The 144,179-nt window shown below is 43.3% G+C and overlaps 3 protein-coding genes across 3 annotated transcripts; 1 reads left to right on the plus strand and 2 right to left on the minus strand.

The window, feature by feature from the left end:
• Window positions 1-24,379: 24,379 nt before the first annotated feature.
• On the plus strand, window positions 24,380-103,794 carry LOC140203660 (probable G-protein coupled receptor 139). Its single transcript, XM_072269708.1, has 3 exons — window positions 24,380-24,449; window positions 28,171-28,209; window positions 102,938-103,794. Exons 1-3 carry the CDS (start codon window positions 24,380-24,382, stop codon window positions 103,792-103,794), a joined length of 966 nt encoding a protein of 321 aa, XP_072125809.1.
• LOC140203971 (probable G-protein coupled receptor 139) lies at window positions 66,501-71,825 on the minus strand. The gene is made up of 2 exons (XM_072270166.1): window positions 71,756-71,825; window positions 66,501-67,408 (listed from the first exon to the last, which is right to left on the minus strand). The coding sequence occupies exons 1-2, from the start codon at window positions 71,823-71,825 to the stop codon at window positions 66,501-66,503; spliced, it is 978 nt and encodes a 325-aa protein (XP_072126267.1).
• Window positions 103,795-122,594: 18,800 nt separating the features above from the next.
• LOC140203661 (probable G-protein coupled receptor 139) lies at window positions 122,595-125,255 on the minus strand. Its single transcript, XM_072269709.1, has 2 exons — window positions 125,186-125,255; window positions 122,595-123,502 (listed from the first exon to the last, which is right to left on the minus strand). Exons 1-2 carry the CDS (start codon window positions 125,253-125,255, stop codon window positions 122,595-122,597), a joined length of 978 nt encoding a protein of 325 aa, XP_072125810.1.
• Between the last annotated feature and the right edge of the window lie 18,924 nt (window positions 125,256-144,179).

The raw sequence follows: 144,179 nt of genomic DNA on the forward strand, positions 1-144,179 counted from the left end.
AGGTTGTAAGCACTCAACAAGTGCGACTTCGCCAGTCTTCAACTTTCAGTTTCATCTTCACTCCAGAATTTATCTATTCCCTTTCGAGCAGCAATCTTCTCTCAGATAATTTCAGACGTAAAGCTACCGTTGAAACCGGAACTGCACCTGCATCATGAATACATACCTTGAACGGTAAAATTCAGACCCAAGTATCGGCAAACGTCCCTCCATCCCACAGTATGGTTTTTCTTAAACCACAGCTATTAAGAGCTAGACCTCTATTTACTCAGATAAACGTCGATTTGTTAGTGTCTAAGTGGGCATTGTGTTCTTTGCATGGAAAATATCTGATGTATAAGCCGCAGAGCGGAAATCTCCCTCGCACCCGGGTGGCGCACTGCCAATTTAACTGAATTAATTTTGAATAAGCATTTTCTAGAGACTGAAATTCTTGCTGCCTTACATGGGCCATTCAGCAAAAAGGAAACTTTTAATATTTACAACCTATTTTGGTCAAGATAATATGATCTGTTGTATTAGATGTAGCTACATCTATTCACGATAAGGTTTGCAAACTTTAATTCTTATTCTAGAAGAAGCATATACTTAAGGCAACGAATCAAGCAGATTAACATAAAAAGAACATATCCTGTGGATTATTGGATTTCTGGCATAAAGCTGCATTCCTTCTCCATGCAACTAAATTCCTTCTCCCGATTGGACTTTACGTGGCTGCGTCTGGGCGGCTGAGCATTATTTCAAAGTTTCAACATTTCTTTACATAAGCGATAACATTAAATCAAGCAAAGCAATCCGTAATGCTTGTTATTTCAGCGACAATTCACTTTAATCTGCAAATGTTATAAGGTTATTACGGTGGTAGTAACGGTTCGAGTCTGAAAAAGAAATGACGAGTGTTGGAAATGAAAAAAAAAACACGTTGTAAACACTCAACAAGCCAGGCACCATCAAATGTAAAGAAAAACTGGTAACTTTTTCAGGTCACAGATACTTTGATAAGATTGATAATGATTGTAACTTAGTAATGTGCTCATTTGCCCTTAAGATCAGCTCATGTCCACTTCATTTACTTGTCCTGCGCTTCAAAAGTGCACTCTGGAGTTGACAGGGGTTCGTTTAACCATTATTGTGGTGAGGTAAATAATTCAATCAAGTGAATGTATTCAATGTTGCACATTAATCTGCAGCTACATTTGATAATCCTAGTCAGAACTGAAACAATGTCGGTAATTTCTCAATGACGGAAATGCTGATGGAAGTAGCATGTGACAATGCAAAACCCAGTTTAAGATATTCATCGTAGATTTCATCGGTCAGGTAATTCAGAAGAGCGGGTTTCTGGCAGTGAATCCCCGAATACACTGGCCGGACCTGAGCAAAGGAAGTATGCTGAACATTTTCGGATTAGTATTCGCTATTAGAATCAGTTTTATGAGATGTAAGTACTGAAATATGAAAGCTTGCACAAGACGGTCATGTTAAGATATGATTAGTTACTGTTAAATTTAATAATGAGTCGGATAGAGGAACAAAATGTTTCTCATCAAACTGCGATCTGATGTAGGATTTAGATCCAGAACTTCGATAGTTCCTAGCCCCTCCATAGATGTTGCTCCACCTGTTTAATTCCATTAGAAGATTATTTGTTGCCGTATATTCTCTATGCTCTATAATCTGTAGTATCCTGTGACTCAGAACAGCAAATCTGATGAAGTATGGTTGCCCTGAAATTTTAAATGTGCTTTTCCTTCACCGGACGCTGCCCGACCGTCTAAATATTCCCAGCATTTTCAGTTTCTATTTTGAACCTTGTGTTTTGTGCAAGGCCCCATCTGGCGCACAACATACAGACCTGGTCACTGCACATCAAGATGATTATATTGCCTTCGGGCGTGGCGCCGGTAGAAAGAGGGACAGCGCCAGTAGGTATCTTCGCATGGCAGGGAGCGTGGCGCAAGGGTGTAGCTATGGGCACTCGCATAGGTCCCAGCTATGCCTGCCTCTTCGTTGGAACAGTCTGTGCTCCAACCCTATTTTGGTACTGCTCCCCAACTTTTCCTTCGCTACATTGACGACTACATTGGTGCTGCTTCCTGCACCCATGCTGAGCTCGTCAATTTCATCGACTTTGCTTCTAACTTCCACCCAGCCCCCAAATTCACTTGCTCTATCTCGGACACTTCTCTCCCCTTTCTCGATGTCTCGGTCTCCATCTCTGGAGACAGACTGTCCACTGACATCTTCTACAAGCCCACTGACTCTCATAACTACCTCGACTATACCTCTTCCCACCCCGCCACCTGCAAGAATGCCATTCCCTATTCCCAGTTCCTCCGTCTCCGCCGCATCTGCTCCCAGGATGAGGCTTTCCGTTCCAGGACATCTCAAATGTCCTCTTTCTTTGAGGATCGCGGTTTCCCTTCTGCCTTTATCAATGATGCCCCGTCCCGCATCTCCTCTATTTCCCGCACTTCGACCCTCACCCCATCCTCCCGCCACCGCAACAGGGACAGAGTTCCCCTGGTCCTCATCTACCACCACACCAGCCTCCGGATCCAGTACATTATCCTCCGCAACTTCCGCCACCTTCAACAGGACCCCACCACTAAGGACATCTTTCCCTCTCCACCTCTCTCCGCTTTCTGCAGAGATCGTTCCCTCCACGACTCCCTGATCCACACATCCTTCCCCATGGATCTCCTACCCGGCACTTATCCCTGTAAGCGTAAGTGCTACACCTGTCCCTACACCTCCTCTCTAGCCACCATTCAGGGCCCCAAACAGTCCTTCCAGGTGAGGCAATACTTCACTTGTGAGTCTGTTGGGGTTATCTATTGCATCCGCTGCGGCCTCCTCTACATCAGTGAAACCCGACGCAGATTGGGGGACCGCTTCGTCGAGCACCTCCGCTCCGTCCGCCACAACAGACAGGATCTCCGGTTGCCACCTACCTCAACTCTGCTTCATATTCTCATTCAGATATGTCTATAGATGGCCTCCTCTACTGCCATGATGAGGCTAACCTCAGGTTGGAGGAGTCACACCTCATATACCGTCTTGGTAGTTTCCAGCCCCTTGATATGAACATAGAATTCTCCAACTTCCGGTAATTCCTTCCCCCTCCCTTCCCTATCCCTATTTCACTCTGCCCCCTCTTCCAGCTGCCTATCATCTCCCTCATGGTTCTGCCTCCTTCTACTACCCACTGTGTTTTCCCCTATTCCTTCTTCACCTTTCCTGCCTATCACCTCCCTGCCTCCCCTCCCCCACCCCTTTATCTTTCCCCTTACTGGTTTTTCACCTGGAACCTACCAGCCTTCTCCTTCCCACCCTCCCCCCACCTTCTTTATAGGGCCTCTGCCCCTTCCCTCTTCAGTCCTGACGAAGGGTTCCGGCCCGAAACGTTGACTGATCGTTTCCACGGATGCTGCCCGACCTGATGAGTTCCTCCAGCTTGTTGTGAGTGTTGATTATATTGCCTAGGAGCCGTAGCACAGATTCTGTAGAACCACACCAAGGCATAGAATAATAGCTGGATGTGGGATGAGGCAATTGATATTTTTGGAACATTAAAACGCATTTCGATAAAGAAATTTCATGAGAAGGAATCATTTCCCACATACACGGAACAAAACGCAAGACATATAAATTTGAAATTACAATTTAAATGAGTGACAATGTTTGCTACAAAAGCTTTAATATATATCTCGAATGTTCCCCCTCGAAACTGTGAAGCCATTAGTTCATAAAGCTGCACACAGAAGCAGGTCAAACGGCTTAGAAACCCTCTCAACCTTCTCCATCCAAACGGCTGCTGGAAGAGGAAGTTTCTTTTTACCTTCGCCATAGCTTTTGCTCCATTTTACATATATAGTTCTATATATATAGTTCAGTTTCATAGAGTCACACAGGCGAACAGCAGACAAATGTACCTCCGGCAGGCCATGTCCTTGCTGCCCTACACTAATCCCATTTCCTTATATCAAACGCGTGGGCGTCTGCGCCTTAAAGATTCAAGTACTTGTTAAGATGTCGCGTGACTATCTGCCTCCGCCACATTTTCAGGCAGCGCATTGCGGACTGCAATCACGTTGTGTGTGAAATAAAACCCTGATTTCGCTAAACCTTCTACCTTTCACCTTAAAAATATGGCCGCCTGGCTTGAGCTCACTGATCACAGGGAAATGTACTATCTGTTTCACATATCCTTTTCGTAATTTTATATACCTCCGTCAGCTCACCCTTCGCCCTCCCTTGCTCCGGGAAAAAAGCACCTAACCTATCCTTACAATTCATTCTCTTCTTATAGCCAAAATATTGCAAGCTAGGTAAATGTCTCCTCCAACCTTTTCAGCGCTACCCCATCCTTCCTATAATACATCGGCGAGAATTGCACGCAGTGCTCTCGGTGCGGCCTAATCGATGTTTTACGAGGTCGTAACATAACACCCAGACTCTTATCGTCTGTGCCACGGACAATGTAATAAAATATTCCAATGGATTTGAACTACAAGATCCCTCCGTTCATCAATACTCCCTTGGGCTTACCGTTTACTGTGCACGCCCTGCCCTTGTCTGCCCTCCCGAAATGCATAACCTTGCATTTGTCAGGTTAATTTCAACGTACCACTGTTCCACCCAACTTTCTAACTGCTCTACCACAAGCTGTAACCTTCATTACCATCTAGAACACTTCTAATATTCTTACTGTCTTCAACCTTGCTTATCATGCCTCCTACATTGACCCCTAACTGGTTAGTGCATATTTTAACCACAACAAGGCTGGCAACAATTGTTATCGGACACGATTGGCCACGGGTTTGCAATCGGAAAAAAAACCCAGCACTTCCACCCTCTGCTTCCAATTCCCAAGTAAATTTCCGGTCGAGTGCCAGCTTTCCCTAGTTACATAGGTTCTAACTCTCTAGATGAGACCACCGTTATTAAATGCCTTACTAATTCCTAATGTTGAAAAGTCCTCACCACTGACATGAACACTGATTTGTCCAGCTACAGGAACCAATGACCCTGCGGTTTATCAACTTTCTTGTATCCCAAGACATCCATCAGCACTCTCCCCCACCCCCGGACACTAACGTGCTCTAAAGGAAAGCAATCTCTCACCTTGAATTTTCAGTTAACCATGTCCTATCCAGAGCGGATATGCGTTCTGTATGTCACTGCTTTCAGAGATATCCATCAAGAGGGCACATCAACCGTCAGCTTTCAAATCGATGGAAAGATTCAGCTTGCTTAAATTTTCAAGATAGGTAACCCTGGTTAAATCTTTGAAATGGAAATTTACCCCGCCTGTCAGAATCTTGAAATATGGCGTGGTGATGTTAACCCTTCTTCAAAAGGCAACGATTTATATTCAGGGATTCAATTGCTAATTCGTACACATTTTGACCTTTTATTATCATCAGGACTCCAAAGGTTATGGGGCCCTTGGTGCTTAGTATTGTACGTTCCCATATCCGTTAAATACATTTTGGAGACATCTGGTCGTATTTCACCCATTAATGATGCTGGTTGTTCTAGGTGAGGAAAACCTGGTGCAATCGTCTCCATCGCAAGCTCCCAGCGAGGGGAAGACCATTGTGATGCATTGTGAAGCGACCATCCCGTTCTCAGAGATGTATTGGTTTGTGCAGCATCCAGACGAAGCACCGGAATTCCTGATAATGGCGTCGGAGAAGGAAGAATACAGTGGTCAATTTACAGCTACTCGTCGGAGTTCAGAGAGCCGTAGTTCTTTAACCATCTCGTCCTTACGCCCGACAGACACCGGAACTTACTGCTGTGCAGTACACACAGAGAAGCAAGGGACGTCGGAGTCTGTACAAATACTAGGTATCCTTCGAGAAAGATTAAACTAGAGGAAACTATCGTCTGTGAGGGAGAAGATTAACAGCCATTTCCGCAAGCCTTAAGCTGCACTCCTTAAATATCTATCAACAATGAGCTCTGTGGAAACAGGTTGCCCGAAAGTTTTTTCCGCTTTCTTTGTGTTGCTTTATCAGCTCTTAAGCCAACCATTACTCATTTAGCCATGTTAAGGTTTCAAGCGAATTCAACGGCGAGTTAAGGTCACTGAATCTCAGTTTGAAGCGTTACAGTTCACAGAATTGAAATACCACTAATGGACAAACTTTCAAAAGATATTTGGGATCGTACTTACCAGAATAAAACTTATTCAATGACGGTTTATTACCAGGTGTTATTTTGGCACACCTTTTCATCAAAATTTCATCAGGCTAGTCTGTGTAGTTTAGAGGGTCAGTTAATGTCTATGCGTTCACATATAAACCTGACTTTTTTTTCTAGAGTGTAATATTTTGCTAACAATATGAGAATAATGTAATAATCAAAAAGATGTGCTCAAAATAGATTCTGACTTGTTTTAATGTACGGAAACGAGCCTAAGCTGCTGTATTAGCTATTTGAATTGATCTCGAGTTCAGATAACAATCTAATCCAAAGCATTTGTACACATAAGGCATATATTTATGTTGTATTCGAGTACATTTGAAATGCCACGGCGAGAATTGAACTGCAATATACTATGCTTTATTTGTTGCTGTGCGGATTCTATATTTAGCTATGGAATGCAGCAATGTATTAGAAGGAGCGTTCGCCCCTCTGCCTATCATTCTGTGATTCGTTGACAAAGGGCAGTGTTCAGTTACGTGCAGTAGATATAACAGTGTATTGGTAGGTCATTAGCAGGTGTTGGTAAATAATAACAGGTCAGACTAGTACTGGAAAACGGAATTATATTTGAATATGCGAAGGTGAAAGACACACTTGAAGTTTTAAGACTATAACACAGTAAAATATTTTTGATGAATTAATCTAGAATTTAAAATAAGATACAAAGCAATCAATGAATGATCTCCCTCCCCATTAAAAACAGTGGATTTTAAGAGGTAAGATTTGTTTTTAACGTGGCTCGATCGAATTAGTGTTGAGCCTTTGATGTCAGATATAACATCATATTAATAAGCGATATAATTGTTAAAACACGGACTTAAACTAAAATAGCACGAATTTGCCATGAGTGACAGATGAAGCGAACATGTGGTTAGGGAACAACATGGCTTACTATACTTAAAATGATCAGGAGTCGAATTCTGTTAGAAAATAGCATAAAAACCGATAGGTATCGATGGGAGAAAGACCACATCAAGTTTATAGAAATGTAGCACCGGTTTTTTTAATTATTAGATTAATTTTTAGGAACTGCGAACCATACAGGCGAACCAACCTGAATCTAAGATACATCATGATTTATTTCCGGTAATTGGCCACGGACTGAAGATCTTTGAATTATTAGGAATGGCAAAGCTATGGCACGGGAGCCCACAATGGCAGGTACAAACATCTTGTTGGCACCCAGCATGCAGTGCCGCCCCTCGATTCTTTAAACCATAATAGAAAGGTTCCTCCAAAAGGATAATAACCCTGTCGTGCCTCAATGACCCGGAGAGCTTTTTTGACAGGGCTTTATGTTTTGACTCTTGGTAGGGTTCACCCATGCTAAACCAGGTCAAAGGGTAGCAGCCAGACTAAGGGTGATCCACCTAAGGTCTAACAACCCTTCCTGGTCAAGCAGAATTATTACGAAAACAACGATAAATAATCCATCGGCCAGACGGAAGTGGAAGACGTTCATTGCTGCCGTAACACCAGAGGAAGAAAGATAAGTAACTAAGATCATAGAAAAAATGCTCAATAAGCAATAGACAATAGACAATAGGTGCAGAGTAGGCTATCCGGCCCTTCGAGCCAGCACCGCCATTCACTGTGATCATGGCTGATCATCCCCAATCAGTATCCAGTTCCTGCCTTATCCCCATAACCTTTGATTCCGCTATCTTTAAGATCTCTATCCATCTCTTTCTTGAAATCATCCAGAGACTTGGCCTCCACAGGCTTCTGGGGCAGAGCATTCCATATATCCACCACTCCTTGTGTGAAAAAGTTTTTCCTCAACTCCGTTCTAAATGGCCTACCCCTAATTCTTAAACTGTGGTCTTTAGTTCTGGACGTACCCATCAGCGGGAACATGCTTCCTGCCTCCAGCGTGTCCAATCCCTTAATAATCTTATATTGACAAATGACAGTCTCGCCATACCGGGAATTAACCTTGTGAACCTACGCTGCACTCCCTCAATAGCAAGAATGTCCTTCTTCAAATTTGGAGACCAAAACTGCACACAGTATTCCAGGTGTGGTCTCACCAGGAGCCTGTACGGCTGCAGAAGGACCACTTTGCTCTTATACTCAATTCCCCTTGCTATGAAGGCCAGCATGCCATTAGCTTTCTTCACTGCCTGCTGTACTTGCATGCTTGCTTTCAGTGACTGATGTACAAGAACACCTAGATCTCGTTGTGCTTCCCCTTTTCCTAACTTGACTCCATTTAGATAATAATCTGCCTTCCCGTTCTTACCACCAAAGTGGATAACCTCACATTTATCCACATTAAACTGCATCTGCCATGCATCTGCCCACTTACCCAGCCTGTCCAAGTCACCCTGCATTCTCATAACATCCTCCTCACATTTCACACTGCCACCCAGCTATGTGTCATCGGCAAATTTGCTAACGTTACTTTTAATTCCCTCATCTAAATCATAATATGTACTGTAAACAGCTGCGGTCCCAGCACTGAACCCTGCAGTACCCCGCTGGTCACCGCCTGCCATTCCGAAAGGGACCCGTTAATCGCCACTCTTTGTTTTGTCAGCCAGCCAATTTTCAATCCATGTCAGTACTCTGGCCCCAATACCATGTGCCTTAATTTTGTCCACTAATCTCCTATGTGGGACTTTATCAAAGGCTTTCTGAAAGTCCAGGTACACTATATCCACTGGCTCTCCCTTGTCCATTTTCATAGTTACATCCTCAAAAAGTTCCAGAAGATTAGTCAAGCACGATTTCCCCTTCGTAAATCCATGCTGACTCGGACCAATCCTGTTACTGCTATCCAGATGTGTCGTAATTTCATCTTTTATGACTGACTCCAGCATCTTTCCCACCACCGACGTCAGGCTAACCGGTCTATAATTCCCTGTTTTCTCTCTTCCTCCCTTCTTGAAGAGAGGGACAACATTAGCCACCTTCCAATCCACAGGAACTGATCCTGAATCTATAGAACATTGGAAAATGATTACCAATGCGTCCACGATTTCTAAAGCCACCTCCTTAAGTACCTTGGGATGCAGACCATCAGGTCCCAGGGACTTATCAGCCTTCAGACACAACAGTCTATCCAACACCATTTCCTGCCTAATATAAATTTCCTTCAATTCATCCATTACCCTAGGTCCTTTGGCCACTATTACATTTGGGAGATTGTTTGTGTCTTCCCTAGTGAAGACAGATCCAAAATACCTGTACCTGCTTACTAACAAATGAAGCAGCGAATTTCTGTTAATTTTACAACCCAAGTTGTAAATTCACAGGAAACATCACATCCCGGCTTGACGCGAGCTAGATAGCTGGGGAAACGCGTGGCGTTGGGTGATGTGTTTTGATATCCTCACAGACCTGTGAACACATCTGTATTTGAATAGCACATGGTTGAGCCAGTTAGATTTGGCTTCGCTCTGCTTATATTTTTCCATCTGTAATTTGTAAGTGACACTGGATATTCACTGATTAAAAGCAGTATTTATTGTATATAGTTTAGCGACACCATGAATGACTGGAGTCATTCTATTCAGTGATGAACTTGATCGACTTTAATTGTAGGAGAGAACTGACTGATGAAGCGTGCTGCATGCAAAACTCTCAAAACAACCAAATAAAAGTCAGATGTAAAATATCGTTAGTGCAGCAGCAAGTCTCATTGAGGTAACGAATGTTTGTTTTCCTTCGCCTTTTCTGCACCAAATCTTATAAATTAATTCTCATGTTTATTATTTTAAACACGCGGTGCAATAGCAATATGATTTAGAATTTGTTATTTTAAGAGATTAACGTCAACAGTCTTTGTACAGGTGTACTAAAATGACCCCTTTATTTCAATCAGTCTCTGTTATATTTTAATTAACGATAAAACAATGAATATATCTGTTATATATTTCAAGCGAAACGGTGAAGGTGAAAGAGGGTGGGGCAGACTTTCAAGGTAATTTTATTACCACATTACATACGTATCGCTATATTGAACCTTGAGATACATTTTCTTGTGGACAATCACCTTATATACAAGAAACACCATAGCATCAATGAAAGACCACATTTAACAAGACGGACAACAAACCGATGTAAAATAAAACAACAAATTGTGCAAATACAAAAGGAAAGAGAAATAATAATAAAATAAACCAACATTACCAAAATGTTGCTTTAAAATGCAAACTCAAAAAATAAACCATTCCTTACTATAATTACAAGAATCCCACAAATGGTGTAATAATACAGGATAAACAAGCAAGAACAACTTAAAAGCCATTCCAAACACTTAGAGAAATCAAGAAGTGGAAAGCACCAAAAATATGCTGAATTAATAGAGGAATTTGAAAGACTTTGGAACATGAACAGAGTATACATTGTCCCGATAGTAATATCTACAACTGATATCATCCCAAAGTCATGACACAATAACAATAAACAATTAGGTCTACACAGAAATATTTATGTAATTGTTCAGAAAGCCACAGTACTAAACAGCATTTGGATAGTTCTAAAGTTCCTGCAATTGTGAAATGAATGTGCCCGTACCTCAGGTTTTGTCAGCATGAACTGAGGAAAAAAAAGTAAATAAATAAACAAACAAACAAGCAATAAACATTGAGAATGGTTTGGACCAGGGCAGTATGTGTCTGCGTGGTGCCTGGCTATCATTTCAGAGGGAATATTTTTGAATTATGAGCCTTGCTGCTTCAATGAAACGACATCAAGCAGAGTATCCGATTCCAGAGTAAGTTCAAAAAAAGATTTTTAAATTACTATTCCAGATAAGATAAACAACCATACGTTGTTCGAGAGGTTACCCTGCATGTGCACCTGACATAAAACAGGACCTACTTTAAGACAAGTCCTACATAGATCTTGTTTAAATGCATTTTACAGTATATCCGTCAGTTTCAAATCACTAAACTGAAATGACCGGTAATGTCTCAACGCACAAAGTGGTGACAAGTTTCAGTGCCAGTAAGGAACACCTGTCATTTTTGTAGATACGTAGATATCACGCCACAACTGGATGTTCATTTTTGTCAGTAGTACAACAGTGCGGTTTACCACATAACGATCGTTGCGTGTGGTATTGGAAAGACACCTGTCGGCCGCATGCGGTTGGTTCTGCCGTTGTCCAGGAAGGCAAATAGCCGTTAATTGTGGACTTAGACAGAAACATAGAAAACGTGCAGCACAATACAGGCCCTTCGGCCCACAATGCTGTGCCGAACATGTACTTACTTAGAAATTAACTAAAGTTACCCCTAGCCCTCTATTTTTATACTCATCCAGGAGTCTCTTCAAAGACCCTATTATTGTATCCACGTCCACCACCGTCGTTGGCAGCCCATTCCACGCACTCGCCACTCTCTGTGTAAAAAAACTCCTCTGTGATATCTCCTCTGTACCCACTTCCAAGCACCCTAAAACTGTGCTCGCTCATGTTAGCCATAGAGGGAAAAGGCTCTGACTATCCACACGATCAATGCCTCTCATAATCTTATACACCTCTATCAGATCACTTCTCATCTTCCTCCGCTCCAAGGAGAAAAGGCGGATTCACTCAACCTATTCTCATAAGGCATGCTCCCCAATCCAGGCAACATCCTTGTAAATCTACTCTGCACCCTTTCTATAGTTTCCCCAATCTTCCTTGGTTATTATTACTGTAAGGATCCATGTCAATAAACAGGGACCTCTGTTTCTGTTGTAAGAAGATACAGGAAGGACATCTGTTGGAAAAGTGAGAGGTATCTTTCTGAAACAGATAGTCACCTCTCAGTAAACTAGGATATTTCCACTTTACTGATACAGAAATGTCAACTTCCAGTAAGATGGATCGTTGTGCACTTATACCGACAGATTACCTATCAGCAAACTGTGACATTGGCGTTTTAGGATTTCTGTACTATATGATGGATACCACACCTCCGAAGTCCAACCTTAGATGGTAATTGGCTTAAGGATACCACAAACCAATGAAAGCTTTCATTTTGCAACTCTTCAGATTAGAAGACCATTCTTTCGCAACTGCTATCCTTAAAGAAGTTACGATTTAAATGAAATAGAATTCATGTTGCATTTTATCTCCTTCGTGGAATAAAGAAGTTAGAAAGGAGATTCAGTGGATACTTGGCCGCCTTGTTTCAGCCATTTAGAAATGATCGGATCTCTGCATAAATGTAGGTTTGTTCAGGAGCTCGGAAGCTGAAGGATGTATCCGATTTCCCGCAGAATGAACCGAGAGTCATTGGGTCATTGAAAGTTGTAGTCTTTGAGAACAGGCACCAGCAGAAACAGCATAATATACGTCATCAATAACAGTATGAAACTTCCCGAGAAGGAAAGCAGGAAAATGATGAACTTTTTCTGGGTTTCCATCTCCGGATCACTCTGAGTTTTTCAACTGCTCTGAACCTGGAACCTCCGGCGGGCTTGCTTCGCGGCCAGAATCTGCCTGAACGTCAGCGCATTGACCAGCAAAATCAAAAGGAACGGGAGACGGGGGAACGTGATGCTGTCCAACCACTCAGATACCATTCCCACGGGTGAAGTATAGCGGATTTCCTTCATCCTGCAACATCACGGGACATTATTATCTCCATAAATCGGGTCATGTATGACGTTAAAAAGGAATGCCGGTTAAAGAGCTCAGCGAATGGATCGTCCCTACAACGACTGCCGTCATCCGATCGGTGCGATATTTTGTTTTAAGTTTCTGGCAGCAAATAACTAACAATCAATCAAAAGTAAAGCTGTCCGTTAACCAAACTGAACTGACACTGGCTGCAAGTGTTAGCAAGTTGGTGACACCGCACACAGCAGTGACTGACAGGAAACTACCCGAAAGATGCATCCCCCTGAGCCGGTTGATGATAACCTGGGCGAATACGACCACCTGATCCGTTACTGTTATGGATACCAGGTCAGTTGAGATACATTAGGAGAGGCCGCATTTCCCTCGAGATAGGATCTCAATCGCCACAAAATAATTTTTTCAGGGGAAAGAGGGAGAGAGAGAGAGAGAGAGAGCATGAACACTGAAATCTCCGATTTCAGGTAACCCATACGCCTCTGTTTCCCCCCTCCTTCTGATCTACCAATCCCTCTTGCAAGCACCTTTCACTCCACCACAATCGCCCTGTTAACCAGTTTATTTCGCCAGCTGGCCCGTTTCCATCAGCCCGATACCCACATAGTCTCTTTTCTCCTTCTTGTTGTCAGCACCCTCCCTTCTCTGGTTCTACACATCACCTTCCTTCCTGATCGCATTCCACAGTCTGCAGTCCTTGAATGAATCCATTAATCATCACCCCCTCCCGCCGCTTCTGTCGCTATCCCTAGCCCTCCCTCTCCAAAGTCCACCTATCGACTGTGGACCCCTAAGCATAGACCTATGCGTCCTGGCTATTAACCAAATTGTCATTCCTGTTTAATGCGCTATCTCCTCCCGCTCTCCCTTATTGCATAGAAGATAGCGCCATCTAGCCATTGTCTCCTCATAATCCTCCAGATGGTCGGAAGTAGGTACATCCTGCTGTTGTGCGGTGACCAAACATGTACGCTGTGATCCAAGAGTGTTTTACTCATTTTGCAGCTTGAACTCGCTGCATTACATTTATATTCTGTTCTTTGTTCATTAAAGTAAACGGGTCATGTCCCTTCTTAACCACCTCCTTTACATAAACACGAGATATCCTGCATATGCTGGAAATCCAGAGTAAAACACAAAACGTGTTGCTGGAACTCAGCAAGTCAGGCAATATCTATGGAGAAAAATAAGTTACCTTCAAGGTAAATGTTTCGGGCCGAGACCCTTCGTCAGGAATGGAAAGGAAGGGGAAGAAAACAGAATTTGAAAGTAGGTGAAATAGAGGAAGGAATACAAGATGACAGATGACAGGTGAAACCAAATGAGAGGTTAAGTGGATGGGCGGGGGAGGGGTTATAAACTGGGAAACTGGGAGGCGATAGATGGAAAAGATAAAGGTCTGAAGAAGAAGGAATCTGATCGGAGAGGAGACCGAGCATTGGAGAAATGGCGGATGATGAGGCACGGAGGGACGTGGTAGACATGTGAGGAGAAGAGAAGGGATAAGAGGGGAGCCAAAATGAGGAAACGGATAAGAAGAGAAGGGGGAGAGAAAAAATTAATCAGAAGTTGGAGAAATCGCTGTTCATGCGGTCAAGTTGGAGGTTATGCAACGGAATATGAAGCGTTGCTGCTCCAATCTGAGAGTGGCCTCACTGTGATAGGAGAGGAATGCCATAGACCGACATATCGCAAAGGGGAGTGGAGTTAAAATGGTTGGCCGGGAACTCATGCCTGCTACGAACAGAAAGGAAGTGCTCGACAAAGCGGTCCCCCAATCAATGTCGGGTCTCGCACCAGGAGTATCAGGTACAATAAATAACCCCGGCAGACTTGCAGGTTAACTGTTGCCTCAACTGGAAGGACTGTTTGCTGCTCTAAATAGTAGTGAATTGGCAGGTATAACATTTCTTCCCGTTACCTTCAAGTTAAATGTAAACGTCCACAGCAATAGTCCTCTGTTCTCTGTACTTCGGAGTCTCACTGCATTTATTTTATTTTCATAGATTCCCTTTTCTTGTTGCTTTCGCTAGCTGTGGTAATTCACAAATCGTTGGATTAAATTCCACTTGCCATTTCTGTATCAATAAAGTAGTCCACTGATAGCTCCCGTCAATGTGGAAGTTTCTTCCTCACTACCGAACACAATGTTAAGTTTATTAGCATTTGCAGTTTTGTTTTTCATGGCCTCCACACTTATATATCATGAATATAAGGAGATCTAGTCCTACAATTTGCAGAACCTCATTGCAAACAGTCCTCCCGCTCCAAAACTGGTTGACTATTTGCTCTTACTTTCTATCATGAAGCCATTTTCAGTCCAAATTTTCTTCTTTTTGTTGGGTCCCGCGAAAATTTACTACTCATCATCATCAGGTGCCGTGCTCATTTTGAGCTTTGACTGCCATGGCCCACACGTTGCTGTTTCGGGTCAAGTGGATCAATTCATTGGAATTCATTTCCAGTTCTCTAGCTGCTGTCTCCATCATCATTTGTCTTTGTCTTCCTCTTGCTTTCTTCCCTTCAGTCTTTCCCATAATTACCGTGCATTCTAACTCCTCTTTCCTAATCACATGTCCAATGAAGTTACGTTGCCTTTTCATGATCTCATACATTATTTTCCTTATTGTGCTTGCTCTGTTCATGACACCCTCGTTAGATATTCGTTTCATCCATGATATTCTTTGCATCCTCCTCAAAAACCACATCTCTGCTTCAATTTCTTTCCTCAAGTTACTAGATATTGTCCAACATTCTGAACCACATAACATAACAGGATAAACGTAACATTTCAGTACTCTGAGGCGGGTTATCATGCCTAGCTTAGTGTGGGTCAGTATATTCTTCATTCTCGTAAAGGTGTATTTTGCCATCCTGATCCTTCTTTTGATGTCCATGTCGCACCTGCCATCTGATGTCACCCAGCTTCCTAAGTAGCAAAAGTTTTGTACTTGTTTTATGTCTTCCCCATTTATTCTCAGCCTGCAGATAGGATTGTCCTTCTTTTTGGAGATCACCATACATTCTGTCTTTTTGCAATTGATAGATAGACCCATTTTTGCACTTACTTCAACAACTATATCAATTAAGTTTTGTAGTTCTTCCTCCGTACTTACAATTAACACAATGTCATCCACATATCTGAAGTTATTGATGTTTTCATCGCCAGCTTTGATTCCCAAGATGTCTCTTATTTTCTGTAATATTGTTTCACTAAACACATTAAACAAATCAGGGGAGAAAACACACCCTTGTCTGACGCCTTTCTTGATTTTCGTAAACTGACTCACTTCTCCATCTATTCTTACAGCGGCAGTTTGTTCCCAGTACAGATTTCTGATTAAGCGGAGGTCTTTCGAATCTAGAAGATCTAGAGTTTCCTGTAATATTTCAAATAAATTATTGTGCTTCACTTTACCAAATGCTTTTGTGTAGTCGATAAAACAAATAAAAAAATCTGTTTGCACTTGAATAGCTCGGTCTGATAGTATCCTTAACATTAATATCGCGTTTCTTGTAACTTCGTCTTTCACTAAAAGACTTTGCCTTTCCAGTTTGCATCACACTTTCATTTTCTAATGAAAGCTTCTCAGGTACTATATTCTGCTTCCCCCGCTGACTGCCCTGCTGAGTGTTTCGAGCGTTTTCTCTTTTGTTTTCGATTTCTGACTTCTGTGTGTTTTTCTCCAGTTACAGCATCCCTGTTCCGTCATTCTATCCTCATGCATCTCATTTTATATCTCTACCAGACATGTTAGCCGTGCATGAGAAATCTTCACCGTCACCTTAAGCACCATTTAATAATTGGTGATTAGTTTATTCAAAGGTTTCAAAGGTACATTTAATACCGGAGAAATGTATACTATATACATCCTGAATGCTACAAATACCGAGATATGGTGAAAAGCTTTTGATTGCAAGACATCCAGGAGGATCATCAAATACATAAGTCCATTTTGGTACAACAACAAAAATAGAAAAAATGCAGACTATAGCGTTAAAGTTACGGAGAAAGCAAGTGCAGTGCCTGTAGACAAAAGAGGGCAAGAAGTGGGTTCATCCTTACATTATAGGCGGTCTATTAAAGCGCTCTACAACAGATGAAGGCCTTGTTAGAATTAGCCCGGATTTTGCGGGACACAAGAATTTTTCAACACTGGACGATGATTTGGTGTAGACAAATTATGCCAGGCTAGATCTATAATTGGCTCAACTCTTTCGTGCACTGGGGATTGGAGATGTAATTTACTTTAAATAGCAAATAATCTGCTGGACGAGCACAGGAGTCGAGCAGCATCTGTGGAAGGAAAAGTCGAATTTTCAGGTCAAGACCTTGCATCTGGACACAGAATGAAGAGGGAAGACTGACTCTATGAGGGCCGCCAGGGAAGATAGACTATACGGGAGGGCACAGTCAACAGGTCATTCCGCTGGTCTGATCTGTGGAAGGTCGCAAAAGCCAGACTCAGCTTTCTCCTCAGGACAACCTTACCCAACCCTCGATATCTTCACTAGTGTTTAGGCAATGAGGATAGCTGCCCTCTGTGTGATACCACCAGTGCTAACCTCCAACACATCCTAGTAGGATGCAAGACTGTGCTGTCCAAAAGGCGCTACAGATGGCGGCATGACCAGGTCTTGAAGAAGCTGAAGTGACCTTGGAGACCTGCAGGCCGGAAGCAGCCTTTCCCCAGCAGGGCGACAAGTCATCCTATTTGTTAAGGCTGGGAGGAGCACCGAACGCAGCCGCCCAAGAGCTCTTTCAGGACTTCTATCCACAGGCAAGGAGTGGAACACGAGGGCAGATCACTGCAGCCAGCTACAGTTCCCCACGGAAATTATCACCACATCTATCTGCCCAGACAGAATATTGTAGTCTATGGCCGCCAGGACAGTCCTCCTCATTGAGTTAACAATCCCATGGGAGGAAGGAGTGGAAACTGCCCATGAGTGGAAGAGGCTGAAGCACTTAGACCTGGCAGCTAAGTCACATTCAAGGTGCAGAAAATATTAACGATGATACGGAGCAGATTTTCCAGTTTCCACAAAAACAACGCCCACGATAGTTCAATTCTGGACACTGTTATGCTGACGTGTTTGAAAATCGAATATTAACACTGGGTGTGAATGTGGGTGGACAGTAATCGAATTGGTTACGATTTGTATCGTTAAAGAATCCAAATATAAATACTAAAACACAGTGTCATACTCGTTGCACTGCAGGAACATGTGAATTGGAACCATATAAGGCCATTCTGTCCCTCGTGTATGTTTCGCCATTAGATACCACAGCGAATCATGTGTTATCTTATATTCTCGTCTACGGAGGCGAGACAACATTTCTTCAGGCCAATGCTGTTTTCTCAATCACCATGCTTTGCGTATTCTTCCGAATCCAATGCACGCTCATTTGGAAAGGAAAGTAAAGTTTCAAATATTACAAAACCTGGGAGCCAAGAAGACCCTCCCCACAATCTCAGCAAGCTTCCTTCTCTTTCTACTGCAGTCCTTTTCTAATAAAGGTGAATCGATGTAGCTACTGTCACTAATTATTTTCTGTGCTTATGTGTTGTCTTCCACTGTCTTGTGAATCAGTGGAGGGATATTTACCTCCCCCTCGATATTCATTAGTTTCTTACGTTGAAAAGAGAAGATCTCAGATGAAAAGCTGAAGAAAACAATAAGTGAAACGGGTGACGATTCATTTAGGTTGTGTCACAGATGAGGATTTGGCCACGTGGATTTTGAATAATCAATGCGATGGGCATTCGGAGACAATCAGGTGTTTCTTTGGTGGTAGATATGAGACTATAAGACCATATGACTCCAGAACAACATGTTTTCATCCGGGTGAAATAGTCAAAGATGTCATCGAACGTTTTAGGACGTCTTAAATGAAGGCGATGAAGAATGATTTGTTTGGGCCATTGCTCGTTTATTCTGTTATTAATGACAATAGATGGGTGTATATGTTCCAGCTGCTTAATTTGTCAATAACGTGGCCTGGCATATTGTGATCTGCAAAGGGCATAACGGTAGATTGCAGTAGGCTATTGACGAGCTTCGAAGTACAATCTGTATGTTGCATCAGGTCTATTTGACTTTGGAGTCGTAGTTATACCTGTTCCAGTCGAGCTTAGTCAATCAGATGACGCGAATTGTCAGTTTTGCGTGAAAGGTTAATTAAACCTGGTCTGGAAGCTATGAAGGATGGAAGAATAAAAGAAAGAGGTGACATCATGATAGATAGATAGATAGATAGATAGGTAGATCGATAGATAGATAGATAGATAGACAGACAGACAGACATACTTTATTGATCCCAAGGGAAATTGGGCTTCGTTACAGTTGCACCAACCAAGAATAGAGTATAAATATAGCAATATAAAACCATAAATAATTAAATAATAATATGTAAATGATGCCTGGAATGTATACAATGGAATGTATGAGATGGCCAGATGATTAATCTGAGGCATTGTATATTAGAAAAAAGGGCGGGTGAACGCTTTTGATTTGACAAATTTGGCAGTGGTGATATTTATTTCTTGTTTATTGGCAGCCCTTATTATTTTTGTTCCTTATCCTGTCTCTTGTCTGTGTTTCTACTGACAGGAGAAGGGACAAAGGCTGGTTCCTGGCGCCTTAACACCAGTCACTGCGGGCAGATGGAGCTCGTCCGACGTGGTTGGAAGTCTTCATTTAGCAGAAGGAAAACTCATCACTTGGTTGAGTGGTGTCGCAAAAAACAACCTCGCACTCACCGTCAGTAAGACTTCAGGAAAGGGAAGTGGAGGGACACACTCCAATGCTCATCGAGGATCAATCGAAGAAAGGGTGAGCAGTATCAAGTTTCTGGGTGTCAAAATCTCTGAAGACCTTTTCTGTGTTCAATATATTGATGCAATTAAAAAGAAGCCACGACCACGGCTATATTTCATTAAGTGTTTGTGGAGCTTAGTATGTCACCAAAGACACTCGGAATTTTCTACATATGTACCGTGGAGAGCTTTCTAACCGATTGCATCAGCGTGTGGTATGAAGGGGCCACTGCAGAATCGGAAAATGCTGCAGAAAGTTGTAAACGCAGCCACCTCCATCAGGGGCACTATCGTCCCCAGCATCGTGGACAGCTCCAAAAGGCGATACCTCAAAAATGCGGCATCCATCATTAAGGACCCCCCTCCCCCTCACCCAGAACATACCTTTTTCTCATTGTTACCATATAGGAGCAGGCATAAGAGCCTGAAGACACGCGCCCAAGGTTTCAGGAACAATTTTTTTCACCCTGACATTCGATTTCTGAATGGAGAGTAGATCCATAAACACTAGCCCACTATTTTTCCCTTGATTTTTGAACTACTCAGTTAATTTATTTTATATACATTCGTGTTATAATTTACAGTTATTATTATTATGCATTGAAATATCCTGCTGCCTGAAATCAAAATAAACATGACATATGCCAGTGACATTCAATCTGATTCTGATTCTGAGCTTCATCGTTGACCGGCAATTCCTGTGATGTCGCTGGTGCCAAACCTCTCTGCCGTTCCTTTGAATTCACCAGCTGCGTGGAGAGTGGGGCGGACTGCATGGGCAACAGCTCGCTCCCTGTATACTACTGTTCTGGCTTGCGTAGGACAGGTATGACACAACATCGACGGTCAGTCCGACAATCTAATCCTGAGAAATAGGCGGCATCGGAAGATGTAGAATACTTGTGGGTAGAGTGAAGAAACTGCAAGGGTAAAAAGGCTCTGATAGGTGTTATATACAGAGCTCCAAACAGTGGTTAGGATGTGGGATATAAATGTCAAAGGGAATAGAAATGTCATGTCCAAAGGCCATTGCTACGATAGTCAAGCGGGGTTGGGGTGTCAATATACAGGTAGGTTGGGAAACTGAGGTTGGTGCTGGATCCTAAGAGAGAACATTTGTAGAATGCCTACAAGATAGCTTTTTATAGCTAGTGTCATGAACCTGATTTGATTAGGGGGCTTAAAGTAATGCAACCGGTAGGAGTGTGTGTCCCTAAAAATCATTCCCTATCTTCCACAACCAGAAGCCCGGGGTAAACCATGAGAAATAGAAACTACAGAGGGCCAGATCAGCGGCATTGAAGTCTAGCAACCATGTGAGATATAAGAGGTGCGGGTACCATCTCCGAAAAGCCATCTCAAGGGAGAAGTGATAATTCCGGACCAAACGTGAATCCCAGAAGCTGTGGCATGGTTTGAGCTCTATTAAAACCTGTATCCAAGCGACGAAGGTGGCAGCAAGGCTTCGCTCCCAGATGAGCTTAATGTCTTCTCTGCTCCTTTTGCCCGTCAACACATGGAGGAAACTTCACGACCTCCCACAGCCCCATCAACCATGTGATTTCAGTCTCTAGGACGACGTAAGACCAGAATTTAGCGGAAGACCCAACGGAAGACATTTAGCCCAGCTGGGGTACCTAGTCGAATACCAAAGACCAGTGCTGATCAACAGTCTGGTACGTTCAGTGATATCTTTCACCTTTCGCTTCGGCAGTCTGATGTATCAACCTGCTTCAAGCATGCTTCAGTTATACCGGTGGCTAAGAAGAACGTTGTAACCTGCCTGAATGACTATCGTCCAGTAGAATTCAGATCCACTGTGATGAAGTGCTTTGAAAGGTTGGTGATGACAAACATCAACTCATGTCTGAGAAGCGACCGCAATCCGCTCCATTTTACCCACTAACACAGCAGATCCACAGCAAATGCTTAGGAGCTTAGGAGGGACGATGGCACCTAGCGGAGACTCCTTCCGCTTGCATCTTCGGAAACAGCTCTATTTCTACCTTTAATATTGTAGTTTTCCCTTGCAGACCCTGACCTGGTTCTTTGCAGGAATGGACCCGTTCTCGGGTTTCCACGACTGGCCGTTATTCCACATGCCAAGGGTTTGGCCTGAGAATCACGATCGTGTTCGGAAGCCTAAGATCTCAGGGCTCTGGAGAAGGGCGGATCGAGAGTCGGTGTCACGGCAGGAGACTTGTGTGTCGTCGGGGAGGCCGGAAAGTCTTTCGCTGTGGGCCAGAAGACCTGAGGTCTTTGCGATCTTTCAACACAGAGCTTGAAAAAAGCGAGGGAACGGACTTTTAACATCGTAAACCAGCGTGTTGTTGTTATGTCTCCCGCTCGCTGTGAAAATGGGGGAAACTGCCCTTTCCCAGGTCAGGGAGGTTTGTCGAATTTCCGATGAAATGCGAAGCTTTTAGGGTAACTCTGGGCTATGTCTTTGCTATTGCCTAGCACACGCTTGGGCTTGGTGATGGTACACATGCGTGCTTTTTCTGCTGGTGGAGGGAGGGGGTACTTTGGGGTTCTCACGTTTAACTGTTTGCGAAGAAATAGCATTTCAGGATGTATACTGTGTACATCTCTCTGACATTAAATTTGACCTTTGAACCTTCGAACTTTTGAACCTTTGAAATGTTGTTTCATTGGCTCATCACTCAACCCTGGAAAGTCTGTACAACAAAAATGCATATATCAAGACTCTCTTCATCGTCAACAGCTCGTTATTCAATACCATCATCCGCTCAAAATTAATCAAGACAATTCAAGACCTTGGCTTGTGCAATTGGATACTGGATTTCCTCACTTGCAGACCCCAGGTCAATTTGACAACAACATCACCCCCATAATCTCCATCAGTACAGGTGCACCGCAAGTCTGTATTCCTATCGCCCTGCTTTACACGCTTTATATTTCTCACTGTGAGGTTAGGCACAGATCCAATGCCATGTGTAAGCTTGTAGATGACACCACTATTGTTGGCCGATCAAAGGTGGTGATGAATCAGCACAAGGGAGGGAAAGTGGATATCTGGCTGAGTAGTGCTACAACATCAACGTCTCACTCAATGGCAGCAAGACGAAGGAACCTTAGGAGGAGGAAACCGGAGGCCCGTGCTCAGTCCTCACCGGGGGATCATGGGTGGAGGGGATGAGCAACTTTAAATTCTTTAGTTTTATAATTCCAGAGGATCTGCCCTGAGACCAGCACGCGAGTGTGATCATGAAGAAAACACTGCAGCGCCTCTATTTCCTCAGCAGTTTGCGAATGTCCGACAGGATATCAAACCTTTGACAAACGTCTGTAGATATGTAATAGAGTTTATCTTGACTGGCTGCATCAGGGCCTGGTATAAAAACACCAAAGCTCTTGAAATGAATTCCTACAAAATGTAGTCGATACGGCTCAGCCCACCACGGGTAAAGCCCTCCCCGTCGTTGAGCATATCTGCACGGAGTGCTGCCGCATCATCCATCATCAAGAACCCCCGCCATACAAACCATGCTTTCCTCTCGCTGCTGCCATCACCAAAAAGATACTGGACCCTCAGAACTCACAACGCGGGATTAGGGACAATTATGAGCCTTCAGCCATCAGACTATTGAACTAGTGGGGATGGAAAGGAAAGTTACGTCACATCCGGAGTTTCTCCAGTTGCCGGACGATTTCCCTCCACGCCTCTCTGACGTAGTGGGGAACCGCGTACGAGGCAAGTTACAGCAGTGGTTTGCCATTGTCTTCTGCCGGGTGAGTTTCCAAAGAGATCACCAGCTCGTAACCCAGCATGGATGGAAAGGATGACCTCACTCAAATTCATTCACCCCATCATTGAAACTGTGACGTATATGTACTTTGATAATAAACTTCCGATGTACACAGATGTCCACATGTCCACAGATCCCTGAAAGTTGCCTCACAGGTAGATAGGGTAGTTAAGAAAGCTTATGGGGTGTTAGCTGTCATAAGTCGAGGGATAGAGTTTAAGAGTTTAAGAGTCGCGAGGTAGTGATGCAGCTCTATAAAACTCGGGTTAGGCCACACTTAGAGTACTGTGCATTGGAAAGGTTACAGAGGAGGCTTAACAGGATGGGGCCTGGTTTAGAGAGTATGGATTTTGATCAGAGATTAAGAGAGTTAGGGCTTTACTCTTTGGAGAGAAGCAGGATGACAGGAGACATGATAGAGGTATACAATATATTAAGAGGAATAGATAGACTGGACAGTCAGCGCCTCTTCCCCAGGGCACCACTGCTCAATACAAGATGTTTATGATCGCAGTTTATGATGCATGTTACAAATCCTAAACGTGTATATTGGTTAATGAATCGGGTCATTCAATATATTTGAACAGATCTATCGGTCACAAGGGTGAAATTCCCAATAATCTAAAAGAAAGCTTTCATATCGCTTCACACTGCGTTTCAGTCAATTTCATGCCATATTACCACTTCACATTCAATTTTACTTTACTGCGTGTCCGGTACTAATCCACAATCTTTCTCATCTATTTCCAGCTTACCTTTATCTCATTAGATACAAGGATTCTATTTTTAGCTTTATCAATTGGTCTTAAATTTTAATGTTTTCGGCTGGATTGATCGGCATACGCCTGAACACGACTGTTTTAATTTGCTCAGAAAATTGTAATGAACAATTGTGATGATTCAACCTAATGGTCTCTCTGGTAGTTGACATCAGGTATAAATAGACGCGTCAAATACTTTGTTTTCAGTGACTACGGCTTACCTCCACATCGTCACGGGAAATGCATGCGCTTGGAAATGGACCAGTCTTTGCGATTTATTATTCTGTTCTCGCCGCTTTCGGTGTTCTCTGTAAAGTTTATATGAACAAGAGATTATTTAATTTTTGACCATGTCATAGCTAAATGTCCCGTTGATTATAACTATTCTTTTCAGTCTCCGCCTGGGTGCTCTGATTATCCATTGCTTCTTTGTTGTCTTTTCTTAATGAAATACGAACGTAATAACATCTCTTGACAAAGGGAATCTCTTTATATAATTATTCTCATTGGATTATTACAAAAATAATTTATTTTACAGCATTGTCTTATTCTTTCACGGGTCATGATCATGAATGCCTAGTACTGCTCTGAAATCAGTTCTAACATTCTATTGACCCTTTCCCCGTTCGGCTTGACTTCATCTCGGTTTACGCTCTACCTGTTCCGATTGTAGGTCTACACGGCAATGCAAAAATGCTCTACTTCAAACTGGATAATGGCAAAAATTCTGTCACGGCATCGACTTATGTAACTGATCGTTAAAATGATCACCTGTCATTATTTTCTGTATCAGCTTCCGTTTTCTATCTGTCTGACCTGCACAATCCGTCCCGTAATCTCTTAGACCTCCTACCGTCAGGCAGAAGGTACCACACTATTACAAAGTTGGGTAACAGCTTCTCGCACCCAGCCGTGAGAATTCTAAATACCCTGTTACCACCCAGTATACATTACTTCTGACAGCGCCAGTAGTAATAAGTCTGTTGTACATTTAACTATATGTAGTAACTGCGCTTTATGTCAACTCGTACGTCCATATGTAACTCCCTGGTTAATTTGTTTTTAATGCTATGCTGTAGGCATTTCATTTTACAGTTTTGTAAGACCAGTCTGTTCTGCTTGTAGCTTGTTTGGTGGTCAGCTGAGAGAAGGGGCTTTGTTGTTCACCTTCGGAATGTGGTGTCAGCCAATTAGAATGGTAGAAGTGGGAGAATTTTCTATAGAACGTCGGGGGAGAGGTCGTTGTTGCCAGGAGCTGGAAGAAGAAGTTTTTTGACTTCTCCAGTGTGTTCAACACCATCCGCCCTGCTCTGCTGGGGGAGAAGCTGACAGCGATGCAGGTGGATGCTTCCCTGGTGTCATGGATTCTTGACTGGCAGACCACAGTACATGTGCTTGCAACACTGTGTGTCCGACAGAGTGATCAGCAGCACTGGGGCTCCACAGGGGACTGTCTTGTCTCCCTTTCTCTTCACCATTTACATCTCGGACTTCAACTACTGCACAGAGTCTTGTCATATTCAGAAGTTTTCTGATGACTCTGCCATAGTTGGATGCATCAGCAAGGGAGATGAGGCTGAGTACAGGGCTACGGTAGGAAACTTTGTCACATGGTGTAAGCAGAATTATCTGCAGCTTAATGTGAAAAAGACTAAGGAGCTGGTGGTAGATCTGAAGAGAGCTAAGGTACCGGTGACCTCTGTTTCCATCCAGGGGTCAGTGTGGACGTGGTGGAGGATTACAAATACCTGGGGATACGAATTGACAATAAACTGGACTGGTCAAAGAGCACTGAGACTGTCTACAAGAAGGGTCAGAGCCATCTCTATTTCCTGAGGAGGCTGAGTTCCTTTAACATCTGCCGGAAGATGCTGAGGATGTTTTACGAGTCTGTGGTGGCCAGTGCTATTATGTTTGCTGTTGTGTGCTGGGGCAGCAGGCTGAGGGTAACAGACACCAACAGAATCAACAAACTCATCCGTAAGGCCAGTGACGTTGTGGGGATGGAACTGGACTCTCTCACTGTGATGTCTGAAAAGAGGATGCTGTCTGAGTTGCATGCCATCTTGGTCAATGTTTCCCATCCACTACATAAGGTACTGGGTGGGCACAGGAGTACATTCAGCCAGAGACTCATTCCACTGAGATGCAACACAGAGCGTCAAAGGAAGTCATTCCTGCCTGTGGCCATCAAACTTTACAACTCCTCCCTTGGAGGGTCAAATATCTTGAGCCAATAGGCTGGTCCTGGACTTATTTCATAATTTACTGGCATAATATACATATTACTATTTAACTATTATGGTTCTATTACTATTTATTATTTATTTATTATTTGTGGTGCAACTGTAACGAAAACCAATTCCCCCCGGCATCAATAAAGTATGACTACTACTACTCTACTACTACTACGAAGACAGGAGTGAAGATCGTGGAGGATGGCGTCCCTGTTGCACAAGTTGCTTTGTGCAGATGAATGGCTTCGAGGAGGAAGGACCAATACTTCCGTGGGAGAGCCTGTTCGTTCAAGATGCATTTCGAGCGACATGATGTGCTTTCACGCAGACTACGAGTTCAGCGTGCGAGTCACAGACAAGGTAAGATTTGGGCTCCACCGTGCACATGTGACTGTTTAAGTATAATGGGTCCTTTTCGTTTTTTTCTGTTTCCTTTTAATAATTGTTATCTTAAGTTAACATGCTTAAATATGCTCCTTATTAATTGTATGCAGTATACGATCTGTTATTTCTTGACGACGGGCGATGGCCGGGGCAGTAAATCACACAGCATTCACGCAAACCGGAGTTTGGGTGGGCGGGACTAAATTCGTAGACACCCGAGAATCGTATGAAGCCTGAAAAAGGTGGGTTTATCGCCGCGGAACCTAGTGGCTCTTAACGAGAGGCTAACGAACCGGATTTCCGGAGACGCCCAGTAAAAGGGGGAGGGGGGTTCATATATAATACTCTTTATCTGTTAATGTTATTGTGGAAATAGTATTTAATATGGTGCGTGTGATATATGTACAATAAACCTAAACTTTAACTTGCTCTTTCAGTACCGGATGCTTATTATCAACGAATTAGCTGACACTGGTTTCACTTAAATAATAATTTAATGTAATAATTCATTACAACGCCGCGACTGGCGCTGTTAAACTAACAGCACTCGTGCGGATGGAGTATTTATTATGAGCTTCCCTGTAAAGGTGCCTCCTGCCTTGTTATTTACATCTATTTATATTAAGTATAATTCTACTATTCGTTATATAGCAAATAAGCTCTTCGTTGAATTTTCGAAACGAATTATTGTCAAGACAAGTCACAGTTTCTAACCTCCATTCGTTGATAGAAGCGAATTCAGACCTGACAATCGATATGTCGACTTTTCCAGATAAAATGGGTTGTGAAATGTAATGCATTCTTGTGCCAAAACCAAAATTCCACCAAAACAATGAAAAAAAATAAGAAATGATCAATCAGATATCATCTTCTGTTGCAACACCTCACTGATGCTATTGGTCAAAGTCGAAATGAGCACTGGATTTCGCCTTTACATGTTTCTATTCTTGAAGAAGAGTCAATGTTTGAACGACAGTTACTGAAGTTATTTTTTGAGTCTTCATGATTTCTCGCTCTCTATAATCTGATTCCAGTCCCTTCATAGTTCTGTTTGACTTTTTAATAAAATTACTGCTCTGTACAGCTTTGTATATTTCACGCACTACGCTGTAACTTATTAGAACCCTCACGTGTTTAAAATTGTTGGTCGGTTTGATTTTTAAACGATGGATTCAGTCTCCTGAAACACGAAAGTCTTCCTATGTTTGGAACCAACGTTTGTATCATATGTTACATTCGATATTTTATGTGCGTTTGGGATAATTATTTTAATGCAAAAGTAGATAATCGATCTATTTTAATCGCCGAATTAGCTGTCAAATATGTGAGTTTCATATCCGCCCTTTTACTGATAAACTTGTCAGAAGACTGACTACCAATTACCTTCTGGTTTCTCCACCTCTCTTACAGCTAACTTTGTTACGATTGTGATCCTGTTGCAAGGAAAGTGCAGCCTCTCGAAAGTATCAAATGAAGTCAGAGAAAACGTATTCATTTGCAGAAACTTACACTAACAGACAATGTTATAGAAGTACTTAGAATTAAGAAAATATGTACTGTAAGGAAAATTATTCTAACGTTTTAGCCATTGTGATATAACTGACTTATATGTTAGATGTCCGAGAGAATATCCTTCTTTACTACGAACACTGGAAAGAAAATTCCGATCACTATTAAAGCCAACGTCAATCTAATAAACTAACTCTGTGAAACGCGCTCTTCTCTCCGCTATATTGAGACTCAACACGTTAAACACAAGGCTGGAGTTCTCATAAAAAAGAGATTAATAGGGAAGCCACACACAGATGGAAATAAAGGTACTCCGGTTTAAGTAAATAAGATGCAGGATACAGATGACGCTAATTTTCATGCCTGCTTCCAGATTGAAAACCAACTTGTCGTTGAATTTGTCATCTTTGAAGAGTATAAGCGAAGGGCTTTTGAGTAAATGAAGCAGGAATCCTTTTCCAACTAGTTCCGGCAGCACAATAAGAAGCTTGACTATAGAAGACACTAGCAGTATGCTGTAAGTTCGAGAGTGTCAATGGGTTAGAAGTGTCTGAAGTTGCCATTACTATGAAGAAGGATCTTGGGAAACTTAAATGTCTTAAAGTAGATATGTCACCTGGACCAGACGGTGTATAAGCCAGGGTTCTGGTGGAGAACCTGATAAGATTGTGTCATTAATCATTAGATTAATCATTAGATTGTGTCATTAGATTCTTAAATGTTTACGGGAGACTGGAAAATAGCAAACATTACTCCACTCTTCAACAAGGGAAAGAGGCAGAAGACAGATAATTATAAGCCAGCTAGTCTGACCTCAGTGGTTGGGAAGATGTAGAATTCGATTGTTAAGGATATGGTTTCGGGGTACTTGGAGACACATAATAAAATAGGCCGCATTCAGCATGGTTTCCTCAAAGGAAAATCTTAAATGACAAATCTGTTGTAATTCTTTGATGAAAAGCAAGCAGGATAGACAAAGGACAATCGCATGATATTGTGTACTTCCAATTTCCGAAGGCATTTGACAAGGTGCCACACATGAGGGTGCTTATCAAGTTCAGAGACCATGGTATTACAGGAAAGATACTAGCATGGATAAAGCAGTGGCTGATTGGCAGTAGGCAAAGTGCAAAGTGTGAGAATAAAGGGAACTTTTTTAATTGGTTACCTGTGACTAGTGGTGTTCAACAGCGGACTGTGTTCTGACCGCTTCTTTGTTTGTTACATGTCAATAACTTGTACGACGGAATTGCTGCTGGCATTGTTCTAACGCATGCGGACAATACAGATAGGTGGAGGGACAGATAGTTCTGAGGAAGAATAGAGAATATAGAAAAAGAACGATCAAGGAAGTGTTAGATGGAATACAGTGTCAGGAAGTGCATGGTCATGCACTTTGATAGAAGAAATAAAAGAGTTGACAATGTTATAAATGGAAAGAAAAGTCAAATATATGAGGCGCAAAGGGACTTTAGATTAGATTAGATTATGACGACACGCAGTCCTCTTTTATTGTCATTTAGTAATGCATGCATTAAGAAATGATACAATGCTTTTCCAGAATGATATCGCAGAAAACACATGACAAACCAAGACTGAAAAACTGACAAAAGCCACATAATTGTAACATATAGTTTCAACAGTGCAAGCAATATCGTAATTTAATAAGAACAGACCATAGGCACGGTAAAATCTCAAAGTCTCTCGGAAGTCCCATTATCTCACGCAGACGGTAAACCTCCAGCGCCGCAAACTTGCCGATGTAGCATCCCGGAAGCATCTGACCACAGTCCGAATCCAAGTCCGTCCGAAAACTCCGAGCCTCCGACTAGCTCTCCGGCACCGAGCACCATCTCTGCCGAGCGCTTCGACCCCGGCCCCGGCAACAAGCAATAGGCAAGGCCGAGGATTTGGGGCCTTTACCTCCGGAGATTCTCGATCGCACAGTAGCCACGACAGCGAAGCAGCCAGTTCAGAAGTTTCTCCAGATGTTCCTCCGTGCTTCTTTACGTCCGTCTCCATCAAATCAGGATTGCGCACGGCATCCTATTTCACAGATACGATATTTATGATTCGGAACAGCCGCGCGCTCTGCGTCGCGCCGCCATCCTCTCCTCCCTCTCCCTCGAAAGACTTGGAATTATTTATGGAGGATTTCCTGAAGGTTAATTTGCAGGTTGAATCGGTATTGACGAAGGAAAATGTAGTGATAACACTCAATTCAAGAGGACTAGGATATAAAAGCTAAGATGTAATGTTGAGGCTTTATAAAGCACTGGTGAGGCCTCACTTGGAGTATTGTGAGCAGTGTTGGGCCCTTTTTCTTAGAAAGGATGTGCGGACACTGGAAAAGCTTCAAAGCAATTTCATGAAATTGATTCCAGCATTGAAAAGATTACCATATGAAGAGCGTTTGATGGCTTTGAACCTGTATTCACTGGAATTGTAAAGTATTGCATGATGAAAGATCTCCATAGAGTGGAGAGGATGTTTCCTATGGTGGAGAGTCTAGGACCAGAGGACACAGCCTCAGAATAGAGGGGCGCCCTTTACAACGGAGATGAGGAGGAATTTCTTCAGCCAGGAAGTAATGAATGCGTGGAATTTGTTGCCACTGGCTGCTGCAGTGGCAAAGACTTTACATATATTTAACGCCGAGAATAACAGATTCTTTATTAGGACATAAAGGAATATGGAGAGAAGGTAAGAGCAGCCACAATGAAATAGCGGAACAGGCTTGATGGGCCAAATTGCCTAATTCTTCTCTTATGTCACATGGTTTTATGGCAGAACTCACTACTGAGCTGGAGAGCCATAAGTATTTGATGAATTTCATGGTGCTGGAGAGACTACCAGCTGTCATGATTCTGGGGGTGGGGGGGGAGGTGTAGATTTGCCTGTGTTACAAAGTTACTGAAGAAAGGAAATAGCCGATGACATCCATTTGTTAATCCAGGGGTAGAGAGTGCTGTTTCTTATTTTGTCGTGACTCGTGTTAAAAACTAAGCAATGGCTGAGTTACAACCTTTTCCTGACTTGGAAGCTAGTTTGTGCAAGGGAGGACCCAAAGGGCCTAGAAGGTCATGCCCGCAATAGAACCTTGAGAAATACGCCCGCTCTCCTCCTTCTGTTGAGACTTGTACAGATGAAGTTCCTATTAATAACAATATTAAGAGGCTTGGGAAGGTTGACCTCTGCAATATCGCTGGCTAGCACCTAACTGAGCTGCAAATGGAGTTATCTGACTTTTAACAGCTGTTTCACCAGAGACCAAGACTGACAAATGTCCTCAAAGATTCCATCAGGATCAGACCTGAATTGAATTGAAATGATATGAATTGAATTGAATTGACTTTATTTCTTACATTTTTCACATACGTGAGGAGTTACGTCTCTGTCTGACGTGTAATTGGCAAATTATAGTAATTTGTAATAAATAGTATATACAGTAAGATATACAACAGAACAGTCAGTCTTCTTCTTCTTCTTCTTCAGGTGTCTTGTGCGTTACACGCTTGGGCGATCATGGCTTTCCACATAGAACGATCCCATGCAGCGTCAATATCTCGCACACTTATACCTGTTAGTTCTTTCACAGTGTCCATATATTTTCTTCTTTGCCTTCCTCTTCCGTATTTCCCGGGCATACGGCCTTGTAACGTAAGGCATTCTATTTCTCCATTTCTGATGACATAGCACAGGAATTCAAGTTTCCTCTCATGAAATGTACTCATTAGACATCTTTTTGTATGGGCACGTTGGAGTACTGTCTCATTAGTTACCCTATCTCTATATGATATTTTCAGCATTCTTCTAAGAAACTGCATTTCTGTTGCTTCTAAGTTTCTTCGGAGTTCTGGTGTTATAGTCCATGTTTCGGAAGCATATAACAAGATTGACCAGATGTAACATTTAAGTAGCCTAAGCCTTGTTGTCATAGAAATGTGTCTATTGGTAAAAATTAGTTTCATTTTTCAAAAGTTGGTTTTGGCAATTTCGGTTCTTCTTTTTATTTTTACTTTACTTCTAGCATCTTGTGATATAAAGCTACCAGGAACAGTCAATATAGCTTAGAAATACAATTGTGTCAGCGTGAATTAATCAGTCTGATGGCCTGGTGGAACAAGGTGGCCCGGAGCTTGTTACTTCTGGCTTTAATGTTGCGGTACCGTTTCCCGGATGGTAGCAGCTGGAACAAATTCTGGTTGGGGGTGCCTTAGGTCCCCAATACTCACAACACGCTGGAGGAACTCAACAGGTCGGGCAGCATCCGTGGAAAAGATCGGTCGACGTTTCGGGCCGGAACCCTTCATCAGGACTGTAGGGGGAAGGGGCAAAGGCCCTATAAAAAAAGGTGGGGGGAGGGCGGGAAGGAGAAGGCTGGTAGGTTCCAGGTGAAAAACTAGTAAGGGGAAAGATAAAGGGGTGGGGGAGGGGAGACAGGGAGGTGATTGGCAGGAAAGGTGAAGAAAGAATAGGGGAAAACACAATGGGTAGTAGAAGGAGGCGGAACCATGAGGGAGGTGATAGGCAGCTGGGGGAGGGGGCAGAGTGACATAGGGGTAGGGGAAAGGAGGGGGAGGAAATTACCGGAAGTTGGAGAATTCTATGTTCATACCAAGGGGGTTGGAGACTACCTAGACGGTATATGAGGTTTTGCTCCTCCAACCTGAGTTTAGCTTCATCATGGCAATAGAGGAGGCCATGTATGGACATATCTGAATTGGGTCCCCAATGATCCTTTGGGTCCTTTTAACGCACCCGACACTGTAAACATCCTGTGTAGTGGGAAGTTCACATCCACAGATGCGGTTGGGCTGTCCGTACAACTGTCTGAAGAGACCTGCGATGAAGGGAGGTACCGTTCCCATACCAGGCAGTGATACAACCAATCAGGATTCTCTCAATTGTGCCCCTGTAGAAAGTCCTTAGGATCTGGGGACTCATGCCGAACTTCTTCAACCGCCTGAGGTGATAAAGTCCTGTTGTGCTTTATTTTTCACCGCACAGCCGGTATCTACAAACCAGATGAGGGCTTCGGTGATGTGAATACCGAGTAAACTGAAGTTATTCACCCTCTCAAGCCCAGATACATTGGTGTCAATAGGGGTTAGCCTGTCTCCGGCGCTCCTGCAGTCCACAACCAGCTCTTTTGTTTTGCCACATACTGGGAGAGGTTCTTTTCTTGACACGACTGTGTCAGGGTGATGACTTCTTCTCTGTAGGCTGTAGGCTGACCAGGGTTCAGTACGCCAACACTATTACAGAGTGCCAGAGCGACCTGAAGAGCCCTGAAGGAGGAGATTCGAACCATTCTGGAGCTGGGAGCCATGAAGCTTTCAAATAGTCAAAGCATTCATATGGTTCTCGGCCCCAAGAAGGAAGGCACCCTAAGGGCATGCATTGAATTCGGGAAGTTAAATGCCGTGTCTTTTTATATACTATCCTAGACTCCGCATTGATAACCTACCAGAAATGGAAGACCGGCAGTTGCCCATGCTGCAAGTCTCCCCTCTCCATGCCACCGATATTTTCCAAGGGAAGGGCAAGGGCCGATACAGCTTGCTCAAGGACACAACACGCTGCCTCAGCTGAGGCTCGACTAGCGACCTTCAGATCACTGGACCAACGCTTTAACCACTTGGTCACGCGCCATCTGTAAATGTGTATATATTGTTTGTAAACTGCATTTAGGATAGATACCTCTGTTTATTTTGCATTATGATTGTAACTACATCGTGGGGTGCAACATATTCCAATGCAACTGATGCCAGCAGGATTATGTGGACAAGACTGGACATAGCTACATAACTGCAATAAAAAAAACAAAGCAAGGTAAGCATGCAAAAGGATAAATATGCATAACAATGCGCTATAGAAGGTTACAAAACAGAAATCCTTAACCCTTCCACAATCTCAACAAAATAAAGAGATTATTATGCACTTCAGGAAAACCGGGAACACTCACAACCCTCTTCGGCTCATTGGTTTGCAGCAAGTACAAGTGAATTGCTGCTTTTCTTGGAAGGGATGTTCATATGGCTAGGTGGTGGGCAGGAGCTCTTTTGGCCGAACGCTTGCTGAAAAATGGAGAGTGCGAAGGATGAACTACTGAAACAAAATGCTGGTGAGGTAGAAAATGAGGACACGATGAGATGAATGACAGCAAGGATAGCGGTAGTAGAAGAGCCGCAGTCAAGTGCTCTGTCTACCAGGACAGAGAGGACTCCCTGCAAAACGAAGAAGGAAAAACTTCTGGGAAGTGCCTCCTTGTAAAGCCTCATCACTGGTATATACACCATAGAGTGGTAGGAAGTGAGGAGCGTGGAATTATTGCCTACACGGGGCAGGGTGGGAAAAGGTATAGTCGAGATAACTGTAGGAACCAGCACTGGCTGCTTGTCATTTCTTTTGTCAAATATACTAAGTCACGGACCTGAACTTCAGGATTTGTGCTGTAATGTTTTTCTGATTGTAGAGAAGCGAAAGAAAACGCCTACACACGTGTAATGTATGGATCTATTTCTTTTAGAGCAATGAGTTCCCTCCCATCCCCCCCCCAACACACACACACACACACACACACACACACACACTTCATTAGTATTACTTATTGATCTGTGCCAGCTCATGCACTGTTGTCAACGGATGAGCATTGTTTTCTCTCTCACAGCAATGTGAATACACCAGTTAAAACCATTTCCCGCGTGCTTGCTTTTATTAATCGATATGTAGCTGTGCACAGACAGAACAGGTAGGCGTCGCGTACGAACCTGAATGTCATAAAATCTCACGCACACACCGATATTTACGGGATGAAACAGCGTGAGTTAAACAGCTCGAGAAAGGCGAAGGAACGCGTGAGCAAGAGTGAAAGACGCGCTAAGCTTAAAGTTCAAATAACGTGGCGATGGCTTCAGTCGGGGAAGTTAATGTCATAAAGGGGGCGCTGGGAGCGGACCCAAATGCAAGACACAGACACTGAAGTACTAGGGACAGGACTTAACTAGAGAGCTGGGACTAGAACACAGGTTTGGACTGAGACATTGGCTAGGCAAGCAGGACCAGGACAAGGAACTGAGAACTAGGAGCCTGGACTTGGACTCCGAGCCGGAGACTGGACAAGGACCCAGAACCTGGGTCTTGACTCGGGCTCGGACTCCGGAGCTAGGCGAGGACATGACGTGGATACAGGACTGGACATGGTTTGGGTTCTTCATGGCTTGGGTTCTTCGGGGCGAGGATATGACGAGGCTTGGGTTCTTCGAGGCGAGGATATGACGAGGCTTGGGTTCGCACTCCGAGCCAGAGACTGGACAAGGACCCAGAACCTGCGTCTTGACTCGGGCTCGGACTCCGGAACTAGGCGAAGTCATGAAGTGTCTTGCGAGACAGGACTAGGCGAAGCTGCAGGACAGAACGAAAGACTCCTGGGCAAGACGAAGGAACTCCAGTACAGGATGATGCACATGGGCGGGACGAGGCACATGGGCAGGACGAGAACACGAAGCCTTGACTTAGTATTCAGAAACAGCCGAGCCTTGGACTTGGGAAGACAGGAACGCAGAGCCTTGGTCTACAGCGCGAGAAAACGGAGCCTTGGACTTGAGAGACAGGAACATAGAGACATGGAACACAGACCCGGGACCCCTCCTTGACAACAGGACTTGGGGCCGGGGCTCTACACAGAATGCTGAACACGACGAGACGGTTCTCAACACTAGGTAGCAGCAAACGGCCAGACCTACCTAGCGAAGGCGTGGACACAGAGACGGTTCCGAACACAAGGTAGCGGCAAACGGCCGGACGTACATAGCGAAGCGTGGACATAGACACAGTTCCAAACAACGAAAGACAGTTCCTTATCTTGACACAGCAAGGATCCGGTCTCCCTCCGGTGGTAGAACTTGACAAGGTTGCAAGGCAAGGCTCCAGACACAGGTTGCAGGCAGAGGCTTCAGAAGGAAAGAGAAGGGAACAGTCCAGCAACTGAAGCTGAACCCAGGAGCTGTTTATGTAGCCAGCCCAAAATGGGAATCACGTGCCTCAATTAAGGCACACAACAGGACAAGGGAAAACTGGAAAACCTGGAATGAGGAACGATGGACCGGACCGTGAACCGGAATGTGGACCTCACGGACCGGACCATGACAGTTAAAGAATTGGATAGTGCTAATGAAGCCTGGGAGTCGTATATCGAGAAGATTGAACTGTATTGCAACACGAACAACGTGAAGGAGCAAAGGAAAGCCTAGTAACCGCTGACAAGCCCGCAAGGAAGACGTTCGATGAAATTGTTACAATTTTAGAAAATCACTTGAGTCCTGAACCTCTAGCAATAGCTGAGAGATTTAGATTTGACTGAAGGAACCAGTCAAAAGATAAAAGCTTTTCTGAATACATTGCTGAACTGCGCAAACTTTCCCAGTGTGTGCCTTTAGAGATGGACTGAGGGACAGGCTTGTATGTGGCATGCTTAGTCAAAGCACTCAAATGAGGCTTCTGGCAGAAAGAGGCAGTCTGTGATGATGTCACTGTCAGCACCGTGACGCTGGAAACCGAGAACGTTGTCTCAGACAAGGCTCCTGCCAAACCTGATGCCACTCCACAGGTCCAGAGGCACCATTATGAAAGAAACAGAGCACTACTCAAAGTCCGAATCTTTAGAACTGTGATATCACTTATGGACTGTCATTGTGAAAGCATGTTTATTTGGACTGTGGATTATGAAGGGAAATTGAATATTTTGTACATGTACAGTTTTATTTTGCATTAATCTGAAGGCTGATGAAGTGTAATGTATGGATCTATTTCTTTTAGAGCAATGACTCCCCCCCCCCCCACTTAACGTTATGGATATAAATTTTGTTTGAGTTTGCGTTGTTGTCTACGCCATGCGCATTGTTCTCTCTTGTTGCAGTGTGAATACCCCAGTTAAAGCCACCCCCGGCGTACGTGTTTTTATTTAATCGGTATGTAGTTGTGCAGAGACACAACAACACGCTTTCAGGAAGACCGTTGTTTTTTCACTTTAGTATAATGGCCACAATAGTTGTCATGTTCAACACTCCGGGTGGGTTGGGGGCATCATCAGTCTAATTCTTGGCAACCTGGCGAATCTGAACTAATCTGAATCCTCTCTGACAGAATGTATACATATGGTAGACGGGATAACGTGATCCAATTCGCCTTCTGATTGTCCATCCTCAGGACAGTCTTTCGGACGTTATGTCTAATTCCCTAAAATTAGCGTACGCTCTTTCTTTTCTTGACTATCGAAGAAATAAATCTTCTACAATTCGTTTAAAAGTACTATTGGTCTGATAATCATGCCAACACAACGACATCATCAGCGACATTTTACACATGCTTCGTAAATTATGCCATCTCCCAACAGGTATTGATAAATAGCATAATATACGGTGGTTGTGTCATATGTTTTATTCATGAACTCTTATTTCGTTTCGTGCGCATTTCCCTGTTGCCGGGACCACGTCATTGTTTTCCTGTTGATCAGAGCTGATAAAAGGTGATTCATGAGATATTTCATCTTTTTCCTTTTCCATAGTTATAGTCTGATGTACTTGCGTTCCGAGCAGTTTCCATTTTTATGTCCCTTGTCTAACATGCATGAAGCAAGATTGCCGAGGAATCTACTGCCATAGATGTGATGCAGGAAAGATTCGCCAAGACGGCTCCATGGGAGGATTGATTGCCGAATGGTAAATGGTCTAAGACTCTGCACTTCGTTACTTCGAAATATCGGAAGTCACACTGTTATTACAATATTTCATGCACCGCATTAGAGTGTAGCAAAGCGGGTACATTGTCCTGAACCTTTGTAATACACTTCTTAGGCTCACCTGGGGTATAGCATAACTTACTGCCCACGACAATACAGAAACCATATAGGTAGGATTTCAAAATGCATTATTACAATAGCACCAGAGAGGAAGGATGTTAACTATGACTAACTGAAAAAGCTGTAGTTAACTGGCCTGGAATATGACCGACTGATTCGGTTGACGCAACAACAGTTGACTGGGTTTAATGCTACAAAACTCAGGTGTAAGAGTTTTATAACGACAGCCAAAACTGAAACGTATGGTTAAAACAAAATTCGCCCTCGGAGAGTAACTATAATCAGGAACCTTATACTTCTGGCGTTATTGGAAAGTGTAATTTGGTGGACACCGGAGTTAAGTAATTAAAAGCCAATTGGGAAATCGCAAAACAGTAGAAAAGACATGATTGCAGACTAGGGTGAGCTTCATGATTCAAATGTTCAATGGACATATTTCTAACATCAGTGAAAAGATAATCATGCGAGTTGAAGAGCGCCAATTATTTATCGTCCATTTATCGGCAGAGACCAATTTATTACAGAATAGCAGGTCGAACGATGACAGGTTTTAAACTAGCGAGTAACTGTACCTGCAGCTTGCTGCACCTTCATCTAACGTAGCAATTCGATCCCAGAAATATAGTGCTGCATTTTTCATCTCCTCTCTAAGTTTATTCTGAGTCACCACATAAATACGGGTGTTAGTGCAAGAGCTCAGCAGCTGAAGCATGTTTCCAACTTCCTGGCGAATGAACCTGGGGTCATTGAAATTGGAACCACTGAAATATGGTTCATGTGAAATTTCGATGCTGAGGAAATCTACAACATAGGTCATCCACAAAAGGATAAAACTGCCGGAGATCAGGAAGAGTAAAATGATAGACTTTCTCCGACTCTCCATGTCTGGATCGCTCTTTTTATCTCTATTACTCTGGTACCTGATGTTCCTGCGGGCTCTGCTAGCCACAAGAATGTGCCTCGCCGTTATCACATTGCAGAGTATAATTAAGACAAACGGCAGCCCTGGGTTTAAAATCCGTGCAAACCAATCATACAATGTCCACGCCAGTGATGTGCTGTAGATTAATTTTCTGGTACAAAACCAGGGCTTATTGTCAATTATGTACAGCGGCTCGTAGATGAAGTACCATAGGACGCTTTTCAAACAGCTCAACACACAGATTACCCCAATGACAAATGCCGCCTTTCTCTCGGTGCAATATTTTGTTTTCAACTTCTGGCAACAAATGGCCACGAATCGATCAAAGGTAAAAGCGACTGTCAACCAGACCGAACTCTCGATGACTGCATAGATTATCACCGTGCTCAAAGTACAAGACGGAGTCAAGGACATAAAACTAAATGGAAAATAAATGGCAGTAATCCGATTGAATATGACAGTGGAGATAACAACCAACAGATCCGTCACCGCCATGGACACCAAGTACCGCGTGATACATCTGGAGAGACCGCATCTTCCTCGGGACAGGATCACAATCGCCAACAAATTAACTGGGGTGGGGGGGGGCGGGATATTTTGAAGTTAATATGCTTGTAATGAAATTCCAGAAAAATACATATTCAGTATGACCTCATTCCGTGAAGCATTTTGTAATCTTCCAGGATAATCATTTATAGATGGAGTGTCAAAAAATAAATGGTAGCTTCCCAGCGTCGTTTCCTCACAAGAGTTCATGACATATTTAGGTGTATCTCTGAATTCTAGGAGCGTGTGTGGAAAGGAGGCTGGTTATGTGAATATCAGCTTCAAATTTTAACTGCATGCTTTATCTTTGTTCACTCGTACTCCTCATCACCAAACTCAGAAGCGGGAGGTGCACAAGGCGTATTGTAGAATTCATGTAATGAATTCACCTTTGTAGTGCCCTATGACTCTACAGGCTGTGCCACTGGAAGGCAGAGTAAATCTGCTGGCTCAGTGTTAATAGGTGAACTGTACATTCTGCGAACGACTAAAAGGGCAGGAATGCTTGGCGTGCCACAAATAACAAGGGGACTGAACGACTTCGATGCATGCACACGAAAGATCGTGGTACTAAATTCTGTTTGGAAAAATAAGGTTGATGTATCAGAAATCTCGCAGGAGATTTGAGTTTTAGTCATTTGCAAAATCTTATATCACGGTTAAGTGTTACGGAAGTACGTAAAGTCGACAAATACGGAACACAATAACTCCAGTGATTCAGCCACTTATGACGCATGCTTGATATGTTAAACCGTCGGTAAAATTTCGTTTTTTTTTTATGACACTGGAAAGAACATTTAATTTGTTTGTAAAACCGCTGTCAATCAAATCTGCAGGTTTCCCAATAGTGGAATGATGACACGTTCTTCACAATGTTTGCCCGGAATATTGAGCCAGTACACAACAAGTACAATGCTATCATGTTGTTAAAAATAGGGCGACTGGGAACTCTTTCAACAGCCAGAAACAAAGTCACTACAACCTGCGCCCAGAAGATGCAGATTACAGATGACGCTTATTGTGTATACGTACTTCAAAATTAAATGGTGCCTCCGTTGACTTTGATATTTCTAAATAACTTAAAGGTCTTACCGCAAACATTCATAAAATAGACAACCTATACCAAATGGTCACTGCAGCACACCGTGATAAGATAACCAATGGATGGATATCGTATAAACCTTCCAAATCTTCCAGACGTTTATAAATCTTCAATATTCGTTATATAAACGGACCCCTGTCAGCTTGACTCTCTCGCGACAAAGGCACCACGGTGGCGTAGTGTTTAACGGGACTCTAGTACAGCTCGGGGCGTCGAAATTTGGTGTTCAATCCCGGCGTCCACTGTAAGGAGTCGCTGTGCGTCCTCCCCGTGAAATGCATAATAAATACAGAAAGATAGCGAGGGGTAGATGCTCATTACAATCTTTTGGTCGTATCACATTGTTTGTACCCATATATCAGACAGACCTAAGCACATCACGCCTAATGGTTAGTAGAATAGAGAAACAACGCTTCAAGAATGATTTTAAAACATCCCGAAATCCCATAGTCCGCCGAGTAATGGGAATCTCTTGCCCAGGTCCAACTAAACTGATGTGGTGGCTGCAAAATCTACGGATATCTCGTATTGCTTCCATCGGGACGCAGAAAGAACGCTCATAATACACCGAAAAATCATCTCCCTCAGAACCCGCTCACCCAAGCACGTATTGCCTATTGAATCGTTTTCTAGTTCGGACTATTAACACACTTCAGCTGGTTCAAGCGGGAATAATATGCCGTAGTGCATTATGCACTCTTAGAGGCCTCTGTCTTTGTTATTGCTCATTTTGCACCAACACATTTAATAAAAATCTGTTTAACTGTATCTTGGTTTCAGACAACCGGAAGAAAGATTCTAGTCAAATCTATAGACGTTTAAACTCTTATCTTGAATATTACTGACAAATTCTGAAAATGAACGATTGTTAACTTAAAGAGGCAACAAACACAAGGAGATAGATATGCTGCACTGTTAATTGTCAATAAAAGAAGTAATACAGTAAACAACGATTTATGCATTTGCTGATGCAGTAGAACGGCTTACCTGGCACGCCGAAAACCGCAAGAATTGTGTAGTAAATGGCGTATACCAGGCCACTTACCCTGTCGTGCACTTTTTCAAAGGAAGCGCTAGTTTCCCCTGAAAATTGTTTGCCACGGAGTTTCTCCGCCAGAGACCAATCAGCCTTTCATTTATATGTTGTGGTAATCCACAGAGAGGCAATTAGTTTCAATGCTGATCCGATTTCTTGAACAAAGCAATTTGGCATTTACTCCCGGTGATCATATTGTGTTCCTATAATAGGCATGTGACCATGAAGGCGAACCAACCACAGTTCAGTGATGTGGAATTCAATAGACGATTGGATTAACAAGGTGAGATGGTTCAGTTGAGATTCTCCTGCATCGAGATCATGGCACAAAGTTTCTTTATCTGATCTACTGTTTCAAAGTATTGAGTACACTGGACCACAGCAATCCCTACACTGGTCACATTATCCATGTCTCTGTCAACACTGTTAACTTAATTCTATTCCTTTCTGCTTTGCCTTGTATTCGTCCCTCCTCGTACAAGTCGTTCGTGCTTTCCGACACAACAGTTATCATTTTGAGTGATTTAAGCTATCCCGGTGTTGTGAACTTACCGACGGGGACCCACTGCCAGTATTCCTGCATGCATCATTCCCTGGATCTGGCTATTTACATGGCACAGTGGACACTGTTCTTGAAGGCTTCCTTCCAGCAGAAGTAGCCCTTATAATGTGATTTGGATTATCAGACAATCGTTATGGAGTATTGTGAGCATGTTTCGGGCTCCTTATCTAGGAATGTATGAGCTGGCATGGAAATGGTTCAGAGGAAGTTCACCATAATGATCCCGCAAACGAAATTTTTAACCCTGAGAAATGTTTGATGGCCCTGGCCCTCTGTTCCCTGGAGTTTAGAAACACGACGACGGATCTCATTGAAATCTATCGAATATTGAAAGGCGTAGATAGAGCTGATGTGGAGAGGACTTTTTCCTCTCGTAGGGAAGTCTAGAACCAGAGGACGCTATCTCAGAGTTAAATACATCGCTTTAGAACATGGATGAGAATGATTTTCTTTAGCCAGAGGGTTAGTGAATCTGTGAAATTCGTTGCCACGGATGGTTGTGGAGACCAATTCATTGGGAATATTTAAGGCGGAGTTTGAAAGGTTGTTGTTTCGTAAGAGCCTCAAAGGTTATGGGGGAAAGGAAGGAGAATGGGTTAGTGAAGGACAATAAATCAGCCATGATGGAATGGCGGATCGGACTCGATGGCGCAAATGATTTAATCATACTCCTGTGTCTTATGGTCTAATGGTCTATAGTCTTTCCAGAGGTAATTGTCAACAGAATCCCTTTAAAGGAAGGTCCTGCATTTAGAGAATAAACATAGCTGGTGAATTTGCATGATTATGTAATTTACAGGAGAAAAAAAGAGTGGTATATAGAATCTCTCGGCAAGAAACTCCTAGACAGAGTACCTTCATCAAGAGATATTATGTGTTAGGTATCATGGGTGAGCTATATGTTCTAATATCATCACCCCAGAAATGCGAATGAATCCCGAAGGTAGGTTGGTTTGGGCAATGTTCATTTCCATAAGAACTTCTGTGCTTCTCGCGAATATCGCATGTTTCCACCAATGTCTCTTATGTAGAAATACAATTGATTTTTGAAAGCAATATGCTATTTAGCATGAGGAGCTGATGGAATTATAGGTACTCCTAGACTGTCGGAAGTAAGGGCTACTTCCTGCTGGAACAATTCCCAGATTCGTGGGAGAGATGCATACGGGACCAAGAAAACACCTGCGACATATGTGTTTGTTTGTGATGGCAGTGCTAAAAGTGCTCACCACGCTGTTCCCCTGGAAGCAAAATCATGTCGGTACACTGTGACTGACATCAATCGTCAAAGCGGCAGAACCACCCGAAATCAGAGTTAACAAAAACTTTAAAAAATAATAATGTTCGTGTAATCAATTCATTGTGCCAAGGTATCTTTTTCTGTCGGTGAAGTCAAAACACTGGAATAGCCCAAATCACTCATAAATAAAATTACTTTTTGGAAAGAACGATCGTTTGCAAGGGAAGAGATTAATCAAAGACAGAAAGGAGGAATATACCTCAGTTAACAATCTTGACGGAGAAATGAACAATTCAGTAGTCTTGTACTGATATGTAAATAAAATGAACAAGATCTGAGTTATGAACAAATGAACAACTCTGAACCAAGGGCAATTATTAGGGCATCGATTTTGTATGATCTTCTGGCGGTCCATTCGAATCAGGAATGAGAGAGGAGGCTGCACACCGGTCCCGAGTGAAATTTAAAACAAGTGCGTTTGCGGGCTTCTGGCGTTTCCTCGCGGCCGAATCAAATAACGATTCATTGGCAAGCGCAAATAAAATGAAGGCATGGACAAGCAGAGCAGCCATTGTTGGAGTGGAGAGGCTTTGGCTCATCAGGCTTGGGCGAGGTAAGTATCTGCTAAGTTTTTTCTTCTTCTTCATTCTTTCTCTGTTAGCACATAGTTGGAGAGGTGATAATGGCTCCAGGAGCTTGTATTCTTTGTTTGAGATGTGGGAATTCTTGGAGACCTCCAGCCTCTAGGATCTGCGCCAGGTTCGCCGAGCTGCAGCTCTTCATAGAACTAGTTAAGGAACTGGAGCTGCAGCTTGATGAACTTCGGCTCATACGGGATACTGATCGATAGGAGCTATCTGGATCGGATCGAGTCCCCAGCATTCTACGGGGAGGAGGGTTTGCAATCAGAAGTCTCCGTACATATTATCAGCAATAACATAGGTAGGAAAAGAGAGGAGGTCTTGAAGACCGAATTTAGGAAGCTAGGTAGAAAACTGAAAAACAGGACCTCCAGGGTAGTAATCTCTGGACAGGTGCCTGTGTCACGCGCCAGCGAGGATAAAAATAGAATGATTTGGCAGACGAACGTATGGCCGAGGAACTGGTGTAGGGGGTAAGGTTTTAGAGTTCTGGACCATTGGGACCTCTTCTGGGGAAGGTATAACTTGTACAAAAGGGATGAGTCACACCTGAACTCGAGTGGAACCAATATCCCTGCGGGCTGGTTTGTCAGAGTTGTTGAGGAGAGTCTAAACTAATTTTTCAGGGGGGTGGGAAACTGCGTGATAGGGCTGAGAATGGGGCATTTGGTATACCAGCAAAGGCAGTGTAAAGAGAGACTCTCAGGCAGGACTGGCAGATAATAGTCAAAGTTGCAGTCAGTGAAATGAGTTGCAGCATAACGAGGATCAATACAGGAATGAAAGTGCTATACTTGAAGGCACGCAGTATAGGAAATAATGTACATGACCTTGTAGTGCAGTTAGATATTTGAAGGTGTGAGGTTATGGGTATCAGTGAGTCGTGGCTGAAAGAAGATTATAGTTGGGAGCTTAACACACAAAGATAAACATGGCTTTGGAAAAGACGGGCAGGTGGGCAGGCGGATAACGTGGCACTGATAGTATAAACTGAAATTAAATCCTCAGAAAGAGGTAACATAGGATCAGAAGATATAGAATCAATGTAAGGGGAGTTAAGGAACTACAAGTACAAAAAGATACTGATTGGCGTTATATGCAGGCCTTTGGATGGTATCCAAGATGAGATCTACAAATTACAACGGGAGATAGAAAATACGTGTCAAAAGGGCAAAGGTAAGATAATAATTGGTTATTTCAATATCTAGGTAGATCCAGGTGGATTAGATTGGTGCTGAATTTGTATCCCAGGAGACAAAATTTGTAGAATGCCAACGAGATGGAATCTTAGCGCAGCTTGCAATTGAGCCCACTAGGGGATCAGCTATTCAGGATTCTTTGTTGTGCGTTGAACCGGATTAGATTAGGGAGAAAGTAAACGAACCCTTGTGGGGCAGTGCTGAAAATATGATAGAATTTACCCTGCAGTTTCAGAGGGATAAGATAAAGTCAGATATGTCAGTATTATACTGGAGTAAAAGATATTAGAGAGGCATGACAGAAGAAGTGCCCAAAGTTAATTGAAGGGGGATACTAGCAGAGACGATGGCAGCGCAGCAACGTCGGGAGTTTCTGGGAGCAATTCGGAAACGCAGAGTAGAAGAAGAGGAATTCCATAAGCAGGATGACACAACCGGGGCTGACAAGGCAATTCAAAGCCAACATGAAAGCAAAAAGAGGGTATATTAGGAAAAATATTAAGAAGTGAGAGAATTGGGAAGCTTTTAAAACCAATCAGAAGGCAACTAAAAATCAACAGGGAGAGAAAAGGTGAAAGACGAGGGTAAGCTAGTCAATAATATCAAAGAAGACTGTGACAGCGTCCTGAATTACCCCTATGAACTGTGCTTTTGAAAAGAGAGAGGGAGTTATTTAAAACCGACATGTTGTTTTGAAAAGAGAGAGAGAAAGGAAGAAAGAGAGAGAGAGAGAGAGAGAGAGAGAGAGAGAGAGAGAGACGAAGACTAACTTTTGGATTGTCACTTTAAGGCACGAGGAGGATCTTTTAGATTTCTGCTGAGTTCGGAGCTCGTAAGTCGCTGTGGTGACCGAGGGCGGCGTTATTTGATGGACAATCGATTTTATGATTTTTCGGCAGCGTGTTTATACTTCCAAGGACATTTGCCTGCTTGTACATTTCTTACACAGACAAAGGAAGGAGGAGTTATTTGAATGACAGTTGGTACTCAGTATGGTGAGATAAATAGGAGGTCAGATGATATAGACCTCAGGCACATATTTTGGACACTGAATGAGCTTTGTTGTGCCCGCAGAAAAAGTGGGCTTTTGGAGGATCGATCAAGCAGATCGATCAGTGGCTCTTGCAGTGAGAAAAGGGATTGACCGGTGAGGAGCTGTCCATATGTCCACCGTTGCCTGGGTTGATAGCTCCACCACAGAAAACCGGTCCCCTTTGTTGAAGTCACGGTCGGTGACTTTTAAAGGATTACGGAGGGCAACGGGAAGATCGACGTGGTCAGCTCAACTGAAGACTCAAATTTCTCCCTCTCTCGCTCTCCATTATTACTCAACTCAATACCACGAACTGAACTGAACTTTAATCATCATCGTAAGACTGTATCTTTTTACCCCGAGACTTGAAGAAGCTTGGTTTTTCACATATATTTCCACACTTACTGATTTATTTATAAATATAATCATTGCTAACCTGTTTGATTTATCTACATTTGCATTATTGTATTCCGTAGTTACGAATAAATATCATTAGTTAATAGCAATACCGGACTCCAAAGTGTTTACCATCTCTACTGGTTCTTTAACCCGTCACGGGGTACGTAACAGGATACAAAACGTTTTTTCCAGATATATAAAGAGTGAAAGAGAGGCGAGAGTAGATATTGAATCGCTGGAATATGACGCTTTAAAGGTAGTAATGGGGAGAAAAGAAATGAAAGACGAACTGGGGAAGTATTTTTCATCCGTACCCACTGTAGAAGACACTAGCATTATTGTCGGATGTTCCAGTGTGTCATGTTCCCAGTGGAGTGCGATCCAGTAGCCTCTGACAACTAAATACAGCGCCTAGTCTTCACGTGTGGCTTTGCTACTCAGGAGAATGGGCAAAGAGTTGGAAGATGGAACAAAGTGTCGGGAAGTGTATGGTCATGCACTTTGTTAGAGGAATAAAAGCGTTTCTAAACGGGAAGAAAATTCTAAAATCTGTGGAGCAAAAGGACTTGGAAGACCTCGTGCAAGATACCCTAAAGGTTAACATGTAGGTAGAGTCGGCGTTGAGGAAGGTAAATTCAATGTTAACATTCATTTTGAGAGAACTAGAATATAAAATCAACTATGTATTGCTAAGGATTTTGTGAGACCTCACTTAGAGAATTGTGAGACGCTTTGGACCCCCTATTTTAAAAAAGGATCTGCTGACATGAGAGAGCGCTCAAAGGAGGTTCACGAAAGTCATTCCAAGATTATCTTATAAGGAGCGTTCTTAATGGTTCGAGGACTGCATTCGCTGGGATTTAGAAGATTGAGCGGGGGAGGGAGGTGATTTCATTGAAGCCTATAGAATGTTGAAAGGCCTAAATTGAGTGGATGTGCTGAGGATGTTTCCAATGGAGGAGGAGTCTAAAACCAGCGGACAGAGCTTCAGAATAGATGAAAGCCCATTTAGAATGGATATGAAGAGGATTTTCTTTCGCCAGAGAGTGGCGGGTCTGTGGAAATCATTGCCACAGGCGGCAGTGGAGGCCAGGTCATCTAGTGCATTTAGAGAGGAGATTGATAGATTCTTGATAAGTCATGACGTGAAAGGCTACATGGAGAATGCAGGAGAATGGGACAGAGAAGGAAATAGATCAGCCATGATTAAATGGTGTAGCAGAATCGATGGGCCGAATGGTTTAATTCTGCTCCAATGTCTTATGGTCCTATCGTCTTACATCGGCTTGAGATGATGGAAGGCACGGTCCTTTCAAATTACCAAATATATTGGACGAAATACATATTTTATGGAGAGACCTGTAGGAAGAGAATTGATCAAGAGACAATGGAGCATTCTGTAACGATTTCGACGCTCCTGCCATTTGGGCGTTCTGCTCATCAGTGCAATTTACCACTTCGCCTTGGCAGCCAAACATATTGCTATTTACCCTATTATTCAGGATTCCTCGTCCTCGAGGATGTTCCCGATAATCTACAGCATCCACTTTGTATGTCTTTTTCGGACGTCTCAACGCATCTTTAAGGGTGTTCCGTCCTCTTATTACTTCAAAAGTTGTGTCTAAATTTTGCGACCATTGATTGATGTGACGGAACATTCTGACTGCTGTCCGAATACCTTGCATTGTGCGAGGACAGTTGACAATACATGGAGATAAAATGGAGCACGGTTACTCAGACAGCCTCTTGTTGCTTTAGCCGTTCGGTAAATACGCTTTAAGAGTGTGAGTGCATTTTTAAATCCTGTGCACTGCCTGCACGGTGAGGGTAGTCTTTCGCATTGTAAAGATGCAACTAAAATTTTGTAAAATTTACTGTGCAATGAATGAATGATCTGCTTTATGCGCAATGTGCAAATGCGATTTACAGTGCGATAACACAGCAATCCGAAATGGCCCACTCTACTCTAATTGCCGCCTGAATTCCATATCACTGAACGGTGGTTGTTTTGCATTTTTCTTCCCATTCCTATTCCGATATGTCATAGAATGGCCTCCTCTACTGCCGCGATAACCCCACACTCAGTGTGAAGGAACAACACCTTATATTCCGTCCAAGTAGCCTCCAACCTGGTGGCATGAATATCGATTTCTCAAACTTTTGGTAATTCCCCCCCACATTCACCATTTCCTATTCCCGTTTGTCTCTCTCACCTTACCTGCCCATTGCCTCCTTCTTGTGCTCCTCCCCTTCTCATTATTCCATGTTCGTCTACCCTCTCCTAACAGATACCCCCTTCTCCAGCCCTTTATCCTTTTCACCGAACAACTCCACTTCATCCACCTCCCCCTCCCCTCCCGGTTTCACCTATCACCGACTACGTTGTAGTTTTTCCTCCCCTCCTCCCACTTCCTTACTCTGATTTCTATTCATTTTAGCCAGTGCTGATGAAGAGTCTCGGCCGAAACGTCAGCTGCTTATTCCTTTCCATGGATGCTGCCTGGAACACCAATGCCTGTGAGCGTAAATTCCTATAAAAGCCAATGGATTCCGACCAGTACATCAAGGGGGAAACCTTCATCAAAGATCACCCCACCCGGGCTAATCTCTTTTCTCGCTGCTGCCGTCAGATAACAGGTACACGTTCAGGACCAGTTACTATCCCTCAACCATCAGGCTCTTGAACGAAAGGAGATAGCTACACTGATTTAAGAACTCTGTTATATTGTTATTTCATGCTCATTATGTATTGCTATTTGTTTATATCTGTATTTGCACTGTTTGTTTACAGTTGACCGTTCCTGATGTTTACAGATTGCAGTTACATTTTTGTAGATTTACGAAGTATGCCCGCAGAAAAAAGAACCTCAGGGGTCTATGTGGTGACATGTATGTACTGTGATAATACATTTTTACTTTGTACTTTGTACTTCGTACCTTGTAGCTTGGTGTGCTGAGTTCCTTCAGAATTCTGTGTCTGTTGCTTGGATTTCCAGCATATGCGGATATTCTCCTGTTTGTTAATTTTCTTTATTCCAGAAATCGAATAATCCTTGAAACGAATTGCTACATTATATAAAAGAAAAGCTGATGGGACTTTGGCCGAGAGACTTCGTGGCGGACTATCTTTAGAAGAAACTAGCGGTTCATGTGAAAAATGTATGCTAGAATAAGTGACGGTGTTTATGCCATTTACTACCGCATTCTTGTAGCCGTCGGTGTACCGGTTCACCAGTTGTATCATTGTTTGCTGTATTACTGTGCTTGTTACCCATCTAGGCAAGTTTAATTTCCATCATTTTCGGAATTTGCCAGTAATATTCAAAATAAAAATTTTATTAACCTCCTAAAATCTGAATCCAACACTGAATCCAGCTGGTGAACGGTTGAAACCAAGATAAAGTTTCATTGTATTGACCTTGTATGATGGTGCAAAATCAGTAATAGCCACTGAAGAATTAGAGATACCTCTCTAGAATATTTGATGTATTCAGTTTAATTGGGTTGCAATTTCGAAATGTGTATATTCAGTTGTACATTCATTATCATAGATTTTCCACGGCCAGCACATTGCTCTAAGTCATAACTTGCTGGTTCGAATCAGATAAGGTGTTTAAATGTTCCTAACTACAGGCTTATTCAGTAGACAAATTGTGTTTGCTGGAGATCAGGGGTGAGCAGAATGTACTGGAGGTTCATAGTCTACTGGCCGTTTATGAGTTATTTTGCTGCGCTTCGTTCATAGAGATAAAGGGATCCAACAGTTCCATCGGATTTTACATCATTTTGTTTCTATTATTCAGTGCGCTAGAAGTTCTCGTGATGGTATTCTTAGAGTGTTTCTTCGGTTTTGATAACAGTTGGATTTCGGTCTATTCGATGCATGATATGCAAGCAATCTAACCTGTCCAACAGAATAAAACGAATTGTCATTTTAATGGCGAGATATACTTATAAATTTCGATTTATTATCAATTCCGTCAATTTGCATGAATTTGAAATATTAGAAAAAGAACTGAATGACCAAAGTCTCAAACATGTGTGTTCACTCGTTGTTTATTTCTCTATCTGCCTATTGAACTATTGGACTAATTTCAACAAATTTACGTAAATGTCGTCGTGGTTACATAAAACAACATAATTGACAATCAGAATAGTTTCAGACAAAAGAATACAGTACCTTATTCGCCTGGAACTTGTATGAATCGTTGGCATGGATTTCAACCCCAGGGCTCCAGTTCATCCAAATTTTACTCTTTACTGCGGTAAAAGTCAGGCGCATTCAAGTGGGTAGTAGAGCCCGGGAAAACTCAGATCCTGGGAACGGGAAGCAGCCAGGGCCATGTGGATATGGAGAGTCGAAGAAAGTCTATCATTTTACTCTTCCACATCTCGGGCAGTTTCATCCTTCCGTGGGTGACATATTGTGTAAATTTCCCGTATTGAGAATTTCATCGAGAACCAGATTTCAGTGGTTCCAAGTTCAGTCAGCCAAGTTTCATTCGTCATGTAAGTGAAAACATGCTTCAGCTGCAGTGGTCTTAGGCTAGTATATATACTCATGTGGTGACCCACAGAGCAATTCGAAAATGCGGCATTATACCTTTGAACCCGAATTGCGAAGTTAGTAAGATGAAGGCGTTTCAAATTTCATCATTTTTTTATCGTCGTTTATGACTTGGGATCCATCGATATGGTGATCTATAATAACTTTGTCCTTGGCGAAAAATGTGTGATAAATAACAAACTGGCGTTTTTCAACTGCGGTGATTCAGATGACGCAATACAATAGGAGAAGATGGCGGCGCGACGCAGCTCGCAGCGGCCACTCCGTTGGTGATGTCTGTTATTTGTCAAGTAGGGTGCCATGCACAATCCTGTTTTGATGGAGACGGACGTGGCAGCACGGAGGAACATCTGGAGAAACTGCTGAAATGCCTGCTTCGCTGCTGCTGCTACTGTGTGCTCCCGAATCTCCGGAGGAGAAGGCCCCGAGCCCTTGGCTTTGCTGGTTGCTTGGCGGCCGGGACGCGGTCGAAGCACTCGGCAGAGGATGGCGCTCGGAGAGGCTGTATCGGAGGGGCTGGTCAGAGGCTCGAAGTTTTTGGACAGCCTCAGAGTCAGCTGCGGTCGGGTGCTTCCAATGCATCGGCAAGTTGTCGGCACTTGGAGGTTCATGGCAGAGAAAGTTTCTCCCTTCTGCCGCCTGCGTTAGATGATGAGTCGATTGGCACTTTGAGACTTTTTTTTTACCATGCCCATGGTCTACTGTTTATCAAATTATGGTATTGCTTTGCACTGTTGTAACTATATGTTATAAATATGTGGTTTTGTCAGTTTGGTCTTGGTTTGTCCTGTTTTATTTTTGTAATATCATTCTGAAGGAACATTGTATCATTTTTAATGCATGCATTTCTAAATGGCAATAAGCGAGGACTGAGTGTCCTCGTAATCTAATCTAAACTAAACTCATCATAGTTTCCAATCGCGCAATTTCTACGTTCTTGTGACTTCCCCATATCCCTGAAAGTTTTCTCCAGCGCCCACGCAATTCCACTTTTTATTAATACCACGAGCAGTGAACTCCTAATAATGAGTATTTTCTGTCAGCGAATTTTGTTTTCTTTCCCTTCATGCATTACTATTTTGCCTGCAGTTATACAACCCTTCTACCCAGTCAAACATTCTTCCATCAAAGGTAGAGTCTGCCATATTCGAGGTCAGATAATTACAGTTTCGATTCTGCAGGGAGCGCTCATGGAGTGAGGTCGTCTCTTTGGCTTCGCTCCATTCTCGTTATCCTTTTTTTTAACCTATGATCTCCTTGATCTAATCAAATTTAAGTACACCAGAAGATTTACTTTATCTTCTCGATTTACTGATTAATTGATTTCCTTTTGTCAACTGTAACTCTCGAGCTTAGAGAAATGAGTACGAGATCTAGAACTAAAGATGGGAAAAACGCTGATGGGAACGGAGGAAAGAAGAAAGGCGATTCCAAACAAACGGAATTAACTTACGAGTTATGAAGAAAATGTTTGAGCAGCATCGGATAAAGCTATCTGAAAGTTTAACTGCTCAATTTGAACAACATCGCCAAAGCCTCAATGAAGATTTAAAATCAATCACGGACTCTTTGAAATCCCCGGATTCTGATGTTCAAAAACACGATGCAAAGATTTCTGAACTGGATACTAAATCTCAGAAGACGGACACAAAAGTTGAGATCTTAGAGAAGAATCTAGCTTCGACTACTAAACAACTCCAACAACTTAAATCCAAAGTTATTGATCTTGAGAATCGATCGAGAAGACAAAACTTACGTTTAATTGGCTTACCCGAGGATGTTGAGGTTGGAGACCCTGCAATATTCTTTGCTAAACTTTTAAAGGATTCGTTGGGTTCAGTTTTTCCCAACGATCCTCCATTACTCGACCGCGCCCATCGTATACCGTGGATAAAGTCGGCAGCGGCTGTTTCCAAACCCAGACCAGTTATTGTTCGTTTCCATTATGTCAATGTTAAAGGACAGCTTCTCCAGACTGCTCGTCGACAAGGGATGATCAAGTATCGCCAGCATTCCTTCAGGATAGTTCAAGACTACAGTCCTGAAGTGATGAAGGAACGACTGACTTTTAAACCTCTAATGTCGCAATGCTATCAAAAAAAACTCAAACTGGCAGTATTGTATCCTGCACGTTTCAGAATCTCTCTTCCCGATGGAAATCGTCGTGTCTTCCACTCTACAACTGCCGCTCGGAGCTTTTTGGATGATAATTTCCCATCTGATACAGACACCCTCTCTTGGTCTGTGTCCGGTGCTTCCAGCACCAATTTTTTTTCCTTTCTGGTATTTTTTAAAATAAACCTTTTACTACCGTGTGATGAAGGTTTTTTATAAGTCCAAGATTTTTGTTCTTTGTTTATTTCCATAGTTGTTAATCTATAACTTACATAGAATACTTATCTCCTGTGAATAACATCATTTTCCCTTAGTTAACCTTTTGTTTTAAATTTTCCTTTTTCGTTATCATTAATGATTTGATCCGACGATCATTTTTAGTTATATGTTTCCTATTTTTGGTTTTTGCATAATTAAAATGGCGACTTGTCTTTCTCTTTGTATAACCTCCTTTGTTTTTTTTTCGAGACGCCATGTTTTTATGCTTCTTCCCATAATCCTTTTTTTCCTTTTGGAAGTGATTTTTCATTTACTCGTCTATAACTAATTATACGTATTGACTAAGTTTTTTTATTTCATATATTTTAGTAATTTTTACTATGTAGACTAATTACTATACTGGTTATTTTTTACATATATTAGTCTCTGGGAGGTCACCTATTTAACATATATTTTTGGAGTTGCCCCCCTGCAGAAATGGGGTTAGAATTAGTTTTAGTTAGAGCTTTCTTCAGCCTTCTTTGGCTTAGTTCTGGGTTCTTGGGGTCAGGGGAGGGGATAGTCTTTTTCTTTTCTAATTTTTTCTATTGGGCTGATTCAGAACTACAAAGATGTCCGCAGTGTCGAGATTTCCGCTTCCTCTCTAATCATGTATTCCTCTTCCGATTTCATGAGCTCACATTATGGTTAACCCCTAACTCACCAAAGGGTTAATTCTCAATTATGGCTCATACTATTAATTTTGTATCTTGGAATACAAATGATTTAAACCATCCAATAAAACGGAAAAAGGTTTTCAAAGTGTTCCAAAGACTTAATGCTCATATTATTTTTGCACAAGAGACTCATGTAAGGAAAGAGGACAATCAACGCTTCCTTAAGTTTTGGAAGGAAGAACAATACCACTCAAATGCTCATGCCAAAATTAAAGGCGTTTGAATTTTTATTGATCCTTAATTACATTTATTCATCAAGATATTATTTCAGATCCTAATGGCAGATTTCTGTTAATTACTGGGGTACTTTTTAATAAAAAGGTCGCTATGGTTAATGTTTACGCTCCGAATGCGGATTATCCTGAATTTTTTAAACACTTATTCACTTTCTTTCCTAACTTAAACGAGTATATGTTGATAATGGGCGGTGATTTTAATTTATGTTTGAATCCCATGTTGGACAGATCCATAGCTAGTCCGGCTTTACCGAATAAGTCGGCTACTATTATTAACTCTTTTATGTTGGATTCTGGGATTTCAGAAATTTGGAGATTTCTACATCCAAATGATAAGGAATTCTCCTTTTTTTCACATGTTCATCGTTCTTTTTCTCGAATTGATTATTTCTTGATTGACTCTCGTTTGATTCCATATGTAGTTGATTGTAATTATGACATTATTGCTATTTCAGATCATGCTCCAATGAAACTTTCCATCAAGTTAATGGACACCTCTTGTACTAGCAGACAATGGTGATTTAACCCTATTTTGCTTCAAGATCAGGACTTTGTCAAATTTATAAAGGAGCAGATTGATTTCTTCTTTTCAACTAATACTACGGAAGAAGTTTCCAGTGGAACTGTTTGGGACGCCTTTAAAGCTTATATCCGTGGTCAGATTATTTCCTATTCGGCCGGTTTGAAAAGACGTGTTAACAATGAAATACTTTTGTTGGTTGATAAAATTAAAGAAGTCGATAAAAAAATATGCTATTTCTCCCAGTAAGGAGCTGTACAAACACAGAGTTGAACTCCAATTGGAACATAGCTTATTATTAACATCCTCGATCGAAAATCAATTAATGAGAACTAGAAGTGATTTTTATATTCATAGCGATAAATCGGGTAAATTACTGGCCAACCAATTGAAATTTGATTCGGTTAAACGTCAAATTACTAAGATTCGCAAACAGGATGATACTTTCACAGTTGATCATGTTGGGATAAACCAAACCTTTCAAGAATTTTATACCTCTTTATATCACTCTGATTTTCCTCATGGTTCTAATTTCATGCATGATTTTTTAGGTAAATTGAGTTTTCCGAAATTATCAACCGAAGAGTCCCTATCATTAGAAACTTCCATTTCAGAGGAAGAAATAATAACTGCAATCTCATCATTGAATTCCGGTAAAGCACCCGATCCGGATGGGTTTACAGTGGAATTTTTAAAAAAATTTTCCTCCATTCTTTCTTCTAAGTTGTCTGGAATATTCAAGGAAGCAATCAGTTTAGGTAAATTACCACAATCGTTTTACGAAACCTCTATTTCCTTAATTCTTAAAAAGAATAAAGATCCTACCGATTGTGCAGCATACAGACTGATATCTCTTCTGACTGTGGACTCTAAATTTTTTTCAAAAATTCTAGCAACTAGATTGGAGAAGGTGTTACCTCAAATTATTTCTATGGATCAAACCGGATTTATTAATAATCGCTATTCATCCTTTAATATTAGGAGGTTAATGAATATTGTTTATACCCCCTCATTTACTACCCCGGAATGTATTATCTCTTTAGATGCTGAGAAAGCCTTTGACAGAGTTGAATGGCCTTATTTATTTAATGTTCTTGAGAAATTTAATTTTAATTTGACATTTATATCTTGGATTAAATTGTTATATTACTCCCCGGTAGCCTTGTACAAATAATTATAGATCTCCTTTTTTTCGTCTTTTTCGCGGTACTAGGCAAGGTTGCCCTCTTAGTCCTTTACTATTCAATATTGGTCTTGAACCTTTAGCAATTGCTATTCGTGACTCGCCAAATATTGTTGGTATTACCCGTGGAAACGAAATACATAAATTATCATTATATGCAGATGATTTGTTGTTATACATCTCTAACCCGGAGAAGTCAATTCCTGCTATCTTAGATCTGTTAGCTCAATTTAGTAACTTCTCTGGTTACAAATTGAATCTTAATAAGAGTGAATTATTCCCTTTAAATAAGCATGTACCTACTTATGGACGTTTACCATTTAAATTGATTACTAATTCATTTATATATTAACAATTGCGAAAAAATATAAAGATTTATTTAAAGCTATTTTTTTTACCTTTAATTGATCAGATTAAACTTTTATTTACCAAATGGTCGCCAATCTCTTTGTCTTTGATTGGTCAGATTAATGCTATTAAGATGATCATTTTGCCCAAATTTTTGTATATATTCCAATCGGTTCCAATTTTCATCCCAAAATCTTCTTTTGATAACGTAGATTCAAAAATTTCCTCATATATTTGGCAGATTAAAAATCCTAGGTTAGGTAAAAGGTATCTACAGAAATCTAAAAAGGAGGGGGGGCTCGCCCTCCCGAATTTTAGATTTTATTACTGGGCAATTAATATTCGATATTTAAAATTTTTTGTTGCTAGATTTGGACGTATCTTTAAACCCTCATTGGGTAAATCTTGAATCTAATTCATTGCAAGGGTTTTCCTTGGGTTCAGTTTTAGGAACTTCACTTCCTTTTACTTCTTTTAAATTATATAAACAAATGAATAACCCAATATACTTTATATACTTTACTTTATATACTTTAATATATTTAATATATATAATAATATTAATATACTTTACGTATATGCTTTCAATTCCGAAGATTTTTTGGGTTTAATCAACTTATTCTAGCAAGTCCCATTATATCAAATTTTCTTTTTCAACCTTCCACGATGGATCAAGCTTACTTTGATTGGAAAACCAAAGGTATAATATCTTTTCACGATTTATTTTTGGATAATTGTTTTATGTCTTTTGATCAACTCTCTAATAAATATAATTTACCCAGATCTCACTTTTTTAGGTATTTACAGATAAGAAACTTTTTAATTACTGTTTCCCCTAATTTTCCACACACATATCCAATGGATATTTTGGAAAAAATCTTAGATTTAAATCTCTCTCAGAAAAGTGTAGTAGCAATTATATATAATATAATTATGAATTTATCTCCTGATGCTTCTAATAAAATTAAAGCTGACTAGGAAAGAGAACTTGAGATTAATATACCGACTGAGAAATGGGAAAAAATTCTTCTGTTGGTGAATTCATCCTCTGTATGTGCTAAGCATAGGTTGATACAGTTCAAAGTAGTGCATAGGGCTCATATGTCCAAAGATAAACTATCTCGTTATTACTCTCATATTAATCCAATATGTGACAGATGTCATTTCGAGATAGCTTCTTTAACTCACATGTTTTGGTCATGTCCCTTGTTGGAGAAATATTGGAAAGATATTTTTGATATTATTTCAACTGTCCTAAACATAGACTTACAACCTCATCCAATTACTGCTATCTTTGGACTACCAATGATAGACTTAAATAATTTAACCTCTTCATCACGAAGGATGATTGCATTTCTTACTTTAATGGCTAGAAGGTCCATTTTGTTGAATTGGAAAGAGATTAACCCTCCTAAGGTATTTCATTGGTTTTCACAAACTATGGTGTGTTTGAATTTGGAGAAAATTAGAAGTGCAGTTTATGACCCTTCCATTAAGTTTGAAAAAACGTGGAGGCCATTCATTCAGCATTTTCACTTGATGTAATTTGATCATTTCTAAACTTGTTTTATCTCTCTGTACTGTTGTTGGAGGGGAATGGAGTCGTCGACACTAAGGTTTTCTTCTTTTCCATTTTTAAGTTGTTAGTTTTGCCCAAGTCTTTTAGCTTAGTTGATTAATTCTGTTTTTCATTGGGGATGGGATTTGTTTTTTTTGGTTTTGTTTTTTTTTCTCTTTCATGATTTTTTTTTCAGTTTTTTTTTATTTGTAATATCCGTTGTCAATTCTACATGATTGGGAGCTTTGTTAATTTACACTATTTGATTTTACAATTACTTTTCCTAAGTATAACAATATTTCTCCTACTATTTGTATTATTGCTATGTTTTGTTTCTATACTTCGAAATTAATAAAAAGATTGAAAAAGAAAGATAATTACAGTTTCTTCAGTTCGTCATAATTCAAATTCATCCTCTATGATAATATATTTTGAAGTCTTGCTCAAATGTTTTTGAAGTTTTTTGGGGGCAAAAAGCGCATTCTATCCCTTCAGCGTGCCTAAGAAGTATATTGCTCAAATTCAACACAACGTACCTGCTTTTCTAAACTACAATTATGTTTACGAATCTTAGGAATTAAAGTGCACTTCATTTTTTCTTCTGAGCAATGAGGAATAGAACTTTTGTCTGCTAAAACTCTCCTCATCTGGCAACTCCTCCAGCCATGGAATCCTGTTGGTGAATCTTCGCTCCAACGCTTCTATGGATTATATTCCACGTCAGGTTTGTCTTGTACATGGCTGGATAATCCAAGTAAACCAAATAAAGGGGAAAGTAGCATGCATGGAAAGAGAGATTTCAAATTTATATGATGCACCCTTCGTCAGCCCTGATCAACAGGACAAGAATGACTTCGCCTGGTCAGCAGAGATTGTGAGTTCCCATAGTGAAGTGAGTACCTGCGGACAGATGGGCAGGTGGCATAATGTACGGCGGCTGTGTAATAGGTCGCTGATATGTTCAGCAGAACAACTATACACATAGAAGATTATTTTGACAGACAAATGGCAGAGGAATTTGCTCTTATAGAGTCCAGAAAAGAAAGAACGTATTCTAAAGTCTAAGCCTGGAGCGTTAGATATAACCCGAATGTCAGTGAGCAGAAAAGCGGCGGGCTGTGCTTTTTAGTCAATTCTCAATGATGCACGGACGTTGGGATTATGTCAACTTCTTGTTCACCTGACCTAGAACAAATGACGATTAAACCTAGACCATTATATTTGCCTTAGGCTTTCTCGTTCGTGATCCAGACCGCAGTTTACATAACACCAGTGACAAGTACTCGTGAAACTGCACAATGCTGACTCTGAACAAGAAAAGGCCCACACCGATTCATTTCAATTTATAGTCGGTGACTTTAACCAGTACTGTTTGAAGAAAATCCCATACAATTGTCACTAGGTCGCAAACTGTTGCACCAGAGGTCCCAACACACCAGACGACTGCGGCAGTGCTGTACGATAAAGAATGCCTATCGTTCTTTCCCGAGACTGCAATTTGGCAAGTGGAATCGTTTGGCTGCACTCTTGCTACCTGCATACAGACGGAGACTAAAGAGCAAGGCTCCAGAGATCAAGGCAACCAAAGGGTGTTATGGTCCGGTCCGTGAAATCCGCATTCCGGGTCACAGTCTGGTCCGTAGACTCAGGACTCCGGGTCTTCCAGCTGTCCCTCGTTTGGTTGATGTAATCATAGGCAGCTTATTCCCATCTTTGGGCTTGGAATGTAAGTAGCCTTGAGATTGAGTGTGGGCTGCTGGTTTGTCTTGTCATTCCCCCTTGGAGCAACCTGCTGATGGAACGCTAGTGAAACCATTTATGATCTCTAGGCCTGGTTGGAGGACCACCGCTTCATGGAGCCTTGTTGCCACTCGTTGGAGTAGTCTTTGCGGTGTGGATTCGGCTGTTTCCCGGGCCAGCTGAGTGGCTGCCAGCCACTCCGAGCTAGGTAGGGATCCGGCTGTTTCCATAGCCAGCGGAGGTTGCTGACTGTAACTGCGACTTGGAGCAACCCCGAAGCAGAGATGGAACTGTCTGTCGTTCTTTGGTGTTTTTCTCTTCTTGTCCTCGCCTCCGTGGGGTAAGTCGGGCCGTTTTGCCGTTGTCCTGCGGGGGGGGGGGGGAGACATGTCTTGTCTTTGCCTCTGTTGGGTACGTCCGGCCGTTATGCCGTTACCCAACAGGTGGAACTGTCCCACCTTAGTGTGGAGAGGTTGACTCCAGGCTTGTGTAAGTAAAAGTCCCGGCTCTATGTCTATGTACTGTCCTGTCTCATATTGGTGTCGTGTTAACGATGAGTCCCGGTTTTTCGAAGGACAAGTCCCGGCTCTGTGTTGATGTTCAGTTCCCAGTCGGTCTCTCAGCTCCAGCCTCCGAGTTATCAGCCTCCGCATTTCAAGACGAAGATCCCGCAGCCAAGCTCCAAGAACCCAAGCCTCGACGATCCCGCAGCCAAGCTCAAGGAACCCAAGCCTCGACGATCCCGCAGCCAAGCTCAAGGAACCCAAGCCTCGACGATCCCGCAGCCAAGCTTCTAGAACCCAAGCCTCGAAGATCCCGCAGCCAAGCTCCAAGAACCCAAGCCTCGAGGATCCCAAGCCAAGCTCCAAGTACACAAGCCTGAAATCCCCAGCCTCCAAGCTCACGATCCAAGACCCCAGCCTGCAGCCAAGCTCAAGACTCAAGACCCCAACCTCAAGCCTCAAGAGCACAGACCCCAGCCTGTCTCCAAGCTCAGGTCTCTAGACCCCAGCCACGTCCTGTCCTGAAGCTATGTCATGTCCTTGCCTGGTTCTGGGGTCCGACCCCGAGGCAAGACCCAGGTTCTGGGTCCTTGTCCAGTCTCGGGCTCGGAGTCGAAGCCTTGTCTCCTAGTCAATGGTTTCTGGTCCTGGTCCCGCTTTCCCTAGCCCAATCTGCGTTCTTGTCCCTGCTCCTGGTCTGAATCCTGTCACGTCCCTGCTCTAGTCCAGTCCTGTTCCTTGTACTTCAATGTCTGTGTCTTGCATTTGGGTCTGTTCCCAACGCCCTATTGTGACAGAGGGTGATCGCGGGAACTGTACAAGATTGCCATGCGTCACTGTACTGGGCCACGTTCAAGAACTCATCGGTAATCGTTCAGGGTTTTCTCCAATCAGAAGCCCTGGATGAACATTGAAACCCAGAACCTGCTGAAAACCAGATTAGAATTTTTCAAGGCTGGAGGACAAGAACGCTATAAGAAGTGCAGGTATGATCTCCGGAAAGACGTCTCTCGGGGAAATGCAGATTCCATACTATACTGGAATCAAGGAGGGATGCTCGAAAACTGTGGGAGGGTTTGAATGCTTTAACATCCTACAAAGATAAACCTTGCAACAAAGGGGACAGTAGAGCTTCGCTTCCAGATGAGCTCAATGCCCTCTGTGTTCGCTTTGATCATCCGAACAGGGAAGAACTATAGCACACCACCCCCCCCCCCACCCCCCATATATCCTGATGATCTTTTGGTCTCAGTGTATGAAGATGACGTGTGAATTGTCTTCAAGACGGTGAATGCAAGGGACGTTTCCGGTCCGGACGGAGTAACTGGCCGAGTATTGCAGACCTGTGCCGACCAACTGGCTGATGTATTCACGGATATGTGCAACCTCTCGCTCCGGCAGTGTGTGGTACCCACCTGCTTCAAGCAGACTTCAGTCGTACCGATGGCCAGGAAGAGCGTGGTAACCTGTTTAAGTGGGTATCGCCTCGCGGCTCTTCCATCCATAGTGATGAAGTGTTAAAGAGGAAGATCTTGAAGAACACTCTGGTCTCAGTGGCGACTTGGATCTGTTCCAATTTGCCTTTTGAAGCAACAGACCTACAGCAAATGCTATCTCGTTGGCGCTTCGCACAACCTTGGAACATCTAGACAGCAAAGAGGCATAAAACAGCATGCTCTATATTGATTACAACTCGGCATTTAACATCATCATCCTTAAAAAAATAATCTAGGCCTCAATACCCTCTTGTGCAATTGGATCCTGGATTTCCTTACTCCCCAGTCACTTCGGGTTGGTAAAACATCTTTTCCACAATCTCCATCAGCACAGGTACACTGCAGAGATGTGTACTTTGCCCCCTGCTCTATTTGCTTTACACCTAGGACTGAGTGGCTAAGTACAGCTCGAACACCATATAAGAGGCTAATGACGACACCACTGTTGTGAGTTGTATCAAAGGGGTGATGAAGCAGCATGCAGGAGACAGATTTAAAGCTTGACTGAGTAGTGCAATAACAACAACTTCTCACTCAGTTTCAATAAGACCAAGGAATTGATTGTAGACTTCAGGCGAGGGAAACCAGAGGTCCATGAGCCTATAATCATCGGAGGATCAGAAGTGGAGAAAGAGAGAAACTTTAAATTTCTGGGTGTCTCAGAGGACCTGTCCTGGACCCATCAGATAAATATTATTGCGAATAGAGCACGACAGCGCCTTTACTTCCTCAGCAGTATGCGGAGATTCGGCATGTCATTGAAAACCTTGGCAATCTTTGAACAGATGTGTGGTGGATAGTGTGCTGACTGCTGCCCTACAGCCTGGTATGGAAACACCGGTATCTTTGAGCAAAAAGTCCTATAAAAGGTAATGATTTCGTCCCAGTACATCACAGGTAAAACTCTCCCCATTGAGCACATCAAGGGGAAGACTCTCCAGACTATCTACATCTACATGAAACGTTGCCGTAGAAAAGTAGCATCCATATCAAAGTCCTCACCACCCACTCCATGCTCTTTTCTCGCTGCTGCCATCAGGTAGAAGGTAGAGGTGTCTCAGGACTCGCACCAGCAGGTTCAAGAACAGCTACTACCCCTCAATCGTCAGGCTCCTGAACAAAAGGGGATAGGTACATTCATTGAAGGACTCTGTTAAGTTGTTATTTCATGCTCGTTACTTGTTGCTATTTATTACTATCTGCGTTTACAAAGTTTGTTTACGGTTTGCAGATCATGATGTTTACAATTTACAGTTACTGTTCTATAGATTTGCCAAGTAAGCTCACAGAAAAAAGAATCCCAGGGTTGTATGTAGTGACATTTATGTCATCTGATAATACAGTTTACTTTGAATTTTGAACTGTAACGTCCAACACGCTTAAACGTGTCCAATCAGAAGATGAGGGGCATCCCATCTGTCAAAGGTATTCACTCTATCAGTGAAATTTCAGATAAGCTCAAGGTTGCCAAGTTACGAAGAACTGTATGAATGATGCCCACACCCATATACCAGTGTTGTGCGTGGCAAAAATTGTGGCTATGTTACTTAAGTGAGAACAATCGTCTTCCAAAAAGCACGTATAAGTTTTATTTCACTCTGGAGTCAAACAACGATCATAGCAACAATTCCTCTAGTTCAGGTCCTTACATTGGTACATTTCCAAAGAAGTGACCAACATCAACACTGGAAAGAAATAACTCCATGAAACTACTTCCTAAAACTCCGTGGTATTTAATCCGAAGTTGACGACCCACGGACCTGAACTGCAGGAAACCTCGAAACACACGTTCAGGAAGACCGCTGTTCTCATCTCAGTAACATGGTCACTGCGTTTGTTATGCGTAGTACTTCGGTGGTGTTGGTGGTGGGGATATCACCAACTTAACTCTTCCTAACCTAGTCATCTTGAGCTAATCTGAAATTTCTCTGATACCCATGGTAGATGGCATAACGTGACCCAGCGCAAGCTCGAAGAAAATACTTATCATCTCATTGGCTACTTCAAGTCTTCTGTACATTAAGTCTGATTCCCCAACATTAGAAAACTTTCTTTCCCTTCTTGACTATATGACAACTAATTATTCTACAACTTCTTTCGCAACACCCGTCTCCGTGCATAGTTGGCCTGCTGAACACGTCCCAGTACACCAGAACGTCATCAATGACATATTACACAACCTCAATACATTATGCCATCTCCCAACACTTATTGCCAGATACCATAATGTACAGCGGTGTCTAACAAGTTTTATTCATTAAATCTATATCGTTTCATCATATTTCCCTGTTATCCAGGCTACGTCATTCTTTTCTGTGTTGAACTGAGCTGATGAAGGGTGCCTCGCGTAATTTTAGCCCTTTTCCTTTCCATAGGTATTGGCTGATGTATTTAGAATCCCCATCAGTTTCCATTTTTATGCCCTGATCCGACATACTCCAGTCCAGATGGTACAATATGTTGCCATAGAAGAGATGCAGCAAAGATTTACTACGGTTCCGTGGCAATAATGACTCCCGAATAGAGAATACACTCAGACTCTGAATATCATTGCTTCGAAAAATGAGAAGAGACACTGTCATTCTCATAATTCATAAACATAATTAGAATGTAGAAAAGCAGGTACATTGTGCTGAACCTGTGTACTATCCGTCTTCCGCTCACCTGGGTTATAACATAACTTTCTGGCGCAATACTTTGGGGAAAAAATGCGTCAATTTCTAAATATACTTTCAGAATGGCTCCAGAGAGGAAGAATTTAAACTTGACCAACCGAAGAAGCTATAATTATATGACATGGAATATTACCGATTGATATATTTGAGGCAACAATGTTTGACAGGGTGTGATGCTACAAGGTTCGCGAGGCAGAGTTTTATGATTACAGATAAGACTGAAATGTGAGGGGGGGGAAGACAAATTCCTCCTCAGAGAATAACCATTATCAGGAACTCACTACTTCTGGCATTCTGGAAAGTGGAATTGGGTGGGCACCGGAGAAAATTATTTCAAAGACAATGGGGAAATCACAGAACAGTAGAAATTACATGATTGCAAACTTGATTAAACTTCGTGTGTCAGATATAGAAGGAAATGTCAGACCCAAAACAAATGTGAAATGGTGCAAAATTCAAGGTTAGAGCAAAGCCCCAGAAAAACACCGGTCTTGTTTTTGTGAATCCTCTGGTGATTAGACTTGTAAAGTTTTCCATGTTAAATGCGATTGAGGAAAAGTCGAGGCCGAAGACTACTCCGTTGAAGTACCTCTGCCAAGAGGGCGCGAGGCACATTGCTCACCTGATCATGGAGCTTACAATAGTAAGTGAGGTGAAAAAAGAACCAAAAGGACCGATTAAATGCTGAGGAGGAATAAATTGAGAAAAAAAATCAAAGAACTGGGGAATAAAAATAACCTCACTGTGACTGAGCGGGAGGATATCCTTATTTGGCTTAATGGTTTTGAAATTATAAATATTATGTTCTTCGCTGGAGTTTAGAAAAATGAAGGGAAATCCCATTGAAATCTATCGAATACTGAAAGGCCCTGATAGAGCAGACGTGGAGAGGGCGTTTCCTGTACTGCAGAAGTCTAGCATCAGAAGGCACAGCTTCAAAATATAAGGACGTGCTTTTAGAACTGAGATGAGAAGGAATTTCTTTAGCCAGAGAGTGGTGAATCTGTGGAATTCATTATCACGGGTGGTTGCGGAGGCTGAATCATTGGGTATATTTAAAGCGAAGGGTGGCAGGTTTTTCATTATTATTATGCCAACGATTACATGAAGAACGCAGAAGAACGAGATTGAGTGGGATAATAAATCAGCCTTTATAGAATGGTGGAGCAGATTCAGTGCGACAAATAGTCAAGTTATGCTTCTACATCCTCTGGCCTAACTCTCAAAGGCCTGATGACGTGAATTCTAGGCTACAAAGGAAGGAATGGGTGGAGCTTCCTGGGAATTTGACAGAAATTTCCAAATCCACTCTGGCCTATATTTCATAAAAGAAAGACAATGGGGTAAATACAAGATACAGATAATTACTGCATACAAGTCAATCATCAGTGATAGGGGAATTATTGGAAAGATTAGGGGATTAACTTCTACTTGGTGATGCAGGATTTAAAAAAAATATCGTCAGCATGGGTTCATTAATAGGGCATAGTCCAACTAATTTGGCTGGGGTTCAGCAGTTGCGTGACCAGGCGATGCAGTTTGTTGCGCCAGAAGGGCCGGTTCCGTGCTGTATCTGCAAATAAATAAATTTGTATAAATAAATGTGTATATGTATGTGTGCGTATATATATATATATATATATATATATCCAGTAGACATATTTTGACATCAGTGAAAAGGGAACTACAGGGTTGAAAAGTGCCAATTAATTTCGTCCATCTATCGCCAAAGACCAATATATTATAGAATACCAGATGGAAAGTTAACAAGCTTAAAACGAACTATTAACTGTAGCTGAAATTTGATACGTCTTCATTTTATTAACGAAGCAATTCGATTCCAAAGATATAGTACTGCAGCCTTCAACTCCTCTCTGAATTTATTTTGAGTCACCACATAAATACAGGTGTTAGTGCAAGAGCTCAGCAGCTGAAGCATGTTTCCACTTTCCTGGCGAATGAACCTGGGGTCATTGAAATTGGAACCACTGAAATATGGTTCACCTGAAATTTCGATATAGAGGAAATCTACAACATAGGTCATCCACAGAAGGATGAAACTGCCGGAGATCAGGAAGAGTAAAATGGTAGACTTTCTTCGACTCTTCATCTCTGGATCGCTCTTTTTATGTCCATTGTTCCGGGACCTGAAGTTTCTGCGGGCTCTGTTAGCCATAAGAATGTGCCTCACTGTTAGCACATTGCAGAGTATAATTAAGACAAACGGCAGCCCGGGGTTTAAAATTCGTGCACCCCAATCATACACTGTCCACACGAGTGATGTGCTGTAGATTAATTTTCTGGTACAAAACCAGGGCTTATTGTCAATTATGTACAGCGGTTCGTAGATGAAGTACCATGGGATGCTTTTCAAACAGCTCAACACACAGATTACCCCAATGACAAATGCCGCCGTTCTCTCGGTGCAATATTTTGTTTTCAACTTCTGGCAACAAATGGCTACAAATCGATCAAAAGTAAAAGCGACTGTCAACCAGACCGAACTCTCGGTCACTGCATAAATTATCACCGTGCTCAGAGTACAAGCCGGAGTCAAAGACATAAAACTAAATGGAAAATAAATGCTAACAATCCGATTAAATATGACAGCGGAGATAACAACCAGCAGATCTGCCACCGCCATGGACACCAAGTACCATGTGATGCATCTGGAGAGACCGCATCTTCCTTGGGACAGGATCACAATCGCCACTAAATTAACTGAAAGAGGGACATATTTGAAGTTAATAAACCTGATAGGAAAATTCAAAAAAATTTTTAAAAAAAACAAGTGCAAACTTAACCTACGATACATTTTCCAAATTAGAGGGTAATCATTAAAATATGGTGTCAAAAGATGAAAGGTGATTTCCGCTGTCGTTTCCTGACACGAGTTCATGCTATATTTAGGTGTTAACTCTAAATTGTAAGAGCATGTATGGAGTGGAGGTTGTCCATGTGGATATCAGCTTTAAAATTCAATGGTACCTCATGATTTATCTTTATTCACTTTGTCACGTACCCCGTGACGGGTTAAAGTACCAGCAGAGATGGAAAACACTTTGGAGTACGGTATTGCTATTAAACATAGAAACATAGAAACATAGAAAATAGGTGCAGGAGTAGGCCATTCGGCCCTTCGAGCCTGCACCGCCATTTATTATGATCATGGCTGATCATCCAACTCAGAACCCCGCCCCAGCCTTCCCTCCATATCCCCTGATCCCCGTAGCCACAAGGGCCATATCTAACTCCCTCTTAAATATAGCCAATGAACTGGCCTCAACTGTTTCCTGTGGCAGAGAATTCCACAGATTCACCACTCTCTGTGTGAAGAAGTTTTTCCTAATCTCCGTCCTAAAAGGCTTCCCCTTTATCCTCAAACTGTGACCTCTTCTTCTGGACTTCCCCAACATCGGGAACAATCTTCCTGCATCTAGCCTGTCCAATCCCTTTAGGATTTTATACGTTTCAATCAGATCCCCCCTCAATCTTCTAAATTCCAACGAGTACAAGCCCAGTTCATCCAGTCTTTCTTCATATGAAAGTTCTGCCATCCCAGGAATCAATCTGGTGAACCTTCTTTGTACTCCCTCCATGGCAAGGATGTCTTTCCTCAGATTAGGGGACCAAAACTGCACACAATACTCCAGGTGTGGTCTCACCAAGGCCTTGTACAACTGCAGTAGTACCTCCCTGCTCCTGTACTCGAATCCTCTCGCTATAAATGCCAGCATACCATTCGCCTTTTTCACCGCCTGCTGTACCTGCATGCCCACTTTCAATGACTGGTGTATAATGACACCCAGGTCTCGTTGCACCTCCCCTTTTCCTAATCGGCCACCATTCAGATAATAATCTGTTTTCCTATTTTTGCCACCAAAGTGGATAACTTCACATTTATTCACATTAAATTGCATCTGCCATGAATTTGCCCACTCAACCAACCTATCCAGGTCACTCTGCATCCTCTTAGCATCCTCCTCACAGCTAACACTGCCACCCAGCTTCGTGTCATCCGCAAACTTGGAGATGCTGCATTTAATTCCCTCATCCAAGTCATTAATATATATTGTAAACAACTCATAATATTTATTAGTAACTACGCAATACAGTAATATAAATGCAGATAAAGCAAAGAGGTTAGCAATGATTATATATAAGTAAGTGTGGAAATATATGAAAATCAAGCTTCTTCAAGTCTAGGGGTAACTAGATACAGTCTTACGATGATGAGTAAAGTTCAGTTCAGTTCGTGGTGTTGAGTTGAGTAGTGATGGAGAGAGAGAGGGAGAGATTTGAGTCTTCAGTTGAGCTGACCCCGTCGACCTTCTCGTTGTCCTCCGAAATCCTTTAAAAGTTACCGACTGTGACTTCAACAAAGGGGACCGTTTTTCTGTGGTGGAGCTATCAACCCAGGCAAAGGTTGGGCACATGGACAACTCCCCACCGGTCAATCCTTTTTCTCACTGCAAGAGCCACTGATTGATCTGCTGATCGATCCTCCAAAAACCGCTTTTTCTGTGGGCACAACAAAGCTCATTCGGTGTCCAAAAACATGTGCCTGAGGCCTATCATCTGACCTCCTATTTATCTCACTGTACTGGGTACCAACTGTCTCTCAAGTAACTCCTCCTTCCTTTGTCTGTGTACGAAATGTACAAGAAGGCACGTGTCCTTGGAGAAAGCATAAACATACTCCAGAGAAACTATAACATCGATTGTCCATCAAATAATGCCGCCCTCGGTCACCATAGCGACTTACGAGCTGCTTGGTTCACTCTCTCCAACTCAGCAGATCTCGAAAAGTTCCTTGTGCCTTAAAGTGGCAGTCCAAAAGTTAGTCTTCGACTTTCTCTCTCTTTTCAAAACAACATGTCGGTGTTAAATACCTCTCTCTCTCTCTCTCGCTCTCTCTCTCTCTCTCTCTCTCTCTTCAAAAGCACAGTTCATAGGGGTAATTCAGGACCCCGTCACAACTTGTACTCCTTATGTCGAAACTCTGAAAGCGGGAGGTGCATTCAACTTAAGATATTGTTGAATCCATTTGGTGAATTCAGGATTGTAGTGTTCTATGGCTCTGTGACTCTAATACGACAGACTGTGAGATCGGAAGGCAGAGTAAATCACCAGGCGCAATTTTAATAGGTGAATTGTACTTAGTGCTAACAACGAAAGGGGAAGCAAAGCGTGCCACAAGTAACAAGAGGGACGAAAGACTTGCATGCAGAACATGGTACTTGTTGTTCTTTGGCGTCATGAGGGTAATGAATCAGAAAGCTCGCGGGATATTCGCTTTTATTCATTTACAAAATCCTACATCAAGTAGAAGTGTTAGGGAGGTACATAAAGTCGGTGAATACGGAAACACAGTAACTCCTGTTCTGCCGCTTATGACACCTGCTTGATGTGTTAAACTGTCAGTAGAATGTCGCTGTTTATTAGAAGTGTGGAAAGGACACTTAGCTCGCATGTTAAAACAGCTATCAATCAAATCTACAGTTTTCCCAACAGTGGAAATGTAAACATACTCTTCACAATGTGTCGCTAGGAGTATTGAGCCTCAACACAACAAGTACAGCGTAAGAGTGCTGTTGAAATACAAGACAGCTGGGAACTCTTCCAGCTGACAGAAGCAAAGTCACTCTGACCTGAGATTGGAAGATGCAGATTACAGGTGACTCTTGTGTGTGCACACTCCGAGGTTAAACGCTGTCTCTGTTGCCTTTGATGTTTTTAAAGTGTTTAAGGGCCTTACCGCAAATATCCGTAAAACACTAACTTGTCGCTGCAGCACACTATGCACTTCGGTTATAATAATCAGAAATGTCATTTAAAAAATCTTCAAAATTCAATATTGAATCTGTCCACAGTCAGCTTGTTCACTCGCGGCAAGCGCCCCATGGTAGCAAAGCAGTTAGAACAGGGGTGTACAATCTTTTACATTCCATGCGTCAATTTTTTTTTTCACGCACAAGTTCAGATGCGATTTTTTAAGCACGAGCTCTATATTAACATATTTTTGCAAGAAGTGAAAATAATTGACGCATGGAAAGTAAAATTTTGACCACACCTGAGTTAGAAGGTCGCTATTACATCTCGGGACGTCGGAGCTGAGAGTTCAACCCCGGAGTCCTAAGTAAGGAGTCTCTGTACGTCCTCGCCGTGGAATGCGTGTGTTTTCTCCGGGTGCTCCGGTTTTCTCGTACAGTCCAAAGACGCACTGGATAGGTTAATTGGACATTGTAAATTGTCTCGTGATCAGTGTAGAATTAAATCGGGGGTGTCGGGGCTTGCTGGACGGCCCTGTTCGAAGGGTCGGAAGGGCCAATTTCACACCGTATCTTTGATTAATTAATGAATTAATCGATAGATAAATAAATAAATAAACAAAGAAATAAGCAAAGCGAGCGGCTTTCCAATCTGTTGAACATGTCACATTGTTCGCATCCATTATATCGGACAGGCCAAAGCCCATCTACTGGTTATCAGAATAGAGAAGCAATGCTTCAAGAATGTTATTGAGCATCACGAAAACCGATAGCCGTCGAGAATTAGAAATCCCTCCCCCAGCTCTGATTAAATTGATGTAGTATCTGCAAAATCTATTGGCATCTTGTATCTCTTCAGTCACAGCGCAGAGAACACCTTCATAACAGATCAAAAGATCATCTCCCCTATAACCTTCATGCACGTATATTCTATTGAGTTGCTCCCAAGGTCAGACTATGAACAAACTTTATCTGGTTCAAGTTGGAAAATCAGCTTGATTTTTATAGTCTCCAGTTTACATTTTGCAGCAACGCATTAGGTCAAAATCTGTGCAACTGTATCTTGGTTCCAGACCGTCTTCAGTAGGATTCTAGTCAAACCGATGGACGTTTTAGGAAGTTACTAAAACGCTTATCTTAAGTATTACTGGAAAAGTCTGCAATTGAACTATCGGTAAGTTGGTTAGAGAGGTAACAAACACAAGGAGACGGATGTGCCACACTGTTAATTGCCAATGAAAGCAGTCATATAATAAACAACGATTTATGCACTAATTGGTTTAGTAGAAATGCTTACCCGGAACCCCGAAGGCTGCAAGAATTGGGTAGTAAATGGCGTAAACTTGGCCACTTATTCTGTCATGCATTTTTCATGATAAGAGTTAGTTTCTCCCGGAGATAGTCTGCCACGAAGATTCTCCTCCACAGATCAATCAGTCTTTCATTTATATGCTGCGGTAATCCACAGAGAGACAATTACTGTCAACGGCCATTCGGTATTTGAAAGACGAGATTTGGCATTTGTTCCCTTAGCTCATTGTCTGTCCTACAATAGGGAGGTGATTCGGAAAATTAAACAAATACACTTCAGTGATTTGGAATGCAGGAGGCGTTAATTAACAGAGTCGGATGGTTTAATATGAATGTCCTGTATTATCACATTGTAAATCCCATCCGAGTAGTACGAACTGTTCAGACATAATACAAAATATTTCTTCAATGCGCAAGGAATTCACAAAAAAATAGTTACATCTTAGCAAATCGTAAGAATATCCCCGCCACAGAAGCAGTGCACAATGTTTTAAAATGTACTAATACTGTTATAGCGAAATCTGAGAACAGCAAGTGCTACAAGAAACAGTCTAAATAATTCTAGTCCATATTATCTCCATGCATCGTAAACAGCATTCACACAATCCACGGTGTACATCTGTCACATCAGTGAATGGCACAACTTTTGAGGTAATAAAAAAGCTGAATACCTCTCAAAGCTGCAAAGCGTCACGGGCATGTAAATGTAACACATGATCGGGATCAACCTCAGAGATGTGAAAGATATTGAGAAGTCCTAACCCTAAACCTTCTTAATTCCTCCGTCAAAAGGCCATCCCCTTCTCCCAATTCCTCCCTCTCCGCCGCATCTGCTCTCAGGATGAGGCTTTCCTTTCATTCCAAAAGAAGGAGATGTCCTGCTTTTTCAAGGTAAAAGGCTTCCCTTCCTCCAGCATCAACGTTGCCCTAAACCGCATCTCTGCCACATCAGGCACGGCTGTTCTCACCCCATTCTCCCACCACCCTACTAAGGATAGAGTTCCTCTTGAACCCACATGCCACCCCACCAGCCACCACGTCCAGCACATAATGCTCTGCAACATCCGCCATCTCCAACGAGATCCCACCAGCAATCCCATCTTCCCTACCCCCACTTTCTGCTACCCGCAGGTATCGATCCCTACGTGACTCCCTTGTCCATTCGTCCCTCCCCACTGATCTCCCTCTGGCACTTACCCTTGAAAAAGGAACAAGTGCTACAACTACTCCTATACCTCCTCCATGACAATCACTCTGGGTCCCAAACCTTCCAGGTGAGGCGACATTTCATCTGTGAGTCTGCTGGGGCCATATACTGGGTCCGGTTCTCCTGGAGTGGCCTCCTGCATATCGGTGAGACACAACGTAAATGGGAGACCACTTTGCTAAATACCTACGCTCCGTCTGCTAGAAAAAGCGAATCTCCCAGTGGCCACCCATTTTAATCCCACTTCCCATTCCAATGCTGATATGTTATGAGGACCCAACACGGAGGAACGACACGTTATATTCCGTCTTCGTAGCCTCCAACTTGATTGCATGGACATCGATTTCGCGAACTTCCAGTATATTTACCAATCCATATTCGCTTTTCTCTCTCTCACCTTATCTCCTTGTCTGCCTACCCCTTCCCTCTGGTACTTCTTCCCCTTTTCTTTCTTCCCCGACCTTCTGTACTCTCATATCAGACTCTCCGTTCTCCAGCCCTGTATCTTTTTCACCAATCTACTTACTTCACCCCTCACGCTACTGTTTCACATCTTTGTGTTTCTCCCTCCCCGCTTCCTCCTTTTAACTCTACCTCTTATCTTCTTTTCTCTTCAGACCTGTTGAAGTGTCGCTGCCCGAAACGTTGACGGTTCTCTTTTCCATAGACGCTGCCTGGCTTGTTGAGTTTCTACAGTACTTTTTGTGCGTTGCTTGGATTTCCAGCATCTGCAGATTTTCTCTTGTTTGTGATTGTTAAGGATTTAGAATTTTAGGGTTAAATAGGTTTGTTCGCCAGATGTAAAGTGCTTACTTATCCGTAGATAAGTAACTGGCATTTCTCAACTCGTACTTGACACATGAAGCTCACCATAGTTTGGAATCACGTCATTCTACTTTCCTGTGATTTCCCCATACTTTTGAAAATACTTTTCTTCATTGACCACCTAATTCCACTTTCTATTAATGTTACAAGCAGTGAGTTATAGACAATGATTATTCTGTGAAAACGGAGGTTGTTCTTTTTCCATACATTTCTGTTTTGCCGGTAGTTAGAAAATTCTTCCACCTGAACCTTCTAGCAACTAAACCCGTTAAATATTCTTGCATATAAAGTATGAGCCGGCTATGCTTCAGGTCAGATAATTACAGCCTCTTCAGCTCGTCATAGTTCAAATTCTTCCCCTCTGTCCATTGTGATCTTTTGAAATCCTGCTTTGAACTGTTTCCGCCAGAAACGCATTCTTTGCCTTCAGTGTGCTTAAGAAGGACATTGCACAATTTAAGCACAATGTAGCTACTTGTCTAAACTACAATTCTGTTTATGAATCTTGGGAATGAAAACGACTCCAATGTTTTCCCTAAATAATAAAGTATAGAGCTTCAATATATTAAAGCTCTTTTCACCTGGCAACTCCTCAACCATGTAACGCAGTTAATAAGTTTTTGCTCTAACGCTCCTATAGCATTATATTCCACATCAGGTTTGCTTCGTACATGTAGGATAATGGACGTAAACAAAGTAAAGGGAAAAGTAACATCTATGGAAAGGAAGAGTTAAGATGTTATATGAAGCACCCTTCATCAGCCCTGATCAGTAGGGCAACAGAAATTGCGTACGAAACGACATGAATTTCATTAATGAAGTGAATATCTGCTGACGATGGTTGCGTAATATGTTGCTGATGACGTCCTGTTGCACAGGGACATATTCAACAGGACAGCTATACCTAGAGATGATTATTTTGAAATACGAGGAATTAATTACGATATCATCCAGTAAAGGAAGAATGTAATCCAAAATTACGGAATTAAGTATAACGTCTGGAACGCTTAAAGGTACCCAGGCAGAGGATGAGGAATTTGTTGGATCACGCTAGCCTATCTGCCACAGGCATTCACCTCATCGGAGTATTTTCAGGTAAGCTCCTAATCGCCAGGTTACGAAGAACTAGATTGATAACGCCCTTCCCCATCCCAGTGTTAAGTATAACAAGCGTTGTTGCCATGTTATTTAAGTGAGAATAATTGTTTTCCTGAAAGCATGTATTGGTTTTATTTCGCTCTGGATTCGGACAAGGGTCATGGCGACAAATCCTCTTGTTCAGGTCGGTAAGTTTGTACATTTCCGAAGAAGTGACGAACATCAGTACTGGTTACATACACAAAATGCTGAAAGAACTCAGCAGGTCAGGCAGCATTTACGGAAAAGAGTATAGTCGATGTTTTAGGCCGTGACCCTGTATCAGTACTGGAGGAAAAAAAGGATGAATTAGAGTAAAAAAAAAATGGGGGTGGGGCGAAAAGCCACAATGTGATGTAAAGCCGGAGTGGTGGGAGGGCTGAAATAAAGAGCAAGGAAGTTGAGTGATGAAATAGATACGAGGCTGGAGAAGGCGAAATCTGATAGAAGAAGGCAGAATGCCACTGAACAAAGAAAAAGGAAGGGCGAGCTCCAGACAGAGGTGACAAGGTGCGGGAGGGAACTGGGAATAGGGAAAGTTGAAGAACAGGGGGATGGCATTGCCAGTAGTTCGGGAAATCGATGTTCTTGCCATCAGGATAGAGGCTACACAGATAGAATATAAAGTGTTGCTCTTCAAACCTGCGAATGGTCTATCGCGACAGTAGAAGAGGCTGTGGACTGATATGTCGGAATGGGGATGGGAAGTGGAATTAAAATGGGTGGCCACTGGGAAATCCCGCTTGTTCTAGTGGACGGAGAGTAGGTGAGCATCTATGCTCCGTTCGCCAGAACTCCTCCTCTGTCGCGAAGAGGCCACACTCAGGTTGGAGAATCAACATCTTATATTCCATCTGGCATGAACATTGATTTCTCGAACTTGCGGTAATGCACGCCCACCCCTCTTTCACTATTCCCCATTCCCATTTGCGTCGCACACCTTATCGCCTCCCTCTAGTGCTCCTCCCTCTTTTCTTTATCTTACGGCCTTCTGTCCCCTCCTATCAGAATCCCCCTTCTCCAGCTTTGTATTTCTTTCACCAATCAACTTCCCGGTTTTTAACTTCATTCCTCCACCTCACACGATTTCACCTTTCATCTTTTGGTTCTTCCTCCCCAAACCTCATTTTCTTACTCTTATTCCTCACCTTTTCTTTTTCTCTAGTCCTGCTGAAGGGTCTCGGCCCGAAACCTCGACTATACTCTTTTCCATAGATGCTGCCTGGCCTGCTGATTTCTTCCAGCATTTTGTATGTGTTGCTTGGATGTCCAACCTCTGCAGATTTTCTCTTCTTTTCAGTACTAGCTCCTACTGCTTCCTGGAGGGAATTAATTCAATTACCCCTACTTCCTACCTGTTTGTGGTGATGCTTCCCAGAAGTTGTTCTTTTTTCTTAGTTTACCAGGGATTTCGGTTTGTCATGGTGGGCTGGAAAGAAACAGAACATTTGATTCCCCTTCAGGTGACAAATCCTCAAAGGTCGGTTAGTTGGTACATTTCCGAAGAAGTGACGAACAGTTGTATTTCCTGCATTGAAAACCGCCAGTAAATTGTCGTTCGTTCTAAGTAACACCATTTTAAACCGAGGTGGTGCTCCCTGAATACTTTTGGGAGTCTCTTATGGATTTTGGGCTGCTGGTCAAGAAAATAATCATGCAATTTCCCTATCACGCACTTTTGTATTGAAATCGCCTATAGTTGTTATTTAAATTCTTAATTCAATTAAAATGTTGGCTACAATGTGAGCTGAGAAGTTTTCTATCTTGTCCAGACACGCCTGGGTATGCTTAGGCAGTGTGGATGCTGCATGGTAGGACAGGTTTTAGAAAGGCTAGAATGACATCACGCACAAGCCGTTCTATGTATTTTGTAGATATGTATATCCGTTTAAGATCATATTGTACGCATGTTCTATTTGCATAGCACATGTTGCGGACTCATTATAATAAAGTAATTGTATATTCAGGAATATTTATGATAACAAAATGTCTCGCCAATGTTGCAACAGCCGCGATACTTTTTGTTATATTTGTGGCGTGTTTCTGCTTAAGTGTCAAAGACGGAGCGTGACTAATCTCATTAAGAAAGCCTCTGAGCTCTACTCTGGGCGTATCATTGGCGACAAAGTCAAAGCCGAAGCTCCTCATACCTGCTGTGCAACATGCGCTGTCGACCTTAGAGCTTGGCTCAGAGTTACTCGAAAGTCAATGCCGTTCGTCGTCTCGATGATATGGCGAGTGTTTTGTCTGACCAGCGTGTCTGGTTTCTTCACTAAAAGCAAGAAATCCAATCTCCCTTCAGAATGAGACCTGCACTTCATGATGATAGTCTTCCTGTGCTGGAGGCCTGAAGGCTAGAGCAGGCAGAGGAAGATGCGACGATCCACGAGCCAGGAATGGAAAACAACACCGATACTGATGCGCATTTTGAACTCTTTATGTCGAGTGAGCCTCATATGATAAATCAATATGAGTTAAATGACCAGGTAAGAGATCTGGGTTTGTCAAAGGCAAAAGCAGAATTATTGAATTCAAAACTGCGGGATGGAATCTACTGCACCAAGCACAAAGGTTTCCGTGGAGGATTTCGATATTTGAGACAGATGTTTCCCAGAATAACTGATGCCTAAATAGGGAAGGCAGTTTTTGATCCACAAATCAAGGAGGTCATCAATCACAGGCTATTCTACGAACTTCTAGTGGGACTGGAGAAAGTCGCATGGAAAGCACGCAGGGAAATTGTTGTAAATATATTGGTAACTACAGAGAACCAACCTACGTGCAGTTAATTGACAGCTCGTTCAAGCATACAAAACCGGGAAGCGCACGTGTTACTAAAGATTCATTTTCTACATTCCCATTTAGACTTCTTCCCTGCAAACTTTAGCACTGTTAATGTGAGCATGGTGAAAGATTTTACCAGGGCATGGCGGTCATGGACAAATGGTGTCAGGGCAACTAGAGTCTATCAATGCTGTCTGATTATTGTTGGACACTTAAGCGAGAAGCCTCGGACACTGAGTACAAACGGAACTAGGATGCCGTGCACAATCCTGACTTGACGGAGACAGCCGTGAGAAGCACAAAGGAACAACTGGAGAAACTTCTGAAATGCCTGCTTCGCTGCCGCTATTACTGTGCGATCGAGAATCTCCGGAGGAGAAAGCCCCAAATCCTCGGTTTGCATATTGCCTGTTGCCGAGGCCGGGGTCGAAGCGTTCGGCAGAGATGGTGCTCGGTGCTCGGTGTCGGAGAGCTGGTCGGAGGCTCGAAGTTTTCGGACGGACTCGGTCGGACTGTAGTCGGGTGCTTCCAGGGTGCTGCATTGGCAAGTTTGCGGCGCTGGAGGTTCATGGCAGGGAGAGTTTTCTTCCTTCTACTGTCTGCATGAGATGTTGGGACTTTCGAGAGACTTTGAGACTTTTTACCGTGCCCATGGCCTGTTCTACTATTAAATTACGGTATTGCTTCCATTGTTGTAACTATATGTCATAATTATGTGGTTTTATCAGTTTTTTTAGTCTTGATTTGTCTTGTGTTTCTGTGATATCATCCTGGAGGGAAAAGTTATATCATCTCTTAATGCATCGATTACTAAATGACAATAAAAGAGGACTGCGTATCTTCATAATCTAAAAAAAAAGGATTCAACGAATCAATTTTAGCTTAGTTGAACGATTGCAAAGCATCAGCACTGTTGCCCAATTGAACGTATTATATTCAATGTAAGCTAATTTCTTGTTTCTCCAAATTCCTACTTAATACAAGTAGTCTGCGTTATATTTGTGTTCATCCCTGATTATCAAGAACACTGGACAACGAAGTTCTAAGTTCAAAATACATTTATTATCAAAGTATGTCTATATTATACAACCTTGAGATTCTTCTCCTTACAGGCAGCCACAAACCAAGATAGCCAAAAGAACACATTTTACAAAACCAACAAGCACCCAATGTGCTATTCCAATTTTAAATTCTCCAGCAAGGACCATACCCATCCTTATCTATAGGTATACTGAAAGTTGAGGAGTTGTGGTCACTGCTCCCTAACTGTTCGTCCACTGAGCCATCAGTTAGCTGGGCAGGCTCTTACCACAACACCAGGTCTAGTAAGGTACTTCCTCTCGTTGCGCTGTCCACATATTGATTTCAGAAATCTTCCTAGTTACACTTAACAAATTCTGCCCCATCTAAACCCTTGCACTAAAAAGTCCCTTGTTTATATTAGGGAGTTTTAAATCCCCAATGAGAACAACCCTATTATTTTCACATATTTCCTAATCTGTTCATAGAACATAGAACATAGAATAGTACAGCACAGTACAGGCCCTTCGGCCCACAATGTTGTGCCGACCCTCAAACCCTGCCTCCCATATAAGCCCCCACCTTAGATTCCTCCATATACCTGTCTAGTAGTCTCTTAAACTTCACTAGTGTATCTGCCTCCACTACTGACTCAGGCAGTGCATTTCACGCACCAACCACTCTCTGAGTAAAAAACCTTCCTCTAATATCCCCCTTGAACTTCCCACCCCTTACCTTAAAGCCATGTCCTCTTGTTTTGAGCAGTGGTGTCCCGGGGAAGAGGCGCTGGCTATCCACTCTATCTATTCCTCTTATTATCTTGTACACCTCTATCATGTCTCCTCTCATCCTCCTTCTCTCCAAAGAGTAAAGTCCTAGCTCCCTTAATCTCTGATCATAATGCATACTTTCTAAACCAGGCAGCATCCTGGTAAGTCTCCTCTGTACCCTTTCCAATGCTTCCACATCCTTCCTATAGTGAGATGACCAGAACTGGACACAATACTCCAAGTGTGGCCTAATCAGAGTTTTATAGAGCTGCATCATTACATCGCGATTCTTAAACTCTATCCCTCGACTTATGAAAGCTAACACCCCATAAGCTTTCTTAACTACCCTATCCACCTGTGAGGCAACTTTCAGGGATCTGTGGACATGTATCCCGAGATCCCTCTGATCCTCCACACTACCAAGTATCCTGCCATTTACTTTGTACTCTGCCTTGGAGTTTGTCCTTCCAAAGTGTACCACCTCACACTTCTCCGGGTTGAACTCCATCTGCCACTTCTCAGCCCACTTCTGCATCCTATCAATGTTTTTCTGCAATCTTTGACAATCCTCTACAGTATCTACAACACCACCAACCTTTGTGTCGTCTGTAAACTTGCCAACCCACCCTTCTAGCCCCACATCCAGCTCGTTAATAAAAATCACGAAAAGTAGAGGTCCCAGAACAGATCCTTGTGGGACACCACTAGTCACAATCCTCCAATCTGAATGTACTCCCTCCACCACCACCCTCTGCCTTCTGCAGGCAAGCCAATTCTGAATCCATCTGGCCAAACTTCCCTGGATCCCATGCCTTCTAACTTTCTGAATAAGCCTACCTTGTGGAACCTTGTCAAATGCCTTACTAAAATCCATATAGATCACATCCACTGCACTACCCTCATCTATATGCCTGGTCACCTCCTCAACGAACTCCCTCAGGCTTGTTAGACACGATCTGCCCTTCATAAAGCCATGCTGACTGTCCCTGATCAGACCATGATTCTCTAAATGCCTATAGATCCTATCTCTAAGAATCTTTATCCAACAGCTTTCCCACCATAGACGTAAGGCTCACTGGCCGATAATTACCCGGACTATCCTTACTAACTTTTTTGAACAAGGGAACAACATTCGCCTCCCTCCAATCCTCCGATACCATTCCCGTGGACAACGAGGTCATAAAGATCCTAGCCAGAGGCTCAGCAATCTCTTCTCTCGCCTCGTGGAGCAGCCTGGGGAATATTCCGTCAGGCCCCGGGGACTTATCTGTCGTAATGTATTTTAACAACTCCAACACCTCCTCTCCCTTAATATCATCAATGTCCTGGTGGTTATTTGAGCGTCTGTAGTACAATCCCACTAGTGTGATTACACCCTTCCAATCCTAAGTTTTACCCAAATGAACTCGGTGTCTGACCCCTCTATTATGCCTCCTCTGATTGTAGCTGTGACGGTGTCTCTGATTATTTGTGCAAATTTCTTCCACCCTCCCCACTTTTACCTCCTCCTCTACCTTTTTATAAAACTTAGAAAACCTGTATATTGTCCATCCATTCCAGCCCTTCTCTCAGCCAAGTTTCAGTACTAGTTATAACAGAATAATTCCATGTACTGGTCCATGCTCTAAGTTCGTCAACTTTATCCATAATATTCCTAGCTTTCAAATATACAAACTTCAAACTATCCGACGCATCATACTTGATATTTCGACTTTGCCTTTCAATACTTACCCTGACGTCTACCTTCTGGTACGATATTGTCCTTACTGACTTGGGACTCCGTTTCCTAGACGTTAATACAAACTCATAAAAGAAACGGTACCTTACTATAAATCCAAGCCTGATGCAATTTTAGAGTCAGAGTCCTACAAAATAAATAAATTCATTAGGACAATCCATAATAAACGTCCGGATATATTAATACGAGATAAACAAGCAAGAAAAAAGATACTTAATACATACAGCTATTCAAAATACACAGAGAATAACAGAAATCAATAAATGAAAAACACTAGAAATATGCTGAATTAAAAGAGGAAATTGAGAAACTTTGGAACATGAACGATGTATACATTGTCCCGACAGTAATATCTACAACTGGTATCATCCCAAGGACACTACCCAACAGCATCAGGTAGTTCGAGCTACACGGTATTATCTATATAAACGTTCAGAAATCCACATTACCAAACAGCACTAGAATAGCCCGAAATTTTCTAGGAATTTAGAAATTAGTGTGCTTGGCTATGCCCGTAGTTGGGGTTATTGTAATAACAATAATAACAATGAGAATAGTTTTCGTTATTGCATCTTGTGTATTTGTGTCCATCCTGTTGGGTGCAGTTATTGATTCTTCTGTGTTTCTTGGAGTTACTGTTGATGCTTGTGAGAAAACTTTGATAATAAATTTACTTTGAATATTGTACGAGCAGCATCCCTCTTAGTCGGCTGAACCGAATTATGGCGCCAAGGATGTACTTAGTAGATTAGATTGAAACTGGCTTCGTAGGAACAACACAGAGGGCAGTGATGAAGGGACGTTATTCTGACTGAAGGGCTCCTCTAGTTGTGTTCCTCTGTGATCAGGGCTGAGACTTCTGCTCTTTGTGAGGTACGGTACATAAATGATTTCGACGAAAATGTTGGTAGGTGAATTGGTAATCTTGCAAAGAGTAGAACATTTGGGGGAATTCTTGATAATGGGGAAGAATGCTAATGGATACAACAGAACGATGACCAGCTGGAAATGCAGGCGGAAAAATGACAGTTGGCGTTTAATTCCCACAAGTTCAAGGTCCTGTATTTTCGGAGTACACATTTTTTACAATAAATTGCAGAGGAATAAGAAACAAATAGACCTTGGGATGCGAGTTCATAGCTCTCTGATAGCGAAAACACAAATGGGTAACATGGCAAGATGGTAAAAGGCACGTTTGACTTCGTCTGTGGGGGAATTGAGTATAAGCGTAGGAAAGCCATATTGTACTTGTAGGAAACGATGGTTGGGCCGCATTTGGAGTATTGTGGCCAGTTGTGACTGCCGCATTGCATATGTGAAGAATTTGGACCGAGTGCAGAAGAGGTTCATGGTGATCTTGTCTAAGTTAGATAGGATTCGCTATCAGGTTAGGTGGGTTAAGTTTGGGTTGGTCTCCCTCGAGCGTCAGAGGCTGAGGTGAGACCTGATCGAAGTCTATAAGATTAGAAGGAGTATGGAAAGACGAGAATTGTCATTTTTCCCCCAGGATTGAAAGGCCAAATATCAGAAAGCACAGGTTTAAGGCGAGAAAGGAAAAGTTGAAAGGAAATTTACCAGGCAACTACAGTTTGTTCAGTGTGGTAGGTTCCTGGAAGTCTCTGCCAGGGAGGAAGTGGAAGCAGATACGAAAGCAATGTTTCATTGGCACGAAGACAATCATATACAGGCCAGCAAGCCCAAGTGAACTTCATTGACTGTGAGTCTCAGAAAGGCTAAATCAGGACTCATTGAGGAATCAGGTTTGGAAAGGCTGGCAGCTTCAAGTCCCTGAACATCAACATCTCACAGTACCTATCCAGGTGCTACCTATCAAGGCAATTGTAAAGAAAGCACGCCAGAGGTTATACGTCATTACGAGTTTGAGATTTTGGTATGTCACTGCAGACGCTTGCAAATTTCGATGCTCGAAGGAGAGCATTCTGACTGGTTACGTTGCCATCTGGCATAGCGCTTCCAATCCACAGCATCGCAATTGGGTGTGGCGGGCTGTAGAATTAGCTAATTCCATCCGGGCGCAACTCTGCCTGCAAACGAGGACATCTTCAAAAGGCTGTACCTCAAGAAGGTAGCCCCCATTATTGAAACGTCTCGCTATCGGGGACATGCTCTCCTTTCGTTAGTATAATCCGGAGGAGGTACAGGGGCCTGTGGACGCAGACTCAACGGATTAAGAGCAACTTCTTCCCCTCTGCCATCAGATTTTGAAGCAGTCCACGAACCCACCAACACTACGTTTTTCGCGTTCTGCACGATTTTCTTATTTCGTAACTTAAAGTAATTTCTCTTTCCTGCATTCTACTGCAGCCGCAAAACAACATATTTCACAACATATGCAAGTGATATTAAACGGTTCTGACTGTCAACAGAGCGGGGTCGCTAGGGTATGGAGCACGTGCAGGCAAATGGGCTTTGTTTCGTTTGGCACAGGTATCGTGGGCTGAAGTGCCAGTTACTATTCTTTGTTCCATGTTTTATGACACTCTGCTGAACACCCGATCAGAGTCAAAAGTAATCTAGAAACAGAGAAATTCCTTTGATTTGGTGGGCATTCCTTGCAGTGGGGAGATCGTCAGTCAGTTTGGAAGAGATTTCGGTGAAATATCATCGACCTCAAATAAAGAAGTTGTTTTCCTCTTCACGGATGCTGACTGACCGCTGAGTATATGGTACTACTATGAATTAACTATAAATACGTTACATCATATTTCACCAGAAGAGGGACTTTCTTGACTAGAATGGCAGAGGCTAAGACCATTTGAAGTTTTCCTCTTCTCTTCAATCCTATTCCTGCATTCAGCTTCTATTGCGGAAAACTGATATTTATTAAAGTCGGGTGACGTCAGTAATGAGGGATTCTCCAGTCGTCGAGGATTCCGAGTATTTAGGATTAATGCGTTTATGAAATGTGAGGGAAATTTTGAACAAACAGTGAAGAAAAGGTTTCAGAAATGTAAAAAGATGTCAGAGCATCTGCGGGGGCGTTTTGTTCGCATTTTTGTGCTGGAGGAGGGATTTGGGGGTTGATGTGCCTGTTCCGTTTTCGTTCAATTTTTTTCTGTGCGGAAGGGGGATTTGTGGCGTGATGTACCTGTTCCGATTTTGTTTGTTTTTTAATGTAGGAGGGATGTGGTAATCTTGCTTGTTCCGATTTTTTGTTTTTGTTTTCTGCGGAAGGAGTAATTTGGGGATTGATGTGCCTGCTCCGTTTTCGTCCGTATCTTTCTTGTGCGGGAAGGGGGCATTTAGGATACTGATATGCGTGTTCCGTTTTGGCTCGTATGCTTTTGTACCAGAGGAGGGATTTGGGGCTCTGGTATGCCTGTTCTAATTTCGTTTTTGTTTTGCGAGAGGAGGGATATGGGATGACGCGCCTGGTCCGTTTGTTCGCTTTTCTGTATAGGAGGAGGGATGTTGAGTTTATGAGTCTGTTCCGTTTTCGTTCGTTTTCTTCGTGCGAGGATGTGGGGCCTGAGGGTGATGATCGTGTTGCCTTTTCTTTCTTTCTTGGTTTCATGCCTAAGCAAAAACTTTTGTCACATATGTTAGTGATATTAAATATGGTTTTGATTAGGACATGCAAACTTCTTAACCACACTCGCTTTGAAGCCCAAATCATCACTACACTACACGAGCTGGCAATAATTCTGTCCTAGCTAATTTTTTAATCTTTGTTCGTTAAGCATTTCTTGCTCGTGTACATCAGTCCCTGCCTTTTAATGTTTGATATCTTCGCTGCTTTTATAATTGCCTTCTCAACCTGCTCTTACATATCCAATGAGTTATGCCAATACACCTAAGAACCGTGTCATCCTTCCTACCAAAATATGCACCAAGTACGCACATATAAATTCTGTCAAAAATATTCATCAAGATGAATTGTTGCTCAATTGAATATAAACCATGCAGCTGTTGTATCTCCTCATGATTTACACTTCATGCAATCTTCCCTTTCTTGTTCTTAATATTAATATTCTATTCAAAATTAAGAAGTTAGAAAGATCTCTGTTTTATTTCCAAATTGCTATTGGACATGTCTGCAATTTTCTTTAAAAATTACTCGATTTATTTCCTCGGCATCCATCGATGTCCAACGATGTTCAAATGTTATGAAGGGCAGGCAGCTGATTGGGTAAAAGTGCAGTCAGCTGAATGGGTTGCAGTGTAAAAGGGAGACACAATTTTTAAAAAGGACAAACGTAGGACGGAAGGTGTTATATTTGATTGCACACAATATACGAAAGAGGATCTTGCAGTGCAGTTTGAGATTGACGGGTATGACGTTGAGGGTATCACCAGGTTATGTCTGAAAGAAGCTTGAGGTCGGGAGCTATAAATATTCAATAATACACAAACTATCGAAAGGACGCGTGTGTCGAAGAGCAGAAGTGGCTCTGCAGGTAAAAAAAAAAAAAAGAACTGACATAAAATCTTTAGAAAGAGTTGACATAGGATCGGAAAATGTAGAATCCTTGTGTGTAGAGTTAAGAAACTGCAGGGGTAAGAAGATTCTGATGGGCATTATTTACAGGCCTCGGAACAGTAGCCAGGATGTAATCCATAAATTACAGCGGGGGATGAAAAAGCATGTCAAAAATGCAATATTACGTTAGTCGTGGGGAATTTAAATATGTAGATAGATTGGAAAAATCAAGTTGTTGCTAGATCTCAATAGAGAGGATTTGTGGAATGACTCCGAGGTGGCTGAGGAGGCAGCGATCATAACTGAATAGAATTCACCCTACAGTAAAAGAGGGAGAAGCTAAAGGCAGATGTAACAGTATTACAATGGAGTAAAGGGAATTACAGCGGCATGATGTGGAGCTGGCCAATGTTGATTGGAAGGAGACTCTATCAGGGACAACAGCAGAGCAGTATAGCTGGAGTTGTTTGGAGCAATTAGGAAGGCACAGGATGGATACATCCCAAAGATGAAGTATTCTAAAGGCAGGATGACGCAACCGTGGCTGACAAGGGAAGTCAAAACCCACATAAAAGGAAAAGAGAGGGCATATAATAAAGCAAAAAGATAGTGAAAAGTTGTAGCATTAGGAATTTTTTAAAAGTCAACAGAAGCCAACTTAAAAAATGCCCTAAGATGGGTGGGGTTGGGGGACATGAAATATGAAGCCAATAATATCAAAGTGGATACCAAAAGTTTTTCTTTCAGATATATAAAGAGGAAAACAGAGACAAAAGTAGATATCAGGACGCTGGAAAATGACGTTGGAGAGTTAGTAACAGAGGACAAGGAAATGGCAGAGGATCTGAAGTATTTTACATCAGTCTTCACTAAGAAAAACACTAGCACTATGCCGGACGTTAGGGAGAATCAAGGGGCAGACGTCAGAGCAATTGCTATTACAGTACTAGCGAAAAGGTGCTTTGGAAGCTGGAATGTCTGAACGCTGATAAGTCACCTGGACACAGCAGGGTTCTGAAAGAGGTAGCTGAAGAAATTGAGGAAGCATTGATAATGACCTTTCAAGAATCATTAGATTTTGTCATGGTTCCAGAGTCCTGGAGAATTGCAAATGTCACTCCATCTTCAAGAAGGGAGAAAGGCAGAAAAAGGAAATTATAGGCCATTTAGCCTGACCTCCGTAGTTGGGAAGATGTCGGACTAGATTTTTAAGGATGGGTTTTCGGGGTGGAAGCACATAGCAAAAAGTCATCATGGTTTCTTATAGGGAAAATCTTCTTTGACAAATCTGTTGGAATTCTTTGAAGAAATTCTGATGGGTAAAAGTACTTAATAGAAATGTAGTACCTCGGCTATGAAACAGTACAGCCTTGATAAACACAATTTTCCAATTGCAGAATACAGCGATAACGGCCATTTCAATGTTAATTCAGTAAGCATCGTGGTTTTACTACGCTTTAATTCGTGCCTCAACTGGTATCTGATAGGACACCTGGTCAGACATCAGCTGCTGGAATTTAGAAGGCAGCGCGGACACTGGAAGACAGTGGGTCAAAGGGCCCGTTTCCTCACGGTTGTCTCTTGATTCTATAGGGCTGCTTGTACAAAAGGTTATGACAAGTTTATTGCTCAGGCCGCATTAATTGCAAGTGCGGAGAGTGGATGGTACATTGAAATGAGGATTTGTGAAGCGGCAGTTTCAGATAACAAAAGATACAGGCAGAGATATATAACCCAAGGAAGCCGCACTGTACAGACGTTTTTGAACACTCTTTGTACCGGGCGTCTCTGGAACTACGGCTCGTTAGGCCCTGGCCAACAAGTCAGTGGACTCAGTGGCCAGAAAACCACGGTCCTCGAACTCCGTACGTCTGGGGTCGATATGACTTGGGTCCTACCAGAGCGGGAGAGCCGGGATGTTTCCACCACCCGCACTCCAGTCAGCAAGAATGAGAAATCGTGCCTACATTCAATTATAAAGAACATAACATACAAATCGCAGTTTTATCGAACAGTTAGAAAGAGAGAAGAAAGTAAAAACGTTCAGTTACAATTAACCCAGTCAAAATGCGCACATAAGTTGGAGCTCATCTTGAAGTTGTCTTTAACTCACGCACTGAACCCATGGACCACGTGAAAGCACACGCCACCTTCCGAATGTCGCTCGAAATCCATCTCGAACAAACGGGCTCCCGCACGGGCGTATTGGTCTTTCCTCTGTGAAACCATTAATCTGCACAAAGCACCTTATGCAACAGGAACACCATCCTCAGCCATCTTCCGTCATGTCTTCTCCCAGCTCACGCGGTAAAGACATCGACCCATAACAATGTCCGTCAACTAAACCTCTCGGCTAACATTCTCTATAACCTCCCTCCCATTTCCACTATCCAGACTGGCTGACATAACATTCACAAGTTGAACAACACAGCCCCTTATCTTTAGCTTTAATCCAAACAAGTTAAAAGCAATAAGACTGCTCTTACAGAATTGCTAAAATGAGATATCTACAGCATGACCAGACTTTTACACTTTAGTTTTCCAATGCTACAAATTAATACCAAATGTATTTTGCTATAGCCTTTAATTCCTCTCTGAACTTCCTTTGGGTCGCCACGTAAATCCAGGTGTTGGTTCAGCAGCTCAACAGCTGAAGTATGTTTCCACTTTCTTAGCGAATGAACTTTGGGTCATTGAAATTGGAACCACTGAAATATGTACATAAAGAAAATTCACTACATATGTCATCCACAAGAGGATAAAACTACTGGAGATAGTAAAGAGTAAAATAATAGACTTCTTTCAGCTCTAAATCTCTGGGTCGCTGACAAACTTTCCCTTGGAATTAGCCCGAAGTCTCCCGCCAGACTTATTAGCCACTAGAATGTGTCTGATGGTCAGAGCATTGAGCAGGAAAATAAAAACAAACGGGAGCCCTGATTTTAAAATATGTGCAAACCATTCATATATTACCCATGCCACTAATATGTAGAAGCTTGATACTATGTTACAAAACCACGGCACGTTGTTAATTGCAAACAGCGGTTCTTAGATACAGTACCAGGCAACACTTTTCAAACAGCTCATCACACAGATTGTCCCGATAACCACGGCCGCCATTCTCTCGGTGCAACAGTTTGTTTTCAACTTCGGGCAACAAATGGCCACAAATCGGTCAAAGGTGAAAGCGACCGTTAACCACACCGAACTCTCGGTCGCTGCATAAAATATCACCCTGTTCAGAGAACAAGCGGAGTCCAGGACATTAACCTAATTGGAAAATAAAGGCAATAATCCGATTGAATAGGACAGCGGAGATAAAGATCAACAGATCCGTCGCCGCCATGGGCACAAAGTACCGCGTGATGCATCGGGAGAGACCACACCTTTCTCGGCATAGGATCACAGCCAATCGCCAACAAATTAACTGCAGAAAAGATACACTAAATTGTAAAACAGGAATATAATCGGATTTTCTAAAAACAGATTCGATATTTGAAATAACTTGCGCGGATAACTTTGTATCAATAAAATCCTTTGTCACTCATGTCTCATTAATTGTGATATTTTGTTGTCAATTGTCGAATGCTCCATACTATCAGTAATACATATTTTACGAAGACAGTGTTCGAATATTGTGACTGGTTCGTATGAGAAATATTCGCCATATTTCGATCGAACTTAAGGAAGCTGTATTGTCCATTGCATCGGTACCAGCAGAGATATCCTGGAATCCATTAAATGTCCCAGTAAACTATATTCCCCACATTTACATCAACACCCATCTCCAGGTTCTACTAAAGGCAATTTACAAATCTGAATTACGTTGTCAAAATCCATGCCTCTGGAATGTGCGAGAAACGCCTTTTGTCTATTTTGCTTTTACCTTTTGAGGACTTAATGTCATATTGAGCTGGAAACTGTTAATTTGTTGGCAAATTTATTACCCTTGCATATTTTCAAGCAGGTGGCCAGGAGCACTGATATACTGCGGCATCTATCATGCGTTTTATACCATCGCGTAATCTTAAGGTGTGCTGAGCAGTTTCACTGTTGGCAAATGTTCATGAATCTTCCATTCATAGGTATGGTGTGTAGATGTCTAAAACATTTTAATGATCGATTAATAGAGAGTGTCATCGAAAATGAATTCGTGACAAGTCGTCAATAAACCATCAGTAGAAATCCGCGGGAGGCACTTCGTTAATCATCACCTACCATAGTAACTCAATTTTGCAAATAGATTTGGATAATGAATGGATTAGTGAACTGGCTCACCTGAAACTCAAACAACTGTGAGCACAGGGTAGTAAATAGCATAAACGGCCGTGCATTTTGCATGAGAAGCAACGATCTATCCAACGGTAGCCGATCGGGTAGTCTCTGCTTCCAACTTTCAAGAAGCCGCTCGTTGAAAGATGTAGGGAATCCTCAGACATTCAACTGACTCCGCTAATTATTCCGTTTCCTGCACAAACAAGTTCAGGACCTGCCTCCTACATTATGATTTAGCAGGTTTTTCAGAAATAAACAGCGTCAGAAACACGTTCTATCAGCCTGAATCCAATGGAAATTGCACTCACAGGACACCATGTCCACGAAATATGCAATTTGTAAACAAGAGAAAATCTTCAGATGCTAGAAATCCAAAGAAACACACACAGAATGCTGGAGTAACTAAGTAAGTCAGCCAGTATCTATGGAAATGAATAAACAGGATATTTCAGACCGCGACCCTTCTTCAGGACTACCCCTCTATATGATGGGTCATCACTGAGCACTAATTAATCTTCCAAAACACAAATGAGCCTCCAATTTGACAGTACAGATGGAAAGGTATTCAGACAACACACATGTCTGACCAAACACAAGACATACACTTTTTCTCCGGTAATCCAATCGAATCAGGAGCGAGAGAGGAAGCAACTCGCGGATCTGTGGGTCATATTCAAAATGTAGTGTGCGCTGGCTTTCGCCACTTTCCGGTGGCCCAGTCAATTAGCGATTCCTTAGCAAGAACAAATAGACGTAACTGGGGACATGCGGAGCAGCCAATGTGCGTCTCGACCAGTGTTAGAGTGGGGAGACTTTGGCTCATCAGGCTTCGGCAAGAACAAGTTTCGACGAGGTAGATATCTGGCAAGTTTCTATTTCATTCTTTATTCTGCGTCTACCAGTACATAGTTAGAGCAGCGAGGATGGTTCTAGGAATTGTTTTGTTTCTCTGTGTGGGATGTAGGAATTCTGGGAGACATCCAGCCTCCGGGTTGACCACAACTGCACCAGATACACCGAGCTGCAGCTCTTCAGAGAACGTGTCAAGGAAATGGAGCTGCAGCTCAGTGACTCATACAGGAAAATGAGGAGGTGATAGATAGGAGCTATAGGGAGGTCGTCACCGCTAAGTTGCAGGAGGCAGGTAACTGGGTGACTGTCAGGAGAGGGAATGGAAACGGACAGCCAGTGGCTCGGACGGGAAGAGGGAAATGAGGACTGCAACAGTGATGGGGGATTCCATAGTTAGAGGAATACACTTCAAATTCCGTGGATATGATAGAGACATCCGCATGGGGTACTGCCTCACAGGTACCAGGGTTAGAGACGTGTTGGAACGGGTCCACGGAGATCGAAAGGGGGAAAGAAAGGAGGCAGACGTTTTGGTACATATTGACAGAATGACATAAGTAGGAACACGAAGGAGGACCTGGAGTGATAATTTAAGGAATTAGGTAGAAAGCTGAAAATTAGGACCTCCAGGGCTGTAAACATTGGATTTCTGCCTGTACAGCGTGGCAGCGACGGTAAGAATATCCTCCATCTCCTGTCATTCTTAAATCAGGAGAGTCAGAAGGGGCCGTGAGAAGGCTTTGGCGAACAGGATTAAGGAAAGCCGTAAAGCATTTTACAAGTATGTGAAGACCAAGAGGATAAGACGTCAGAGAATAGGACCAATCAAGTACGACAGTGGAAAAGTGTGTATGGAACCGGAGGAGATAGCAGAGATATTTAATGAATACTTTGCTTCAGTATTCACTGCGGAAAAGGATGTTAGCGAATGTAGGGATGACTTACAGCGGATTGAAAAACTTGTGCGTATAGACATTAAGAAAGAGAATGTGCTGGAACTTTTGGAAAGAATCAAGTTAGATAGGTATCCAGGACCGGATGAGATGTACCCCAGGCTACTGTGGGAGGCGAGGGAGGAGATTGCTGAGCCTCTGGCGATGATCTTTGCATTATCACTGGGGACGGGAGAGGTTCCGGGAGATTGGAGAGTTGCAGATTTTGTTCCTTTATTTGAGAAAAGGAGTAGAGATACCCCAGGAAATTATAGACTAGTGAGTCTTCTTCAGTGGTTGGTAATTTGATGGAAATGATCTTGAGAGGCAAAATTTATGAATATTTGGAGTGGCATAATACGATTAGGTATAGTCAGCATGGCTTTGTCAAGGGTAGGTCGTGCCTTACGAGCCTGATTGACTTTTTTGAGGATGTGACAAAACGCATTGATGAGAGGAGAGCTGTAGATGTGGTGTATATGGATTTCAGCAAGGCACTTTATAAGGTACCCCATGCAAGGCTTATTGAGAAAGTAAGGAGGCATGGGATCCATCGGGACATTGCTTTTTGGATCCAGAATTGACTTGCCCGCAGAAGGTAAAGCGTGGTTGTAGACAGGTCATATTCTGCACGGAGGTCGGTGACCAGTGGTGTGCCTCAGGGATCTGTTCTGGGATCCTTACCCTTCGTGATTTATATAAATGACTTGGATGAGAAAGTGGAGGGATGCTGATACACAAAGGTTGGGGATGTCGTGGATAGTGTGGAGGGCTGTCAGAGGTTACAGCGGGACATCGATAGGATGCAAAACTGGGCTGCAAAGTGGAAGATGGCGTTCAACCCATATAAGTGTGAGGTGGTTTGTTTTGGTAGGTCAAGTATGATGGCAGAGTGTAGCATTAATGATAAGACTCTTGGCAGTGTAGAGGATCAGAGGGATCATGAGGCGGGTGTACATAGGGCACTCAAAGCTGCTACGCAGGTTGACTCTGTGGTTAAGAAGTCATGCAGTGCATTGGCCTTTATCAGCCGTGGGATTGAGTTTAGGAGCCGAGAGCTAATGTTGCAACTATACAGCCCGTGGTCGGACTCCACATGGGGTACTGTGGTCGGTTCTTGTCGCCTCATTACGGGAAGGATATGGAAACCATAGAAATGGTGCAGAGGAGATTTACCACGATGTTGCCTGGATTGGGGAGCATGCCTTGTGAGAATTGGAGAAGGGGTGGAGCTAAGTAGTTATGGCGCCCAACGGCGACTCCTTTGTTTGCATCTTCGAAAACAGTTCTATTTCCACCTTCAATATCTCTGTTTTTTCCCTTTCAAGGTTCCTTTGAAGACTCTGACCTGTAGTTACACCTTGACTACGGTTCTTTGCGGGAATGAGACCCGCTCTCGGGGCTCCACAATCGGCCGCTATTCGGCACGCCAAAAGCTTGGCCTAAGATTTCGGTACGTATTCAGAAGCCTGGGATCTCGAGGAACTAGAGACGGGCGGATCAAGCGTCGCTGTCTCCACAGAAGACCCGTGCGTCGTTGGGGGTGTCGAAACATCTGCTGTGTGCCTGGGGACCCGGCATCTTTGCGATCTTCAGGCACAGAGCTCGAAAAAAGCGACGTAATGGACTTTTAATATCGTAAACCAGCGAGTTGTTTGTTATGTCTCCTCGCTCGTTGGAAAATGGAGTCACCTCTTTCTCCCTTAGTATGAGAGAGAGAGCCTGCAGCATGCCGAATTATCTGGTGAACAATGTAGTCTTTGGGGTAACTGCGAGTCTCTGTCTTTGTTATTGCTTTGCTCACGTTTGAGTGCTGGTAGCGGGTGCGCTCTATTTTTGCCGGTAGCGGGGAGGGGGATTGTTGCTTGCTGCCGCTTATGGCGGAGAGTGTTGCCCTCAGAGCTCAGCGGGAGAAACAACGGGAGGCAGAGTCAATTAAATGTGAGTACCTGGGATCCTCAGAAGATCCCAACTGAGAGGCTCGAAAATAGTGCGGCCTTCTATATATTGGTGAGACCCGACGCAGACTGGGAGACCGCTTTGCTGAACACCTGCGCTCTGTCCGCCAGAGAAAGCAGGATCTCCCAGTGGCCACACATTTTAATTCCACGTCCCATTCCCATTCTGACATGTCTATCCACGGCATCCTCTACTGCAAAGATGAAGCCACACTCAGGTTGGAGGAACAACACCTTATATTCTGTCTGGGTAGCCTCCAATCTGATGGCATGAACATTGACTTCTCTAACTTCCGTTAATGCCCCTCCTCCCGTTCTTACCCTATCCATTATTTATTTATTTATTTATCTATCTATCTATCTTCCGGTTTAGTCGCCGGCCATGGTTTTCTGTCGGGCGCCGGTCGCTCGGAGAGATTCGGTGGTGGGCTGGAGCCCGGCGCTCGGCCGGGGACCCTGGTCGAGTGGTCGGCGACTTGGCCGGCTCCCCCACCGGACTTCGTCTGGTGAGGAGGGTTTGAGGATACCCAGCAGGACTAAAAGCTAACAAGACCTAACAAAGGGCGGATGAGCTTCTTGTGAGCCAAAGGCCATCTTCCGTAGAAGAGATTAAAGGTTCACCACGTATTTACAAATCGTATGCTATGCACCTAGTTAGAAGAGACATGATGAACTTGGGCGCTGCACCGTGTGCCTGGACCTGCCCAAGGCCTCCGCCTAAGGAAGGGCCGAGCTCGAAGAAGCGGCCGCGGCTGGAGGCCGACACGGTCTTGGGCTCGAGTTCGGCGGGGGCGGCGGAGGGCGGTGCCAAGGTGGCCAGCGAGGAAAAAGCTGCAGGAGAGGCTGTACTCGGTGCTGTCGCAAGATCGAAAAAGATGGAGGTGCATAGCCGCCAACCCCGGATTCGGGACGGCACCCACTGACTGAGTGACTATGTATTTATCTATTTATGATGATGATGATGATGGTGATGATGATGATGATGATTATTATCATTATTATTGTTTCCCTTGTTTCTCTCTCTGTCTCTTTTTTCTCTCTCTGTCCCTCTCACAGTTACTCCTTGCCTGCTCTCCATCTTCCTCTGGCACTCGCCTCCCCTTTCTTTCTCCCTAGACCTCCCGTCCCATGATCCTCTCACTTCTCCAGTCCGGTATCCCGTTAGACAGTCAACTTTCCAGCTCTTAGCTCCATCCCTCCCCCTCCTGTCTTCTCCCATCATTTCAGAGCTCCCCCTTCCCCTCCCACTTTCAAATCTCTTACTGTCTCTTCTTTCAGTTAGTCCTGACGAAGGGTCTCGGCCCAAAACGTCGACTGTGCTTGTTCCTATGGATGCTGTCTGGCCTGCTGCGTTCCACCAGCATTGTGTGTGTGTTGCTTTACATGTTTGATTTTGTTTTCAGTTACGTGCTGCATATTACGTGAATAAAGAAACAAATCAGGGATGGGCGGAGAAGCGGTCAGTCGGGCTGATTTTGATGTTCACCTGTTTGTCGTCATTGTGAAAGTGTAACTGGATGTTGTATCGTCTATGCACTTATGTTAGAAGGATAAATATATTCAGTGCGTATCTCCGATTGCCTTTCTCTGTATGTATGTCTCCATTTCAGTTCGCATATTGTTCTTCCATCCAACACGTATGAACTTCAAAATGAGCTTCAGACTTGTTTCATCTATAAATCAAGGAAAGTTGAGATGAGGCAACAGCGTCGGTCAGCGAGATGGGAAGAAGAGCCCATTTCTATAGCCTGTATGCTTCAGGACGCGAGTTGAGTCTCAGTCAACATGCATAATTTCATTAAAAAGTTATCAAACTTGCTTTGCATGTAGGTACCTCTTTAGATGTCTGTTTTTCTATTTTTATGTATCTCTGAATCTCAGCCTATCCTCATTTGTTCGTCTACATTTCTGAACCCATCCCATTGAGTTGATGATTACATACGAACAATTGCATGGCTTGAAATACATCGCCAGACGCTAGTGACTGAGTCATTATCACAACCACAGGTCGCATTCTCTTCCTTGGCCTAATATCGAGTTTCAGTGTTATATTTGACCATGGAGGGCTAAGGACAAGGTATCTGAGCCTACAGTAAGATCTGTCATTGTTACATCAGCAATATCGCCCCAATCCTCCTCATATTATTATTTATTAGGGTCCGATTTCTAGACCTGACCACTTCAAACTCACTGCCCCGCCCCTTTCTGGTTTGAGCGACCTCCGTCTTCCCAAGTTCTACTGCTGAATCTTAATTCAGGTCCATAACATTTCACCAACTATTCCTGGATTTCTCTGCTTATGTGGGCCTCCAGTTAGGGAATCTACGTCTCACTCTCGTCCTTCCATGTCTCTATTATTTCCATTAACGCTTGTAAGACCAGCGGCCCTTGCTTCATTTTAGCCTCTTGTCTATCTGTGGGTTAATTCATGATAAGCAGCATTTTATAAAGTTGAAGAAACGTTAAGTACGAGCAAACCCGCCCCCAAATCCTTCCTGCTTTCTCCAAAGCCCCCGCCAATTCATTCTCTTTCCTCTCTCTCCCCCCTCTCTTCTCTCTATATAACTCTCTCTCTTTCCCTCTCCTTCTCTCTACCTCTCTCTTTTTCTACCCTTTACATTTGTAATTTGATTCCATTTCCTTGATTGACGTGCACATCAAAGGTAAATGAAACTCAGTGATTTAGTTCATTTGAATTAATTTCATAAGCGTGTTTCCGATTAAGGGATTTACCATTTCATTTGAACTGTTAATATCTTACTATCATTCAACTTTTCTAAAAGCCTTTAATAATTCTAAATATTTGCAAATGGCTGAAAAGGGTTCCAACAATACTAGCGTCATCACAGGGGCCAGTGCGCTGGCTTTGTAATTCTCTGTTGGCATTTCAGGTCGAGGATCCCTCATCAGAAGTGAGAAAGAGAGAAAACACGTTAGTTTTCAGAGAAAGAGTGGGAGTCAAAGTCAAAGTAAATGTACTTTCTAAATAGGTACATGTCACGATTTCCTACCTTGACATTCATTTTTTTGCAAATATTTACTGAAAATAAGGAAATACAATTCAATTTTTGAAACAAAAACTGTATCTAAACAAAGATTGACAAACCATCAATGTGCAAAACGAGACAAATAGTGTTTATAATATGAAGGGAAATCGACAGTACTGAAAATATGAGCTGCAGAGTTCTTGAAAGTGGGTCCATAAGTTCTGTCAGTTCAGTGGAGAGGTCAGTGAAGTTATAAACGCTGGTTCAGTAATCTGATAGCTACACTCCAATAACTGTTCCTGAACATGGTGGTGTGGAACGTAAGTTTCCTGGACCCCCTGTCCGATCGTAATAGTGGAAAACAGCATGGTATGGGTAATGGGAGTCCTCGACAATGGATGTGCCTTTCTTGCGGGAGCGCTCTGAGTGGGGCTGTCTGAACCGTATAATTCGGATGACAGTCGTCTGACGCCTTGACGAACAAATTGAATATATTTTATGTATTGTGCTTATATCGACGAGAGCGATTCTGATAGACGTATAGATAGATGGATGGGTAACAATGGAGAGACAAAAGAGAGAGTTAAACACGCTGTTTAATCGCACCTACGACATTTTGAAATATTTGTTGCAATCAGGTTATTTACCAAATAATTCGGAATTCGATAGATATTTGAAATTAGTAACTGTATGCAAAGTGAGAATGCACTCTTGTATGTCAATGCTCTCACGATGCTCTCCTTCAATGTGATGTTAAATAATAGACGTTGTTAAATTTGTGGAAAATATAACTAGGCGACGATTTGCCTGTTTGCACCCGATTCACCTTGCTTAGCTGTGAGCAGAGCATCTTCGAAAACTTGCCTTGGCGCTGTACAGAATGTAGGTATATCAGAAAAACGTTAATTTAGTTAGAACGCGCTAGCAAAATATATAAAAATGGGGCAGCTAGAGAGTGAGAATGCAGCGAGCTTAGCTGAGCATCTAGGTAGGCAAGGTCCGAGTGGCTCTTTGGCCTGTTTCCATGCTGTGTTACTCTATGTCTCCAGGGCTCCAGTTCAGACAAAAAGACATGAAAGTTGCGAAAAGCAGAATCAACTGATAGAGGGAAAAAATAAGTCAATGTCACAGTGGATAATGTACAATTGTTGAACTGTGAAATGATTGGCGTTACTTGAAATTTCTACAATTCAGCATTGGGTCCTGCAACCTCGAAGCTCCAGCAGTTTGCCAAGGTGGAAGATGAGGCGTTGTTCCCCAAATTTAAGCTGTACATAGCTATGAAAGGCTACAGACACAGTAAGTGTCGAATGAAGTTTTCGACTGTTGGAGACAAACGAATGAACAGGAGAGTCGCGAAGAGAGAAATAATACTTCGAAATGTTGAAAGGTGGGATGAGTGGCAAAACTAATCCTGTGACTTGAGACCTGACACAGATTGCTAAGGAAGTGTTATTGAGAACAGATATTCTTGCAATAGAAAGAGCTGAAAGTGAATCCCAATTAAGGAATTCGTGGGCAGTCTGTTTAGTAACTAATCCGATAAAATTGGGAATAACGAATCCGTATCGTAGCAGTTAGCGCGATATTATTTTAGCTCAGGGCATCGGAGTTCGGAGTTCAGTTCAACCCTCCTCTCGAAGCAAATGTGTACGTTCCTTCCCACGTGCGCGGAAGTTTCTTCTGGGTGCTCTTTGTTTCTCCCGTAGGCCAAAAACATACTGGTTAGTAGGTGAATTGGTCTTTTGTAAATCATCCTATGAAAAGGGTGGGGGTAAAAATTGCTGGGTTGCTGGGTATCGTGGCTCGAATGGCCGAAAGTGCCGTTGCTGCGCTGTATCTCTAAGCTGACAAAGAGATAAATAATAAAGAAGGAAGGAAGGAAAGAAAGAAAGAAAGGAAGGAAGGAAGGAAGGAAGGAAGGAAGGAAGGAAGGAAGGAAGAAAGAAAGAAAGAAAGAAAGAAAGAAAGAAAGAAAGAAAGAAAGAAAAAAAGAAAGAAAGAAAGAAAGGAAGGAAGGAAGAAAGAAAGATTGGGATTAACAGATCCGGTAACATTGTGGCACACAGTCGCAGCGGCCTCTGTGGGTCCAATCAAAGGTGTAATTATTCGTCCTTTACGTCTTTCTTTTACGATTGCAAGACATATTTGGTTATTCCCAACATCAAGTACTACAGCTTTACCCCACTAGTGAGTAGGGGGTTGCACAGGTCCAGACCCACCCTCTCGACATCCCCTTCAGGAACCAGCGGCATGGTGGGGTCCAAAACGGCTGGGGAAGTTCTGTTGCAGTGAATGGCCAGACCAAGCTTCGATACAAGGGATTCCCTTTCAGCACTTCACGGCAGGTGTTTGCTAGATGGCTGTTGACTCTACGAGAGGGTTCATCCGCCCTTTGACAGGTCTTGTTTTTCGTGTCCTGCAGGGCGTCTAGCCACCATTCTCACCGGGCAAGTCTGGTGGGGGAGCCGGTTTAGTCGCCGACCACCCGACCATGCGACAGGTAGTACTGGGTTACATGGTACCAGTAGCACTCAGACGAGCGACCTGACCACCTGAAACCCCCTACTCACCTAAAATCCATTCACGCACACGCTGTTCCTTTCTGAGGAGTGGTGTCTAAACTCCACTAACTGACCTAACTGACTGAAAGGAGCCATCATCATCCTATGGGGTGGATAGCCAGAAGAAGAAGAAGAAAAAGAAGACTAGTGAGTAGCTGGATAGCAATGAACCCGGACTTCCTTCGTACTGTGCTGTCGGCTGGAAATGTTGCATCCTGTTGTTGTGCGGAGGCGGTGAGCGATCCAATGAACGGCGTAAATGATTGTCTGATAAAGTTTTTTTTCTGGTGATCGCAAGACTGTGATAGACATTGGAAATGTAGAATACTACAACTCCGGTTCACTGGTTCGATGCCGAGACAGACAGCGGAGGAGTTCTATTGCGAGCAAGGCCCTCAAGACGCAGCGTCGTCTGTTGCCGCGGCCTAGGTTAGCAGACGCCGCCGACGTGCTGTGGAAGAGAGCAGAGGCCTCTGAGAACACGCCAATCCGTGTTTCGTTGAGGCTGACCCCTCCCGTCGCTGCTGGTCTCCAGTGCTCGCTTGGCGGAGCACAAGCAAAATTGCTTTCGTCCGTGTCTGCAACAGCGGATGATGAGGAACTGCTTCATGCGTGTTCTGGCAGAAGCGTGGCTACAGCACCAAAACCCTACGTGCAATGCCAATCATGGACTTGGGCTGTATTATTTCGTTTTGACTATGTTTTTCTGTTACCATAACTACATGTGCAATATGTGCTATGTGCTGCGTGATTATTGTTACTGTGTTTTGTACTTTGGCCCCGAAAAATGCCGTTCCCTTTGGTTATATTCATGTTTATAGCTGAATGACAATTAAACTTCATCTTCTTAGAGGCACCGGTTTGTAAAGCCTCATCGTCGGAGTAAATATGAATGAGTTGGAAGAATGGAGAGAATGGAATTTAGTTCTGACACGAAGCAGGGCAGGTAGAAATCATGCGTGCTAAGTGATGTGAGTTAGAGGCGTCCAGCGGATGTTTGTCAATGGCCTCTCTCCTATAATGAAAGTGGCGACGTCCAAATTAGGTAAGCAAAAGGGCTAATTTAGCAAAGCGTCGGACCTGGATAAATGAGAAAAGGCATTGAAGGATTGAGTCGTTGAAAGTCGTTGATTCCCCTGTTGAAACACATTTTCGCTCATTCGACCCTCTTGATTCAGGAGCACGATGACAATTGAACCGGGTTTAACTGTCACTCTTATTGTGTGATGAGCCTGTTTCTCCGCATCACAAGGATGCAAGTTGTCTAGAATTGACCACCTCAATGTTATGCCTATAATACCTTCTTCAATGCAACTACGCCGAAGGATGCGACGGAACGGACTGACAGAAGATAGTCTCCAGAACAAATACACATTTGTCATTCCCACAGATGTTATTTTGACGTAAGCAGCCACATGAAGTTATTGGTCAACTGACGTTTCTCGGATTTTTTCTGTAACCATAGTTCCGCACATGTGCACTTCAGATCATGACACGGTTATCAGCAGGGTCACACTGAAGTTGTAGGTACAAACTTAATCTGCCGTTAGTTTGTTCCCATAATACTGCCCCAAATTAGTCTGTAACAACCTGTGGTCTTATTGACTGTTAGATGGAAGTAAGTGGTATGTTATAGCAGCTTTTCTTTGGCAGTGAGATGACACGGTGACCGGTTTATGACGGACTGAATCCTCGAGCATTGTTCCCTGCCCGCAACCAAATATCAACAACGATGAATTTGTAGGACTTCAATTCTTCTTTAGTTAACCAGCAAAGTCAGTCAAAATCTGTGCTCGTTTTGGGGTGTGTTGAATCGAGGCAGCACTCATGATACAGGGATCAATATTTAGATAGTCTTCAGGACACGATGTAGAGTTCATTTAGATCTGAATAGCATACATTTGCTTAATCCACATCCGATTGCCATTCAGGCACCTGAGTTGATCTACACTGACGCATACACAGTATGTTTAAAGTAGTCTTTAGCTAACCAAGTAGATGGGGTATAGAAGTGGTAATTGTTAATAATGATATGACATTTCCAAACGACAGAGAATGCTGATGCACAATTTTGTAATCTGTGCTTATGCAATAAATGTTGAGTTTGCTGCAAAAATATCACCTGCATCAATGATGATGTTATCTGCCTTGTTTGTTCAGTGACCGAAACTAACGCCAATTCTAATTGCTTTGTCTCTATCCACCAGATCGGCAACAGGTATAATAAGGGATCCCACAGATAATGAAAGGTGAAGTCTGCGTGTGAATGATTGAGAAAGGCTTCCTCTCGCTCAGAGAACATGCACGCCCCGCCCACAGGTTTACCCTATGCCATCTATTATACTGCACTTGCCGTTATCGCTGTTCCAGGTAAAGTACTGCAGCATGATACTCATTATTGTAGATCTTCTCGCCTTGCCTGGTTTTGTATGGCAAAACGTAGCGATATGTTACATCCGTAGAATGTTTTGGTTCAATCTCATCTGGAATTATTTGTTCGGTAATCAGTACTGCTACTGGATTTAGACGGAGAAAATTTGCTAAAGTTCCAAAGAGTAAGTAATGAGGAAGAACTATGCAAATTTGACTTGCATCTTCTTGAGTTTCAAAAATCGAGTGATAAACATATTGGCATGTTCAGATTTATTAAAGGGTGTAATGGGAAGAAGTGAAGACTTTCCAGGCGCAGATCCATGGTCTCGCAAGACTAACGGATGACTTAAATTAATGGGAAGAAGAAATTTCCTCAGATGCGAGACTCGAGAACAAGCGGTACATACAGAAAACTCGAACAAGAGTTTTGTTGGATGAATATGGGGAATTTATTCTTAGAGCTTGGATTCTCATTCAAAAAAATATCGTTCATTTGAGTTAATTCAGTATTTCGAAACCTTGCTTGACAAACTTCTGTTGTTTAAGGATGTTATTGATGCAAAAAATATTGGATAAGAACTAGGACTTCTCAGGTGAATGGAGCGTCGGATTCAAGAAAACAGGTTTATTTGGAATATTTAACAGCAGCTCTCCAGACAATAGTAAATAGAATAATTTCAGTCTTACTTCCTTATTCTCAGTCCATCTGATCGAATTCCGTTAACCAGCGAATCTTGTTCAAGGTCATTGAACTAATGGTGTAATAAATTTTGCTAATGAATTTCAGGGCATGTGTCCAATACTGACAAAGACTTTGGAGAAGATTATGCAACTGAATGGAAATACTATGTTCTTTGAATTCATGTTTCTCCAAATTGAACAGCAAGTTAAATATTTGACATGCTGACGTGTTATCAACGAGAACATCACTCCAAGACAATGAATGCGTAAGCTTCGATAATTACATGGTTAATTTATAAAATAACATCCACTTCAGAACTACTGTTTTATATTAATATAATGACAACTTAATCATGACAGATAAAGCAGATATAACAAGTGCCTAAACTGCCACTCTCTGAACTGCTAATGATATTGGAATATGTTTCATCACACTGATAACTGAAAGTCTCAACTCCAGTTCGGATGTGCGTATCTCTCCTCACACTTTCAAGTTTACGCGCGGTATTTACACGGAAGTGTAACCTGTAACTCCATTTTTTCTCATTCCATGTCTACTGCACCCTCCCCCGCTCTGTTCTGCAGCGAATTTGGTGGCAATCGTGATCCTGTCGCAAGACAAAGGCGGTCTTTCCAGGTGTGTGTCTCGCTACCTGCTGTCCATGTCAGTGATGGATCTCCTGGTCATTATCTCCGCTGTAATAATTAACCGGATCAGCGGGATTTATTTTCCCGGTACCTTCCTGTCCATCACGCCTGTCTGTAGTTTCACCATTGCCTTGACATTTGCAGCCAGAGTCAGTTCTGTCTGGTTAACGGTCACTTTCACCTTTGACCGATTTGTAGCTATTTCCTGTCAAAAACTGAAAACAAAGTATTGCACCGAGAAAACAGCTACTGCGGTTATAGGGACAGTGTGTGTGGCGGCATGTTTAACCAATATCCCTTGGTATTTTATACACGAACCAATCTACATAATCAACAACGTGCCGTGGTATTGCACACTGAAAGATATCCGTTACACTTCTCCCATGTGGGCAGCAATAGACTGGTTCGACAGAATTTCGACCCCGTGTCTCCCGTTCGTGTTGATTTTGCTGCTCAATGTACTGACCGTCAGACATATTCTGGCGGCCAGCAGAGCTCGTAGGAGGCTTATTGCTCAGAGTAACGGAGAAAAGCAGAATGACCCGGAAATGCAAGGTCGAAGGAAATCTATTATTTTTCTCTTCACAATTTCAGGAAGTTTCACCCTCTTGTGGATGACGTATGTTGTACAATTCTTATACGTTCGCATTACAAATAATTACAATTTCAAAAGCTTCAACGACCCCAAGTTTATTCTCCAGGAAGCAGGGAACATGCTTCAACTTCTGAGTTCCTGTACTAACACATTTATTTATGCAGCGATACAGAGAAAATTCAGAGAAGAGTTAAAGAAAGCGCTCAAATATCCATTTAGAATATTTCATAAAATATGAAGTGGCGGTTTACCCGTGGTAGACTAAATTTGAAGATCAGTTGAATCTATCGAATCCCATGAAGATAATGAGAGCTGTATTCAATTAAAAGCTTTGTATTCCTGATATTTTCTGTCACTGCTTATTCGTAAGGGTAACATTAATTGTCCCTTTATTATTGTAACAACATTAATAATTTTTGTTAGGACAAATATCTAAACGTTGACCTCTTTTGTCGGTGATGTTACCTCGCAATTAGAGGCTGATGACTGTTGTGCTCGTCAATAAAAAAAAAAGGCACGAAATCTCTGATATCCCCTTTTCAATCACAGGTATAAAACACGGGTAGAATCTAGTCATCTATTAATATTTGTTTTATTAGTTACAGTATCGAACTGTGATTGAAAATGAGCTCTTATTCAATAATGCTTATGGGACATCCTACTTCCACAGGACAACCCATAAGCTCCCTAGAGAAGCCATTTCCTTCTCATTCCAGAGTTTTTCTGATTCAGGAGTCTTTTATACAATTACCAAAACATCCGTTTCGCAAACTGTCCATTTGGTAATCATCGTTATCGTTTTATATTCCTCTCCAATACAGTAGGATGCTTCACAGGGTTGTCAAGCTGTTGCAACAATGTTCTCAAATTCATGCTAGCCAATTGTTGACTGAGTGACCTTCCTTCACTGTGCTTCTTTCTGCTGTGATGCTTAGCATATCTTTGTACATCACAGAAGACAGCCAGGCAAATTGTTTTGGGGAATCTGTGAGATGAACAGCCGGTAGCGAATCCTTTAGCATTAACCTCACCTCCTAGAGGATGTTACAAAAGGATAAAGTAAGGAGAATCGTTTGGGTTGGGTATTTGTACTCTGAAGAGAATTCAGTGAAGTTAGTCATCATGGGATGCTATATATGATACGTGCACACGGAGCTGGGAGTACATAGAGGCATGAAAAGCGTGTCAGATAAGAGGATCGTTGAGGGATTGAACAGTAGTGACCGGTATGAAACTACAGGGATCAATGCGCGTTTTCACTGACCTACAGAATATGAAAATAACTTTATTTGGGGGAGTAAGTTGATTGGATAACCAGAAGGTAGAACAGAGTGACAGGCTGCATTCAATGAGACAGTAGGTGAGTTGACAGCTGGAGAACAATTTGGGTAAATGTGACCTTATCCATTTTGAAAGCCAAAAAAATAAAATAAAATTTCAGCCCTGTTTACAACTTTGTATTAACAAGCAATTTGTCTGATATCCTTGAGTCTACTTCTTACAAGATCAGCAACAGCATGTATTTATTCTAAGAATCGTCCCTGCTAAAAGCCAAGATCGTATCTAAACAAACTAAGCTGCAAACTGGTCTCCATAGTCTAAAAGTCAATATCAACCCTTTGTCTATCAAAACCTTCAACTCACAGTCTTTTCCTTCACACCTTCTAAATGACCCCAGTCTGGAGTAGCAGACCAACATCATCACCAACCTCATTGACTCCGAACATCTCCCATCCACGGCCACAAGCCTCATTCTATCCTTCCCCTACCCCGTGCTACGATCTTCAATGTCCTCCCCAAATTCGACAACCTTACTGTCCGGGGGGCGGGGGCACTGTTTCTGCCTGTTCCTGCTCCACTGAACTCATATCCGCACACCTGTACTCCACTTTATACCCCTAGGTTCAGTCCCTTCATGCTCCATGCTGAGCTCGCCAACATAATCCTTGCCATCAAATTCCTCCCTATCCTTAAAATCACTTGGCCCATTTCTGACACATCTCTCCCCTTTCCAGATCTCTCCGTCTCCTTCTCGGGAGACAGTCCACCGATTTCTTTTATAAAATTACGGCCTCTTACACTATCTTAACTATATCTCTTCCCAAGCTACCACTTCAGAATCAGAATCAGAATCAGGTTTATTATCACCGGCATGTGACATGAAACTTGTTAACTGAGAAGCAGCAGTTCAATGCAATACATAATCTAGCAGAGAAAAATAATAATAATAAATAAAACAAAATAATTAATACTAATAAATAAGTAAATCAATTACTGCATGCGTATATTGAATAGATTTTTTAAAACGTGCAAAAACAGAAATACTGCATATTTTAAAAAAGGTGAGGTAGTGTCCAAAGATTCAATGTCCATTTAGAAATCGAATGGCAGAGGGGAAGAAGCTGTTCCTGAATCACTGAGTGTGTGCCTTCAGGCTTCTGTACCTCCTACTTGATAGTAACAGTGAGAAAATGGCACGCCCTTGTAAAAATACCATCTGCTTTGCTCAGTTCCTCCGTCTCCACCGAATCTGTTTGCAGGATGAACATCGGAGATGACCTCTTTGTTTAGACAACCGGGTTTCCCTCTCTCTACGTTTTACAGCTCTCACCCGCGTCTCCTCAATTTCCCGGACATCAGCCTTCGCGCTATCTTCCTGCCGTAATAACAGTGATAACGTTCCTTATCCCACCAGCCTCGGTATACAGTATATCACCCTGCGCAACGTCCCCCATCTTTAAAGGGATCCTACCACTAAACACATCTTTTCATAGACCGCCCCCTCGACCTTTCGCAGGGATGACTTACCGTGACCCCTTTGTCCACTCGTACCTCGCTATTGATGTCTCTCGCGGCACCTATCGGTCCAAGCGGCACGAGAACTGCATCTGCATTTTCACATCCTCCTTCAGCACTATTCGGCCCCCAAACAGTCCTGCCAGGTGAGGCGACAATTCGCCTTCAGGACTTCTGGAGTCTACCGTATCCGGTGCTCCCGATGCGGCCTCATCTACAGTGGTAACACCTGACGCAATTTGGGACAGCGCTTTGTGGAGCACCTTCGCTCTGCCCTAAACAGACAGCCAGCCAGACATCTTATTTCCACTGTCCATCCCTATTCCGGCGTGTCTGCCAATGACTTAACACTCTCAGATTGGAGGAGCAACACCACAGGTAGATTCCAAACTGATGGGTTAAACATGGATTTCTCCAACTTCCGATAATATCTCCCCAAACTCTTCTCTCTTCTTTCTCCATTCCCCATTATGGTTACTCTCGTAACCCTCCTCTGCAACTCACCTGCCCATCACCTCCCTCTGGTGCCCCTCCGCCTTCCCTATCTCCCATGATGCACTCTCCTCTCTTATCAGATTTTTTCTTCTTGAGCAGATAACGCTTCAGATCTAAGATCCACCATCAGAAATCGAAAGGGAGAAATCATGTTTGTCTTCAGTTGCAGAAAATGTAGTAGAGGAAGGTAAACAACAAGGGAATATCAGAGGTAGGGTGAGAAAGAAAAGGCTGGCCGTGGAGGTAACTTCTAAATATAATTTTATCAATACCTTAGTGCAAGTCTCAACCTATCTGTATTGAACACTTCCCAGTGCTTTGCCGTGATTTAATTCCTCACATGCCACACTTCACCCTCGTCTGAGTTAAATTACATTCCGCTATTCCCTTACCCATTACCTATACCTTACTGTAACCTCGCATATCCTTCTTCATTTTCCACTGTATCATAAATTTTGGTATTATCGGCAAACTGACTAACCATGTTACTTACGAACTCATCCAAATCATCAATGTACTTGTAAACGGGAGAGGACCCAACACCGACCTATGGCGCACCACAGGCCCCAGGCTTCCAATCTGAAAAACAAACTTACACTAACAACTTCTGGCTCCAACTACAAAGTCACCTTTGTACGCAATTGGCCAACTCGCCCGGGATCTCATATGTTTATCTTGACAGGCCTACCTTGCAGGAACTTATCAAAGACTTTTCTAAAGTCCATATAGTCAACCTCTATAATCCTCCACTTAAAAAAATACTAAATCAAAAACGTGAGACATGATTTTCCACACGCAAAAATCAAAAATATTATCTGTCCATAACCATTTTTTGCCTTTCGAAATGCAAATTAATTCTGCTTCTCGGAATCATTTCCAATAACTATGACACCACCGATGCAAGGTTAAACGACTTGCAGTTTCTCAGGTTACCCATGCCGTCGTTCATACATAAAGGCTCAGCGTTAGCCTTCTTCCAGTTTATCGGGCCTTAACATTGGCTAACGAAGGTAGAAAACCTCTTCCAGGAGAACCCGGAAAATAAGGCTGGAGCTATGTTGACAATTTCAAAGTTTGTACTGTTGCTTGGTTAATAAATTACTAAGAACACGACAGAGGGAGAGGGAGAGAAAGAGAGAAGAAGGGACATCGTGATGTTAATGGAACTCAGCAGGTCTGGTAACATCTATGCAAGTGGATAAAATCGTCGACGTTTCTGTCTGAGATGCTTTTTTCAGAACTGTAGACGAAGGGGTAAGATGGCAGAATAGGAAAGTGTCGGTGTACAAGCTAGCTGCTGATACGTAAAGCTAATGTGGGTGGTGGGCGGGGGTGGTGAAATAAGAAGCTGGGAGTTGGTCGGTCGAAAAATTAACGGGCTGAAGAAGAAGGAATCCAATAATAGACCATAAGAAAAGTGAAGCAAGAGGGGATTTGGAGAAGAATTAGGAGACGGTGCGACAGAGTGGGAACATGAAGAAGAGGGCAGAGGGAAGGCGAAAAAAATTATTACCGGAGTTGCAGAAACTGATGTTGATGCCATCAGGTTAGAGCTATCTAGACTAGCGGTCCCCAACCACCAGGCCGCGGACCGGTACCGGGCCGCAAAGCATGCTCTACCGGGCCGCGAGGTAACGATGTGATTTGGCAATAGGAGTCAGCAGCACTTTTCCTCATTCCCTGTCACGCCCACTGTTGAGCTTGAACTTACGCGAGGTCATTACGCACGTGTCATCCATGTCAGCGCGGGAAGGAGATCAACTCCTCGAGCTTGCAAATGTTGGCGGGCTGAAAAGTATGTTTGATATAACATCTCTGCCGGCATTCTGGATCAAAGTCAAGGCTAAATATCCTGAGATAGACACGAAAGCACTGAAAACGTTGCTTTCATTTCCAACATTTTTCTGCGAAGCGGAGTTTTCTGCAATGAATGCAACGAAAACTAAACTGCGGAACAGACTGGACATAAGAAACCCCCTTCAGGTATCGCTGTCTCCCATCACCCCTCGATAGGACCGTCTTGTTGCAGGAAAACAAGCCCAGAGCTCCCACTGATTCAGTGATATTGGTGTGTTGCAATGATTTTATATGTTCATATGGGGAAAATATGTGCTGTGTGTTTAATATCCAAACGTTACTTAAAATGTTATGATGCTACTGATTTACTTATATAACCATATAACAATTACAGCACGGAAACAGGCGATCTCTGCCCTTCTAGACCCTGCCAAACGCTACTCTCACCTAGTCCCACCGACCTGCACTCAGCCCATAGCCCTCCATTCCTTTCCTGTCCATATACCTATCCAATTTTTCTTTAAATGATAATATCGAACCTGCCTTTACCACTTCTACTGGAAGTTCGTTCAATACTTACTTCAAGCTCCCCTGTCCTCTCCTGATAATTGACTTACCGCTATATTCATGCGAGGAAAATATGCGTTGTGTGTTTAATATTAAATTCGTTAGATAAATCATTTTAGAAACGAAATTGAGTGTATTAGCCACTTATCACATATATTCCGGTCGTGATTAACCCCTCCCCCCGAATAGGATCGCCAAAAGCGCTTTGCAGAAAAATAATCGGCTGGTACACGCATGCGCAGGTCACGCATGCGTACTGGTGCCCGCGCAAGGCTTCATGGTCATTGTAGTCTAATTCTGGATAAACAACGTATTTGACTGCTACTCTTGTCCGTTGGTAACCCTACCCACCCACACCACCTTTCCCCCCCTCACCCCCCCCCCACTGAGTCGACCGGTCCGCAGTGCAAAAAAGGTTGGGGACCCCTGATCTAGACGGAATATAAGGTGCAGCTCTTCCACCTGAGGGTAGACTCATGGACCAACATGTTAGAATGGGCAAAGGGATTGGGCTAGAAATTGTCAGCCACTGGGTAATCGAAGGTGCTCAACGAAGATGCCCCCAGCCTACGTCGGTCTCACCAATGAGGAGCACCGGATAGAGGAGACGGCCACAACAGATTCACATGTGAAATGTTGCCTCAACTGGAAGGACTGTTTGGGTCCCTGAATGGAGGTGAGAGAGGAGATGTATAGACAGGTGCAGCATTTCGTCCGCATGTCGCAATAAGTGCCAGGAGTGAGAGTAGTGGGTAGGGACACATAGACAGGGAAATTACGAAGGGTGAAATGCCTGCGGAAATGGGGTGGCGAAGGAAATGTGTTTGACTCAGGGTCCTGTCGAAGGTGGCAGAAGTTGTGAAGAATGATGTGCTGCATGCAGAGGCTCATGGGGTGATAGGTGAGGACAAGATTAACTCGATCCTTGTTAAGGCAGATGTAAAATGTGGTGAATGCGGATTTCCTGGGATTGGAGGAGATGCGGTTGATGGTGGAGGAAGGGCATCAAGCATTACCAATACATGCGTCATTGCAGCGCAGAAACAGGAAGTATTACCAGGGGAGTCATCCACGTAGTCAACGAAAAGGCCAGCAAATCTGGGGCCCATGTGAGAGCCAATGGCTACACCTTGAGCTTGGAGAAAGTGGGAAGAACCAAAAGCGAAATTGTTAAGGGTGAGGAAAAGTTTCGCTAGACGAGGGGTGAGAGACATTGGCGGAGATATTCGGGTCTGTTGTTGAGAACAGCGCGGAGAGACTTTAGGCCTTCTTGTAAGTGTGCAAGGTGAAAATGAAGAGATCAGGGCCAAGGAGTTGAAGGTTTTTGAGGAGATGAAGAGCATGTGAAATGTCACTGATGTAGATGGACTGGGACTGAATCAAGGTGGATAAACTGGATTCGAGATATGTGGACATGAATTCAGTCAGGCAGGAGGTGCGGAAACAATGTGCCTACCTGGACAGTCAGGTTTTTGGACCTTCGGTGGGAGGTAGAAACATGATCGAAAAATCGGAGGCAGCAGAAATTACAGAAGGAAAGCAGTGAAAGGTCGACTCTCCGAATTCCCGTCGAAGAGAAGATTTACACTTCTCCAGGGTCGGCATAACTCGAAGAGACTTCGCAGTGGAGCTGAAAACCATAATTACAGAGATTCTGCAGAATCAGGAGAAAATCTGCAGATGCTGGAACTCCAAGCACACACCTAAAATGCCGGAGGAACTCAGGAGGCCAGGCAGCATCCATGAAAAAGGATACAGTCGACGGTTCTGTCCGAGACGCTTCATCAGGACGGGAAAAAGAAGAAGAGTCAGAGTAAGAAACTGGGGGGGAGGGGAGGATTAACCACCAGGTTTTAGCTGAAACCGGCAGGTGGGAATGACGTAAAGAGCTGGGAAGTTGATTGGTGAGGCAGATACAGCGCTGGAGAAGGGGAAACCTAACAGGAGAGGACAGAGGGTCATGGAAGAAAGAAAAGATGGAGGCGCACTAGAAGCAGATGATAAGGTGAGAGAGGGAAATGAGAATGGGGAATGGTGAAAGAGTGGGGGAGGGGCATTGGCATTACCGGAAGTTCGAGAAATCGATGTTCATACCATCAACCTGAGGGCTACTCAGACGGAATATAAGGTGTTGCTTCTCCAAACTGAGTGTCACCTCATAGCGACAGTAGAGGTGGCTGTGGACGGTCGTGTCGAAATGGGAGTGGGAATTGGAATTAAAACAGGTGGCCATTGGAAGATCCCGCTTTTTCTGACAGAAAGTACTCGACGAAGCGGTCTCCCGACCTACAGATAAAGGAAATCTGCAGCAACACACAGAATATGCTGGAGGAAAGCAGAAGGTCAGGCAGCAGGTATGGAAATAAATTAACAGACGGCGTTGGGTCAAGACTGGTTATCAGGACTGGAAATGAAGGGGAGAATGCCGGAACAGGAAAGCAGGAAGGTGGGGTGGGAGTGGAGGGAGTACCAGCTAGAAGGTGATTGGTAACTTCAGGTAGGTGGGAGGGGTGTGAAGTAAGAAGATTGGAGATGGTCGATTGGAAACGTAAAGGGGTGGAGAATATGGAATTAGATAGCAGAGGAGAGTGGACCATGGGGAAAAGGGAAAGGGGACATTAAAGGGCTGTTCCTGAAAACTGAAACTGAAAGGCGATCTAAAAAGATCTCAGAGATAAGACAGTACTTTCAGAGAGGGAAATGCCGCTATGGCTTAGTAGAGAGCAATGGTAAAAAGGACTGCCGTGATGATAGGAGATACCATAGTCAGAAGAACAGAGACGAGATTCTGTGGGCGCCATAGAGACACCCGGATGGTACGTCTCCTTCCAGGTGTTAGGGATGTCTCGAATCGGGTCCACGGCATTCTGAAGGGAGGCGGTGAGCAGCCAGAATACTGGTACATATTGGCATCAATGACATATATAGGAAAGATGAAGAGGTTCTGTAGAGAGATTTGAGGGAGCCACATAGAAAGCTGCAAAACGGGACCTGCGAGGGAGTAAACACTGGTTTTCTGTCTGTACCGTGCGTCAGGGAGGGCAAGTCTGAGATGATTTGGCAGGTAAATGCGTGTTTGAGGAACTGGTGCCAGAGGCAGGGTATCAGATTTATGGATCATTTAGATCTCTTCTGGGGCAGGCACGACCTGTACAAGAGGGACGGTTTACACCTGAACCCGAGGGGGGACCAATATCCTTGCGTACATGTTTGCCAGAGCTGTTCGGGAGGATTCAAGCAAGGCACTCGCACAATGCTAGAGGAATTCAGCAGGTCAGGCAGCGTTATGGAAAAGAGTACAGTGAACGTTTCGGGCCGCGACCTTTCATCACTATCCCGATTAAGAGTCTCCGCCCGAAACGGCAGCTGGACTCTTTTCCGTCGATTCTGCCAAAATTCCTCCAATATTCAGTGTGTGTTGTTTGGATTTGAAGCATCTGCAGGTCTTCTCTTATTTGCGCGAGGATTCAAACTAATTTCGTGGGGCGTTGTGAACCAGAGTGATAGGACTGAGAATGGATTTGTTGTTTTACAGATACAGGCAGTCTGCAGTGAGGCTGCGAGCAAGGAGAGGCTGATGAAAGGGCAAAATCGCAGCCAACTGAATGTGTTGCAAAAGGCGCAGAAAATCGAAAACGGTGAACACAGGACTGAAAGTGTTATATTTGAATGCACGCAATATACGGTTTGAGGGTGATGAACTTGTGTCACAGTTACAGATTGGCACGTATGATATTGTGGGTATCACTGAATCGTGGCTAAAATAATATTATACTTGGTAGCTTAACGTCCAAGGGTGCAACTTTGTAAAGGAAGGACAATTAGACAGATGCAGGTTGATTCGGAAAATTCGGTTTGTGCTGGATCCCAACAGAGAGAATTTATGGAATGCCTAGGAGGTTGCTTTCTAGAGACGTTCGTGGTTGAGCCCACTGGAAGATCAGCTATTCGGGATTGTGTGCGGTGCAACGTACCGGAATCGATTAGGGAGCTTATGGTAAAGAAACCCTTGGGAAGCAGTGATCATATATTTTAGAATTCACCCTGCGATTTGAGATGGAGAAGCTGAAGTCAGATGCATCGGAATTACAGTGGAATAAAGGGAATTACAGGGGCATGTGAGAGGGCCAGGCCACAATTGATTGGAAAGTAACACTAGCAGGAATAAGGGCAGAGTAGCAATGGCTGATATTTATACCAACCATTCGGACAGAGCAGGATATATACAGTCCAAAGAAGAAGTATTATAAAAGCGGGCTGACAAACGAAGTCAAAACCAACATAAAAGCCAGAGAGGGCAAATAATAAAGCATCAATTCGGGACGTTACAGGATTGGGAATTTTTTAAAAAATCAATAACAGCAGAAGACCACTACAAAAGTCATAAAGAAGAAAAGATGAAATAAGAAGGTAAAGGAATCAATAATGTTAAGTAGGATACCAACAGTTTATTCCGATTTATAAAGTGTAAAAGAGAGGTCAGGGCAGATATCGGATGGCGACAAAATAATGCAGAAGAGGTCGTTACGGGAACAAGGAAATGGACGAACTGAATAAGTATGTTCCATCAGTCTTCACTGTGGAAGACACTGGCAGGATGTCGGAAGTTCGAAAGTGTCAGGGGGCAGAAGTGCCTGAAGTTGCCAATACTAGGGAGGAGGTTCTTGTGAAACTGAAAGAACTGAAGGTAGATCGGTCACCTCGACTTGGTTCTATACATCCCAGTGTTCTGCTGGCAGCTGAAGAGATTGTGGAGATGTTAATAACGACCTTTCAAGAATCAATGGATTCTGAAAAGGTTTCGGGAAATGGAAAGTTGCAAATTTCACTCCATCCTTCAAGAGAGAGAGGCAGAAGAAAGAATGTAAGAGCACCTCATCTCAGAACCAACCTGGTGAACCTCCACTGCTTCCAAAACGCTAATGTTCTCTTCCAAATCGTTAATGTTTATCATGAACAGTTGCGTCCCTGCATCGACTCCTGTGGCACTTCGATTGCCTTTGTTCTTGGCATGAGGTAGGAGATGGAGGCTGTCATTTTATGAAAAGACCGGGTAGTCCATTTTGTGAGTGAATTCCTTAGCTGGATCAGTTTTTTAAAGTCGACAAAATGATGCCTGAAGTAAGCTGCTGAACTAATAATAAGAGGTTATTTATGAGGTGTTCTTTGGGTGGATATAACATACAGGACTTCGATTGTTGGAGTCTGAATCTGTTCAGCGTCATGCAAACTGGTTGTTGAATGAGAACGAAGAAGCATAAATTATCCATTGTCACTTGCTAATAGGGCAATAAACGGACGCTGACCTGGAGGAGAGCTATTAAAAAGGTGTTAAAGGTCCGTCACATAACATACAGCTAATGACACTGGAATGCAATATGAGAATTTGTAAGAAGCAGACACTTCAAGTGTGAAGAGCTACCGCTCTAGTAACTCTATAGAAGACTAGATGTCGTGGATATGAGGCGCCCCACGGTTACATGGTGTTTCGAATCGGGAGTACGAGAAACAGGTGGTTAGCAGCAGAAACTTATTTTTAACTGGCATTATATTTTCTGTTCTTTAACTATTCATGGAAGGTCGGGGAAAAAGTAGCTGTGCACGCAAGTATTTGGTTGTGTAAGTTCACATGTTCTTCATTTGAGACAATAAAGGTACTTATCAGTAATTACACATTCTCTCTGTGCCTCCCTGATCAGTATTATAAGGGGTGATTCTTATAACAGTGCAATGAGTTACCTCTGTCCAATTTAAATGGGCACTCCAAGAGGATTGATTACGAGAAACAAGATAACGGAGAGTGCCTTCCAAATTTTGGTTAGTCCTCTCTGCCTGACCATTCCCTTGTGGGTGTGAAAACCGGAAGAAAGGCTGGAAGTAGCTCTAATAGGTTTACAAAAATGCTTACTAAAACATGGTCCTAAATGTGGGCCCCAAGCAGAGACAGTATAAGAATGAAATCGTTGTATCCTAAACACCTGCTGCAATTGAAATTCCTCCTTTTAAGGGGATTTGGGCAATGTAGTGAGGGGAAATATTTTTTCTTTGGAACATCAATCCCCCACGCCTAAAATAACAGGAAAGGAGCGTGAAGAAGGAAAACCAGTGATAAAATCCAGCGAGAGATTGGAGCAGGGGCGGGATAGAGCGATGGGGATAGGACGGAGGAGACATTGATTAAAACAACTGGAATCTTTGCAACGGACGCAAACCTCGCAAGCTTGGACAAATTAGGGGACAGTCCTATTAACACCAGGCCACCAATAAAGTCTTTTTGGGAATTCTAGGGCGTGTGAAATCCCTGAGACTGCTGTTATTTGCTGTTTGCATGCCCCCACTTGAGGAACTTCGGCCTGTTCGGGTAGCATAAAAAAAGTGACGGGGGGAACTTACTGGGAACTAGATTACTCCCCTCGAGTGCTGTCTGACTGTGGAATTAATATCCCAAGAGACAGGAGCTAAAATGTTTATTCTCCAAAAGAATCGACTCCGGGCTATCTGTCGAATCTGAAAGATCTAATTGCCTAGATAGAGCGTCAGGCTTCAAGTTGTTGGAGCCCGACCGAGAAGTACTGACAAAATTCAAACGGTTAAAGAACAAAAACCTTGTCGTGTATAAATTCTTCTGGCATTCTGGATATAAGCTAAATTCTTATGATCCGTACAAACTAGAACCGGATGCTCCAACCCGTCCAACCAGTGACGCCGCTCTACTAAGGTCAGTTTAACAGCCAGCAACTTCCGGTTACCTCTATCATTATTGGATTCGGCTGATGACAGCCGTTTCAAGAAGAAAGTACAGTGCAGGGATATGACATTTTATCGCTGGTGGAACGCTGGGACAAGACTGCCCATACTCCGATGTCGGAAGCGTCTTCTTCAACAACAACTGCGCAGATCGGGGTTAAATGGGAACAGTTGAAAGACGATTCTTAAGGTCGTTAAAGGCTGACCCAGCAGTAACTCAGTGGCGCAAAATTAATGACGATGGGGTAGCAACGAGGTAGCCTTTTTCTTGCTAAAATAAAACTACTGGGATATCTGAGAATTCAGGAGGGACTCCGCAAAACGTATTAATAATTTCTAATGCAAAACTCTCGGCCACAGATTTAGGGATTTTATTTTTGCCCTCGGGCGCTCAGGACACATTCTCGCAATTCTGGGAAACCGATTAAAAACACACATTCTCCCAGTTAGGGGACCAACTAGTGCTAACTCTCCCGGACTAGTCAATCACAGGGGCATGCTGAAGCAACCATGGATACCCAAGAATAAGAGGATGTCTCTACAGAATAAATCTAGTGGAACCTTAATGTCTCTTCGTATTCCCTATCTGAGAGCCTAACAGGCCAGAAACGTAACAGACCTTATCGGCTCCAGGCCTACCACCCAGGGCAATGACGGTACAAGGATGGCGCAGCTGAGAAATAGGGATTCCATTTATCGTGTCACCCCTAAATCCCAAGTTACCTGCTGACTCCGAGTCAAAAACTGGCCGAATGGGAAACCCCTGTTGATTCTACATCAAGCAAGTGGGGATATGTTACCACGAGGAAGCTATTATAGGAGAAATCCCAAGGACTGTCACAGATTTCCCCTCACTGGACGGCCCCCTGGAGTTTACCGACCTCTTCGAGCAAATGCACTGAAAATGCTCCAGTCCCCCACAGTACAAACAACGTCTCTCTTTAAAACTTCTGTCGCGGGTAGATCGGTAAAGGTTCTGTAGAAAGAAATAGTAAGGTTGGTGGAGGGCGAAGGTAGGTAGGATAGAAGCTGGGTAACTGGTGGCACCGCTTACGCCGCCCTTCTGACAGACCTATGTCTAGGTGAATGTCTAGATCAATTAGCCCGTTGATGTCCGTACAGGATTGCAAGCTGTCAGTTCATCTTTAAGATTGTCCTTGAGCCCCTTGTAGAATATGGCCACCAGAGCTTCGCCGTTCCATCCACCCTTTAGAGTCAAAGTTCTGAACTCTATTGAATAGTCCCCCGCCTTCTTTGGCCCCTGTCTTATACCAAGAAGTCTCGCAGCCGCCTGCTGCCCACCGATGGGGTGACTAAACACTCTTTTTAAGGCGCCGATAAATGGGTCAGTAATGGAGCTGTTGCCCATTACAGGGCTTTAACGGACAGGAGGGAAATAATGAAAGCCACTATATTTCATCCGGTAGGAAACTTGTGCGGATTTGTTCGAACACCAAAGAATAGTGGGCTATAAGCCCACAACATGACTTTGGACGACCGTGAAAGCACTCCGGTGTAGGCAGATTTAGGGAGCTATCAGAACTTTCCCCCAGAGATCGGGTCTGATTCTTGGGCTTTTAGGTACTGGTCACGAGCCCGGCAATTTCATCTCTTGCCACCTTCAGTAACCTGGGGCCTGGGGACTTATCCGTCTTAACAGTCCTTAGGAGGCCCAACACTTCCTCCCCCTTGACCTCCAACCGCCCTATCGCATTTAGAGGATCAGTACTCATCTCCTGGTCCTCCGTGTCCTTTTCATTGGTAAATACTGGAGCAAAGACTTCAATAATTATCTCACTCACATCTGATCAAATGATGCCTCCTTTAGCCTTCAGTGGTCCCACCCTCTCCCTACTTATCCTTGTACTCGTCATGAATCGCTGAGTGTGTGCCTTCAGGCTTCTGTACCTCAGACCAGACAGTGAGAAATGTAACAGTGAGAAAAGGGCATGCCCTGGGTCTTTAATAATGGACGCTGCCTTTCTGAGGCACCGTTTCCTGAAGATTTCTTGGGTACTTTGTAAGCTCCAAGATGGAGCTGACTAGATTTACAACCCTCTGCAGCCTCTTTCGGTCCTGTGCAATAGAACCCCACCCCCACCTTATAACAGATAGTGATGTATTCTGTCAGAATGCTCTCCATGGTACGACTATAGAAGTTTTTGAGTGTATTTGTTGGCATGCCAAATCTCTTCAAACTCCTAATAAAGTATAGCCGCTCTCTTGCCTTCTTTATCACTACATCAATGTGTTGGGACCAAGTTAGATCTTCAGAGATCTTGACACCCAGGAACTTGAAGCTCCTCACTTTCTCCACTTCTAATGGCTCTATGAGGATTGGTATGTGTTCCTTCGTCTTACCCTTCCTGAAGTCCACAATCAGCTCTTTTGTCTTACTGACGTTGAGTGCCAGGTTGTTGCTGCGGCACCACTTCACTAGTTGGCATATGTCACTCCTGTACAGCCTCTCGTCACCACCTGAGATTCTACCAACAATGGTTGCATCGTCAGCAGGGATTCATTTAATCTTACTTAACAAGGACGATTCGTGGCACCTACTGGCTTCTTAATGCAGCTCCTTAGTTCTTTCCTGTTGTCTTTATACTCCTCAGGTGCTTCGTTCGATCTTAACTTCTGATCTTTACATACCTTACCTTTTTTTGTTGACCAAATTCATCACCTCTCTGGACTTTGAAGATTCTCTTATCTTTATATCCCCTTCCTTCCCTTTAACAGGGTTATATCTTTCCTGTACTCTGTGCAATTGATGTTTGAACACTTCAAAAGTCTGATGTGGACCTGCCAGAGAAAAGATGTTCCCAATTACGATCAACACACATAAAAATTGCTGGTGAACGCAGCAGGCCAGGCAGCGTCTCTAGGAAGAGGTACAGTCGAGGTTTCGGGCCGAGACCCTTCGTCAGGACTAACTGAAAGAAGAGCTAGTAAGAGATTTGAAAGTAGGAGGGGGAGGGGGAGATCCGAAATAATAGGAGAAGACAGGAGATGGAGCCAAAAGCTCGACAGTTGATTGGCAAAAGAGATGTGAGAGGATCATGGGACAGGAGGCCCAGGGAGAAGGTAAAGGGGGAGGGGGAAGCCCAGAGGATGGGCAGGGGGTATAGTGAGAGGGACAGAGGGAGAAAAAGGAGAGAGAGAGAAAGAATGTGTGTGTATAAAGAAATAAATAACGGATGGGGTACGAGGGGGAGGTGGGTCATTAGTGGAAGTTTGAGAAGTCAATGTTCATGCCATCAGGTTGGAGATTACCCAGACGGAATATAAGGTGTTCTTCCTCCAACTTGAGCGTGGCTTCATCTTTACAGTAGAGGAGGCCGTGGATAGACATGTCAGAATGGGAATGGGATGTGGAATTAAAATGTGTGGCCACTGGGAGATCCTGCTTTCTCTGGCGGACAGAGCGTAGGTGTTCAGCGAAGCGATCTCCCAGTCTGCGTCCCGTCTCGCCAACATATAGAACGCCGCATCGGGAGCACCGGACGCAGTATATCACCCCAGCCGACTCACAGGTGAAGTGTTGCCTCACCTGGAAGGACTGTCTGGGGCCCTGAATGGTAGTGAGAGAGGAAGTGTAAGGGCATATGTAGCACTTGTTCCGCTTGCAAGGATAAGTGCCGGGAGGGAGATCGGTGGAGAGGGATGGACGGGACGAATGAAGAAGGGAGTCGCGTAGGAGCGAACCCTGCGGAAAGCAGAGAGTCGGGGGAGGGAAAGATGTGCTTAGTGGTGGGATCCCGTTGGAGGTGGCGGCAGTTACGGAGAATTATATGTTGGACCCAGAGGCTGGTGGAGTGGTAGGTGAGGGCAAGGGGAACCCTATTCCTAGTGTGATGGTGGGAGGATGGAGTGAGAGCAGATATGCCTGAAATAGGAGAGATGTGTTTGAGAGCAGAGTTGAAGTTCGCCATGACGCTGAACTCTTCTTCCACCAACTCAGTCTTCGAGCCTACTACTTCGGCAAGGACTCTCCCTCCCCAACCGATGACCCCTTCTCCCGTCTTCAACCCTCCTCCTCTTCATGACACCCGCTCTGGTCTTCCGCTAACTGCCGACGGGACATCAGCCGTCTCGACTTCACCACACCTTGCTCCAATTCCAACCTCATTCCTTCCAAACGCTCTGCTCTCCACTCCCTCCGCACTAATCCTAACCTTACTGCAAAACCCGCCGATAAAGGGGGTGCTGTTGTAGTCTGACACGCTGGCCTCTACCTTGCCGAGGCACAGCGACAACTCGTGGATAGCTCCTCTTATTTACCCCTCGATCATGATCATGATCCCACCAAGGAGCACCAGGCCATTGTCTCCCACACCATCAACAACTTTATCCGCACGGGGGTCTCCCATCCACTGCTACCAACCTCATAGTTCCCATACCCCGCGCTTCCTGTTTCTACCTCCTAATCAAGATCCACAAACCTGCCTGTCCAGGTAGACCCATTGTCTCAGCTTGCTCCTGCCCCACCGAACTCATTTCTGCATACCTCGACACTGTTTTATCCGCCCTTGTTCAAACCCTTCCTACCTGTATTCGTGACAGTTCTCACGCTCTGAAACTTTTCGATGATTTTAAGTTCCCTGGCCCCCACCGCTTTATTTTCGCCATGGATGTCCAGTCCATCTATACTTCCATCCCCCATCAGGAAGGTCTCAAAGCTCTCCTCTTCTTTGGCTTTGTGGAACAATCTGTGTTCCAAACCTATTCTGGTATCTGTCCCCCACTCTTCCTTCGCTACATCGACGACAGCATTGGCGCTGCTTCCTGCATGCATGCTGGAGGTCGTTGACTTCATTAATTCTGCCTCAAACTTTCACCCTGCCGTCAAGTTTACCTGGTCCATTTCCGACACCTCTCTCTCCTTTCCAGATCTTTCTGCCTCTATATCTGGAGACAGCTTATCTATGATGTCTACTATAAGCCTACTGACTCTCACAGCTATCTGGACTATTCCTCTTCTCACACTGTCTCTTGCAAAAATTCCATCCCCTTCTCGTAATTCCTCCGTCTCCACCGCATCTGCTCTCAGGATGAGGCTTTTCATTCCAGGACGAAGGAGATGTCCTCCTTTTTTAAAGAAAGGGGCTTCCCTTCCTCCACCATCAACTCTGCTCTCAAACGTATCTCCCCCATTTCACGCAATCTGCCCTCACTCCATCCTCCCCCCACCCCACTAGGAATAGGGTTCCCCTTGTCCTCACCTACCACCCCACCAGCCTCCGTACTGCCGCCTCCTCCAACGGGATCCCACCACTAAATACATCTTTCGCTCTCCCCCACCCCTTCCTCCCGCTTTCCACAGGGATCGCTCCCTACGCGAATCCTTGTCCATTCGTCTGTCACCCCCATCCCTCCCGACTAATCTTCCTCCCAGCACTTATCCTTGTAAGCGGAACAAATGCTACACGTGCCCTTACACTTCCTCCCTCATTATCATTCAGGGCCTCAGACAGTCCTTCCAGGTGAAGCGACACTTCACCTGTGAGTCGGCTGGGGTGATATACTGCGTCCGGTGCTCCCGATATGGCCTTCTGTATATTGGCGAGACCCGACGCAGACTGGGAGATCGTTTCGCTGAACACCTACGGTCTGTCCGCCAGAGAAAGCAGGATCTCCCACATTTTAATTCCACGTCCAATTCCCATTCTGATATGTCTATCCACGGCCTCCTCTATTGTAAAGATGAAGCCACACTCAGGTTGGAGGAACAATACCTTATATTCCGTCTGGTTAGCCTCCAACCTGATGAAATGAAGATTGACTTCTCAAACTTCCGCTAATGCCCCATCTCCCCCTCGTACCCCATCCGTTATTTATTTATTTATTTATAAACACACAGTCTTTTTCTCTCTCCTTTTCCTCCCTCTGTCCCTCTCACTATACCCCTTGCCCATCCTCTGATGATGGTTTGCGTTTTGATTTCCACAATTTCTCCAGCAAACAGGGAGGTTACTATCATAATGGGATTCTGAGAGGGTGTAATAAAATATCTTACCAAGTTTTTTCACCCGAACTCCCTCCATTTCTGTGAACTGGTACACTTCCATTGATATCTCTATATTATTGTCCAGTCTTCCTCAGATATTATTATCCCTCCTTCTTTCTCCCATTTTGTTTTAATGTATGAAGTTGAATGTGTTTTAAAATTTGACAAACGCTTATACACGTTTGAAATTATTCTACTACCGTTGTCTAAATTATATTCTTTTCTAAATAGCTCTATCAGACATGTACTTGCCTTGGTTACATTTTTAACCGTTCTATTAACGTACTGTCGCATCTGTAAATACCTTGAGTTTGACCATGACTTTTTATTTTCTTCAATATCTCTGACAAGTTATCTCACCAAATGTTTTTTTTTGAAAATCCGACTACTGAACATAAATGTTTCCTTAAACCTCAGCTCGTGATACTTGTACTTATATGGTGACGATCAGTGTTTTCCTGGGAGCTTGCTTACAGTAAGTGTTGGAGATAGAGGATGTACGAATGCTAATGGACTTAGAATCAGGGATTGGTGGCTGTAAAGCAGTGTGCTAACCACTACACTACCATGCTGCCCGAAAGGGTACAGGTAACCATATATGTAACCCAAGGGGGCCGAAATGTGTCGGCACTTTACTTTACCAATGCTGCAATTTGATTGCCAATGTACTTTGCCGCAGTCTTTAATTCCTCTCTGAACTTCCTTTGGGTCGCCACATAAATGCAGGTGTTGGTGCAGCAGCTCAGCAGCTGAAGCATGTTTCCACTTTCTTGGCGAATGAACCTGGGGTCATTGAAATTGGAACCACTGAAATATGGTTCATTTGAAATTTGCACATAAAGAAAATCCACTACATACGTCATCCACAAGAGGATAAAACTGCCGGAGATAGCAAAGAGTAAAATAATTGACTTCCTCCGACTCTCAGTCTCTGGGTCGTTAACAATTTTTCCATTGGAGCTCGCCCGAAGCCTCCTGCGAGCCTTATTGGCAACTAGAATGTGTCTGACGGTCAGACCATTCAGCAGGAAAATAAAGACAAACGGGAGCCCTGGATTTAAAGTACGCGCAAACCAATCATATATTGTCCATGCTACTGAGGTGAAGTAGCTTGATACTACATTACAAAACCAGGACATGTTGTTAATTGTATACAGCGGTTCATAGATAAAGTACCAGGGAGCGCTTTTCAAACAGCTCAACACACCGATTGTCCAGATAACCACTGCCGCGGTTCTCTCAGTACAATAGTTTGTTTTCAGCTTCGGGCAACAAATGGCCACGAATCGGTCAAAGGTGAAAGCGACCGTTAACCAGACTGAACTCTCGGTCACTGCATAAATTATCACCGTGCTCAGAGTACAAGCCGGAGTGTAGGACATAAAACTAAATGGAAAATAAATGCCAACAATCCGATTAAATATGACAGCGGAGATAACGACCAGCAGGTCCGCCACTGCCATCGACACCAGGTACCGTGTGATGCATCTGGAGAGACCGCACTTTCCTCGGCACAGGACCACGATCGCCAATACATTAACTGCGGAGAAGGTACGCAAAATTATAAAACGGGAATATTATTCGAGTTTCTAAAAACAAAATCCATATTTTAATAACCCGCGGTGACGTTTGCATATTGTGGAAGGAAATGAAACCTGAGAAGTAAGAGTTAACAAAACCACGAGGATAGCAGAGTAAAGAGCAAATGTGGTCTGTCTGTCTACTCATACTAATTTGGAATAAGTCCTGTTAGAAATGAAGAACTGATAACACACAGATGTAGTAAATCTTGTTAATGAAGAACGGATAAGCACGGATATCGTGTGTAAGGAGGAACACTTAGACCTCAAGGCTATATAACTGATAAATTGGTTTTTATAATCAATGGTGGCGGGGGGGTACCATAGGCCTTCAAGACTACATGACTAACGGCCTCGTTTCTTCGAATTAATGGGGAACTGGTTGTGCATGTGGGGATCCGATCTAATTTTGTGGAAGGTATGGAAGTTTCCTGAACCTTGTCGATAAGGTCTAAGCAAGAACTCTTGACACTTGACAACTGCTGAACTGCATATATTTTAAGGCGCAAAAGGATATACTTGTGCTTGTTTTAGCAAAGTTTCTTTGTGGGCTCTCCGCGGTCACATAATAAAGTAATTAAACCGAATACCGGCGTCTGTATCTTTCTTTCAGTCTAATCGGACACATATTTCACTGACACATATTAAAGAGCTCTCCTGTCACACATGTCTCAGAAGTTGCGATACTTGGTTGTCAATTTTCGGATGATTCAGAATAATTGTAATAAGTGTTTCACAAAGACAGTATTAGAATATTGTGACTGGTTCAATTAAGAAATATTAGCCACATTTCCTGCGAACTAGAATGCAGCTGCATGGCCCATTGGCTCGATACCGTCACACAGAGACATAGTAGCATCTGCTGGTTGTCCCAATAAACCACATTCCGCACATTCGCATCAACGCACATACCCAGCTTTACTAGAGGCAATTTACAATGCTGAATTACGTTGGCAAACTCCACATCTTTGGTATGTGTGTGGAAATCGTAGCACCCTTCGGGCGCCCAGTCACAGAGCAAGCGTGCAGACTCCATTCGTATAGCACTTGAAATCGGCAATAAATCCGGAAATACAAGGCAACAGTTCTACTAGATGCCCACAAAGAATGACAAGTTATGGAATCACTGAAATAATATTACGTTTTGCACTGGCAAGCAGTTCCCTGTTGTGTTGCTTTTCTGTTTTTTTTTTCTAATTATTTTCTTCTCTTGAGGAATCAATGCCAAATTGAGTGGGAAACCGGTTGTTAATTTGTTGAGAATTTCGTGATCTTTGCCGTATTTCAAGTGACGGATCATGATAGTATTGGCTCATGAATGGACGATAGTAAATGATCAATACTTCCTTGCACGCAATGAAAATAATATCCAGGATCGCTGATATATCGCTGTGTACACGTTTTAATCCACTGCGTAATCTTACGGTCAGCTCCGAGGGACCACTGTTGGGAAAAGAAAGTTCACAAACTTTGCAGCTGTGTTCTTGGTGTGTAATAATCCCTGAAAATATTTTTAATTACACTGAGTGTCCTGGAAAATTAACTCATAACAAATCGTCAATAAAACATAAACTTAGCAATATAAATCATCAACGACCAAGGTAATTTAATTTTGTAAAGAGTGGATTAGTCCACTGACTCACCTGGAACTCCTATAGCTGCGAGCACAGGGTAGTAAATAGCATAAACGGGACCACTTATTCGGCCGTGCATTTTGTATGAGAAACGACGCTCTATCCTGTGGTAGTCGACCTGATGTTCCCTGATTCCAGTCTTCAAGGATTTGCTCTTTTAACGATGTGAGAAATCTACAGATATTCAACTCACTCCGCCAGTTATTCCCTGTTCTGCACAAACTAGTTCATCTCTCGCCCTCCCGCATCATATTTGATCAGGTAGTTCAGAATTATCAGCGTCAGAAACACATTACGTGCGGCGGAATTCAAGGGAAATTGCACTAAAACGACTTCGTGCCCCCGAAATATACAACTTGCCTCTTCATGTGATGGGTCGTTACTAAGTATGAGTAAATGTCCTAATGTACAAATCATCCTCCTATTTGACGTATATTTGAAACATGAGACGTCATTGCTGACACTGGAATACACACTAACAGATAGAAAGATATTGAGATATCATACATGTCTGACCGAACACAATACATAATCTTCTTTTTCCGGCGGCCCGATTGAACAGACCGAGGGAAGAGAAAACTTTCATGTCCGTGAGTGAGGTTTCAAAAGGAGCGTTCGCGGCCTATCGGCCTTATACGGTCTCCCGAAACGGTTCGGTCCCGAGAGAAAAGGCAACTCACAGATCTGTGGGTGAGATTTAAAAAAGAGAGGTTGCGGTTCTTGGCATTTCCCGCCGGCCAGTCGATACGGCATCAAATAGCCAGTCATTAGAAAGCGAAAATAAAAGTATGCAGGGGCAAGCGGAGTGGGTATTGTGTGAGTGGACCAGTATTGGGGTGGTGACGCTTTGGCTCTTCAGGCTTCAGCGAGAATAGGCTTGGTCGAGATACCTATCTGGTAAGTTACTTGTCTGTTGGTACGTAGTTAAAACAGAGAGGATGGAGTTCGGGGCTGTGCTGTTTTCTTTGCGTGAGATGCAGGAATTCCCTCTAGCCTCCCGGATAACCACATCTGCAACAGGTGCACTGAGTTGCAGCTCCTCAGAGGAAATGTTAAAAACTGGAGGGATAGTTTGATGTCCTTCGGTTCATGCGGGAAACTAGGGAGCGGCAGCGAGATAGTCACCCCTAAGTTTCAGGGGGCGGGTAGCTGGGTGACTTTCAGGAGAGAGCAAGGAAATAGGCAGGCGGTACAATCTACTACAGTATCCGTTCCCATCAATAACAAATACTTCAATTGTCTTTCAATACTGTTGCTGTCAGGGGGTGTGCCGTATCTACTGGTAATGATAGGAGGTTCCATAGTTAGAGGATACGACAAGAGATTCTGCGGACACGATGGAGTCACCGGATGGTTTGTGGCCTCCCAGGTGTCAGTGTCAGGGACATCTCGGATCGGGTCCACGGCGTTCTAACGGAGGAGGCAAACCTTTAGAATGTGTTAGTACATATCGTCACCAATGAAATGGTTAGAAAAGGGAGAAGTTCTCCTGAGCAGAGAGCTTAAGGGAGTTAGGCAGAAAGCTGAAAAGCAGGACCTCCAGGATAGTTATCTCTGGATTGCTCCGGGTGTCTCGCGCTAGTGAGGGTAACCGGGTGAGCTGTTAGATGAATACGCGGCTTTGGCGCAGGAGGGCGCGGTTTCAGATTTCTGGATCATTGGATTCTCTTCAGGGGAAGGTATGACTTGTGTAAAAGGGACGGATTAGACCTGAGTCAAGTGAATAAGTAAATAACTTTGCGGGAGGGTGCTAGAACTGTTGGTGAGAGTTTAAACCAATTTTCACGGGGATGGGAAATTAAGTGATAGGGCAGAGGATGGGGCAATTGATCTACAAGCAGAAGCAGTGTGTAGTGAGACTGTCAGGAAGGACGGACAGATGACAGGGCAAAATTACAGTCATTGAGATGGATTGCAGGGTAGCAGGGAGACAAAATCGAAAAGGGCGTCGTATACAGCACCTAAGGTGTTAAATGACACAGGAAAAATCTAATACTCATGACCGTTTAACAAGTTGATCTGCAGAATGCTGAGAAACATTCATACAGATATTTTTCTCCTCTCTTTCAACATACTCTGACCTTCTCGATATACCTGTCCCCCTTTTCAACTCACGCACTGACACTAGTCCTGAGAGGATTCTCCTCTCTTTCTGTCAGGAATTAACCCCTTTTTGTACCATTCAAAACCCCTTACACTAGTCTTTTCCCAAGCATTCCCATGTATTTGTTACCTGTACTTGTGCAATGATCTCACCTTCCTCAGACAAATGTTTTTCGCCATTATCCACAGTTATGTCTGTAGACTTGTATTCCCTTAACTTTTTCAAAACATTGCAGCGTACTAGTTCTCTTGTACTTTCTCAAAACAATCCCCCTTCAAGCTAACAAAATTTTGCAAACAAACTTCGATCTCATTTCAGCATATACCAAAGAGGAATCAAGTTTATCTCTTTTCTTACAGACCACCAGGACGTAATGAAATCCCTGTTAAGCAAGAAGCAGACCGTGTGGAAATCACCCACTTGAAAGGTCTCATCAACTGCGTAAATGCCACGGAGAGGTAGGAAGTCGAGGTAATGGAATTAGTTCTCTACAAGAAGTAGTACGAGCCAGTATAGTTGTTAATCACTTCTCTGGAAATGTACCAACGTACGGACCTGAACTAGAGGACATGATTGCTGTCTGGATTCAGTGAGAAGTAAAATCTTTACAAGCTTTCAGAAGACAATTGTTCTCATTTAAGTAATATGGCTGGTATGTTTGTCATGCACAACATTGGGATAGAAGTTGGGGCATCTCGCTGACAGATCGAATACCTGTGACAGAAGGGATAACGGGATCCAACTTAAGTTCAAAATTAAATCAACTTTTGTTTATTTCTATTATCCGATATGGACAATCCAAATCTGTTGTGGAGTATGTTGCCATAGAAGTGTTGGAACAAAGATTTACCGACAGGGTTCTAGGGTTGGAGGGGTTGTGAGGGGGAGAGTTTTTATAGACGAAAGCTCTATACTTCATTGTCACGGGAAAAACGGAACAGTCGTTTCATTCCTAAGATTCAAAAACGAATTGTAGTTTGGAAAATCAGGTACGTTGTGCTGAAATTGTGCAATATATTTCTTATGTACACTGAAGGCATAGAATGTGTATCTCTGACGAAACAATTGTAAAAGCACATCAGCGGGATTTCAGAGGATTTTATCACAATCGCTACAAAGAGGAAAAATTTGAACTATGACGATTTGAAGAAGCTGTGATTCTCTGACCAGGAATATGGCCACCTGATGCATTTGATACAAGAATGTGTAATGAGTTGAGGTTCTAGAAGGTTCAGATGGAAGAGTTTTATAACTACAGGCAAAACAGAAACGTGCGAAAATAAAAGAATCTTTGCATTGAGAGAACAGACATTATCAGGAAGTCACTGCTTGCAGCAGTAATAGAAAGTGGAACTGGGAGGACGGCGGGGAAATCACAAGAAATTAGCAGCCACGATTTCAAACTATGATGAACCTCCTGCGTCAAAAGAATCGTTTTGAAAAACCGCCAGTTAGTTATCGCAGGATAAGTAACCACTTTGCCTTTAGCGGCCGTGCCTATTGCTATTTAACTCTACGCACATCTCATAGAACATAGAATAATACAGCGCAGTACAGGCCCTTCGGCCCACAATGTTGTGCCGACCCTCAAACCCTGCCTCCCATATAACCCCCCCCCCCATCTTAGATTCCTCCATATACCTGTCTAGCAGTCTCTTAATCTGCACTACTGCATCTGCCTCCACCACTGACTCAGGCAGAGCATTCCACACACCAACCACTCTCTGAGTAAAAAACCTTCCTCTGATATTCCCCTTGAACTTCCCACCCCTTACCTTAAAGCCATGTCCTCTTGTATTGAGCAGTGGTGCCCTGGGGAAGAGGCGCTGGCTGTCCACTCTATCTATTCTTCTTAATATATTGTATACCTCTATCATATGTCCTCTCATCCTCCGTCTCTCCAAAGAGTAAAGCCCTATTTCCCTTAATCTCTGATCATAATGCATACTCTCTAAACCAGGCAGCATCCTGGTAAATCTCGTCTGTACCCTTTCCAATGCTTCCACTTCCTTCCTATAGTGAGGTGATCAGAACTGGACACAGTACTCCAAGTGTGGCCTAACCAGAGTTTTATGGAGCTGCATCATTACATCGCGACTCTTAAACTCTATCCCTTGACTTATGAAAGCTAACATCCCATAAGCTTTCTTAACTATCCTATCTACCTGTGAGGCAACTTTCAGGGATCTATGGACATCTACCCCCAAATCCCTCTGCTCCTCCACACTACCAAGTATCCTGCCATTTATTTTGTACTCTGCCTTAGAGTTTGTCCTTCCAAAGTGTACCACCTCACACTTCTCCGGGTTGAAATCCATCTGCCACTTCTTAGCCCACTTCTGCATCCTATCAATGTCTCTCTGCAAACTTCGACAATCCTCTACACTATCTACAACACCAACAACCTTTGTGTCGTCTGCAAACTTGCCAACCCACCCTTCTACCCCCACATCCAGGTCGTTAATAAAAATCACGAAAAGTAGAGGTCCCAGAACGGATCCTTGTGGGACACCACTAGTCACAATCCTCCAATCCGAATGTACTCCCTCCACCACGACCCTCTGCCTTCTGCAGGCAAGCCAATTCTGAATCCACCTGGCACCTTTGAGAGGTATTCCAGCTTCTTATTACTTCAAAAGTTCTGCCTAAATTTTGTGACCATTCACTGATGTGACAGAACATATTGCACTTAATAAATACACCATGTATTGTGTGAGTACTGTTTACAATCCATGGGGACAGGGTTCACGATTGTTCAGACCGCCTCTTGTTACATTTACCTTTTTTTCGAGAACGCTTTACTAGCGTGAGCACGTTTTAATGCCCTGTCCACTGCTCCATGCGGGAGATAATTTCCCGTATTGCAAAGCTGTAACTAATTTATTTTTAGGTCAATATGCATTGAAAGAATACTCTGTTTTATGTCTGAATAGGTCGTACTGCGCAAACGGATTTACGCGGAGCTAATACAGCATATTCCGTACTGAACCATCGCCTCCTATATTTCACATCACTGAAGTATGGTTGCTTCGCCTTCGTGGTCACCTTCCTATCGTAGGAACACAAATAAGCACAGGGGACAAATGCCAAACCTCTGTTCAATAAATCCAGTAACCATTGAAGCTAATTGCTTTTCTGTGGATTACCACAACATATAAATGAAAGGCTCATTGGCCTGTGGAAGAGAGAGCACGTGGCAGACTATCTTTAGGAGAATGAAGTACTTCTTTTGAAAAATGCATGACGGAATAAGCGGCCCAGTTTACTCCATTTACAACCCAATTCTTGCAGCCCGCGTCGTTCCGGGTAAGCCGTTCTCCTAGATCACTGACTGAAAAATCTTTGTTTACTATATTACTGCTTTTATGAGCAATTAACGGAGTGACACATCGTCAACTTGTGTTTGTTACCTCTGTAAGCAAGTTAACAATTGTTCATTTTCAGAAGTTACCAGTAATATTCAAGATAAGACTTTTAGTAGCTTCCTAAACGTCTATAGGCTTGACTAGAATCCTACTGAACGTAGAAATTGGGAGATTGAAAACTGTGACGAACTTCATGCGTCAAATGAATCACACGAAGTGATAAACACCAGTTCGTTATTTATCACCCATTCTGTTCAAGGACAGATTTATGATAGATCATCAGATTGAAATATCCTAAGTCATAAACGACCGATAAAAGGATTAAGTTTGGCAGATGTCACTCCACACTTCAAGAGGGGAGGAAAGCAGAAGAAAGGAAACTCAAGCAACACACATCAAAGTTGCTGGTGAACGCAGCAGGCCAGGCAGCATCTCTAGGAAGTGGTGCAGTCGATGTTTCAGGCCAAGACCCTTCGCCAGGACTAACTGAAGGAAGAGTGAGTAAGGGATTTGAAAGTTGGAGGGGGAGGGGAAGATCCAAAATGATAGGAGAAGACAGGAGGGGGAGGGATGGAGCCAAGAGCTGGACAGGTGATTGGCAAAAGGTATACGAGAGGATCATGGACAGGAGGACCGGGAAGAAAGACAAGGAGGGAAGGGGGAATCCAGAGGATGGGCAAGGGATATATTCAGAGGGACAGAGGGAGATAAAGAAGAGTGAGAGAAAGAATGTGTGTATAAAAATAAGTAACAGATGGGGTACGAGGGGGAGGTGGGGCATTAGAGGTAGTTAGAGAAGTCGATGATCATGCCATCAGGTTGGAAGCTATCCAGACGGAATATAAGGTATTGTTCCTCCAACCTGAGTGTGGCTTCATCTTTACAGTAGAGGAGGCCGTGGATAGACATGTCAGAATGGGAATGGGATGTGGAATTAAAATGTGTGGCCACTGGGAGATCCTGCTTTCTCTGGCGGACAGAGCGTAGGTGCTCAGCAAAACGGTCTCCCAGTCTGTGTCAGGGCTCGCCAATATATAAAAGGCCACATCGGGAGCACCGGACGCAGTATATCACCCCAGCCGACTCACAGGTGAAGTGTCGCCTCACCTGGAAGGACTGTTTGGGGCCCTGAATGGTGGTAAGGGAGGAAGTGTAAGGGCATGTGTAGCACTTGTTCCGCTTACAAGGATAAGTGCCAGGAGGGAGATCAGTGGGGAGGGATGGGGGGGCGGGGACGAATGGACAAGGGAGTCGCATAGGGAGCGATCCCTGCGGAAAGCAGAGGGGGGGGGGGGGAGGGAAAGATGTGCTTAGTGGTTGATCCCGCTGGAGGTGGCGGAAGTTACGGAGAATAATATGTTGGACCCGGAGGCTGGTGGGGTGGTAGGTGAGGACCAGGGGAACCCTATTCCTAGTGGGGTGGCGGGAGGATGGAGTGAGAGCAGATGTACGTGAAATGGGAGAGATGCGTTTAAGAGCAGAGTTGATAGTGGAGGAAGGGAAGCCCCTTTCTTTACAAAAGGAGGACATCTCCCTCGTCCTAGAATGAAAAGCCTCATCCTGAGAGCAGATGCGGCGGAGACGGAGGAATTGCGAGAAGGGGATGGCGTTTTTGCAAAAGACAGGGTGAGAAGAGGAATAGTCCAGATAGCTGTGAGAGTCAGTAGGCTTATAGTAGACATCAGTGGATAAGCTGTCCCCAGAGATAGAAACAGAAAGACCTAGAAAGGGGAGGGAGGTGTCGGAAATGGACCAGGTAAACTTGAGGGCAGCGTGAAAGTTGGAGGCAAAGTTAACAAAGTCAACGAGCTCTGCATGCCTGCAGGAAGCAGCGCCAATGCAGTCGTCGATGTAGCGAAGGAAAAGCGGGGGACAGATACCAGAATAGGCACGGAACATAGATTGTTCCACAAAGCCAACAAAAAGGCAGACATAGCTAGGACCCATACGGGTGCCCATAGCTACACCTTTAGTTTGGAGGAAGTGGGAGGAGCCAAAGGAGAAATTATTAAGAGTAAGGACTAATTCCGCTTATCGGAGCAGAGTGGTGGTAGAGGGGAACTGATTAGGTCTGGAATCCAAAATGAAGCGTAGAGCTTTGAGACCTTCCTGATGGGGGATGGAAGTATATAGGGACTGGACATCCATGGTGAAAATAAAGCGGTGGGGGCCAGGGAACTTAAAAAACTTAAGAAAGGAAACTATAGGTCAGTTAGCCTGACCTCAGTCGGTGGGAAGATGTTGGAGTCGAGTGTTAAGGATGAGGTTTCGGTGTACTTTGAAGCACATCATAAAATGGACCAAAGTCAGCATGGTATTCAGGAAGGAAAGTGCGATGTTAACATTCATTTTGAGAGGATTAGAATATAAAAACAAGGATGTATTGTGAGGTCTCTCTTAGAATATTGTGACTCGCTCTGATTCCCTTATTTAAAATGACATTGGAGAGCACTCAAAAAGGTTCACGAAAGTCATTCCAGGATTGAAGGGCTTATCCTATCAGGAGCGTTCTTAAGGGTTCCAGGCCTGTATTCGCTGGGATTTAGAAGAATGGGCTGGGGAGGGAGGTGATCTGGTGATCTCATTGAAACCTATCAAGTGTTGAAAGGCCTAAATTGAGTGGATGTGCAGAGAATGTGTCCTATGGAGGTGGAGTCTAAAACCAGAGGACACAGCCTCAGAATAGATGGACGCCCATTTGGAACGGAATGAGGAGGATTTTCTTTCGTCAGAGAGTGGTGAATCTGTGGAGGCCAGATCATTGAGAGGAGATTGATGGAATCTTGACGTCATGACGTAAAAGGCCACGTGGAGAATGCAGGAGAATGGGGCAAGAAGGAAATGGATTAGCTATGAGCAAATGGCGAAGCAGAATCGATGAGCCGAATGGCTTGATTCTGCTCTATTGTCTTATGGTCTTTTATAGGTTTGGAAGATTAGAATGCAGAGTCCTTTCAAATGGCCAAATACATAAATTCTTGAATGGCTTGTAGGAAAAGAATTGATCAAGCGTTAATTGAGCATTCTGTAACGATTTCGACGCCCCTGCCATTTAGGCGTCCTGCACGTCGCTGAAATTTACCACTTCGCCCTGGCAGCCAAACATATTGCTACTTACCCGATTATTCAGGGCTCTTCACTCGGTCGACTTGATGTCTTTTTCATCCTTGAGGATGTCCCCGATAATCTACAGCATTCCCTTTGTATGTTTTTGTCGGACATCACAAAACACCATTGAGAGGTATTTATGCCTCTTCTTACTTCAAAAGTTATGTCTACATTTTGCACCCATTGACTGACGTGACAGATCGTTTTGAGTGCTGTAAGAACGTATACTGTGAGTACAGTTTATAATGCATGCAGATAATATAGACCACGATTACTTAGACAGTGTCTTGTTGCTTTTGATGTTCTATGAATACGCTTCAACAGAGCGAGTACATTTTCAACTCCTGTTCACTACATTGTAAAGATGCAACTAAAGTTTTGTAAAATTTACCGTGCAATGACTGAATCATCTACTTTACTCTCACTGCACAAATGCGATAGAGCAACAAATCCGGAATGCACCGCCCTACCCTGTTAATCTAATCGCCGCCTGAATTCCATATCACTGAACCATGGTGGTTTTGCCTTCATAGTCACATTCCTATTATAAGAACACAAAATGAGCACGAGGAACAAACGCCAATGCTGGATCTCCCTATCGCTACCCATTTCAATTCTACTTCCCATTCCTATTCCGACCTGTCAATTCATGGCTTCCCGTGCTGCCGCGATAATCGTACACTCAGGTTGGAAGAGCAACAGAGTGTATTCAGTCCAGTAGCCTCCAACCTTGAGGCATGAACAGCGATTTCTCGTATTTCCGGTAATTACCCACTACCTTCATCATTTCCCATTCCCGTTGATTAACTAGATTAATGATACTCTTATCAACGTCCCAGTGTGGATTATGGCAAACATTGTGGCCATGTTACTTAAGTGAGAACAATCGTCTTCCTGAAAGCATGCATAGGTTTTATTTTAGTCTGGATTTAGACAACGGTCGTAGCAACAACTCTTCTAGTTCAGGTCCGTAGTTGGTACATTTCCGAAGAAGTGACCAACATCAACACTGGCTCCTACTGCTTCCTGGAGAGAGATAATTCTATGATGCCACTTCCTAAAGCTCCGTGGTAATTGTAACATACTTCATGGATATCTTGTGATTGTCTTATGAGGATGATGTAATGGTCTTGCGGAGGTCACATGATGTAATTTTCCCGCCGATGTGAGGTCACGTGATGACCTGTTCTCACCAGGTATATAAGTGTAGACCCCTGGTGACGCAGTTAGTTTTCAGTTAGATCGTCAGTCAAATACTTCGATACACTGCCTATTAATCTCATGACACAGTATAATTTTAAAACGGAGATTTACTTTCTATTGTAAGGTACAGAAGTGTTGGGCCGGCAGTTTAACCAATATCTGCCAGATTTGTTGATGTACCTTTTCAATAATATTGGAGAGTGAAGACGGGAACCTGAAGGAGTCGTTCGACGGTTTTGGAGAGAATCGACCATTATTGAATTCGTTCAAGAAAGAATGATCTGCATGAGATAGCCTCTGCTAAAAGCAGCAGAAAAGGCTGTGCAGCATCTAGTATCCAGAGGGAAAGGTCAGTGCTTTTAAACCGTTTTATTTCCGTCGTCGTGAATCCTGCGGACAAGGCAGGTTCCGGTTGGATTTGGCAGTGACGTCGTGTCTTCGAGGAATTCTTCACTTCATGATAGTCTCTCCTAATTGACTGTATCAATCTCTTGGACTTTCGAATTTACCATTCTAAGAACTGTGTTTGAATTTACCACTTTAAGAACTGTTTTCGCATTTATCGCTTTAAGAACAAGTACTGAGGGGCGGTTTGTTAAATGACCGCATAGCAGTTTACTTCCAGTTAAGATTTTCGTTTGTTTCTTTTTACTAATTTTGAGCAGGGTTTAATAAATGTTTATTTGTTTATAAAACCTGACTCATTTCTATATTCATTGTTGCCAGTCACGTGACATAATAAATCCGAAGATAAGAACCACAGACCTGATCTTCATGATGTTCGCCTGATTGCAGAGAAGCGAAAGGAAACCCCTATACATGCGTTTAGGAAGGTCGCTGTTCTCACCTCAGTAACATGGTTACGGCGTTTGTTATCTGTAGTACTTAGGTGGGGGTGAGGACATCACAAATCCAGCTCCTCCTAACCTGGTAAATTTGAGCTAATCTGAAATTTCTCTGATAGCTATGACAGATGGCATAACGTGACCACCCGCAGGCTCGAAATAAAATCCTTATCATCTGAATGGCACCTTCCAGTCTGCCAGACATTATCAAAGTTGCTGGTGAACGCAGCAGGCCAGGCAGCATCTCGAGGAAGAGGTACAGTCGACGTTCAGGCCGAGACCCTTCATCAGGACTAACTGAAGGAAGAGTTAGTAAGAGATTTGAAATTGGGAGAGGGAGGGGGAGATCTGAAATGATTGGAGAAGACAGGAGGGGGAGGGATGGAGCCAAGAGCTGGACAGGTGATTGGCAAAAGTGATATGAGATGATCATGGGACAGGAGGCCCAGGGAGAAGGAAAGGGGATGGGGGGAAAATACCCAGAGGATGGGCAAGGGGTATAGTGAGAGGGACAGAGGGAGAAAAAGGAGAGAGAGAGAGAGAATGCGTGTATGTAAATAAATAACGGATGGGGTACGAGGGGGAGGTGGGGCATTAGCGGAAGTTAGAGAAGTCAATGTTCTTGCCATCAGGTTGGAGGCTACCCAGACGGAATATAAGGTGTTGTTCCTCCAACCTGAGTGTGGCTTCATCTTTACAGTAGAGGAGGCCGTGGATAGACATGCCAGAATGGGAATGGGATGTGGAATTAAAATGTGTGGCCACTGGGAGATCCTGCTTTCTCTGGCGGACAGAGCGTAGGTGTTCAGCAAAGCGGTCTCCCAGTCTTCGTCGGGTCTCGCCAATATATAGAAAGCCACGTCGGGTGTCGCCAATATATAGAAGGCCACTCTCACTCTCCTTTTTCTCCCTCTGTCCCTCTGACTATACCCCATGCCCATCCTCTGGGTTCCCCCCCTCCCTTGTCACGGTATTGGGGTTAAGGTATTGATGTGGATAGAGAATTGGTTAGCAGACAGGAAGCAAAGAGTGGGAATAAACGGGACCTTTTCAGAATGGCAGGCAGTGACTAGTGGGGTACCGCAAGGCTCAGTGCTGGGACTCCAGTTGTTCACAATATATATTAATGACTTGGATGAGAGAATTAAATGCAGCATCTCCAAGTTTGCGGATGACACGAAGCTGGGCGGCAGTGTTAGCTGTGAGGAGGATGCTAAGAGGATGCAGGGTGACTTGGATAGGTTGGGTGAGTGGGCAAATTCCTGGCAGATGCAATTTAATGTGGATAAATGTGAAGTTATCCACTTTGGTGGCAAAAATAGGAAAACAGATTATTATCTGAATAGTGGCCGATTAGGAAAAGGGGAGGTGCAACGAGACCTGGGTGTCATTATACACCAGTCATTGAAAGTGGGCATGCAGTTACAGCAGGCGGTGAAAAAGGTGAATGGTATGCTGGCATTTATAGCGAGAGGATTCAAGTACAGGAGCAGGGAGGTACTACTGCAGTTGTACAAGGCCTTGGTGAGACCACACCTGGAGTATTGTGTGCAGTTTTGATTCCCTAATCTGCGGAAAGACATCCTTGCCATAGAGGGAGTACAAAGAAGGTTCACCAGATTGATTCCTGGGATGGCAAGACTTTCATATGAAGAAAGACTGGTTGAACTAGGCTTGTACTCGTTGGAATTTAGAAGATTGAGGGGGGATCTGATTGAAACGTATAAAATCCTAAAGGACATGGACAGGCTAGATGCAGGAAGATTGTTCTCGATGTTGGGGAAGTCCAGAACGAGGGGTCACAGTTTGAGGATAAGGGGGAAGCCTTTTAGGACTGATATTAGGAAAAACTTCTTCACACAGAGAGTGGTGAATCTGTGGAATTCTCTGCCACAGGAAACAGTTGAGGCCAGTTCATTGGCTATATTTAAGAGGGAGTTAGATATGGCCCTTGTGGCTACGGGGATCGGGGGTATGGAGGGAAGGCTGGTGCAGGGTTCTGAGTTGGATGATCAGCCATGATCATAATAAATGGCGGTGCAGGCTCAAAGGGCCGAATGGCCTACTCCTGCTCCTATTTTCTATGTTTCTATGTTTCTATGTTTCTCCCTGGGCCTCCTGTCCCATGATCCTCTCATATCCTTTTTGCCAATCACCTGTCCAGCTCTTGGCTCCATCCCTCCCCTTGCTGTCTTCTCCTATCATTTTGGATCTCCCCCCTCCCCTTCCCACTTTCAAATCTCTTACTAGCTCTTCCTTCAGTTAGTCCTGACGAAGGATCTCGGCCCGAAACATCGACTGTACCTCTTCCTAGAGATGCTGCCTGTCCTGCTGCGTTCACCAGCAACTTTGATGTGTGTTGCTTGAATTTCCAGCATCTGCAGAATTCCTGTTGTCTGCCGGACATTATGTCTGATTTCCCAATATTATAAAACGTTCTTTCCCTTCTTGACTATATGACAACCAATTATTCTACAAGTCGTTTAAAAATACTCATGTTCGGGTATAGTTGGCCTGCTGATCATGTCCCAGTACACCCGAACGTCATCAGCGGCTTATTACACAACTTCAGCAATTATGACATCTCCTAACAGGTACCGGCAGATAGCATAATGTACGGTAGATGTCTGACAGGTTTTGTTTATGAAATCTATTTGATGTCGTCATATTTCCCTGTTGTCCAGGCTACGCCATCCTTTTCCTGTTGAACTGAGCTGCTGGAGGGTGCCTCCTTGCCTTGCCATAGGGATTGGCTGATGGACTTACTGTTCCCAGCAGTTTCCACTTTTATGTCCCTGGTCCGACTTGCTCCAGTCCAGATTGTAGAATATGTTGCCATAGAAGGGATGAAGAAAAGATTCACCAAGACGATTCCATGGCGAGAGTGACTGCCGAACGAAGAATGCACTAACACTCTGCAATTCATTGTTTATGAAAAGTGAGAAGTGACACTGTCATTCCTATAATTCATAACCAGAATCCCAGTGTAGAAGAGCAGGTATATTGTGTTGAACCTGTGCAATATTCTTCTTCGGTTCACCTGGGGTTATAGCTTAGCCTTCTGGCCGCGATACCGCGGAAAGCATCGTTCAAGATTTCAAAATATACTTTCACAGTGGTGCCAGAGAGGAAGAAAGCTACCCTGTCAGCGTATTTCCAATGACAGAATCATCAGAAATCCTCCAGTTTCCATATTGATCTTCGAGGTCCTGCTTTCCTTCTCCTACTTCTGTTACCGTCAGCGAAGCAGAGATAAACGTAACAGTTCATGATTTAACAGCACGATTTGCTATGAACCTTAATTGCATTCAGTTCATAGCGACAGATTATTAACTGTAAATTAATTTTAAAACCGGGCGAGTGGTTGTGGCGTGATGAGGGGGCAGTGGTGGATTTGGATGGGGTGACCGGTGTGGAAGTGGATCGGAGTTTGCAAGGAGAATTGTTAGTGGAGTGGTCAAGTGAGATTGCAGTGGCGGTAAAGGTGTGGTGAGGTGGATCGGAAATGGAAGGTTACACTCTTCTAATATTCTTAGTTAGGAGGTGTGATTTATGACTAAATCCTGAGCAGCGTAGTTTATCTTGACGATTATACACTCTTCTTCTGGGGTCAACATTCTCTGGACAGATCATGAAACCGCATATTTCACTTCTTTTATGTCCTTTAGCTTTACTTTTCGTCTTGGAGGTGATTCTGGAGCTGTTGAAGCATGTGGTTTGCGGTTTCGAGGTCGTTTGGGTGTTCCACCTCTCTGCTGGCTCCAGGAGGATTCCGGGAGGCAGAGGCAGAGTAAGCGAACATCATGGCGGGCAGACTGCGGCACGGCGTGTGAGCCGATGTTCCACTCCACGTTACGGATTAAAGCTTCCATTGTTCGGCATTTATAGCGACGAGGAGGTTGAAACATCAAGGCGAATGCGGAAGTTGGGGATCGTTTGGGTGCTTCGGCACTCCGCAGTCTCCGAGAGAATTTCGGGAGACAGAGGCAGCGTGTGGGGGGGTAGGTCGCGGAACAGGGCGCAAGCTGATGTTTGATTCCATTTCGCCGATTAAAACTTCCACTGCGCACCGATTAAAGTGACGAGAGAAATTGAAGCATCGAGGCGAGTACAGAGGGTGAGAGTCGTCTGTCCCTCTTTTGATCGCTGTATACCAGAGAGGCCTGCCGCTGTTCTCAGAGAATGTTGCCCAGATTTCTGCGTTTTGCACGTCGATTTTGACTGTAGGCCTTTTTCCAGTCTTTTTTTTTTATTTTGTGTTTTTCGTCCGATCTTTCTCGTTGTTTTGTGTGGGGAGGGGGATTTGGGGATTGATAAGTCTATTCCGCTTTTGATCGTTCTTTTTTGTGTAGGAGGAGGGATGTTGGAGTTTCTATGCCTGTTCGTTTTTGTTCGTTTTTTGTGTCGAGGGTTGTGACCTGAGGATTGCTGATCGTGCTGCCTTTCTTTTCTTTCTTGGTTTCATGTAAACCACAAATTTTGTCGCATATGTCAGTGACATTAAATAGGACTTTGATTCGGATATACAAACTTCTTAACCATACTCCCTTTTAAGCCCAGATCATCACTATATAACACGAGCCGGCAATAACTCTGTCCTAACTAATGCCTTTATCAATGTTCGTCATGCCTTCCTTGCGTGTGTACACCAGTTCTTGCTTTATAATCTTTGATATCTTCGCTGCTTTTGGAATTGCCTTCTCAACCTGCTCTGACATATCCAATGAGTTATGTCAATATACCTAAGAACCGTGTCATCCTTCCTACCAAATTATGACTCCAAGTACTCAAAGATAAGTTCCATCAAAAACATTCATCATGATAAATTGTCGCTCAATTGAATATAACCCATGCAGCTGCTGTACCTCCTCGTCAGTTACACTTCAAACAATCTTCACTTTCTTGTTCTTAGTATTAACATTCCATTCAAAGACAAGAAGTTAGAAAGTTCTCTGTTTTAGTTCCTTATTGCTATTGGACATTTCTGCAATGTTCATTGTAGTTGGGAGCTTAATATTCAATGATACACAATCTATCGAAAGGAGGGGTGGGTAGTCAGAGCAGGAGTGGCCCTACAGGTTAAAAAAAACTGAAATAAAATCTTTAGAAAGAGTTTACGTAGGATCAGAAAATGTAGGATCCTTGTGTGTAGAGTTAAGAAACTGCAAGGGTAAGGAGATCCTGACGGGCCTTATTCACAGGCCTCGGAACAGCAGCGAGGATGTGACCGATTAATTACACCGGGGGATAGAAAAAAACATGTCAAAAACGCAATGTTACGTTAGTTGTGGGTAATTTAGATATGCAGATAGATTGGGAAAAACAATTTGCTGCTAGATCTCAAAACAGAGGATTTGTGGAATGACTCCGAGGTGGCTGAGGAGGCAGCAATCCGAACATAATAGAATTCACCCTGCAATTTAAGAGGGAGAAGCTAAAGGCAGATGTAACAGTATTACGGTGGAGTAAAGGGAATTACAGTGACATGAGGTGGAGCTGGCCAATTTTGATTGGAAGCAGACACTATGAGGGACGACGGCAAAGAGTATAGCTGGAGTTGTTTGGAGCAATTCGGAAGGCACAGGATGGATACATCCCAAAGAGGAAGTATTCTAAAGGCGGGATGATGCAACCGTGGCTGACAAGGGAAGTCAAAGCCAACATAAAAGGAAAAGAGAGGGCATATAAAAGAACAAAAAGATAGTGACAAGTTGTAGCATTAGGAATTGGTTAAAAACCAACAGAAGGCAACTTAAAAAACGCTCTAAGGTGGGCGGGGTAGGTGGGGGGCATGAAATATGAAGGTAAGCTCGCCAATAACATTACACGGGATACCAGAAGTCTTTCTTTCAGATATATAAAGAGTAAAAAAGAGACGAGTGTAGATATCGGACAGCTGGAAAATGACACTGGAAAGGAAGTTACAGAGCACAAGGAAATGGCAGATGATCTGAAGAAATATTTTACATCAGTCTTCACGAAGAAAACCACTAGCACTATGCAGACGTTAGAGAGAATCAAAGGGCAGAAGTGAGAGCAATTGCTATTACTAGCGAAAAGGTGCTTGGGAACCTCAAATGCCTGAAGGCAGATAAGTCACCTGGATCAGATGAGCTACACACCGAGGTTCTGAAACAGTTAGCTGAATAAATTGACCAGGCATTAGTAATGCTATTTCAGGAATCACTAGGTTCTGTCAGGGTTCCAGAGAACTGGAAAATTGCAAATGTCACTCCACTCTTCAAAAAGGGAGACAGATAGAAAACAGAATTTTTTAGGCCTTTTGGCCTGGCCTTCGTAGGTGGGAAGATACTTCAACGGATTTTTAAGGATGAGGTTTCGAGGTACTTGGAGATACATAACAAAGTAGGGTAAAGTCAGTGTGGTTACGTTAAGGGAAATTATTATCTGGCAAATCTGTTGGAATTCTTTGAAAAAATAACAAACAGGATAATATATATATATTAATGACTTGGATGAGGGAATTAAATGCAGCATCTCCAAGTTTGCGGATGACACGAAGCTGGGTGGCAGTGTTAGCTGTGAGGAGGATGCTAAGAGGATGCAGAGTGACTTGGATAGGTTGGGTGAGTGGGCAAATTCATGGCAGATGCAATTTAATGTGGATAAATGTGAAGTTATCCACTTTGGTAGCAAAAATAGGAAAACAGATTATTATCTGAATGGTGGCCGATTAGGAAAAGGGGAGGTGCAACGAGACCTGGGTGTCATTATACACCAGTCATTGAAAGTGGGCATGCAGGTACAGCAGGCGGTGAAAAAGGCGAATGGTATGTTGGCATTTATAGCGAGAGGATTTGAGTACAGGAGCAGGGAGGTACTACTGCAGTTGTACAAGGCCTTGGTGAGACCACACCTGGAGTATTGTGTGCAGTTTTGGTCCCCTAATCTGAGGAAAGACATCCTTGCCATAGAGGGAGTACAAAGAAGGTTCACCAGATTGATTCCTGGGATGGCAGGACTTTCATATGAAGAAAGACTGGATGAACTGGGCTTGTACTCGTTGGAATTTAGAAGATTGAGGGGGGATCTGATTGAAACGTATAAAATCCTAAAGGGATTGGACAGGCTAGATGCAGGAAGATTGTTCCCGATGTTGGGGAAGTCCAGAAGGAGGGGTCACAGTTTGAGGATAAGGGGGAAGCCTTTTAGGACCGAGATTAGGAAAAACATCTTCACTCAGAGAGTGGTGAATCTGTGGAATTCTCTGCCACAGGAAGCAGTTGAGGCCAGTACATTGGCTATATTTAAGAGAGAGTTAGATATGGCCCTTGTGGCTACGGGGATCAGGGGGTATGGAGGGAAGGCTGGGGCGGGGTTCTGAGTTGGATGATCGACCATGATCATAATAAATGGCGGTGCAGGTTCGAAGGGCCGAATGGCCTACTCCTGCACCTATTTTCTATGTTTCTATGTTTCTATGATAAATAAAGGAGAATCGGTGGATACTCTGTACTTGAATTTTCAGAAGGCCTTTAACGAGGTACCATACATGAGGGTGCTAAAGAAGTGAGAGCCCAGGGTATTCCAGAAAAGCTGCTAGCTTGGATAGAGCATTGGCTGATTAGCATGAGGCAAAGAGTGGTAATAAAGGGATCCTTTTCGGGTTGGCTGCTAGTGACCACTGTTGTTCCACAGGGCTCTGTGTTGGGACAACTTGTTTTTATGTTGTAGGTGGACACACAACGATTTGGATTATGAAATTGAAGGCACTATGAACATGTTTGCAGAAGATATGAAGATAGGTGGATGAGCAGGTAGTAATGAGGAAGCAAAGACGCGGCAGAAGGATTTAGACAGATTAAGAGAATGGGCAAAGAGGTATCAGATGGAATATAGAGTCGGAAAGTGTGTAGGCGTGCACTTTGGTCGAAAAAATAAACGGATAGACTATTTTCTAAATGGGAAGAAAATTTAAAACTCTCAGGTGCAAAGGATTTGGGACCGCCCGTGCCGGATTCCCTGAAGGTTAATTTGCAGGTAGAATCACTGGTGAGGAAAGTGAATGCAATGGTCGCATTAATTTCCAGACGACAGAATATAAAAGCAAGGATGTAGTGTTGAGGCTGAATAAGTCACGGATCAGGCCTCACGTGGAGTATTGTAAGCACTTTTGGGCCCTGTATTTAAGAAAGGATGTTCTGATATTGGAGAGGATTCGGAAGATGCTCACGACAATTATCCTTGGAATGAAAGGGCTATCATATGAGAAGCAATTGAAGACTCTAGGCCTGCACTCGCTGAAATTCTGAAGAATGAGGAGAGATCTCATTGAAACCTACTGTTGAAAGGCTTGGTCAGATTGGATGTGGGAGGGAACGTCGACTCAGACCATGATAGGCCTGCATCGAGCATTT

Source organism: Mobula birostris, chromosome 10 (assembly GCF_030028105.1).
Source record: "Mobula birostris isolate sMobBir1 chromosome 10, sMobBir1.hap1, whole genome shotgun sequence".
NCBI classification, from domain to species: domain Eukaryota; kingdom Metazoa; phylum Chordata; class Chondrichthyes; order Myliobatiformes; family Myliobatidae; genus Mobula; species Mobula birostris.

What these genes read in the sequence shown, in the direction of transcription:
- LOC140203660 (XM_072269708.1), top strand. Translation starts at nt 24,380, where the DNA reads ATGCATGCGCTTGGAAATGGACCAGTCTTTGCGATTTATTATTCTGTT. An exon ending in CGCCGCTTTCGGTGTTCTCT is followed by an intron (nt 24,450 to 28,170) that starts GTAAAGTTTATA and finishes CCTCTCTTACAG; the next exon opens with CTAACTTTGTTACGATTGTG. An exon ending in GATCCTGTTGCAAGGAAAGT is followed by an intron (nt 28,210 to 102,937) that starts GCAGCCTCTCGA and finishes CGCAAGACAAAG; the next exon opens with GCGGTCTTTCCAGGTGTGTG.
- LOC140203971 (XM_072270166.1), bottom strand. Translation starts at nt 71,825, where the DNA reads ATGCATGACAGAATAAGTGGCCAAGTTTACGCCATTTACTACCCAATT. An exon ending in TGCAGCCTTCGGGGTTCCGG is followed by an intron (nt 67,409 to 71,755) that starts GTAAGCATTTCT and finishes TCCCTCTTTCAG; the next exon opens with TTAATTTAGTGGCGATTGTG.
- LOC140203661 (XM_072269709.1), bottom strand. Translation starts at nt 125,255, where the DNA reads ATGCACGGCCGAATAAGTGGTCCCGTTTATGCTATTTACTACCCTGTG. An exon ending in CGCAGCTATAGGAGTTCCAG is followed by an intron (nt 123,503 to 125,185) that starts GTGAGTCAGTGG and finishes CCTTCTCCGCAG; the next exon opens with TTAATGTATTGGCGATCGTG.